Source organism: Muscardinus avellanarius (assembly GCF_963383645.1).
Source record: "Muscardinus avellanarius genome assembly, chromosome: 20".
Classification (NCBI taxonomy): domain Eukaryota; kingdom Metazoa; phylum Chordata; class Mammalia; order Rodentia; family Gliridae; genus Muscardinus; species Muscardinus avellanarius.
The window spans coordinates 34,610,160-34,751,786 of NC_137806.1; the positions used below are offsets into that span (position 1 = coordinate 34,610,160).

The 141,627-nt window shown below is 53.0% G+C and overlaps 1 protein-coding gene across 2 annotated transcripts; it reads left to right on the forward strand.

Annotated features, from left to right (window-relative positions):
- Positions 1–8,559: 8,559 nt before the first annotated feature.
- On the forward strand, positions 8,560–84,272 carry SIPA1L2 (signal induced proliferation associated 1 like 2; the record flags this gene model as incomplete). 2 transcript variants are annotated; one of them, XM_080717002.1, is made up of 21 exons in its annotated part: positions 8,560–10,036; positions 20,214–20,347; positions 22,108–22,296; positions 25,146–25,320; positions 28,924–29,027; positions 36,420–36,577; positions 36,729–37,305; positions 41,223–41,497; positions 51,634–51,891; positions 53,837–53,920; positions 55,262–55,362; positions 55,719–55,822; positions 57,379–57,770; positions 61,193–61,417; positions 63,950–64,103; positions 66,541–66,760; positions 71,186–71,317; positions 81,122–81,175; positions 81,685–81,808; positions 82,416–82,497; positions 84,126–84,272. In XM_080717002.1, 21 exons carry the CDS (start codon positions 8,560–8,562, stop codon positions 84,270–84,272), a joined length of 5,166 nt encoding a protein of 1,721 aa, XP_080573128.1. The 2 variants fall into 2 exon arrangements, with proteins under 2 accessions (XP_080573128.1, XP_080573129.1); XM_080717003.1 differs by lacking the exon at positions 81,122–81,175.
- Positions 84,273–141,627: the final 57,355 nt, after the last annotated feature.

Genomic DNA, 141,627 nt, shown 5'->3' on the forward strand with positions numbered 1-141,627 from the left:
TCATGCCTGGCTTATTACCAAATTTTTGATTGAAAGATCGTTTTCTATGGTTTTAAATGATAATGACAAGTACAGCCTGTTAATTGGCATTAAATAGAAAACACCTCCTTTTTCAGGGTTTTCCTCAGAGCTGAATGCCTCGGTTAAATTACTAATCGGAGCCACAGACTTCTGACGGCATTTCTGCTGTGTCACCAGTGGCCCCAGGCAGCGCTGAAGTCTGACTCGGTCCTCCTGGGTGAGGGCAGGGCTGGCTCTTAGAGCTTAAAATGATTTCGTGGGAAGCAGCTACTACCTACTGCTATCCTGTCTCCTTCAAACGTCTCCACGATCAAAACTGCCCCTTTAACGCAATGGCTTTGTTCTGCTTTGCGCAGGTGTGGATTTGACTGAAAATTCTAAAACTGAAATTAAGACAAGTTAGTATTGATGAATTAAGTTGAAACTGAGCAGATAAAATGAGGAAGAGACACAGCTATCCCAAAGAACTCAGAAAAGGAAACTTTTCCAAACCCGCACCCCTGGGTCCTGTTAGGGACTGCTAGGGACTGGGTTCTGTTCTTATAAACAGAAAATCAAAAACTCTACAGCAACCTTGTTTACACTCTAACAAAGTCTTAAATCTTACGTAGCAGCTGTAGCAGAGAATCACCCTCACTGGAGACAGTGCTGAACACCTCACCTTCTTTCTGAAAGCTTCGGTCTTCTGATCGGCCTGGACACGGCTGGTCCACCCACCCAGCCCTTGTGAAGGAGTCGACTGGCCGGCTCCTGTTTGGATTTTTTTTTTTTTCAGGTCTGGGGATGGAACCCAGGAGCATTTGACCTCTGAGCTATACCCCATGCCCTATTTTTTTTTCCTTTGGTGGCACTGGGGGTGGAACCCAGAGGCTTTCTACCTCCAGACTATCCTCCCAGACCTATTTTATATTTTATTTGGAAACAGGGTCTCACTAAGTTGCTGAGAGCCTCGCTAAGTAGCTGAGGCTGTCCGCGAGCCGCGATCCTCCGGCCTCAGCCTCCCGAGTGCTGGGATGACCAGCTTGCGCCCCGCGCCGGCTCTGAAGTGTATTGAGTTCTTCAGAATAGCTCTCTTCCTCAACTCAATTTATCAATAATACTAGCTCATCTTGTGTGTGTGTGTGTGGTAATGAGGTTCCTGGAAACCCTTTTACCTCCGAGCTACACTCCAGACCCATTTTTATATTTTTGATTTGGAAACAGGGTCTCTTAAGCCAGCGAGGCTGGTTTCGAACCTGCGCCATCCTCCCGTCTCCGCCTCCTAAGCGTGCGCCACCAAGCCTGGCACTAGCTCGTCTCAATTTCAGCTATTTTTAGAATTTTAGGTCTTGCCAAATCTGTATTCTTTGAAATAAATACAAGTGCCCAGCCTCTTGGCAGCATGCCTGAAATCCCAGTACTGTGGAGGCTGAGTCAGGCGGGTCACAGGTTCAAGGCCAGTGGGCAGTAGCCTGGTGAAACGCTGTTTCAAACTAGAACAGTCTGGTTTCAATCCTCTAACAGGAAAAGATAGGGGAGAAAGACTCATGGGAGTGCTCTGGGTTCAGTAGACTTGGGGTGATGAGCTCTTTCTCCTTTTCTGGCAGAGTACAGTATTGCTGGCTGTTGGCTGAGAGCCCCATGCAAAGGGTGCAGGGTTCTGTGAGGGCCAAGGTAAAACCCCACAGAGGCAACCCTGAGTTGAGGCAGCTTCTGGAAGACGTCTGAGCTGATTCCAACACCTGCTAACCAGGTAGTGGGAAGGGGTCTAGACTGACCCTGCCGCCCAGGTCCAGAAAACACGGGTCCTGAGTAACTGGGCAGGGTGGGGCAGGTGCAGCACCCCTGGGTAAGAACGTGGGGGCCGGCGTAGTCGAGCTTGCAGGGAGCAGTCCAGATGCTGGCCAAGGGGCTCGGCAGGTGCATATGGGGCCATTCTGCCCCAAGGCACCCAGTCTTTATTCTGAAGGACATGGGCACTCCCGGAGGTTTTGCAGTGGCCTGGGAACATGAGCTCGTGGCCTGTGGTGGAGGGGCATTGGGAAGGTGAACCCTGCCGGCCCCGGTGTGCTGTGGGCAGCAGGAGGCTGGTGCAGGGCTGGGACAGGAGCCTACACAGTCATGGTGACTTAGAAGAGCCAGCTGAGAAGGTTTTGGTCTGTGGAGAAGCAGTTGTGAGTCATCGGCGTATGGAGGGCGCCTGATACTCCAGGATTGCTCCAGGAAGCCTACGGGGGAGAGAAGCAACCCAGGACGGCTCTGCAAACTGGGCACTTAAAACCCCAGGAGGAGGCAGAGGAGGAGCTGGGGGTGTATCAAAGTGGTAGGATGTCCCTGAATTCAGAAAGGAGGAGCTGCCAGGAGACCTATCCTGACAGGGAATCCTTGTGTTAGCGCGTCTGTGATAATGTCTGCTCCCTCCTCTGGGGCTGTCTGGTCTCTTGGTCAAGAGATGCCTGGAGCCTAATCAAGGTGCCCGGCGGGTGCCAGGTATGACTCTCGGGGCTGGGGGTAAAGGCAGCGATCGCAGGAGACCAGGGTCTGAGCACATAGACGCTTCCCTGCAGTCTCCCTCTGCCCCCGCAGCCCCGTGATTGTGAAATATCATTCCCCTTTGAGAGACGTCTCGGACTTGCAGTGAGGGGTTCTGTGGGGACTGGACCTCAGAGCACTCGCAGTGAGGGGTTCTGTGGGGACTGGACCTCAGAGCACTCCCAGTTGCTGCTGTATTCTGTACTAAACTCCTTACCTAAGCCAGAAGGACCAGATTTTCAAGGGGAACTCAGATGAGTGATTCCCTCAGAGGACTGGGGGAATGATTAAGAAATTGATTGGGGCTGATACCAGTGTGAACTTCCACTAGTCAAAGACTGCAGTCCCTTTCAACATCAGAAACTTAACCCTGTTATAAAATCCCACAGAGAAGAATCTTTTTTTCTGCAAACTCATGTCCAAAAATATGCATCTTTGATACCACCCCAGTGTTTAATTCTAAAGACCGATGTCTAAGAACTAATTGCCGTGGCCGGGTCTACCACAGACTTGTCTAAAAATATGATTGGATTTCTATTTCCGTTTAGAACCATTACCACTTAATAGCAACCCGCTTAGCAAGTGGTCCCGTGCCCTTGATCTTCGCGGTCTAACATGAGCTAAACGTGAGTTAGTGGGTTATTTGCAGCCACGCAGTCAATTGTGCAGGCCGTCGCACCTGGTCTCTGATGGTTGGGGCAGCAGGACGGCCCAGTGGCGTCCTGCAGCTCTGTTGAGTGGCCACAGGGAGGGTGATGCCGGGCCACTGGTCCTCCTCCTCTCTTGACGTGCGGTGTTGGAGCTAATAGTATGCTGGTGTGGGAAACAGGCACTTCTACCACGGATGCGCTCATCTTGTCATTCTGCTGTATAATTCTAACCATTTCTTTTCCTTGAATGGGGCTCCTAATTTCTGCACTTTGTGGTTTTCAATCCCTTTGCTACAGCTGCAGGCCTGATAAGAGGCTCAATTACAATCATAATGGGGGTCTTTAAGTCTCACTGTCTCCTGGAAAACTTGGGAAAACATTCCATTTAAAGACAATCAGGCTTAAATACCACTTGTTCCGTTTCTGTCCTGCCCCTCACAGATTGCTACAGAGCGCGTTAGTGTGAGGCCTGCGCCCTCTCCAGCTCTCAAGTCCTTTAATTTCCCCCAAGCTGGGCTGTCCGCCTGCGCCCGCTGCCCCAGCTCTCCCTTGCCCAGGGTCACTGACTCTCACTGAGACCACACAGCCTTCCTTGATTGTCCAGGCAATACTGGATTTCTTACCAGGGAGCAAAAACCATAGAATTTCATGAAAGGCAAGAATAATTGGAAACTCTCCAGGGTGATGCCCTTGCTATTAAACATGAACTTACAGAAAGAAGCCTTCAGCGACCATCTAGAGATCTGTTAATGGGCCATCATTTTACAGCATAGACTTCCAAAATTGACATCTCGCGGTGCGGTAGCAGCCTTGGGTCCTAGTTGGAGAGGCATTGACTAAAGAGGGTAGTGGAAGCCCAGGGGAGAGCGCTGAGTAATCTTTTATTCTAAAAAGGAGACTGCGTTTGGGAGGATCTCGGGTAAGCCCTGTGTCTCCTCCCCGCTCCCAGGTGGCCAGTGAGGAAGTTGCCTAAGGAAGGCTGCTCGTGTTTCTGGGGAGCCCCGGACTCACTGCAGAACACCAGGGTCTTCTCTCTCATCCAGGGAAGGGACTGGGTGACTAGACTAATACCTTAACTCGGTTGTATTCTTTTAAACCACACCAAACACCGGAAGTAGAGTTCATTTAACCATCTGTGTAAGGAAAGAAGCCCAGGCCCTCTACTCAGTGGGATGGACCAGCGGGGCAGTGCCCTCTGGGTGCACCTTCATGTCTCAGACTTCAGGAGAAGTGCCGTGACTTCATTGCCTGGGAACTCTGCATTTGCCAGTGTTAAAAAATATATATATATACATTTTGCAACTCATAGATGAACAGGAGCAGAGGCCTGTCTGTTGAAGGCTGGGGAGCTTTTCGGTTCACAAAGCTTCATCTTGAACTTGGACATAGAGCACGGGGCCCATGAATCGGGTCTGCAGTTACACGGTGTCCACCTGGTGCCCTGCTTTGGAGCGGTGTCATAGACGATATCCAGAGCCCAGCACACCGCTGCCGTTCCCGGCTCGGAGGGGACAGACCAGCGACAGGATCCACCCTCATTGCCTCCTTGTTTGGTGAGGGGCCTGGCCTGGCGGGGAAGCCGCTGGGATGTCGGGGTGGGTGTGGCATGCTTGTCCTTCGGCTCAGGTGAAAGGCGCGCCCACAACCAGCCCCCTGGGTTGATGCGGTGGGGTGGGAAGCCCCCTCTTCAGAGAGGAAGGGCTGTTGAACGCTCTCAGCCAAAAACTGGGGAAATTGCCCTTGGACGGGCTACCCTCACCACGTAACGAACATATTGATGCAGAATCGTGACTCTTATGACTAGCGTATACTTGACTGCTCTATAACAGACACGGCACTGAAGTATTTGATATTATAAAGGAGAACTGCCCCAGGTGTTTGGTAACTTACTGAATATCTTCAAACATCTGCTTTCTGCAGAAACTGCCAATGAGAGGAGAGAGATGGCAAAGCCCTGGCCTCACGGGGCTGTGTGGAGGGAGACAGAGGTGTGGGCATGGGCAGTGGAGGGCACCCCAGGAAAGCGTCGCAGGGCCACCCTGTCAGACGGAGCCGTGAAGATGGTCAGCCCGGCCCGGGCACCTGACACCGTGTTAGAGGGAGCAGCTCAGCCCCTGTCCTGGAGCATGGGCTGCTGGAAGACGGGAAGGGCCTTTGGTGGGACGTGACCCAAAGCGTGGGGTAGAAAACGTGTGTGTGCTTGGGGGCGACGGTGGTGGGTGGAGGCAGACGATGAGGGCTGGCCCCACGGAGGGTGTCGAGGCAGGTGCTGAGGGATGGAGTTCAGGGGCAGTCCCTGTGGCCAGGTGCGGCTCCCTGACGGGTCAGATGCGGCCATGTGTGTGGGGTGGAGTTAGCCCCCCACAAAAATGATGCCCTGAGGGATTCAGGATGCCATGACTAGAATAAAGGAATCGGTACTAGACTGTCAACTCAGCAGCCGTCCCCTAGAGCTGGTGTTCTAGGCACACAAACTTGAGTCGCAGCTGAAGATTCTCAATCTCTTCAGGAAAGAGCTTCATGTGGGTTTGCTGTAGTTTGTCCTTTATAACAAGTCTAATAACCCAAACATTTCTTTTAAATTGCATTTATTGGCTTTAAAGTAATCCTTAGTTTTTGGCTATATATTCTTTTTCAGGAGATACATGAAATGTTAGATGTTTTTAATGCCTGTTAAGCATTGAAGTTAAAATGTGAGGATGTGAACGCTTAAGCTTTCAGTTGGTCTGAGCCAAGGAAGTTCTGATAGCTTCGTGGTCAGTTTTTACGGGACAAATGATTCAGATTGTCTTGTTCTTGCTGGTCCGTATTTATTGAGTGATACTGGGGGCTGAGCCCTGGGGCATGCCACCTCTGAGCTTCACCCCCGGCCTTTTTAAGTCTTTATTTCGAAACGGCGTATGTTGTGGAGGGCCTCCCGAGTCGGGTCTTAACCTTAATATTCAGTAGTTGTTGTGTTTTGGGCAGGCCTGTAGTAGGGCTCAGATTCTCAGTGGTCGGCGGGTTAGAGCATGAAGAGGGCAGTCGACTGACTGGGCTCTGAGGGCGGTGGGAGTGGGCAAAGGCGGCCGGTCCCCCGGTGCCTGTGGCCCACCCTGAGCATCCTCCTGCCTTGGCCCGTGCTGTCTGAATGCTGGCAGTTCATTATATACCGCGGGTGTAGGAGGAGGCAGGGTGTGTCCTGACCAGTCTATCTTACAAATAAGATGAAGGGGTTTCAAAGAGCGATTAAGGCCACTCTTAGCATCCCGTGTGTTGTTCCGCTTTTAGCGAGGCACTGGCTGTCCCTGCTCTCAAGGGTAGCCCGTCAGCTCAAGCTGTCATCTCGCCTCTGTTGTATTTCGTGATAAAAGTATTGATTGAGTCTTCAGATTGGTTGCCGTGTGGCTACTTGCCATGTATCTTCCATACTTTAAAGGTCCTGCCTAAGTGGAAATGCTCCCTTCTCACTTTGAAACCTGTGTAGCATCTTTCTTTGCAGCCTTGGGAAGGACTGCATGTCTCTTTACTCTCCTTGAAAACGAGCTTCTTGATCTGTCTGTTCTGTTAATTTCTTGGTTCATCGGTACATCTCGTTTTGTTTACCTTTCTGGAAACAACACTGTTGAGTAGGTTGGACTGAGGGCTGGGTCGAGCGGCGTTCTGTACCAGAATGTCTGTCTACAGATGTGATGTAACTGAAGATGCGTTTCGTACTAATGCCTCCTGGGCGTTCACGGAGCACTGCACTAATGGTGGGAAGGAACTGTTCGGCTTTAAAATCTTGTTTTCTTCCATAAGCAGCAATTGGCAATAGAATCGATTGGTCCCGTAGCGACTTCAGAACTCCAGGGGGAGAAACTTTCTTTTGTATCTGTCATTTCTTTGGTTCCCAAGAGACAGATTTGATGAAAGCCTAAATCTTGTAGGACAGAACTATAATTGACCCGTCCCTGATCCCTCAATCATGATTCCAAGAGAACAGGGAAGAGGCCGCCTTGTATCTGTTCCGAGAGCTGAGGGAGCCGTGTGTCTGTTCTCTGCCTCTGTGCATTTTTCTCTTGTTTGCCACATCTTAAAATACCCTATTTCCGCAGTTATGAAACAGCTCTGGGTAAACAGCATGCTGTCATGCCCACACGGATGGTTTTTTTCACGGTGAGGGGAAGCAACTGTTCTCACGGGATAACGTCTGCTGTTGGGAGCCCTCCACACGTCCTGGCACCAAAGCTCCTCTAAGAAGGTGCTTGTGCTGTTCAGCGGGGTAGGATTTTTAACATTTTCACCCAGATTGCTCCTAGCGCTCTTATGCTCTGGGGAAGGATGAGGGAGACTGGTTTTGTGACATCTTTCTTACCATTGACGTTCACAAGAGTAGAGTTCATCACCATGCTGTTGAACAAGATGGTTCATCATGACGTGGATGTGTGCGGTACCTGGGACTCTTACCTGATGGGGTAGACTGCATGAGCAGGAGACCCTCTGGGGTAAAGAGGATTCCAGCTTCCACCTGCGGACGGGTCTTGTGCTCTGGGTGCCTGTATCTCATCCTGCACATTGGACAAATTGCTCATGGCAGAGTGAGCTGAAAACTGACTCGGATGCCACGTCCTTGAGGACCCAGCTACCCCTTCCCACTCTGACTCTCCCTGAGGTCCAAACAGATCGCGGATGCTCTTGTTACTGCCTGGCGTTGACCCTTGTGCCGCGGGAAACTGCAGCTGCTTCAAAAGAAAGCGATAATGCTCAGAGTGCCTTACCTCTGTGACAGTTACTCTTGTAGCTGAGGTACTGATGGCGCATGCCACTCTTTTAGCCACGGTACAGAGTCAGCACTGACGTGAAGTCGGCTGGGCAGGGGACTTGCTCGATGGGATGTCAGCGTGGCTCCTGGGGGACCCTCTTTGCTCATTTGCTTGGGACAAGGGTGGCAGACGTCCTGGGATAGCTTCTTGGCGTGTGCTGCTTAATTCTGAGCATGAGAGCCAGGCAGCCTTACTCAGGAGGACCGGGGCTCGAGGAAGGGGGACGGGCGTAAACAGGACTCTGCAAATGCGCGACAATTCAGGACAGCGGAGGGAGCATGAGTGTAGGCCCTGTTGACCTGGACTCTCTCGACGGCTAACGGCTGTTCCCCGTCTTATTTCAGGTGAAGAGCACACTCGAGGTCGGATGTCTTGAATGCCCTGGGGGACAGCGGAGGCGACCCGGCTACTGCAATGACCAAGGGGCAAGTTGGCTTTGGAGAAACTGTGCTCTGAGCATGCTTGGTTTTGGTGACAGAGAAAAAATACCGCCGTAGACCACGCCTGGAGCGGCGTGTATTCTCGGGCTGTGCGGGACGATGGAGCCGAAGGCCCACCCGTCTCTCTGACGCTCAGTGTCTGGCCTCGGTGCGATGAGTGACCCGAGGCCGTCACAGGCGGGCAAGCACCAGTTTGGCAGAATCTCTCCCCAGGTCCTGGACCTCCCCAGAACCATGCAGTCTGATGATTATTTTGCTCGAAAATTTAAAGCCATGAACGGTAACCTGGGACCTGCCGCTGCTTTAAACACCTCTAGTCCCGGCGAGAGCGGCGGTGGCCCGGCCAGCGGTACTCCGGCTGTCCCCAAAATGGGTGTGCGAGCCAGAGTGTCCGAATGGCCTCCCAAGGACTGCTCCAAGGACCTGTCCTGCAAGACGCTGTGGGAAAGCCGATCCCAGACCAGCTACGAAAGCGTGACATCCATCCTGCAGAATGGACAGGAGAACCGGGGCGACGGCCAGCAGGAGGGGCAGCTGGACCTGGACTTCGTGGAGGCCAAGTACACCATCGGAGACATCTTCGTTCACTCCCCCCAAAGAGGACTGCACCCCATAAGGCAGAGAAGCAACAGCGACGTCACCATCAGCGACATCGACGCTGAGGACGTCCTGGACCAACGTGCCATCAATCCCAACACCGGGGCTGCCTTGCACAGGGAGTATGGGAGCACGTCCTCCATCGACAGGCAGGGCTTGTCGGGAGAGAACTTCTTTGCGATGCTCCGCGGGTACCGCATGGAGAATTACGACCCCAAAGCAATAGTCCCTCTAGGGTACCCCGAGTTTTTCCCCTGTGACCCCTCAATCTCACCCAGCCTGCAGGCAGCAGCCCAGATTTCGAGGGGAGAGTTTGTCCGCATCTCGGGGTTAGACTATGTGGACGGCGCCCTCCTCACGGTCAGGGACCGGGACAAGCCTTTCAAGCGCAGGTTGAAGTCGGAGTCGGTGGAGACGTCCCTCTTCCGGAAGCTGCGGACCGTCAAAAGTGAACACGAGACCTTCAAGTTCGTGTCTGAGCTGGAGGAGAGCCGTCCAGACAGGGGCGTCCGCCCGTGGAGCTGCCAACGCTGCTTCGCGCACTACGACGTGCAGAGCATCCTGTTCAACATCAACGAGGCCATGGCCACCCGGGCCAGCGTGGGCAGGAGGAAGAACATGACCACCGGGGCCTCGGCCGCCTCGCAGACCCCCGCGCCCGCGGGCCAGGCGGGCGGCTGCGAGTCGCCCCTGGGGAGCAAGGAGGACCTGAACTCCAAGGAGACCCTGGACGCCGACGAGGGCGACGGCAAGAGCAACGACCTGGTCCTCAGCTGCCCCTACTTCCGGAACGAGACCGGCGGGGAGGGCGACCGGCGCATCGCGCTCTCCCGGGCCAGCTCGACGTCCTTCGGCGCCGGCGAGAGCTGCTCCTTCGAGTCCTCCCTGAGCTCGCACTGCACCAACGCGGGCGTCTCGGTCCTGGAGGTGCCGCGCGAGAACCAGCCCGTCCACAGGGAGAAGGTCAAGCGCTACGTCATCGAGCACATTGACCTCGGGGCCTACTACTACCGCAAGTTCTTCTACGGCAAAGGTAGGCCTGGGGCCGGGGCTCTACGCGCCACAGCGGGCTCCTCGGGGCTCCAAGCTCCACCCCACATCCAGACAGTGTTATCCTTGGAAACCCAGCTGCTGCTGCCTCTGCTGGGCCTTAAGCCCCAGTGTGCAAAAATGCCTTCTATGGCTGTCTCTCTCTGGCTTGATCTCTCTCTCTCTCTCTCTGGCCATCATCCTTTGCGCCTGTGGCAACCCATGAGCCTTACCACTATCAGACTTACGACCTCATTCCTTAGTACTGGGGATCGAAGCCAGGGGCATTCATCTACCCCCGTGATACAGCCTCAGCCCTAATTATTTTTGAAACAGGGTCTTGCTAGGTTGAGTCTCACACTTGCTGAGGCTGGCCGCGAACCTGAGCTGCTCCTGTCTCAGCCTCCCAAGTACTAGGGCTGCGGGCGTGCCATCCACGCCCTGCTGGACGTCACCGCTTTTCATGAGCCTCTCCCGCGGGCTCCGTGCATGGACAGCTCTGGACTTTCCCCTCCGGTCCTCATTGTGTTTCTGTGCATTGCTTCGTTGACTGGTTGTGCCGAATCCTGGTTGAAGGAATGTGGATTCCCGTGATAAGGCAAATTTAGTTGCTCGGTGAGTTCTGCAAAGGGTCTTAAATTTGGAGATGCAAGTAACTCGGTTTCGGAAACTGTCAGGCCCATGTTATGTGAATTCTTCCAGCTTCTGTTTGCGTCTTCAGGCCTGAAGGACGCATTCTTCAGTGACCGCGCAGTTGGGTCCTGAGCCTTTGAGCACCCTAAGTTTTCCCGGGAACACAGGAGCCGCTGCCTTGGACCTGTTCAGAAACGGGTTCCACACCTGTGTCAGGGCTGCTTGCCTGCCACAGTGTCTCCTGCGGGGCCGGGGGTCTGGCCCTTCCTGGGGCGCCCTTGCTCTTCAGGGCTGTCTTCTCTTGCGTTCAGCTGCACCAGCCACCTCTCCCCAGCCCAAGTCCACGCGGCGGAGCACCTCGGGAGGCAGAGGCGGACCTAGGCGAACGTATCCCTCGAGATGGCTCTGCACATCCGTCTTAGCGTTGCTCTTGGGTGGGTCGGGAACTCAGACCTCAGGAGGACACTCAGATCTTTTCTTTACAGTCTCCCTCAAACCTGTTGAATACCTTGTCCTGTAAACAGGCATGAAAATTTGCCAGCCAAATCGCAGTTACTGAAGTCACATTTAAACCAGTCCCATAATCAGGAAATCACTTAAACAGTAGAAATGAGTACGACGTTGAAGCGTAAAGCTAGACAGGTGCTTGCATTGGGCCTGGTAACGCGTTTGGAATTGTCCTCTGTCCCCTGGAGGTGACACGGGCTGAGGCCAGTTGATCGCAGGTCAGGGTTCCCTGTGGTGTCCCCTTTACCCATTATTCACCCCGGGGGTCAAGTCCTCCCTGGTGCACATGACCCTTCCACAGTGAGCTGAGTACTTGGGGCGGTAAAGTTGTCTCTGACCTGTTCAGACCCTGCGGTAACAAACCCGTCAACCCTCGACTGCGCCATCCGGGGCCTCGAGTTAGCAGACCCTGCACGGGCTGGTCTCTGCATGGAAATTGTCGTCAAGACTGCGCTTTTAGTAAGCCAGGCGTGGTGGCACACACTTGCAATCCCAGGCTTTGGAAGGCTGAGACAGGATTACAGTTTGCAGACAGCCTCAGCTACTTAGTGAGGCCCTCTGCAGCTCAGACTGTGTTTCAGAATAAAAAACAGGGCTGGGGATGTAGCTTAGAGGTAGAATTCCCCTGGGGTTTTATCCCCAGTACCACAAAAATAGCTTGCTCTTAGTGACGAGCTGTGTCTGCCGTGAAGCCAAGTCACTAGTTACTACACCCCAAGATGCTCTGTTTATCAGCCCTTCTGAGTTGGATAGTTTGTGATTTTTCCCTTTAAAATACTGGCATATTATAAAAGTTGTGCGTACGTTAACAGTTGTGTGAATCCTTAGTGCCAGCACCTTGCCCAAGCACCCATGCTCCCACACACCCAGACGTGTGCGGGAAGGAGGAACGGGTGAGTTGTTCCCCAGGGTCATTGGTTCCATCAGCATCCTGGGCTGGTGATCTCTGCTCCCTAGATCAGTGGCTTGTTCCTGTGATAGCTTTTTCCCCCTCCTGAATTCCTACTCGTTACCTCTTGATCATTTTGAAGACTCCTCTACAACTGCCTTAGGTCTGCTGCCTTTTTCGATGTGCTGTTAGGATTTATGAGGACATGGGAAATGGCATCATTAGACTTTGGGGATTATTTCACGTTCAGATCTAGTCAAAGAATCTGCACTTAGACACCGCAGGGCCTCCTGCAGTAGGACTCCGATCCACGGTCCCGGAACGTTGGGCTGGGTTCTCGTTCTGAGCTTGGCCCGAGGATCTGTGAAGCCGCAGGACATGACAGTGGGCATCTTGCCCTGAGGTCGCCCTGTCTTCAGTACTCCAGGGATATGTGCTGGGGAAGTGCCCCTAATTGAGCTCGGACCCTGGAGGGAACAGTCACGGGAGGAAGCCACGGCCGGGCCCTGTGCTTTGTGAACTAACCACACCTGCTTCTGTTAGCTCTTCCCGATGGCCGGTGTGACCTGAAATTGGTGCCGTGCTGTGCCCTGTTCCTGCTGTGTGTGTGTGGCACCACCAGCTAGCAAACCAGCAGTGGCCTTGCTCCAGTTCCTGCTGCTGGGCACAGCTGGCGGGCCGCCGCTCGCTTTGCCAAGCAAGGGAAACATCAACGTGTTAGAACCGAAGCCCCACCCGGCTGGGGCGGGGCCACTTTGCGGCCAGCTTCCCCGATGAGTTCTCTTGGAAAACTGGCTTCCTGAGATCTTCTGGTACTATCCAGGTACCTTTCATTTTGTCCTGTGTTCTGCGTGAAACTTCCTTTTCAAAAGGATTGCGTGGCTCCCGGTCACCAGGAGGTGTGGAAGGGACAAGCTGCCCTTCCCGGGGCAGCGTAGGCAGAGGCTGCTCTGCCACGCCAAGGTGTGCCCCGACGACTACGCGCCTTCGCTGGAGGGCTGGCAGGAGGATTTGGGAGGGAGCGAGCGGCCTGCCACTGAACTTGTACAGCTTGGCCTGTCCAGGCATTTGCGGCTGCAGCCTTTGAGGCCGCTCAAAGGAGAGTGCGAGACCTGTGAGCACAGCCCGCTCTTGGTGACTTCCCTTGTTGGCAGCGCCTGAGAAAAATCGGGGCCCTTTTCCATATGACTGTTGGTCTGCTGGGACTCCTGGTGAAAGGGCAGTCTCCCGTTTCCCTGTGGGGAGCAGACTGCCACCAAAGGCTGTAGACGGGTACAGGGGTTCTCCTGTCCTTGGCCTCAGGTTGGTGCAGCAGGAGCCAGCCCTTGGGGCTTTCGGACTTTGGAGGATTCTTGTGGGTGGCTGCACCCCAGGCTTCAGATGGAGTGTAGCCAATGCAGATGGCACCCCGTGGCTCCTTCGAAGTCTCTTGGACGTACCTGAGGCCCAGGGGACAACGAGGCTTAGGATTTGCTTGGCCTTGCACCTGTACTGAAATGCAGAAGGTGTTCCCTCGAGATCCCCTGAAACCTGCACCGGGCAGCCTGGCTTAGAGTATCCTGGTTATTCCTCAGATTCCCAGTTCTCTGCTGTGAACCCTGAACACAATCGCCCTGTCAGACCCTCTCGGACTTTGCATAACACGTTGGAAACCCTTTGGGGAGGAGCCAGGTTGGCTTTACAGGGTGCTCACGGTGCATCTGAGAAGGCAGTGGCTTTGGCCGGTGCCCTGCGCCAGCCTGGCTCTTGGGAAGTCCCGGTGTGTGTGTGTGTGTGTGTGTGTGTGTGTGAGGGGGGTTCTGTTCAAGCTTCTGAGAATTTGTATTTCTTATCAGATGCACCAGAGAGGACTTCTTTGATTTCTTGCCATGTTAGTTTCTCTAAACTTCTGGAGAGCAGCTTGGAATTTTTTTTTTCTCAAAGTTTCCAGCAACTTCCAAGCGGAGCTGGGGCTCCCTTAGAAGCTAGAGACAGATTACATGGTACAAGAATGGCCATTCGGGCACCTTTTTCTCCCCCTAGCCCCCAAAATGCCAGCCCTGGGCTTCGAGGCCCTACCCCCTTTGCTATGCATGCCACCTGCTAGAGGATCTGTGGAATCCGTGATAAGCGGGTTCTTCCTAGCCACAGCTCCGTAGATCCCTCTTTAGTGCTAGCCTCGGTCCTTAGGCTCACCTCACTGAAGGTGACCTCCATAAATCCGCCAAATGAACCAACAAAAGGAAGAGCTTGTTGTGGAACTTGGGTAATAGCTCATCTCTTAAGCCACTGAATTTTTGTGGCAAAGGAGTTCTTTCTTCCCTTAGGCAGAAGTGCCCCTCCATCAGTCATAGTTGGGGGTCCAGTCTTGCCAAGTGGAGGCCCGCAGATGAGGGGCACCCGATTAAGAGTGTCGCTAGACACGGACTACATGCCTGGGTTCACATCGCAACCCTGGGAAGCCTTTGTGCCCCAGTTGATCTATAGAAGACGCCTCCTGTAAAGGGCTTCGCGTGGTGCCTGCCAAGCAGCCCATCTCCCAAGGGGCATAAGTGTGGGGGGCATCTCTGTCTAGAAAGACGCCCCTGCCCACCCCACTGGCGCAGTTTTTGAGCGGTAGTACTTAGTGATGAGAGGTAGGAGAGCCCTGTGGCCGGGCGGGGTGGGGGTCTCGGAATGGGCCCACCGCCCATTCCTGACAGCCCCTCTCGCGTCGGCGACGTGGCGGCCGCGGCCGGAGCGCAGCTTTACATATCAAGTGGGTCCTGCTCCCGAGTGCCGCTTCACTGCTTGCTCTGAATTTCATGCCTGGTGGCTTTCTTTCTGTTTTATATAGTCACTGGCAAAAATTAATCGGGAGTTGGACGCTATTAAATTCACATGGTTGAGCGGGCTGCCCCCTGACAATGGCGCTATTCTGAGGAACAAATTCCTCCCTCAGAGGACACATTCAACTCAGCGCTCGGCCTCTCTCCTGGACAATCGCTGACACAAACACAGGTCCCTTTGAGGCCTGGGGCTGCTCCCCGGAGCAGAGGCCCGGCTGCCCAGGGGCCTCGGCGCCGTGGGCCTCTGTCACCTCCCTGCCCCGTGATGGACATGGGGATGCCCCCGCTTTGTCTCACGGTGCATTGAGGCGGCCATGACGGGTCCTTGTCCTGCCTGTAGGGACCTACAGAGGACCTCGTGCTATTTCAGCCTTGTTGATCTTCAGTCCCCAAAATCCTTGCCGGCCGTGGAGGAAGAGGAGCTCGAGCCGCTGTCCCCCAGACGAGGGATGATGGCATTTCTATAAAGCTGGGTTCCTTAGGAACCGTAACATCTTTTTCCTCTGGAATAGTGAGCTGGAAGTAAAATTCTCCAGAATCCAAGGTCTCAGGGAACTGGCCTGTTAGTAAAAACGATCCCAGTGTGTTCAAGGTCACAGCTAATTTGCCCTGCGGCCTAAGGTCCGGGGAAGCTGGACCAGTGTCCCTGACCCTCAGCAGCCCTGCACCTCACTGTTGGGGTTCTCCTCATCGTCATCCTTTGAGCAAAGACAAGAAACCAACAAAAGGGAACCTGTGACGGCTCTTGTTCTCCAATCCTGCATTTCTTATTCCAAATTACCTTGAAACAGCACTTTTTTGTGGCCCAGGGATTGATCTTGGGGGCAGCCTACCTCTGAGCTGTACCCTTTATTTTGCAACAGGGTCTGTTTAGTTGAGGCTGGTCTCAAACTGAACCTGTAATCCTGTCTCAGCCTCCCAGGTCCTGGGATTCCAGGAGTGACTCACCACACCTGGCTAGAAATTGCCTCTTTGAAGACGCCACCCTCAGGCCAGTGTAATCTGCTGGCCTCGCTGAGTACTTGTGACTGATTTTCACAGCTCACGCCATTGACCTTCTCAAGCCGTAATTGCTCTCCCCAGAGACTTGGCGCCAGACCCCATCTGTATCCCAGTGTCACGCAGGCTGTGACCTTGCTCGAGTGTGCTGTGGGTCTCGGCCCAGACCCGTCAGGGGTGGGGTCTTAGCAGGTGATGCAGAAGCGAGTCAATTTGTGATCCCAGTACTTGGGAAACTTGAGGCAGGATTTTGGTGTCCAGGCAGCCTCCGGTCCTTAGGCCCTCTGCAACTTAGGCCGGTTTCGAAATAAAAATATAAAAGATAGGGATGGAGGTGTAGCTTGGGTTCCATCCCCACGACTGCAAAAGTAACCCGTAAGTATTTTATTACTCTGTAGTGCCTTAGGTTTCCCGAGCTTAGCTAACATATCCCTTGCATTCCAGTCAAAAGAGCAACAATTTTCTACGCAGCACAGACCTGTCTCTTCTCAGCGTGGCGAGTTCAGTGATACCCCCACCGGGGGAACTTTCTTTGGCCGGTGTGCAGGGTGCGAGGCCCCGGGGTGACGTGAAGGCGCTTCCTGCCGAGGCGGCTCTCCTTACCTCGCTCATTCCTGTGTTAGCCTGTCTCTGTCATTCAGAGTGATGGGAGCTCGGAAGGTGACATGAGTCGCAGACGCGGCAGCTATGGGAGAAGAGGTGAATAAATGGGTCCTAGGAGTTGCAGCCCACGGCAGCCATGGACTAATAACCAGGTGAGCAGGGAGCCGGCAGCGAGACGAGCGACCAGTGGTTGAACAAAAACCCCCAAGCTGCGATGGAGGGGAGCCCGGCAGGCAGCTGTGCCATGATGCCGGCGAAGCCCTTGCTGGCGGCCTCGGTGCTGTGGCAAATGGGGCCTCGGCTTCTGGCTGTGGGCACCAGGGTAGGGCCGCAGCCATCCTCACACCTGGGCCTTGCCTGTCCTGTTCACTGTCAGACCGACCTAGAATCCACACAAAGCCCGGGCACAGGGTCCTCGGCACCCCACCCCCGGCCCGTTCCACTTAGGGTGAGCTTTGTCCTCTTTGCTGGGCAGCTGCAACGCGCCCGAGACCCCCAGTCTCATTTCCTACTCTGCACTCCTGTTAGCGGACTGTTTTATCTTGTTCTTTCGTATCCGCACGGTACGCCGATTTCCATTCAGCCTCTCCAGTCTTTCATAGCCTCTATCTGCCCACGAAGGATCTCATTTGATTCACCCTGGAAGCAATTTTATGGAAATCATCGGCTCAAAAATAAGGGCAGGCTGTGGGGGTGGGCCCCGCGTCCACGCCGCTCCCGGGAGCCTGTGCGGTGGGACCTCTGCCTTGCCAGCGGATCACACAGGTCCTGTCCTGAAAGGGCTCGGGCCTTGGAAACAGTGAACTGTCCCCTCCTGGAGGGACAGTCTCCACTCCATGTTCTGGACAGAGGTCTGGATAATGGCTAGATGGCACGGTCCTGTACCCAGGGGGAGGATTTGATTTCTTTAGAAACACATCCTAGGCGTCCCGCTGCATCCTTTTCCCAGACAAAAAGCAAGGTGACGTCTCTTAGACACTAGGGCGTTGACACCGTGTGCGCGCAGGCGTGATGCTGGGGCAGCAGGAGCCGTGTATCTGCTCGCACTTGGAGTCGCTTGTTTTTGTGAGACATAAATGCAAAGTGCATGTGGATTGGAGCTCTAATTTTAAGTACAATTGTGTGTGTGTGTGTGTGTGTGTGTGTGTGTTTTATACTAGGGCAATCTTACCCATACCCTAGCCCTGTTTTTAAATTTGGTGAGAGTCTAAGTTGCTGAGCACTCCTGCAAGTTGAGGCATTCCTTGAACCTGCTCTCCTATCTCAGCCTCCCAAGTGCCGGGATTACAGGTGTATGCACCGGCCACACCTGGCTGAAGCATAATTTCTGGTAGCAGTTATTCAGAGGAAAGTACAAATAAGAGACGCGTCGTCGTGGGCCAGAGCGCTCCATGCATGAAAGCTCAGAATTGAGGGTGAAGGCCAACGTTGAGAGGCTGCCGTTTGGTTTTGAGCCAGGTTGGAAACGCGGACTTTGTAAAGACAGGTGTGTACACGCCCGTGCTAGAGGGGGTAAGCTTCCGTGACGTTGGCCACGACCACCCAAGGTCCTGTCCTTCTACGCTTGTGGGTCTGAACTGGATGAGTACTTGTATATCGGCCTACTCCGTCACGGGATCTAGAATGTATAATTCTTGTCTGCTTCTTGTACTACCCCCAATGCACTACAACTTCCTGTGGCCGGCGCCAACTTGATCAACATTCAATCCCCAGGATTCAGTGTCTGGCACACGGTCAAGATGGAGGCCCTGCTCACTCAAAATGAGTGAATTAAGATGGATCGAGGATGCATGGTGAGCGGGGCTGGATAATGGCCTCCGGAGGCAGCCTGGTCCCGATCGCTGGGTCCTGCACAGGGCCGAAGACACTAAAGGCAGAGAGACTTGATGGGGACCCGATCCTGGGTCATCGAGGTGGGACTTGGCCCTGCCACAGGCACACGTGTCTCCGTAAGGAAAGTTTTATATCGGCAGCATTCTTGGCCTGAGTGAGAATGATTCAGTTAGCAATTCGTCTTCTGGTCCTTAGATTCCTCCCTTGTTGATCCAGCCTGGCCAGCTTTGTAGGGATACGGTACCAGGTTGGCCCGTCTTGGTTTCCAGGTAGCGCGGCGGGTTGCCTCTGGAGACCCTGTTGTAGCCGTGAGTGGCTCTGGGTGGCGGTGGCTTGGAGTGAGTCCAGGGCTGATCTCCCAAGATGAGCTTGTCCCATTCCCCGTGTTATCAGTAATACTTATTCCTTCCCAAATTCTTGCGGTGTGCAATGTTAGCGTAACCAAAAGCCTTTGGAGAACCGGCGGCTTTTCTTCAAGCTAATGTTTGCTATAGAGGGTTTCTTTGTGACTAGGAGTTGGGCAAGCTTAGCCAAAACCAACAAGGTGACAGTCAAAAGGGGTGAATGTGGCCGGGCGTGGTGGCGCACGCTTGTAATCCCCGCGCTTGGGAGGCGGAGACAGGAGGATCGCGCAGGTTCGAAGCCAGTTTCATTGGCTTAGGAGACCCTGTTTCCAAAAAATAAAATAGGTCTGGGAGTGTAGCCCTGAGGTAGAAGGGCTTCCAGGAACCCCAGCACCACCAAAAAAAAAAAAAAAAAAAAAGGGGTGAATGTGGTGTTTTGCACAGGGGGTGGGAAAATGGGTTTCATGAGTCGACTCCTTGGAGAGCCGGCCCGGCACGCTTCATTAAGGAGCAGAGGAGTAGCACCTGAGGGTTCGCGCCTGCCACCTGCTCCACATGATTTAGCGGTGTGATGGGGCTAAAAATAGAAGCATATATCAAGCTGCAGTAATAAACACGCGGGTAATTGCTCCCTGTTCTGTGTGTCTGGGCTGCATCTTGGGTGTGGTGTTAGCACTGGGCCATTTTTTTTTCCTCCCCAGGAAACGCTGTTATAAAGTTCGGGACTCTTAGTGAATGACATGTCGCCGGCCACTCTTAACAGAAACGGCAGGATCCTCGTCCAGCCGTCGGGGGGGCCTGCCTACACAGGACGGAGCTCCCTGTCGCTGGGCGGGTTCTAACCAGGATCTCCACCTTTTACCACTTCAGGAGCTGTCCTCTGGAATCTTGTTCCCTGCTGCCTGATAGTGCCTGGCATGGAGTTGTATAACAAGCAGGAGACTAGCGATTGTCCCCTAGGAAGCGTGCCCTGGAGGACCCTGTGCCAGGACAGGACCCTCCACAACCCTCCCTGCCCAAGACCGACACTTCAAGGGCCCAGTTACAGGAGAGAAGTGGCAGCTGACGACTAGTCAGGCGCATCTCGATGCAGTTTGCCCTGAGCAGCCCGTGGCCTCTTATGTCTGTTGCTAGATTTGGCCAGATTTCAGGGGGCGAGAGCTGGTGTGTTGGTGCGTGCTTATAATCCTAGTACTTGGGAGGCAGAGGCTGGGGGATCACAGGTTTGTGGCAGTCAGCCTCAGAAACTTAGGCCCTATCTCCAAATTAAAAACTGAAAAATGTAGCTCAGAGGTAGAATGCCCCCGGGGTCACTCTACAGTACTGCAAAGAAAAGAGGGTTCTTCTCCTCACGATGCCATCCGTCCGTCCAAAGGGTAGCAGATAGCAAAGTCACAGCTTTGGGAAAAGGAACCATCTGCTCTGAGCCAGTGAAAGCAGAATGAGATGAGGAAGGGGGAGTGAGGTTTGGAGCAAGATGGAGAAACGCTACTGCGCCAACGCCTAGGGCCCGGGTGCCCTTGGTTGCGTGCGCGCCTCTGACACCTCCGCCATCTTGTTTTGTAGAGCACCAGAATTACTTCGGCATCGACGAAAACCTCGGCCCGGTGGCAGTCAGCATCCGGAGGGAGAAGGTGGAAGACGCTAAGGAGAGGGAAGGGTCCCAGTTCAACTACCGGGTGGCATTCCGCACCAGCGAGGTAACGGGCGGCTGTCCCGGCGGGGTCCAAACGGCTGTGCTGCCGTGGCTTCAGTTTACTTTGGGTAGAGTCCTAGAGCCGTTTTTATTAATGCAAATGATTAATAGTCATTAACTATTCACAACAGTTAGGGCCATGGGAAAAGGGAGGTTACAGGACTTTTCGCCAAACGAGCAATTTGGAGACCTGTCCCTGATGTTCCACCGCTCTAATTTTCCTCCCACTGTGCATGATAGGACGGATAACATAAAAACAGGGAGGTTGGTGCTGGGGCATGGTGGCATATGCCTGTAATCCTGGTACTTGGGAGGCTGAGACAGGAGGATCAGAGGTTCGAGACCAGCCTAAGCTACTTGGCAAGGTTCTCTGCATCTTAGACCGTTTCAAAAGAATAGGGCTGAGGGTGTGTAGTTCAGAGGTAAAACATTCCTGCATTTAATCACAAGTACCAAAAAAAAGTCTGGGGTCTAAGGCAGAGAGGCCCAATCCAAAAACCATCCAATATATATGTGAGGATTTGAAAACTACTTTAAAACCTAACGCAGAAAATCGGGTGGCCTCCGCTAGGTTTGGGGGTGCTCCACTGGTGTTCTGACCAGTGGGCACAGTGGTTCCCCTTTCAGACGCCATGAGAACCCTGCTTAGTCCCTGGGGTTTTCACTTTGAATGAAAAGTATGAATCCTCTCCAAAAATGTGATGTGTATGTACAAATATGACCTAAGCAAACCTCTTCTGTATAATATGCACGGAGAAACTGGTGATAAATGTTGCATGTGGGTAGCTGAATAGGTGGATCTCTGGTTTATAAACATAATCAGAACTAGTCTGCACTGCCGGTCCTATTCCCGTAGCCCTTTGCCATTCGAAGGATATATATATTTGGCAACTTCCAGAATGTGTGTAGATTGACTCCTTCTGGGTCGTTACGCGTGGTGTTCCAGAAGCTTGGGCTCTGCGCTGGGCGTGCGTGCAAGCCAAAGCCCTCTGAGTGGCGGTGGCATGGTTCCAGTTCTCGGCCCGTGCTGTCCACTGAAGTAGCCACTAGCCGCAGCTGGCCCCCTAAACTTAAAACAGTGGAATCAAAGCAACAAGCCATCGCGTGGCTGGATGGCGGGCGCGGATGGAGAGCAGTGCCCTCCCTGTAGCAGGGAGCTCCGTGTCTGTCGGGGGAACTCTGCCGATGTCGAGCGTCCCTGTGACCACAGAGTCGATGAAGGGTGAGGACCGGTCTCAGGCGCAGTGCAGAGCTCTGGCCCTCCCATCCGCCCCAAGCCCTGGCTCAGTGTCTACCCTGTGCTTCCAGGACAAAGTCCACACGCTGCACACTGTGAGGGGAAATGCACTGTCTCCCCAGCCCCGAATCGCCAGCTCCCGGGTGCCACCAGCCGCCCGCATGCGTCAGGATAGATGAAAGGAGCAGAGTGGGGCGGAGCGAGAGGGGCAGGCAAGAGCGATGGAGGTGGCCGGGGCCCTTGTAGCTCCCCAGCAGCCTCCCCACGTGGCCTCAGCGCTGCACTGTTGGCGGCCCGAGGGGTGAGTGGCTAGGCTTGTTCCATACCCCCTTACCTCGGCCCCGCCTAGCCCAGCCCCCTTTATCGTTGCTGTGTTAAAAATTAGGAACATTGATTTCCTACCGTCACAGGGAGCCCTGCATTTCCTTGTGCCCCACCCTTTATTCTTTCCCAAGGCCACCAAGTGATAATGTCCTACTTAGAAAACCAGGACTAAGCCTAACCGAAGTCTGGCACTCACCCCACAGCTCACCACCCTGAGGGGTGCCATCCTGGAGGACGCCGTGCCCTCCACGGCTCGGCACGGCACCGCCCGGGGCCTCCCCCTCAAGGAAGTGCTGGAGTACGTCATCCCCGAGCTGAGCACCCAGTGTCTGCGGCAGGCCTCCAGCTCGCCCAAGGTCCCGGAGCAGCTGCTCAAGCTGGACGAACAAGGGGTGGGTATGCGCGGTGTCACTCGACTCTGCCGTTCCCAGAGTCTGGTGTCTCCACTGTCTTCTAAGCTCACTTATTTGAAATGCCTGGAATTATTTTCTCACTTTCCCCAACTTTCCCTGTAGCGTAGTCTACTCGTGTGTGGTTTCGGGGTACATCCCACCTAGCAAGAGAGGTCAACAGTGTCTTTATTTGGGGTTTACATACTCCAGTTGGCTTTGTCCTTGTCTGCCGTGTGCAAGGGTCTTGCTGACAGATGAGGGTTGACTGGATCTGGGAGACTGAGGCTGTGGGACCAGTGCCTACGGAGGCCTTGTAGGCTGAGGATAGCAGGCAGCTTTCAAAGGTGGAAGCCCACGAGTGCTTGGGGAGAAGGGGTAGAATCCAGCTGGGCAGGTGGAGACAACGTGGCGTTTCAACTGAGCCTCCCGACTGGGATAGAGTTCACAGAAGAGATGTGAGTACCACTGCCCCAGGACCTATGGCCTTTCCAGTTTCTTCACAAAGGAAAGAAAGGTGGTGGGCGGGGGAACAGTAAGTTGAGGCCTTTGCCGAGTTGTGAGTCCATATACGGGCCCACCAGTCTCGGGGAGGAGATGGTCAGAGAGCCAGTCCTGGCTGGGACTCTGCTGGACATCTGCTGGGACCCTGGGCCCAGCACCTCCGCCCTGCTCCTTGTCTCAAGAGTTGTACGTGAGGACAAGGTTTCCCACCGGACTCACCAGGGTGGGCACTGAGGGCTGGGTGGCACTCAGATGAGGCGGCACATGGCACCAGCCGTGCTCTGAGCGGAGCGGCAGGGTGGACCCATGGGCAGCAGCTGCAGGACAGCGAGCTCCCAAGAGTGTGATGGCACGGCAGCTCTGGGTGCCAGGGGACAACTCCCCCGGGGAAACACGGCAGCCTCGGTGCCCTTGAGCATCTCACAGCTCAGCCAGGAGACAGTCACTAAGTCAAGGGCCAGATAGCTGCGGAGTTGAAGGGTCTTCCAAAGGTGAAGGTGGTCAAGTCCGCATGACAGTGTGAAGTGGCGTTTGGAGACCGTCATCGGTGTGTATAGACCTTAGCAGTCACTAACGCCACCAGCCTCTGTGCACACGTCAGTCAGAAGATATCCACAGTGCACAGTCAGATCCTGGGATGTCTCCGTTAGGAGCGACCGATATTTATCGTGAAATGATCCAAGCCATTTTTATCGTACTTAAGTTTTGTCTCAGAAACTTACCCAGAGAAACAGCGCAGTAAGATCCGCAATCCCAGGCAGTGAGTAGTTTCCGCATGGTCTCCTATCCCGCCTCTGCACCCGTGGCCGAGTCAGCACGCACGTACGTAGCTATAATCTCAAATAATGACCATGTAACTTAGAGGAAAGATTTTTCTTGGAGTTTTGGGTCCAGTCCCTTTGAGGCTGGAGACCTCTGATCTCAGGCAGGAAGCGGAGAGGGGAGAGCTCATGGAAGCACTCCTCACGTCATGGAGGCCGGAGCAAGAACGGAAGGAAAAGGCACCAAGCACAGCCCCCAGGCCGCACCCCAGGGACCCCCCCTCCGGCCACACGCTGCCAGCACAGGCACCGCCGGAGTAAGTCCATTCCGGTGGACTCGCCACTGGGACGCTGGGATCGCAACGTCAGGACTCGATCACATCAACTCCAGATACCGATTGGAGTGCTTCGAGGGGCTGTTCTATAGCCAGCCGTAACACGGGGGCGCCCAGGTTTTCTAACCGGGTTCTGCCTGGCACGGGTAACTGATGAGGCAGGTCCCGCAGCCCGAGGTCACCTAGACAAGTTGATGCGCTGCTCCTTGCACTGCTTGTAGTTAACTACGCGTGATGTGAGTGAGGCCGCCTCCGCCGCTGGGAAATGAGCATCGTGTGGCTTGATTTGACTGCTGTCGTCAGCCATGGACTTTGATGAAAGGCTCTGTTTTCCATGGTAATAAAAGCAAGCGGTGTTATGGATTGACGTCTTTAGGGAGCCCACGTCTGATAATGAGTCTCTGAAGCTCAGGTTGCTGGTGGTGGTGAGATTAAGAACCCCGTTCGCACAAGGGAGGAGTGCTGCTCGAGGGAAGGTCGCAAAGCCCAGGCTGGCACGTGTTCTTCCCTGGGGGGAGGATGGCCCGGCCTCAAGCCCGGGTATCACTGAGAGATGGGGTCACGGCAGGGGCTCTTCAGTTGTCATTAAAACTCTTGGTGCTGTATTGTATCTGTAACAGATGTTTTCTTTTCAAGACAGTGAAAAAATGTGAGAAATGACTGTAATTGTACAACCAAAGCTCCTTTTATGCAAACAAAACATTTTTCTATTTATACACGTACATCACAATTTCCATGGGGATTCTTTCCTTACCAGACCTTAATTTGATTTGTATTCTTTCCTGCTTTTTTTTAATTCAGTCTTGCATGTTTCCATGAATGTTCAAATAAATTAAGAAAAAACCATAAGAACCAGAAAGGAAAACTTGTGAAAGTTCACAGCCTTCTTCCCACCTTGGAAGATAATTCCGATGCCTGCGTGCAGCACGTAACATAAAGTTAGCAGTGCCGTTGCAGGATCTGACCCTGGGTGATGCTTGCCCTTCTGGGAAACCTGGCGAGTGCCCTGTGCTGTCCACATTGATCTTAGTGCTTGGGCTTGCTGGTGTTTCCAGCTGCACCTTGAGGGGCCTGGGCGTCTTATTTTGCTGCACCTTACACAGTAATAGTTACTGGTTTTTTTACTTGTGGGAATTCTTCCGGCAGGCGCTTGTGAGAACAGGAAGGTCGGCTTTTAAGAGTCTTAACTTTACTGGAAGTTAGTGTGTCCGATTCTCCTTTGCCAAGTAACGATATTTGCTTTCCATTGCAGCTGAGCTTTCAGCACAAGGTTGGAATCCTCTACTGCAAAGCAGGCCAAAGCACAGAGGAGGAAATGTACAATAACGAGACGGCAGGGCCTGCGTTTGAGGAGTTCCTCGACCTCCTGGGCCAGAGAGTGCGGCTGAAGGGATTCAGTAAATACCGTGCCCAGCTGGACAACAAAAGTAAGCCCCGTGTGCGCGCAGGCTCAAGTCGCCAGACAGGCGTACCGCGCGGTCCACGCAAGCGGCCTTGTGCCCTCCTGGTCTGGACCCCAAGAGCCCAGCAAGCTATTCTGGGGTTGGGTGTAGATGTCCTTAGATGAGCAGAGGAGACGCTTTCCCAAGAGCTGTGCCCTTCACGTGCGCCAAAGGTCACTTCCTTCTCTTTAATGCCAGCAGAGGCTCCCCAGGGTTTTCTGAAGAATTGTTCAATATTTTCTTCCTCCGTTGAGTTCCCTCTCTTCTGTTACACCCTTGTTTCAGTGTACCAAGGACAAGCGCTGCATTCATCACCGAGACAAAACGTTAACGCATTCATTCATGCTTGTTATTGGGCTTGTTCTGTTCATTTCTGGACCCATGATGTCAACAGTTGGAGCTGAAGGGGCTAAGAGGCTGACGCATCCTGTTTTTCGAGGATCTAAGTCGAGTCCCCTGGACTTGGACACGAAATCAGTTTGCCCAGTTGAAAACACAGGCTTTCTGCCATATGTGATGTGTGACTTTCTCCAGTGTCCTCCTCATTGTCCTCCTAGATTCTCCTATCTTTGTGCCCTTAATCAGTTTGCTTTCAGCACAGTTCTACATATTTGGGGAAATCAAGTAATTAACTCGTGGTCCTTTAATGAAAGATGAGGAGATTCTAAAGATGGAAAATCTAAGTGTAGGGCTCCCGTCAGTGGGAGTGCCCGGGCGGGGCAGCCAGGATGGCGCGGGGCTGGCCTGGTGCCCCTGTTCTTTCTCCAGACTCCCCGCCCATTGTGCTGAGTCTCGGCCCTGTCCCCACATCCATACAGCTTGGGGCCATCAACGGTACTGTCTGAACAGGGTGGTGCCTGCCGTCAGTTCTGTTGTCCGATGTGTCTTTGAAAGTCAAATTTAGTTGACATGCCCCTGCCATGATGGTGACCCCCGCAGCCTCCGTGTGCCTCCCCCCCGGGGCCAGGAAAAATCTATTACTTTGAATGTGTACACCGAAAGGAAAGTAACACAGGACACCCCGTATGCTCTTGTTGCCGTTTGTAGATTATCTGTCTTCTGGGGGTGACAGATTCTATCAACTTTTGATCTGGTCTAGAAGTTGTAACGGCAGGCTAGGTAACCCAAGTATTTTCCTTGGTGTAAACATGACTTCGGCTTTGAGTTTTTATGTCCTGGGAGATATTCTCAATGCTTTCTTCTCGAGAAGGTGAGTATATAAGCACTAGATTTTTCTAGGTTTTCTCTGATGGTCAACAAACCCTTTAAATTTAGGAGCAATGGACCAGGCGTGGGGGCTCATGCTTGTAAATCCCAGCATCTGGGAGGCAGAGACTGGAGGATAGCAGTTCAGACAGCCTCGGCTACTCAGGCCCTTCACAACTCAGTGAGACCCTGTTTCAAAACAATAAATTTAGGAGCAAGACATTGCATAATGTGCAAAGAAGTCTGCTGCTCCATTACTGGAGAGGAGAAATCTAAGAATTAGGTTTTGGGAAATGGTCAAGTAAAAATTCTGTCTTTTGTGGGATGGATAAGTAAAAATATTCTTGAACTTGAGGAGAATTGAGTTCCGGTTTTAAATATCTGCTCAAGTCTGGGCTCAAAATGGAGTAGGAATGGGATTATCACTAAGATACCGGTCCTGGCAGATGGCACCCACAGGCCGGAGAATTCCAAACCAATGGCCGAAGTCCAAGCAGAAATCCTCGCAGCCGGCCCCCGAGCAAGCCTTGATGCCTTCTCATCACTGCATTAGCGTTTGAGAGAGAAGCCTCCAGAACGTCAACTTGTACTATGTCTGGGAGATGGGGCTGGGCACATTCTGATCACATCTCAGCGTGATTTGCTCCTGCACTGCGATCTCCTGGTCTGGACGGTCCTGTTTGTCCCGAGTGACGGTCCTGGGGTGGAGCGTGGCCGTGGCCATTGAGCACGCTAAATGTTCTGCTCTTGAATTGTCCGACCTTCGATTGTGTGCACCGTGCGTCCTGAGCCTGCCTGCATCCTGAGCCACGGTTGCTGCTGGGGTTCTGAGCCAAGAGTTAAAATACAGGACGTTGCTTTCTAAGATGTCCTATGGAAAAATCTGCATTTACTGAGCAGTTGATGGGAAGACTCCTTTATTTTTATTACCAGTGGATACACAGCTTATTAGATGTGTTCTTTCTGACCATCGGCAAGGTAACTGTGTGTTCATGGAAGCCCTCGGGATACTCGCCCTACCCAAGAAATTGCCATCCTCAGGCGCCTTCCACAGTAGCTAAGAACAGAACGATATCTCTTCTAGAGAATGTGCAGGGCTGTCTCCAAATTAGAAATACAAGATGATTGCAGGACTCAAGGTAAAGTTAAGCATTTTCAAGTAAAAATTGAAAATTTAAGACTAAACGGATTTTTTTTTTTTTTTTTGTGGTGGTACTGGGGTTCCTGGAAGCCCTTCTACCTCCGGGCTACACTCCCAGACCTATTTTTACATTTTTATTTGGAAACAGGGTCTCCTAAGCCAGCGCGCGCGGCTGGCTCCGAACCTGCGTGATCCTGTCTCTGCCTCCCAAGTGCGGGGATCACAAGCGTGCGCCACCACGCCCGGCGACTAAAAGGATTTTATCCAAAATGTGCCACAAGCTTCCCCAAAAAACCACAATGGGATAAAACGGTGAATGGCATTTCTTGCTGTTTGGAGAGTGGGAAAAGGAGCCGGGCGTGGTGGCACGCTCTTGTAATCTGAATCTTGGGAGACTGAGACAGGATTGCGGCTTTGAAGCCAGCCTCAGCAACTTAGACCCTGTTTCCAAATAACACTGAGCTCACAGGTAGAACGCTCTGGGGTCCGATCCCCAGTGCCACACGCTCCCCAGAAAGCGGGGGGAGGAGCCGGCGCGCAGATGGGGAGTGGGAAGGAGCATCTCCAGGTTCCGTGGCGTCTCGCTTCCTGTACATGCACACCGCTGTCTTCGTTTACTCAAGCAAAGCAACGTAGAGCTTCAGCATCACCGAAGCAGCCACTTGGCTGACGTGAGCCTGAGACGCACACTCGGAGACGGTCTCAGCACAGACAGCCTTGGCCTAGCAAAGCATCCTCTGCAAAGACAAGTGGTCTGAGATCACCAGCAGGGCCCACACATTGCCGTTTCTAATGTCAGTACAGCGAGGGGCCGGGTCCTCTCCTCGCCCCTAACGTCCAGAATGTCATCTTTGTAGTAAAAGAAACGCCCTCCAGGGAGGGAAAACTTTAAAATACTTCATTCCCCTCTCCACATTCAATCCAGTTTGACCTTCTGCATTCTGGAAGATCAAGTGCCCCAGGTGATTGAGGGTTGCTGGCTCAGTCGCACCGAGGCAGGACCACCTGGCTTCGCGGGTCCTCCGAGGCCACACCGCGATGTCCAGACGAAGAGCGGGAGGAAGCCGCGCGCTCTTCAGCACACGTGGGGCAAACAGAGGCGGTTGGCCCCGGCCTTGGCCTGGCACAGGGAGCTGATGCAGCCAGACGCTCCCAGCTCGCCACAGGATGCATGTCGGCTACCTTGGTAGGAACGACTTGGTGTCACCGCCGTGATCTAACTTTTGTGTCTTTGCTTTCAGCCGACTCCACGGGGACCCACTCCCTGTACACCACGTACAAGGACTACGAGCTCATGTTCCACGTGTCCACGCTTCTTCCCTACATGCCGAGCAACCGGCAGCAGGTACGTCCCCGTCCCCACCCTACGGCCGGCAGCCATGGAAGGGCCACACAGCCGGCAAAGCCGCCGCGGGTTCTCACTGGGGGCACGCATGGTCTCTGGCTCTTTGATCCCTGAAGCAGTGGGGCTTTAAAAGGAGCGTTGCTGCCCTTTTATAAAACTTAGAAGCTCTTCCATTCTTCAACCGCTTGCTAGGCAAAATCTTCAGAGCAGCCCGTGCCAGCTGTATTAACTAAAGATCAGCTGCGTCAACCACCTCGGGGTTTCTGCGTGTGGGTAGATGACTGGCTTATAGAAAACACCCTTTGCACTTGTCACCAATATTGCTTTCCACTCACCCTCATTCGGTTTCCATTGTTGCAATTGGATTTAACAACCACAATTACTCTGAAAAGGGGGAAAAAATCATCGCCGGCTACGCTCTGAATGCGGTCACTCAGAATCAAGAACCTTTGCAAACCTGACAGTGCACAAAACATGGCGAAAGGACGGACCTGACTTTCTGGTTTCACTGTAAAGAGTTGGACACTGCCTTTTGCAAAAAACTGCTAGAAAGAAGGTGGTTTGTTCCTGCCCCTGGAGACGTTTGCAGTGTTGTGTGCTCCAAGTTGAAGGTTTTGGGGATGGCTCAGTATGTAAGTGATCTGTGTGTGGGATGGGGAGGCTCCTGCCCACCTTGTGGGCATCGCTGGGCTTTCTGGCATCAAAGCAGAAGACCAAAGAACTAGGGCTGCCGAAGATTCCCGTACAGGGAAGTTTGTTACCGTGGAGTCCGATCCCTGCACACTTTGGCTTCAGGAGTGCGCTTGTGTTGGGGTGAAAGCCAGGGTTAAGACTGGTGTGCGTGGGAAGCACAGACCCCTGTTGCCACCTGCCTGCCCTGCTCTATGTATTTAAAGCACTGAGGACCACGTAGGAGTTGCCTGATGGGCATTTGTCCAAGGAAGGAAGTCTAATTCAGACCATTTCCCCCTTCTTAAAAAAATCATGAAATTCACGAATTTGGTCAAGATCTTTTTCTTCTATAAAAAGAAACTGGTTCCCTTCCTTTTCCCATCCCCGCTTCAGGAAGCCCCACAGGTCCTCAGGCGGGTTTGAACTTGGCAATTCCCACCTCTTTCCTTGAGGTCACCAGCTCCTCTTCATCTCCTGTGGGAATCATTGACCGGGTTTCCTGTTTGTTTACTAACCAGGGGGATGTGGCAAAGGCACGATGGTTGACTGGGTGATTTCATCATCTCCCTTTTAGACCGCCTTTTTTTGTGTGTTTTCCTGTCCTACTGGGATGGAACTCAGACATTCTACCTTTGAGCTATACCCTGCTTTATTTTGAAATAGCATCTCATGAGGCCTTGCTAAGTTGCTGAGGCTGGCCTTGAACCTGCAATCTTCGTATCTTGGCCTCCCAAGTACTAGGATTACAGGTGTGCACCACCACACCCGCTCCTTGCAGTCCACCCGTGAGGCTTCCTGCTGGTTTGAAAAGCTCTAAGAGCAAGCGGTACATAGCCCCTCTCCAGGTGGAGTCTGGGCCCCTGGCATCCTGGCCTTGGCAGGTCCGGACAGGGCCTCCTGTATCTGAGCAGGGATATGCCTGTCCTGTTTGCCCAGTGTCCCCTTTTCACCTGCGACAGCCCAGCACATGGGGACAGCCCGTGGGCCCTTGTCAGTTGACTAACCAGTGAGTGGTGACCCCGCCTTGGGTGGGTGTTCATGAGAAGAGGGATTCATGAGTATGGAACACTTGAACCAGTGCCAGACTCTGAGAGTCTGTTACCTTAGAATTAACCATAGACCACCAGTGTTTTAGGTGACTTTATTTACATTTTATTTTTCTATTCCTGCTCCTGGGTCTTGTAAAGCTAAGGCTTAAAGTAAGGGACTACCCAGGTGTGGTGGTGCATGCCTGTAACCACAGTACTCGGGAGGCTGAAAAAGGAATGGCGGATTTGAGGCCAACCTCAGCAGCTTAGCAAAATAAGAGCTGGGGTATAGCTCAGAGGTGGAATGCCCGAGTCCCATCCTTAGTGCCACGAAATAAAGGGACTCCCCGCGTCCATTTCAGAAAGTGAATTTTTCCCTGGCAGTTGCTATAATATCTTGCTGATGATGAGTTGGCAACCGTGTGCCACCTGTAGATAGTCAGTGGAGCTTGGCACTAATGGACGGTCGTGTGGGACGTCCTTCTCTTAGCACCTCGTGCCCACAGGTTATATCAATACCAAGGGCAGAGCTGTTGGCGCTGATCAGCCGGGACCCCACACAGTGACTGGCTGACCAGGAGTCGCTCCCGGGCCTCGGCACCGGCTGGTTTCTGATGACTACGCTGGCCCGGGCTTGTCCCATCACATCTGTTCACCTGGGTGTGTGTTTGTTCTTGTAATAAGTCAAGCAGAGGGCTGACATGAGTGCTTGAAAGGTCTCTAGAGAGAATTCGCCATAGCTGCAGAAGTTTACTCTCGGAATGTCTGACTCCTGGGGACAGTGAGAGCCTGCCCCTGGAGGTTTCTGGTCTTCTCGGGAGAGGCCCAGACTTGTCCTGCAGGCCGTCCGCCTCTCCAGGGCCGTCTCCCGGTCATGTCTCTCCTGCCTGCCCTGGAGACAGCTCCCAGTTGAGCCATCACGGGTTGTCATCGGAGGACTTCACAAGGTAGCTGTAAACTTGGCGTGGCGGAGGCGCCTTTTTAGACTCGGCCTATAAAAGAGAGGCACCACCGTGCCTGGCCTGTAGTAACCTTTCCTTTTTTGAACACATGAGTCAAGTTCAAGAGGCTGCATCGGGCGGGGCACAGCCGATGGGGCATCTCAGCCTGGCCCCGGAGTCTCTGGGGTTAACCTCACAGCAATGACGGCGCACAGCTGGGCACCCTGGGGCCCGGCGGGACTGTGTCGTCCACGTCAGACGGGAGTCTCTGCCTTGGAGGGCTTGCGTACTAGCCTGGGGCCCCGGCAAAGGTTGCTCAGGAGCCTGGTGAATGCCGGAGCAGCCTGGCTTCCTCTGTGCGGTTCCAGCTGGTCCTGCTACACCTGGGCCACCTGTGAATAAGACCACGGGAGTCTGCAGGAATAGAATGCTTTCTCTGGCTAGCCTTATCTCAGTCCTTAGTGTGCACTTAAACTAATCCCTGCCAGGAGGGGGGCTGATGTCACGCAGCGCAGCGTAGGTAGAGAGACACCTTCGTAGCCTGTTCCCGTCTCTGCTTCATCAGGAAGCAGTTCAGAATCTGCATTCTTGGCTACTTTTTGTGTCTCCCTGTGTGCCATACTTGGTTTGTAGATTTACTCTTACTACTGATACTGATTAAATCTCACGGTTAGATCAGATCAGCAATGAATCCTCAGCATATGAAAGAGTTGGTCATCTTGCCGATCTGAGCACCACTAGCTCTCGCTGTTGTGCAGCGGACAAGACTTCCCTTTAGAAGCACAGGTCCAGCCAGGCAACGTGGCGCACACTTGTAATCCCAGCATTTGGGAGGCTGAGACAGGAGGATCGCAGTTTGTGGACAGCCTCAGCTACTTAGTGAGGCCTTTTGCAACTCAGACTGTTTTAAAATAAAAATAGGGCTGGAGGTATAGCTCAGAGGTAGGATGCCCCTGGGCTCCATCCCCAGTACCACAAAAAAAAGTCTCCCATACTCAGAAATGTGCGTAGGCTCCCCCCTTCCTGTCTGAAGTACTTTTCTAATCCATTTTTCCCATAGGAAGCTGGCTAACTCTAAAAGCCAAGGTAGAATTCTCACCCCGGGACAGACGTGGGAGCATGGAGTATACGAGGGGTCTGCGTGGTAGTGTTAGAAGGGTGTGCCTAGAGAGGCAGAAGCCGGATGAGCAGCCCAGGGCATCTGAGTGGACCAGGAGCTCGTTGAAGGGACAGGTGTCTGTCTAGAAGGCTGGGTACAGATGAGGTAGCGGCAATCAGAAGGGCTAGGTCAAGCAAGTCCTGGTTGGCCTGTTCATGTTGGTAAGGCTTAGATGTTAACCAGAGGGCCAGGAATGAGAACTTAGGCTGCTTTTGGGGACCGTAGACTTGGTTCTTCCTAAGCCCTGCATGGAGACCTTGCCTTTCCCCTTCTGATGTGCCGCCTCCCTCGCTCAAAACAGCTGCTCACTGTGGTCGCAGGCTGCCTGCCCTAGAATGAGGTGCGAGATGGTGTTTGTTTCTTGATAGAATAAAATTGTGTTTTGCTGGGGATTAAACCCAGAGGCACTCCATCTCACTAGTCCTTGTTTGTGAAAGACGGTGTTCCTAGGTTGCTGAGTCTTAAATTGTAAGGCTGGTCTCGAGCCTGCGTTCTCGTCTCGCCTCCTAAGCACTGGGGACTACAGGCGTGCGCCAACACTCCCGGCACACAGTTGTGAGAATTTAACAAATGAACTTGCTGATGCGGAGGCTGGTTTCCTTCCAAGGTTGGTGGTCCCACGAGTGTCTCATGTGTGTGCTGTTGTGGCCCCAAGTTCTCATGGGTCCCAGGACCCGCAAAGTTCAGGAAAGCAGCTCAACTGAGCCCCCAGGCCACCACATCTGTGTGGTGTGCGCTTCTGCCGCAGAACTCTGAAGACTCGGCTTCTTCCTCATCATTAGGAGAGCGGATTCCCACCGCACAGCTGCAGTGGGGCGCGGAGATGAGGGGGGCTGACTGTGCAAGCCTCCCAGACGCTGTGTTGACTGACTCACTTGCAGCTGAACACGCCGAGCTGCTGCTCTTGGCAGCCCGGGAGCCGCGCGCCGGCTCTGCTTGTCCAGGAGGAATGTCATTCATTCATTCCCCAAAACAAATGGTGCCTCCTGTCTCGCCAGGCGGCGTCCGCGTAGGTTGGCAGTCCCTGCTGCTTCTGTGATGGACTCTCGTTCTACAGAATCTCATTGACCAGGGGGATAAAACTCTTCCACTAAGCGCTAGCAAGAGCACGTGCCTCTAGGAAGCTCAGGACGTTCTTCAGAGCACTAGCTTGTACTCCTGATGGATCCCCACACGGCTCTGAAATCCATGTTGGGCAGGATCTGAAGGCCGCAAGTAATACTTAACCCCCAAGGTGTTTTATTAAGTCTCTAAACTTGCTCCTCTTTGATTCTCTTTCAAAGAGATCTGGGTTTTACTTCGTGTGTTTCTGAGAATGGAACCCAGGGCCTTCTACCTCCAGGCTGTATACCCAGACCTACTTTTTTTTTATTTGGAAACAGGGTTCCATTAAGTTACTGACAGCCTCACTGAGTAGCTGGGACTGGCTTCGAATCTGCACAGCCCTGTCTCAGCCTCCCAAGTACTGAGATTACAAGCGTGCGCCACCACGCCCAGCTGTACGTGTCTTCCCACGTGTGTGTAGTGCCTTTTGCTTATAGTGCCGGCTAACGCTAGTAAAACCACAGGCTCGAGCCCGGCGGATCACTGAGTCTAAGTGTATTGAGTTGTGTCGGACGTCTCTCGGATGGCAAGGCGGCTTCTGTGTTCACAACTTGAACTGTGGTGATTTGAATGGAATTTTCCAGTGTATGAATCGGCAATTTCACTGGCCCTGGGAGAACTCTGAAGACAAGGGGGTTTTCTCCCCTCTCCAGGCTTTTATGTTAAGTTGCGAGTTCTGGGGCCTGACCATGAAGTCCTTTTTCATCTGGTTTAAAAGGTGAACTTAACTCTCTTTAGACTGAAATATGCGTAGTAGTCACCACATAAACTCAGGGGGAAGGTCTTCCTCGTACTGCCTGTAAGGACCTCTGCCTGAGGGCCCATCCTGGTGAGGTCACCAGCCCTTGCAAGGATGACCGTTGACCCTGAAGCTCGCAGGCTCCCAGAGCTGGAACCCCAGTCCTCCCAGGGTCCTGGTGTGCCCATCCTGGTCTACGTTGCTGTTCTCAGTAGATGTGGGTCGGCAAAGTTGTACTGGGCACCTGCTCTGTGCCAGACATGCTGCTGGAAAGTAGGAAGCCAACAATAAGACGTATTTGTCCTGACACAGGAGACTATTAGAAATTTTTGTGGCATCAGAAAAAGAGGTACACATCTGAAAGCGGCTCAGCAAGGCGAATCTCCCTTTTTGCAAAAAGGGATCCTGCCACCAGTAAGTCGGGCATACATGAACAGTGTGGCGAAAACTGCTGGGTATTTTATTTCCAGCCCTGGGGCTTCTGTGCTGCATTCTTAATGGATGGAACAGAGCACCAAGGTCTTCACGCCATTGGCTGAAGGGGAGGCAGGGGGCGGGGCTGGAACTCACAACCTCGGGAAATGCTATCTTTAACAAGTAAGAGTGCATACAAGGTTATACAATCTGTTATACAAAATGGAGCTGAAGTCAAGCTATTCCTTTGCCAGAAGAGAGCTAATACTCTGAGAACGCGTTAGAGGAGCCTGTGGTGACCAGAGCAGGAGGCCCGGGTGGGGGAGCAGAGGCGGGGTCTTAGGAAGCTCAGGTGCCCAGAGCCACTGACACTATCCAGGGTACATTTGGACTGAGAGCACATTCTTGGCAGAAGGTATGTCAAAAGTAAAGGGTTTGTATTGATTGCTGCCCCCTTGGCAAGAGCTAAAATACGGGCCCAGCCTAGGTGTCCAGGGATACGCAAATGGTGGAGAAAGCGTTGGGTGTACAATGGTGTGCTCTCCAGCCATAAAGATGAGCAAAGTCCTGTAAAGTTGGAGCAGAGCAGATGGAACTGCAGTGTTAAGTGAAATAAACCAGACACAGACAAATGTGGCATGTTCTTTTGCAAACATGCAATTGAAAAGGGCTTGGCGGGAAGTAGCGCTTCCTGGAGTCCTGAGGAAGGAAAAGGAGGTTGGGTTCGGTCCTTGTTACCGAATGCACACGTGGAGATGGCACACTGAGCCCCACTGGTGTGCACTGTGAACACGATCTCATAGGAAAGGTGCCCTGGAACGCCGTCTCCTCCGCTAGATGACTAACTGCGGGTTTTCTGGCTGTTGATAGTGAAATTTTGTTTGGGGATTACATTTAAAGGCCCATGTTTAGTCAATTTGATTGATCATATCCTTTGGTTTGTTGCAGAAGTGGGGTGAGGGCAGAACGTGGTGCACCTGAGGTGCTGGGTACAGGGGCGCAGAGCTGAACCCTGCCCTGGCCTCCTCTCCTATAAGCCAAAAGCTTAAAATATATCTAATGTGCTAATTTAGGGATTTCTAAAACAAGCTTTCTTTTTCCCTTCTGGGGTAAAAGAAAATACAGGTTGAATTTTTAAGTGGAAGAAGTGGTTGAATGTCTGGGCATCTCTTCCCCAAGGTCTGAGACTCAGCCTGCTTAGCCTTTTCTGCCTCAAGGGGCCTGGCTCCCAGAGGGCCTCTGCGTCCCTCTCCCCTTCCCACAGTGTCGCGGTTGCGTATGTCACATGTTTGGTTGTAAAGGCCTCATGTGTCACCCTGTGCTTCCCGGCCACAGCTCCTGAGAAAGAGACACATTGGGAACGACATCGTCACCATCGTCTTCCAGGAGCCGGGCGCGCTGCCCTTCACCCCCCAGAGCATCCGCTCCCACTTCCAGCACGTCTTCGTCATCGTGAAAGCGCACAACCCGTGCACAGAGAGCGTGTGTTACAGGTGAGCCCGCGCGGGCCGCCCTCCCGGGACGTCCGAGCGGTCCCATCCTCTCCCCAACCTGCGGCTTTCCAACCAGACTCCCCGTGGCTATTTCCCGGGAGAAACAGTGCCGCCCGTCCCCGTTGCAGCTCGTTTGTTTTTTATTTCTTAGTGTTGGCGTCTCCAGGTCCAAGGACGTGCCGCCATTTGGCCCCCCGATCCCCAGAGGTGTGACTTTCCCCAAGTCTGCAGTGTTTCGGGACTTCCTTCTAGCCAAGGTCATCAACGCAGAAAACGCAGCCCATAAGTCGGAAAAGTTCCGAGCCATGGCCACGCGGACGCGGCAGGAGTACTTGAAAGACCTGGCCGAGAACTTCGTCACCACCGCCACGGTGGACACCTCGGCCAAGTTCAGCTTCATCACGCTGGGCGCCAAGAAGAAGGAGCGGGTGAAGCCCCGGAAGGACGCCCACCTGTTCAGCGTCGGGGCTATCACGTGGCACGTGGTGGCCCGTGACTTCGGCCAGTCCGCCGACATCGAGTGTCTCCTGGGCATTTCCAACGAGTTCATCATGCTGATCGAGAAGGACTCCAAGAACGTCGTGTTCAACTGCTCCTGCAGGGACGTGATCGGGTGGACGTCGGGCCTGGTGAGCATCAAGGTGTTCTACGAGCGAGGAGAGTGCATCCTCTTGTCCTCGGTGGACAACTGCGCCGCCGACATACGCGAGATAGTGCAGCGACTGGTGGTAAGTACGCGTCTCGACGCCCTTCCTGTTGCTATCCCGGATTCCTGGCGGGATCCATTAGGGAATTCGCCGGGATTCCAGCACTTGGAGAATGAATCGCCACTCCTTACGGACACAGAGGTTACTTAGGTTCATCTACTTAACTTTTGGGGGATTGGAGACGGAACCTAGGGGCATTCTACCCCTGAACTACAGCCCCAGCCCTTTCTTAAATTCTTGTTTTCGGACAGGATCTCACTAAGTTGCAGACTATTTGCTGCGTTACTGAGGCTGGCCTCTGACCTAAGATCTTCCTGTCTGAGCCTCCCAAGTACTGCGATGACTGGCGTGCACCACCACACCCGGCTACAGTCTGGTTTTTGCTGCTGGCTTCTTTTGTATAAAGCGGCTCTCAACAGTGGGTGCCACTGTCATAAAGCCATGAGAAAAATGGAGTCACCTTTCAAACGAAAACAGTGGGGCTGTTTTTATAGTGTTTAGAGGAAACAGGATCGTCAGAAGGCTATTGTCTGTGGTGGTTAACAGGACATACCTTCATGCTGGGTAAACTATAAGCACAGGATTGCTGTGTTCACCATCTGAATGTCTGAATCCTGTTTGTAGATTCAACTTGGTGTGTTTTCAGAGTAGGCCTTTGTTTCAACACCTTAAGCAGATTAAATGTTATTTCTCTTCCAGCCACAGTTTCTTAGGTTTTGCACAATTAGCCAGTAAGTTACAACAAACTAGAAAGCGAGTCAGTTTTGAGATGTTTTTCAGATGCAATACAAAACCCCCAGTGCCTGCAGTGTGTAACAGTCAGGTTTCTGCTGCCAGTTTCAACAGATTCAGATTTTTTTTCATTCGAGTGTATGTCATTGAGTAATAGGACTGAACCAAGCTATTTCTAGTTTTTATTGGTTGGGTAATAGAAGAAAACATTCTGTGACCATAGACTGTCTTGTATATAAATTTTCCCCCAAAGAGGATTTTATTATTATTTTGGTCCTGGGGATGGAATCCAGGGGCATTCAACCTCTGAGCTACACCCCCTGCCCTATTTTTTATTTTGAAACAGGGTCTCACTGAGTTGCAAAGGGCCTCACTAAGTAGCTGAGGCTGTCCTCAAATTGTGATCCTCCTGTCTCAGCCTCCCAGATGCTGGGATGATGAGCTTGCGCCACCACACCCAGCTCAGGATATACTACTTTTTAATTGGAGAGGATTTAGTGAACTCTGACTCATGGGAAATAAAGTATATCCGTTTCGTGTTCTCCCACCAATTACGAACCTGTATCTGGCCTTGGAGAAGTGCTCTCGCCCTTTGGAGGTCCTTGACAGTAAAGGGCCCGAGGCGCTTCTTGGGGCTGTGCGTGTGGTCCTGGAGTGTAGCCATGTTAACCTGATCTAGACCCCACTCTTGGGTTAGACTTGCTGCATGTCTCTGGCTACCAGGCCTCTCGTACTTGGAAGTAATTCTCTTTAGCACAGCCCCCGAGTCATTGAACTCTGTGCTTCTGAAGATGGGTGTCAGAACACCACATCGCCAGCTGCTAGATTGCACCTCCCTGGGTGCTCACGCCTCCGTCGACACTTAGGCCCCCTTCCTGCCGTTTGTCCTAGAAGAACGGATGTGTTCCTAAGGGGCCTAAGGGGCCTATGTCGGTGTAATTGAGACGCGCTTGCCATCTAACGACTTGTAACATGAGATATTGGAGACAAATCACTGCAAACTAGCGGTGAGGGGAGCCTAAGGGCCGTAACAGGGCGATGATGGAGGGGAGATGCCATCCCTGGTTGCGGTGTGGGGATGACTTCCTATTTGCGGATGGAAAACGCGTGTCCTTTGCAAGGTGGTAGGAAGTGGGGCTACAGGTGTCTCGTGCCAGGAACAGCGCTGGAAGACAGTTGTGTGCTTTTGCCCAGAGACCAGTGAGCTGGCCTGTGGGGCTGCCACCCGCATGTCCCACATAGAGACCCGCTCAGGAGACCCCACAGTTGGTGCCGAAGGCCCTGTGGTCACCATCTTAAAGTTAAACTCTTTGAGGGGCCCTGCGTTCTTTTGTACCAGGCTTTGCGAATTCTGCAGCCAGCCCTGGGTACATGGATAGGCAGCCACTATATCCATCGGGTCTTTGAGCTCACATAAGCCTCTGAGAAACTACAGAGGCACAGAGAACGTGGTCCTTCTGGCGCGGAGGTCTTAAGAGACAAGCAACAGAAGGTAAAGGGCAGATAGCCAAAGTCAGGAAGGTAGCAGGGGATGACGGACATAAGTGGGGGAAACGAGCCCTGAGACTGAAAGGTTGGCTGACCTTCAGTTTAACATTACTAGACATTAAATTTCAGCTGGTAACCACATTAATATCTGAATGAAGGCAGGGGTGTGTGTGTGTGTGTGACAAGTTAAAATCAAGGGGTCTTCTACCTCGGAGCTACCCGCAGCCCTGTTGTATTTTATTTCAAAATGGAATCTCACTAAGTTTCTGAGAATCACCTTAAGTTGCTGAGGCTGGCCTTGAACCCATGATCCTCTTATCTCAGCCTCCTGAGTGCTGGGATTCCAGGCCTGCGTCGCTGCACTAGCCACAGGACACATGTCATCTTCTGGTAGGGTTGCTTAGAACTTAAAGAAGTGAACACTTAAGAAGGGTGTGCGTAGGACTGAAGTGCTTTTTCAGTTTTCAGTTCATAATTTTGAAAACATCAGTCACTCAAGGCCCCACCCCAGCTCCCCGACTCTCACAAGCAATCCCTTTCCCGTTGTGCTGAGTCTCCCATGTCATGCATGCCGAGTGTGCGTGCTTTTGGTAACCATAGAAACAGACACGGGGCTCGTGCTGGAACCCGCCCCACTCCCGCAGCTGCCCTGGGAGTCCTGGGTCTCATTAAATAAGTGTCTGTGTATTCAGAGCGTGTTTCATGGAAATGGAGCACTTATTAAACTGAAGCTTCCTGCATTGCCTCTGGGCTTGTAGGGAGAGGGTATGCTACCTCCCAACTCGAAATTTCTCACCAAAAATGATGTCATCGTCCTCAAATGTCTAAGGAGCCTGTTTTTCTTGCATTGAGTGGCAAGCTTGGGAGGGTTGCACTGGCTGGTTAATTACCACCTCTTAGCGTGCCCAGGGGGCTGAAATCATCTCTTCCGCCATGCGCCTCTTTGTAGGACTGAGTGGACACCACCCTTGAAACGAGGCACGGGCTGGAGCTGTTGAGGGTCGCTGTTCACCCCAGGGCACGGCTAGAGGGGAGAGGTGACCTGCAGCACAACGGTCCCGCCGCTGTCCGAGGGTATTCTCCCGCAGGTCCTTGTAAATGACAGACAACTAGGGAGTCTGGCTGGCACGCCGCACGCAGGTGTGCAGGCCCTCGGCTCCCCTGCCTGGGGAGATCGGGCGGTCATTCCAAGATGGCCCGAGGATACGCAATAGGATACCACAGCACGTCCACGCTGCCACATAGGAAGCCATGAGCAGCTCCCTCCCACTGGGACCCCTGCCGCAGGCCCTCCCAAACCCGGGGCAGCCACGAAGCTCAGAAGTCCTTTGGGCTACATTTTCTAGTCAAATGAAGTTGTCTGATTGGCTTCAGTGCGTGATAGGTGAGGCTGCTCGAGGTTTGGAAGGCGGTACGTGTTTCCCTTGCTGGAATTGATGAGCGATGGGCATCCTGTGTGCAGGCCAGTCCTCACGGGGAGCAGAGGGAGGGCTCTGGTGCGGGGTGTCTGAGGAGCAGCAGCTGGATGCTGGTGTCAGGAACCTGCGTGCCTTCAAAGGAAGGAGCCATATCTGGGCTTCCATTCTGGACCTGTTGCCAGAGTTGACCGTGTTGGGTGCGAACTGTCACGAGGGCAGGGTGAGGGGGCAGCATGGATGCCCGCTGTGACCGGGGCTGTGGGCTCGGCCACACGGCTCTAACAGTCTCCTTTCCCATAGATAGTGACGCGGGGCTGCGAGACGGTGGAGATGACTCTGAGGAGAAACGGGCTGGGCCAGCTGGGCTTCCACGTGAACTTCGAGGGCATCGTGGCGGACGTGGAGCCCTTCGGCTTCGCCTGGAAGGCCGGCCTTCGCCAGGGGAGCCGCCTGGTGGAGATCTGCAAGGTGGCCGTGGCCACGCTGACCCACGAGCAGATGATCGACCTGCTACGCACCTCCGTGACCGTGAAGGTGGTCATCATCCAGCCCCACGACGACGGCTCGCCCCGCAGGTAAGGGCGGCAGGTCCGCCCGCAGCCCCCTCCCCAGGATCCTGAGAAAGCACAGACGGGTGTCCCTGTGGGCTGAGTCACTGGGATATCTGTCAAGCTCCAGAAAGATGATGAGTCATGACTTCATAAGTTTGATGGGCCTCAAGTCTTGTGCAGCAGAGGGGAGCCTGCCGACTTCTGGCCCGCAAGGTTGGGGTCTGCGGGGACAGACAGCCCAGCACAGCCTGCAGCAGGTCATTGTTTCTCTGCAGCGGGGCTTCCTCCTGTAACACATCATCGATGGTTGACAGGACACCTAGAGGTGCTCTGTGTGTAGGACGTGCGACCACAGGCATACTCGGTGCTGACTGCTCCATTCTACAAACCGAAGCCCCGGAGCTGGGCCGGGGATGGGTGTAAGCTGTCCTGAGAAGCCCAGGAGGGGAGAGGTGTGGACCGGGCAGCCCAGGGGCACAGGTGGCAGAACTGGAAAGCACTTTGTGGTGCACGGAGCTGGCTCAATGCCAAGAAAACGAGGCCCACACGGGGAACGGGGGCTAGCTGAGTGCTCCTGTGGGCAATGGCCACCGCGCGGGGTCCAGGGGCCGGGTGGTGGACGGAAGGGTTCCCAACACCGTTCTGTCCCCATCTGTTCAGGGTCCGGGCCCTCCTTTTGCCGCAATCTGATAACACAGGTGTTCTAAGTCACCTGCCTTAAGTTGAGGATTAAGTAACACTTGGCTCCTACGCTGGTTACAAGGGTCGGGTAAGATGTCTTAAAGCACTTAGAAACTGGCATAATCCAGGCCATTTGCATTTTAGTTCAGAAGAAAACACTTGAGAATATTCATTATGACTTCCTTTATATTAAAAAGGAAGCTCCTTTTTCTTTTATTTTTTTTGGGGGGGGTGTCTAGGGATAGAACCCAGGGGCATTCAACCTCCAAGCTACACCCCCTGCCCTATTTTTTATTGTTTTTATTTTTTTGTTTTGGTGGTACTGGGGTTCCTGGAAGCCCTTCTACCTCCGGGCTACACTCCCAGACCTATTTTTTTATTTTTGGAAACAGGGTCTCTTAAGCCAGCGCGATCCTCTTGTCTCGCCTCCCAAGCGCGGGGATTACAAGCGTGCGCACCATGCCCGGATTTTATTCCTTATTTTGAAATAGGATCTCACTGAGTTGCAAAGGGCCTCACTAAGTAGTGGCTGAGGCTGGCCAAGAACCACAATCCTCTGGTCTCAGCCTCCCAAATGCTGGGATTACCAAGCGTGCGCCGCTACCACGCCCGAGTAAAAAGGAAACGTACCCAAAGACCACCGAGCCCACCTTCGGGACCCCTGGCTAGAGACCATCCCTTCTCCTGTGACCCTCCTCATTCCTGAAAGCAGCACCGCCCAGCAGCGTGCTCCGTGACACGTGGACGGTGTGTGTGTGCACAGCCAGGTGCGGTTCGCATGTCAGTGTGGCTCAGCTTGTATCTGCGTTGAATGAGCTCCATGTGGCTGCCCTTGTGGACTAGACCCAGTGAACCCAAACCAGGGCCTTTAAGGGAACATGCCAGTCTTGGCTGAGTACCGTGGCACATGCCCTATAACCTTAGGGAATCAGGAGGCTGAGGCAGGAGGATCACAAATTTAAGGCCAGCCTGGGAAAGGTGGCCAAACTTCATCTCAAAGGGCTGGAATGTTGCGCAGTGGTGGAGTGCCCCTGGGTTTGATCCCCAGTATTGGAAAAAAATCAAGACCATCTTGTACCATCTTACTCTGTGGTTACTGTGCAAAATTTTGCCAAAGTCTGCTCGGGTCATCTCATGCCCTGGCTCATTTTTCCTGCACTTGCCCCAGATATATACTTATAAAATAAGTTTAATGAGCTGAAATTCTCCTAGAGTGAGTCTGTTGTGGGGTGAAGTGTGCAGGCTGTGTCTCGCTGCCTCATTCTGTCCTCGATTACATCTGCTCCCTTCCGATGCCGTGAGCCACACGCGGTGGTCCGAGTATGAGAAAACGCTGGCGCTGGGCGCGGTGGTGCCCGCCATGATCCCAGTGCTTGGGAGGCTGACGGGATCGCAGGTTTAAGCCAGGCTTGGCAATCGAGCGGGACTCCATTATCAAATAAAAGAATAGGGCTAGGGATATAGCTTGGAGGGAGAATGCCCCTTGGGTTTGTTATCCAGCAACACACACACACACACAAGTTGAAGAGCTACTTAACAAAACTGAGAGTCGGAAATAGCAAAAGACAAATCTTTTAGGCCTTAGAAGCTAAGATGCTGTGTAAGCAAAGATCTTTGACAGTAAATTTTAATCCAGTTACTGGAGAGTTTTTGACTTGGTAAAAATTTATCTTCCTTGGTGAAATGGATGCCTCCCTTGGTGGGAATCTTACCTGCCCCGAGGTGAGTCACTGTAGACGTGAGCACCGCTGTGGCCGTCATCTTCCTTTGGGTAAAAAAAAAAAGTTCTGCCTACTTCTCAGGTTTGGTCTGTTATCACTCGCTTTCACGAGCTCGAGTTAATAAAAAAATGGTAAAGTTATTTTGTTTGGTATTTAGAATATATAATTTAGGAAAAAAGAATTTCCTAAGAACTGTTTTTCAACTAACACAAAAACTACAATTAAAAGTTCTGGCTATTTTTTTTTTAACCCATAAACATGTTTTTTTTTTCCTCTAAAGAAGACCGCTTCTTTGTCTTGGTCTACACAGAATATTTTGTTGTGCTACAGATTTTCTTATTGAAAGTGGCCTTCGGGCATGGTGGCACATGATTGTAATCCCAGTACTTGGGAAGCAGACACAGGATCAGATTTGCAGCCAGCCTCAACAACTTAGGCCATTTCAAAATAAATAGGGTTGGACGTATATCTCAAAGGAACAATGCCCCTGGGTTCAATTCCTAGTGCCATAAGAAAAAAAGGGGCAAGATATTTGTACTTAGAGATTTTGCCTTTGTTTCATTGAATTCTCAATTTGCTCATGTAACTCCTAAAATCCATATGTTCATTTTACTCCTGACTAATCTGAAATAACTGTTCCACATTTTCGCTTTAGCCAGAAGTCTCAGAATTGGCTAATTCTCCCAGCAGTGATAACACAGAAATGGCGTACTGGCCTCTCAAATTTCTGCAGATTATGAAGGTTTGTTTTTGAGCTTTGATTTTGGTACTGGTTACTGAACCCAAGGCTGCTCCAAATGAGTTCCACTCACAGTCCTTTTTACCTTAGAAATAGGGTCTCACTAAGTTACCTCTCCTGGCCTCTCCACCCTGCGACCCTCGGGTCTCAGCCTCCTAAGTACTAGGATTGCAGGCATGTGCCACACCTGGTGTCACGAAGGCTTTAAGCCTAGTGTATATCATTAAAAACTCAGTTTTCCAACTTTCTATGAATCTGAATTTGTAAGTTTTCAAGTCCATATTTTTTTAGTTTTGTTTTCTGCCCAAGATTGTCCAAGTGCTCTGATGCCGGCAATCCCCGCTGTCGGCTGCCTCTGCTACCTGCCTTTGCCCCAGACTGTAGCATCCCTGCAATGTGCCGCCTTCAGGTGCACAACTTGCTAGACTTTGTAAGAAACTGTAGGTGAAGGGCGAACCAGGGGTAGGGGTAGCACTGGACTCACTTTAAAATAAAGTCAAGACATACCTTTTACAGAAAGCATTCCTTATTCCATTCCCCAATAGTAAGATGTGCACCAATTTGTGTCAGGCGCTGACTACACGTTTGATTTATGGCCTAGAAAATACCTCCACCTTCTTGCACAAATTGGCTCTTCGTGTTTGGCAGGGAGGAAAGATTGATTTACATGAACAGGTATGTCTGTGCCTGTCTAATATTTTTTTTCATTATGTTGTCACTAAATGTCACTACTATGAGAACTTTGAGAATGGCCCAGGTCATTAACGACCAGGCTTGCTAATCTACGTGCCCGTGTGGGAAGATGCTTGTGCTCGTGTCTGCAATTTGGCCACGAGAAAGCGGTGGCCCCGCAGCCCATCTGCCCGGCCAGCTGCGGAGAGGCCTGCCGTTGAGTCTCTGGCTTCTGGTTGGCCCTAGGTCAGAGGTGCCTGCTCATGACAGTAAATGCAGTTCTTCTGTAGAGAAGCATCCACGTTGAATCTAAAGCCCCTTTCTCTAGCCCAAGGTGAGGACAGTCCAGCTGACCCTGGCTTAAAAGGATGAGCAGAACCATTTTTAGCTTTTTTTTTTTTTGTGGAGTTCCAGAAGCCTGGGGAGAGGAGGAGACTCTTGGGAATGCTTATTAAGAGATCTCCAGCTGAGGATTGGAGAGGGTCAGGAATGAAGGGCGAGAGGGACTCGGATAGCCCTCTCCAGATGGAAACGAGGCTCTGAGGAAGAAGCCTCCGGCAGTCGCCAGTACCCAGGACATTTAATTAAGCTCCATCTTGTGCAAGAAGACGGTCTACAGCTGCCGGCGTGGCCCGGCCCGCGGGGCTGCCTGGATTCCACCTGTGTCCTTCAGGGACGGCACGCCGTCACTAGGCTGACGTAGAAGGAAAGTAACCGCTCATCGAAATTACACACTCGTCGTGACACAGCACCCGCAAGTCGGTGTGTCCCGTAAAGATGGAAACGGAGTTCCTTTCCCTAAGACTCCCGTTTCACGTGATTTTTCACCCTTTAACATATGCTAGTCGAGATGTATTTGTATATAATGTGAGATGGTCGGGATTTTCTCAGGACGTCGTGAGTCTACGTTAATGCTCTCATTCTTGTAAACTCAGCCTTGATGTTGTCTCCTGCCGGGCTGCCTGTCCAGCTCCTGGGAGTGCGCAGGCCGGGGGAGAGAAGAGGAGGGGGTGCATATGAAATAATGGTGACTCAGAATCTGAACTCAAGCAAGGTTTTGGATTAGCTTGAATTTGTGCGGCTGATAATAAAAACTGCATTGCGTTTCTGCTGCAGTCTTCCGGGCCATCCGGGGATGAATTTTTGTTACTTTTGGGGCACTGGGAATGGAACCCGGGGTCATTCTACCTCTGAGCTACACCCCACAACCTTATTTTATATTTTGAAACAAGGTCTCACTAAGTTGCAGAAGGCCTCGCTAAGTAGCAGAGGCTGGCCATGAATCGCGATCCTCCCGCCTCAGCCTCCCGAGTGCTGGAATGACGAGCGTGCGCCCCACGCCCGGCTCGGTGATGAATTGAATATACCCTAATGTGGAACTTGAAGCCACGAAAGTAACTGACCTCCACTCGCCATCTGAACCTTCCACTCAGCTCTTCCGATAGGATGCTCTTGACACAAGAGAAGAGCTCTCTCCAGACGAGTACCGTGGACTGGCTCAGGACTGGCAGGGTCCTTGACTTAGGAGAAGAGCCTCCCCGACTCTTAAAGGGCACTTGGCCACAGGTAGGCCTGGAAAGGTCCATAGAAGGACAGGTGTCTGGTGATAAGATGCTCTATGTTCTGGCCATTCTTCTAGACCTTGATGTGGTCTGCATCATCTAGTAAATAGATAACGCTGGAAAGGAAAGTCCCCTGTTAAAGGCTTCTCATTAGCTGGGTGTGGTGGCGCACACTTGTCATCCCAGCATCTGAGAGGCTGAGACAGGAGGATCACAGTTTGTGGGCAGCCTCAGCTACTTGGTGAGGCCCTTGAAACTCGGTGAGACCCTGTTTCAAAATAAAGAGTAATCAGGCTGCGGGTGTAGCTCAGGTAGAGTGCTCCTGGGTTCAGTTCCCAGTACTGCAAAAAAAAGTTCCTCCTGATATCATTCACTGGGGTGGCTAATTAATGGTGCACAAAATAACCACCATAGGTGAGTGGGTTTCGGGTTAACTTTGTCTTGCTGATTTCCCAGGAAATCCAGGGTCATAGGTCTGGGAGAGGGAGACCGCTTGGAGTGACTGGCCTGAAAAAGTATGCGGAACTTCTGAACTAAACTTCCTCCTAGCCAGGCACAGTGGTGCACGCCTGTAAGCCCAGTCCTCGGGAGGCTGAGACAGAACCCTAGGTTCATGGCCAGCCTTAGCAACTCAGCAAGGCCATCTGTAACTTGAGGCCTTGTTTCAAAATATAGGGCTGGGGGTGTAGCTTGGAGGTAGAATGCCCCAGGGTTCAATACCCAGTACAACAACAACAAAAAAAATCGGCCTAGTCAGAGCTAGCTGAAATCTCTGTACGACTTGGATACGTCGTCATTCACCAGCCAGCAGAAGGCTGTCAGTTACCAGTCACCTTGTTGGGTGACTTGGGAAGAGCCTTTTAGCTATTAGCAGGCGATTAGCATAACAGACATTAAAATGATTAATATATCAGTGAGCACTTGAATCCCCCAGGGCTCTGAAAGGATTTTTTTTACAAAGTGCATCCTGTGAAAGAAGGTCTTTTGTTTGCAGGGTATCTGCTTTGTTTCCAAAGATTCTCTTCTGCACCTAGTGGGAAACGCAACGCCACGCGGGTTGCATTAACTCCTCTTTGATGGGTGTCGAAGACAAACGGCCGTGTGTGTTGGAAAGAGCGGCAGGGCCCTTGTTCCGAGGGTGTCTCCCTGATGAGCTGTGTCCGCTGCTCAGCCTGAGACCTTGTGGAAGTGATTTCCTTCGTGAGACCCACATCTCACGCATGGACGAGTGTAAAGTGCCGCGCACAGTGAGGGGCGGGTTAGAGGTGCAGAGCCCGGTGAGCGTAAGGCCCTGTGGGGGCCCAGGACCCTACCATGCAGCCCAGCCGGGCGGAGCAGCGACTGGGCCAGTGATGGGTGCAGCCCCGCTGCCGGCTTCAGCCCACGGTCCCCTGGTCCCCCAGTCCCCTGACTCATTCTTTCCTGGGAAGGATGTGTGTGCTTCCTCTGAAGTTGTTCGTCTCCAGGTTTCTAGTTTTACTGTTCTCTCTCCCCCGGGGCTTTCCCTCTTGTTTTTAAGCAGATGATCCAACGCTGCCTGTCCTACTTCTGTGGAAGATGAAAAAAATAAGGTGGTGGAAAATTGCTATAGAGGGGGAAATGGATGAATGGAATCTTGGAGAGGAAATGTTTAATTTTTAAGTTAATTTTTTAAATTCCAGAACATTGCCGGGTGTGGTGGTGCATGCTTGTAATCCCCGCGCTTGGGAGGCGGAGGCGGGAGGATCGTGCAGGTTCGAAGCCAGCCACGCTGGCTTAAGAGACTGTTTCCAAATAAAATAGGTCTGGGAGTGTAGCCCAGAGGTAGGAGGGTTCTAGCCCCAGAGCTACAAAAAAAAAAAAAAAACAAAAAAAAAAACAAAAAACAGAACATTCTGAACACTCGTTGTCTAGAACTTTCGTGAAAGTGTGTGACTTTGTGGTTTGATACTGGTGTCTTTTCTGTGCAAGCAGGCGTGATGCTGTCTGCGGCTTGAAGAGTTGTCGGTTTTGCCATTGCATCTTGACTTAACGTGCTCCTTCGTGTGGGGAACCAGGGTCTAAAGCAGTTGTCATGTTTCCAAGTTACATTGGTTTTCCAGCCGACCTTGAACACTTCAGTGGAAAACAGTTTAACAGGTGTCGAGTGTTGATGGGAGAAAAGTGGGAGAGAATAGGACCTCGCCAGGCACCTGCAGCCGGAATCCTGGTGGACAGGCTGGGGAGGTCGACCAGGCTCCGGGACAGTCCCCAGCCGACACTCTGAGTGTCAGAATCACTGATGGCAAGGGGAGGTGCTTTCAGTGCTCGGACAGGATAACACCATCCAACGAAGTCCGCAGCAACTAGCTCCAAAGGGCAGGTAATATTTTTCAGAACAGAACAGTGGAAGAAATCTCCCAGGATTCCAGCTAACAGAGGCCCTGAGTTCTATGGTGTTACTCTGTCTTTAGTGAGCTATTATCAGTGACCTTGATCAACAAAATGTTAGTTTCCCAGGGTGTATTAGTGAGGGGGAGTTGACCAGGGAAAAGGGACCAGCTAGACAAGAAATAGGAAAAGTATTTTTACTTTTAAGCCTGAAGCTGAATTTCTACTGTTTTCAACCTAGCATGTTAATTAGGTATGAAAATCAATGATGTATACATCTGTGGAGAAAAGAAGAAATCAGTATGCTTGCGTGCAACGATCCTACAGCCTTGGCTGACGTTTCTGGGACTCTCCCTTGGCACAGACTAAAAAAACGCACCAGGCACTTGGGCTGGAGTTCCCGTCCCTGGATGTGGCTTGGCATGTCAAAAGGAAGCCCAGCACGCCTATCAGCAAGATCTGAATTGTTATACTATTGTAAGAAAACAAAGGACCTGAGTCTTTTTCCTGAAAAGTTTTCACTACTCATGAGATCAGCAACTTGTTTTTTCAGAAATGCCTTTTAGCTGCTCTGTGTGGTCTCGGCCGCCAGTCTTGCCAGTCCGAGATACTAGCCCTGTGCTGCTTTGCAGTAGCCCCAGACTGAGCTCAGGAGGAGCCGGCTGGCCTGCCTGGAGCCCTGGCCAGGTGCCGATCTTTTTCTGTAGATGCCCCGGCAGCAAGACTTCCTCTGCAGGACCACGTGGAATCCTTCCCTTCTGTGCCACTTCTATGTATCCTCCAAGGAATTGCTCGTGTGTGTGAAGCAGAGCTAATTTTGCCTAGATCTGGGCTTACTATTATAGAGGCAGTTGGTGCTTGACATGGTAGGTGTGGAAGCAAAACAAAACCTATTTTTTGAGCACTGCTATCATAGTTTCACGTAATAACAGAATTGATGCAAGATGAAACCATTCTCTTGAAATGCTCATTTTTATTAGAGCTACAAAAATGGCAATTTTTGGTGTTTAAAATGTCTTTTATGGCGTGGTGGTGCAAGCTTGTAATCCCGGTATTCTGGGAGGCTATGGGAAGATTGCAGATTGGTGTAGCCAGCCTCAGCAACTTAGGCCCTGTTTCAAAATAAAAGATATAATAGGGCTAGGGGGTATAGCGCAGAGATACAATGCCCCAGAGTTCAACCCCCAGTACCACACACACACAAAAAAATTATTTGGAAGCAATGAGTCTTAAAAGAAACTACAGTCTTGTCAATGTCTTATAAAAACAATGTATAAATCAAGACCTAATGAATTTGACCAATAATTAACTGTCATGCTCAGTAAATCCAGAGAAAGAAAGGTAAACTAGATGAGACGTGAATTTTGCTTTGTGGAAAGGAAAATCAAGTCTAAGCACTGGCCGTGTTGAGGTTTGAAAAACTATCATTGAAAAAGTAGATTCCCTGGTTATTCCGGGCAAGCTTGAGGAGAAATGGTTGTAAGTGAAAATCCCGGCCCCTCTCTGCCCCCCCCCCATTCTGTGGGGTCGGCACGGGGCTGCAGCCGTGTGAGCTGGGGTCCTGAGCATGGCAACCTCGGGCGCCCTGGGCAACCCAGTGCTCGGTGACTGTGGCTCCAGGGTCCTGGGGAGGCGCTGAAGGTGGCAGGCAGGTGGATCCCAGGTGGGGTTGGAGGAAGTAGTCAGGGAAAGAGGCAGAGACGCCAGGTAGGATCCGACAACCCACATGCCAGACACTCGGGTTCTAGTCACTTTACGGCTTCTGCCCAGCCCGGCCCCTCGGGCCGATCCTGCCACGACGCACCTGGCCAGAGGCTTTCTTGACTCCCAGCCCCAGGCATTAAGCAGGGGAGCGGACCTCTCCTGCAGGTGTGATTATCATAAACCACATGCACGTGGCATGGTGTTTGAGGTGGTCATGTGTGTAACTGTCTCCAAAAACTGGACATCCTCATCCCCAAGAGAACTAGGCGCTGGTGGGAGGCCTGCGGGCCAGGACCATGAAGCTGGGACCCAGCCGCGGCCCTGCTGCGTCAGAGGCTCCTCGTTCTGGGCTGTGATTTCCCATTAGAGCAGACAGCACCTGCTTTCCCCGGAGTATAACTTCACAGCAGCCTGCAGCATCCAAGAGGTGTCTACCGTGCTCCACGTGAATCCTTTCGGGGAGCAGCAGCGCTGGGTGCTGAGTCTCCACACCTGCACAACCCCTGCCACCCTGGGGTGGCTCGGCACCCAGAGGACAGCCACGGCAGCCTGTAAACGCCAAGCCCTTTAGCTGCTGATAGAAGAGGCGCTCCGTGGTCTGCAGGTGTCTCCTACATGAGATGCTTCATAGGGCGGACGGTCTTAGGGGTCGATGGGGATCAGGAAGCCCTGGCGCTGGGTGTGCGTGGACAGGTGTGCACCGAGGGTCTCACCGTCTTCTCGGCCCCACAGGGGATGCTCGGAGCTCTGTCGGATCCCCGTGGTGGAGTACAAGCTGGACAGCGAGGGCACGCCTTGCGAGTACAAAACCCCCTTCCGGAGGAACACCGCCTGGCACCGGGTGCCCACGCCTGCCCTGCAGCCCCTCCCCAGGGCCTCCCCGGTGCCCAGCACGCCCGACCGCCTGCCCTGCCAGCAGCTGCTCCAGCAGGCCCAGGCCGCCATCCCCCGCAGCACCTCCTTCGACCGGAAGCTGCCCGACGGCACAAGGTAACGGGCCGCTCCTCGGCTCGCGCCCGGGCGACGCCAGCTGGAAAGCGCGGGAGGGTCTCTACTTGGTGCGACGCTCCTGCCTGCTCATCCTGAGCTGTGGGCCGACAGGGCGGCCTCGGGTGGGGGCCTGGGGCCAGCCTGTCCTGGGCCCGTGATGCTGCTAAGAGGCTATTTCTCCCCGTTCACCCAACACCTGCCCTCAACTGCCCTCCAGACCAGCCGGGGACGAGGCCCAAGCAGTCTTGCACGCACTTCTAGAAAAGCAAATAAAGCAAAACCGAGACGTGTGAGTTGAAATCCCACTGTCACCATGCTGCTGGCGCACTTAGAGGCGCAAGGATACGGGCTTTCTCAGGCCCAGCAAAGCGAGGCGTCTTGGTGGTGGTTTTCTTGTTTTCATTTTTTCTTGGTGAAAAGGGTATACTTCTTAAAAATTAAGTGTGAAAGCCGGGCACGATGGCGCATTCCTGTAATCCCAGTACTTGGAAGGCCGATACCAGAGGATCACAAGTTCAAAAACAGCCCTGGCAACATAGGTTCTCAGCAGCCAAGCAAGACCCCGTTTCAAAAACAAAAAAATAAACTAGAACCAGACGTGGTGGTGCATACTTGTAATCGCAGCACTTGGGAGGCTGAGACAGGAGGATCGTGGTTTGTGGACAGCCTCAGCTACTTAGTGAGGCCCTCTGCAACTTAGACCCTGTTGGGGTGTATCTACAGAGGTCAAATGCCCCTGGGTTCCATCCCCAGACCCGCAAAAACATCTGGGGGTATAGCGTGGAGGTCGAATGCTCCTGGGTTTAATCTCCAGTAGCACAAAAAATGTTTGACACTGGGCTGGTAGGGATCTGGGTGCATAATTTGCATAGGTCAGGTTAAGGAACCGAAAGATTTTGCACGGTTATGGTCATTACGTTGTTGCTCTTGTTTCATGGAGAGACATGCGTTTCCCCAGCACGCATGTGACACTCCGGTGGGGGAGTCCCGGTTGGCAAGGCTGAGGAGCCAGGTGGGGACCAGCTCTGTCTACCCTTCCGTGGGTCCCCGTCACTCGCCTGAAGCCTCCAGCTTCCCATCTGGGTAATAAACAGTGTAATACAGATCTCATCGGGACCTTGAGGCCTGAATGGGTGGATACAGGCAAAATGCTCAGCCCCAGGCCTGGCAGTAAGACTAAGCCTATGGCTGCCTTAACTAGGACAACTAGGTTAAACTCGAGGGTGTCCCCTGCCTCCCTCCTGGAACTCGACACCAAATCGCCTTGGTTCTGGGTCTCCTTTGCTGAGGTCTGCTGAGGCCGTAAGCTCCCTGCGATCAGAGATGCGCATAGTAGGTGCTGGGAAAGGGGGCAACCACAGCAAGGCGATCTGAAGGGGGAGCACGGCCTGCGGACCCCCCCTTAAAGTCGTGGGGGAAGGCCGGGATTCCCATAGCAGAAAGGAAACTTGGCGAACCCATCTGCGGCCACGGCGTTCACCAGCATCACTCATTGAGTGAAAGAAACGGCAGTAGGATTGCCACTCGACAGACACGTGAAAACGAGCCGTTCTACCAGGTTTCGGCTTTGCTCTTGGCACGGGCCTTGGGTAGAGAACCACGCCTTGCGTTGCGTCCTGGGGAACGTGAGTGAGCGACACGATGGTGCCCTCCGTCCGGAGTTGTCTCTGGTCCGCCATATTTCACTGGGCAGGATCATTACCTGTTCCTAAATCTGCAGGCAGTGAGGGCCCGTCTCACTAAATCTCTTCCCCGTGACAAGCCGCCAGCCAGAATCCTCCCGAAGTCTTGGAGAAGCACTGCTTCTCGGCTTCCGTGTCCACTTTATTGGTTGGGTGCGTGTCTCTTCCTTCTGGGTCGCCGTGCAAGTGGAGTCGTTTGAAGAGTGCGGGGCGGGGTGGGAGAGCCTGGCGGCGGCCCCCTTAATGACCCCGGTCCCTTTCAGGAGTTCTCCCAGCAACCAGTCGTCTTCCAGTGACCCGGGACCCGGCGGCAGCGGACCCTGGAGACCGGCAGTGGGCTACGACGGGTACTGTAGCTCTCCTCTCTGCTTTCCCTGGGCGGAACCTGTGTCTCGATCAAGCGCATTAACTGTGTGGGTGCTGTATGCGGGGCCATAGGGAACCTGACGATGCAGACATGCTCTGGACAAGCAGTCGCTAGCCCAGAAAGAAAACGCGTCCTGTCAGTGCCCCTCGGCAGTGTGCTCTAAGCCTGCCTGAGTGTTCTTTCTGCCTGAGAAAGGCTTTCTGAGCATGAAGATTAAGGATTGGGGTCTAAAACAGAAGCCCCTAAGTTTCCTTTCCATCATATCAATTGCCAACGAGCAGCCACCACTCAGAATCGGAGCCCGGTTAGCGTTAAAGGCATTCTTGCTGTTGTAAGGGGGTCCCCTCGGCTTTCTTAGCTGATGGCCGCCTCTTAGTGTACGCTGGCCTCAGGGCCGGCAGTTCCTGCCTGCCCTGGACTCTGTGAACCAGACGCTGAGTTCGCTGGTCCCGAAACCTCCAGAAGGAGAAAGGCACATGGGATCTCTCTGTCCCGGTACAGCGACTGCCCTGCTGGCGATGGGGCGCGGCTCTGTAGGTTAGGGCACCGGGCACTGATATGGACAGGGACCGCTATCAGCTAAAGACTTCTGCCTGGGGTCACTGCCCCTGCAGGTATCGAGAGCTCACCTGAGCCAGCACTTGTGGCTCGGCCTCAGAGGCAGGTGTCTCAGATGCAGCCCTGTTGCCACATCTCAGGACATAGAACTCCCAAAGTGGCACGTCAAGTAACTTTTAAATGCAGCTACATGTTAAACATAGAGGGGAGGGTTTTGCATTTTTACTTTTTCTCACATAAAAGTTAGCCTTCTCCATAAGCCAGGATCTGTAATCTAGATTCTGCAAATAAGGACCATGTTGTAATGTCAGTTTTCTTCATTAATTCTCGCCCAGGATTCTATTTTCTACTTTGGGTTTTCCTAAAATAAAGCGCACTTATGTATCATCTAACGTTGACTCTTTCCCTTCCCTAAAACCATTTAATGTCCAGATTTATCAGTGTCTTGCACAAGAAGAGCCGCGATCCTCCCCGTTGACAGGGACGGGACCGGGCTCTGCCCTCTAGCCTCCTGGCGCCCACAGCACTTCCTTGTGAAAGGCCATCACCCAACGCCTCTGGCCTGCAGCAGACCCGGGCCGCCCAGTGCTGACACTCAGCCTCTGTAATGGGGCCGGGCCAGTGATAGCACGTTTTTGGTCAGAAAGGGCTTCCCGTGAGGGCGCGCTTGCAGGGGTCAATGGCGGCCGGCACCGCTGTCCCCAGCAGGTGGCCGGGCAGGCAGTGTGGTGAGAAGGTGGGCTCAGGTCTGCGTCCTCTGCAGGTGCCAGTCCCCTCTGCTGCTTGAGCACCAGGGCCCGGGCCCTTTGGAATGTGACGGAGCCAGGGAGCGGGAGGACGCCGTGGAGGGAAGCCGGCACCCAGGTACCAGGGCTCCCTAGAGCGAAGTGGTCCCCTCCCTTCCTCACTTTCATTCCCCATGCACTGAGACTGGTCTCCTGACACAGGAGGGGGCAGCCGGGGGTGGTTGTGGTTGGTTTGGTGCCGGTAGGCACAGCTGGGTGGTGGTTGTGGTTCTGGTAGGATGTGGCTGTGGTTGTAGGTCTTGGAGAAATGGAAGATCTCCTCAGGCCACTGTTCCTCCTATAGTAGTTCAGGAACTGGAAGTCCTAGAACCGCAATCCTGTTTACTTTTAACCAAACCTTTTGTTTAACTGCCTGCTTTTTCTTTGCTAACGCTAAAAAATGGGGAATTTGCCTCTCCTCTCTTTATGCAACAGAAACCAAATGGCATGGCCCACCTCCCAAAGTCCTGGGCTCCTACAAAGAGCGAGCCCTGCAGAAGGACGGAAGCTGCAAAGATTCCCCCAACAAGCTTTCTCACGTAAGTCCTCTGACATAGCCAGTTGCTGTGGCCAGGGCCGACCCAGCGCGCAGTAGGGCAGCACACTTCTCGGCTGTGCCCGAGAGCAGGCCACTTACCACACAGGGTTCTTAGAATGTGAAAAGGGTAATTAAGAGATCTTTGCTGGTTCCCCTGATTTATAAAGGCCCCCAAAGAATGGTCCTACAGCGGATCGTCCGCAAAGCTGAGATGAGACTGCTGCCTCTTGAGCTCCGACACCCACGACGGAGGTTGTGAAAGCCTGTCCCCACGTTGAAACTGTTAACCACACTCTGCTTGACGACATAATGCAGGAGCAGAGACGGGAGCAGTGTTAGAGGCCACAGAAGCTGCCACGGGCGGCCATTCCCAGCACGGTCACTGGGCTACACGGTGATCGTGGCAGCCATGATCACGCAGGCAGGGTCAGAGCGCCGCACACACATCCCATCACGTGCACGGCTGCCTTGTCCACCTTCAGAGACTGAGGAGCTACGTGGAGCCTGCCCGTTAGACAGAGCTTACAGTTAGGTGTGGAGAGAGAAGTGCTTCGTTCAATGAGGCCAGCAATCTTTTAAACAGCTTGTTTCTGGCGATGTAGAGGTGAATTTATAAGCTCCCGAAGTAAGTTCTCCCCTCTCTTGACTCAGCACCAGCATCCTTCGCAGGTGTTTGTTAGCAAGCCCATGTGGCATTTCTCCCTGTAGCTGTGATCCTGACTGTCTTTAGCCCTATTATACCCAGCTGTACAGTCCTCTCGGCAGAAGGAGGCAGGGCATGGAGCAGGCTTGGGAATATCCGCATGCAGCCGTAGGTCAAGGATTTGCGTAATTATTCGGTGGGATAGAATGAGGAGGGACAAGGCTGAGCCACTTTGAATTGGCCAGGGCAGGTTCCAGAGCCCCTGGCTGGTGCTTCAGGCCCAGTGATTTTTCCCAGCTGCAGTGAAAGCCACATCTGAAAACATCCTACACACAGGGGCTAAAGACTGGCTTACATGCTTTTTATCATCCAGGGACCTGAGGCATTGAGTCCTTGGCACCTGTTGAGGATGCCATCTCCCCCTCCCGTGGGCTTGGCCTGGGCACCAGGAGGTGGGCGCTCACATTTACAGTGTTGTGCGGCTGCCGAGAGCTGCTTTTGTTGCCTCTCCTTTGCCCAGGAGCCACGTGAGCTCAGTGCTACAAGCACAGAGACCTAAGCGGGTCCCCGAGGCCAGCATCGTGATGCGCGCTGTCTCCTGCCATAACTCGGCACGGGGACATTTTCTTGATAAGTGGCTGCCCTCCTCCTCAGTTTTCTTTATACCCTCTAGTTTATATATCCTCATGAGTGACCAAGGGTTTTGGCTTTGTTCTCCATGCACGTATCGGAACAAAGACTTAAAAGTACCCATTTATAACGTAGGGGAGGAATTAAGTCGGGGACCCCTGCAGAAAAGCCTGCTTTATGAGAAGGCTGTTGCCATCCGCGCCGAGGAGTAGAGGGCTCGGGCAGGCCCGGCAGCTCTGACCGCAGGACTCACCAGGAGGCCCCTGTTCCTTGCTCCTCCCCAGATCGGAGACAAGAGCTGCTCCAGCCACTCCAGCAGCAACACGCTGTCCAGCAATACCTCCAGCAGCAGCGACGACAAGCACTTTGGGTCTGGGGACCTGATGGACCCCGAGCTGCTGGGGCTGACCTACGTCAAAGGGGCCTCCACCGACAGCGGCATCGACACCACCCCGTGCATGCCCGCCACCATCCTGGGGCCCGTGCACCTGGCGGGCAGCAGGTCTCTGATCCACAGCCGGGCCGAGCAGTGGGCAGACGTGGCTGACGTCTCGGGGCCCGAGGATGAGCCCGCCAAGCTGTACGCCGCCGTGCACGGTTACGCCGCGGCCATCTCTGCCGGCGGCGCCGCAGAGGGCAGCATGGGCGACCTCAGCGAGATCTCTTCTCACTCCAGGTGAGCTTCTGCAGAGTCTTCCTGCCTGCCACTGCCCGGGCTGACGGCCGCAGCTTGCAGGGCTGGCTGACCTCAGAGGACGTGCCACCTCTCAAACCTCATGGTCAAGGTGCGCAGGCCAAGGCGGGCGCTGTTTTCTTTCTTTACCAGTCGCTCCAACCTGACATCCGCCATGTCTCTGTTACCCCACATCTTGAAGTTGGAAGTAGTGAGGGGCACGAGAGCGGGTGGCCCCACTGTGCACAGATACATGTGGCCCTACTGTTTCCCAGCTGTGTGTGCACCCCTACTGTGTGCATTCCTACTATGCAAGTGTGGTCCTGAAGGCACAGCAGACCTGGCCTTCCATGTGCAGCTTGGAGTCGGGGGAGGGGGTTGTTTTGTTTTTGTTTTTGTTTTTGTTCTTTTGGTGGTACTGGGGATGGAACCCTCCTTGGGCTACACTCCCAGACCTATTTTATATTTTTATTTGGAAACAGGGTCTCTTGAGCCAGCAAAGCTGGCATCGAACCTGCACGATTCTTGTCTCCACCTCCCAAGCGTGGGATTACAAGCATGCGCCACCACACCCGGCTAGTCGGGTGTTTTGTTTTTTTTTTTTTTTTTTTTTTTGGTGGTCCTGGGATTCCTGGAAACCCTTCTCCAGGCTATACTCCCAGACCTATTTTTTTTTATATTTTTTTAAATTTGGAAACAGGGTCTCCTAAGCCAGCGTGATCCTCTTGTCTCCGCCTCCCAAGCGTGGGGATTACAAGCGTGCGTCACCACGCCCGGCTAGAGTCGGGTTTTTAAATGGAGCTCAGCCATAAGGGCCTGTACTCCGAGTGGAGCTGATTATACAGCTGTGAGTGGTTTTGAACTCACATCTGACACGTGCTTATACATCGATTTTTTGTGGGGACTCGTGACTTAGGATGTCTGCTCCCACTTTCAAAGACGAGGTGAAGGGACAGGTCCGCTCGTTGGGGAGCAGCCTGAACTCCTCGGGCAGCTCCCTCACCCTTTTTCTTCCTGTCCCCGCAGCCTCCCCAATTTGGCCCGAGTCACTCTGCCTTCCCAGGACTCTTGAGCCTGTGGCGCAGAGCCTGGAGAAAGTCATCCGGGGCAGACCCAGGGCCACGACGGCATCTCCCAGGGTGGGCACTCATGGCAGTGGAGTTGACTGTTTTGCCTCTGCTCCCCGGGCGTCACCTGCAGAGCCCTCACCGCACCTCAGTGTTACTCAAGGAAATCCCATTCACTGGTTCGTAACACCAACTTGGACCTTCGGTTCATGGAACCAAAAACCTCGAGTTCCTAAGATTCTGTTTGGCCTAGCAGCTCGAGTGATGGAGTCTAAACTGGGTCCCCATTCCTTGGGCTCCAGGCGACAGCCCCCCAGGACTTCCGCTTCCCCTCATTGCTAAAAGGGCCCCTGCCACCTGCGGCTTCTGGGCCCATGTGCTGTCCCCAGGCAAAAAGAAGCTCTCTTCTAGTTTCTGAGAAGGTTCCCTGCCTCAAGCTGCCAAGCCCCGCATCTCCTCACAAGCCCTTGGCTTTAATCTCCGGGGTTGGGGGGGATTATCTGGAGCCGGGACCCTGTAGTGGGCTGGGTCTGTCCCAGCAAGCCATGCAGCTGAGCCAGCAGCCACCACCCACTGGGAAACCCAGAGTCATTTGAACAGAAGGGCAGCGGCCCCAGACACCAGAGCAGAGCCCTCAGTGTTCCCGGAAGCTGTTCCCCATCCTCCAGGGCAGAGGGGGTGTGGGGTGTGGAGACACGATCTCCACGTGCACGTTCCTGATATTTCTTACCAGTCCCGCTTAATAGTTTGACTAGAGTAAGCTCAGAACATAACCTGTGAGGCTCGTCGGTGAACTTGGCTCCCCGAGTTACTGCTGTCTTAGCTTTAGGGATGGCTTCAAGTTCTGGCAAAGCCATCTTGTGATCTCTTCTTCTGACGTCTCGTTCAAAGTTCAGAAGTTCTGTGAAACAGCTGATTTCTCGGCCCTTCTGGGGCAGATGTAATTGCCGCCGCAGATCATTCTGGGTTACCCTTAAGTAAGATTTCCGTGGAAACCGCCTTGGGAGCACATTCACTTATAAACGGGGGAAGGGAAGGGATATTTATAGGCCGTCAAAGGGGTTTTGTTGAAGGTCTTAACCGTTTGCCAGCTTAACGGGCTGGGTGAGTAGAGGGTCTCTAAGGCGCTGGCGGAGCTGCGGGCGACCTCGTGTCCGCCACTTAGCTGGGTGTGGAGAGGAGAGAGACCGTGCTCTGGCCTCTGGCTTTCCGTTTGCCATGATCGTGTCACCGCAGCTCTAAGTACAAGTGACTGGAGTTTGGCAGGGTGACGCCAACATGGGAACATGCAAAGGAGACAGGATTTGTGAAAAGCTCATCGCCAGCCCTCGGGGCTCACCGGCTGTTAAGGGAGCTTCTATGTGGAGGGCACCGTTAAGAGACTCTTACTGATCAGATGCCTATTACTGATCAGATGGTTGTAGTACATTCGTTCTAGGGTTAACGTAAAAGTATTTTGCTCTTGGGGTAAGACATTTTTAATCAAGTCTGAATTGGAAAAATCTCTGGTAAAACAAACAGAAAATGTATAAAGCTCACAATTTGTTATACACGTGTTTTCAAAGACCTATAATTTGAGCTGGGCGTGGTGGTGGTGGTGGTGGTACACGCCTGTAATCCCAATACTTGGGAATCTGAGACGGGAAGATCGCAGGTTCACGGCCAGCCTCAGCAACTTAGACTGTGTTTCTAAATAGGCAGGGGGTGTAGCTCAGAATGTCCCTGGGTTCAATCCTTAGTAGTGCGCGCGCGCACACACACACACACACACACACACACACACACACACACTCTGATTTGGTCATTTCAGGGAAATGTGACTAGCCTCTGCAGACACCTCATTAAGCCTGCCTGGTCGCCGGCACATGTCTCTCTGTAACCAGGGGTTAAGATCCGTGCTCCGGGCACTGTTGGTGTTGCACAAGGCAGGGCCGATCAAGGATAAGCACGGGGGAGGAGGACATGCTGGACCCCGTGCCCTGCAGGAGCACGCCTTCAAGCGAAGGCGGTCCACTCTACGTGCGTAGGAGGAGACCCCTGCCTCAGGTTCTGGAGACCCAGCTCCGTGGGTCTGGGCCTCCGTAGCAGTGTCCTGCTCCAACCTTGGGGACGGCTGAGGTTGTACCCCGTGCCTCTCCACGGTGTGAGCGTCCTCTTTGCGGTACCAGTTGCCCTTTTTGCCATGAGGTTCCCTGGATGTCTGACGTCCCTCCCGTCACAGGCACCTGGCTCTCTGAGCACCGAGCCTGTACAGGGGGAGGCTTTGTAACAGTCCGCCCGACCTTGCTCACAGAGCACCCGGGGCGGACCTGGCCCCGCTGAGTCTGACGGCCCTGCTGCCTCTTTCTCTCCCCGCAGCGGGTCTCACCATTCAGGAAGCCCCTCGGCTCACTGCTCTAAGAGTAGTGGGTCTCTGGATACCTCCAAAGTCTACATCGTGTCCCACGGTGGCGGCCAGCAGGTTCCCGGGTCCATGTCGAAGTCCTACCACAGACAAGGGGCCATGAACAAATACGTCATCGGCTGGAAGAAATCAGAAGATAGCCCTCCGCCCGAGGAGCCCGAGGTGACGGAATGTCCCCGGTAAGTGGCTGGCCAACCTGCTCGCTAGGCCTCACATTGGGGCGATGGACTAAATGGTTGGATTGGTCCCTAGCTGGGCTTAGTGGCACACACCTGTAATTCAGTACTTGGGAGTTTGAGGCGGGAGGGTTGCAGGTTCAAAGCCAGCCTCAGCACCTAGAGAGGCTCTCAGGAACAATACAAGACTGTTCCCAAATACAACAAACGAAAGAATCTGGAAATGGCTTAAACATTTTATTAGTTATTTGCGGTATTGGGGATGGAACACAGGGGCATTCTACCTTCTTTATAGTGAAACTCACACAGTTGCAAAGGGCCTCACTAAGTAGCTGAGGCTGTCCACGAACCATAATCCTCTTGTCTCAGCCTCCCAAGTACTGGGATTACAAGTATGGGCCACCATGCCTGGATTTTCTTAAACTTTTTAAATATTAGCGTTTGTATTTCTCTCCAAAAGCCTTCATTTTTATTTTTGCAGAAAACAACCCACATTCTTATGTTCACAAAGCTGCCTGTGGTGGAGGTCATGTATTTGACCTTGGGGCTGTGGTTCCGGTCATTATCAAGGTCAAGGGGCTCGTGACCCCTCCACCCCCGTGTCCTTCTGTGTGAGCGGCACCATAAAAGAAAAGCAGTGATTGTGGTTCAGCTTTCGCTCGCCCTAACACCGTTCGGGTGTTAGGTTTCGAGGGCCAGGCAGAGAGAGATGCTTTGTATGTATCTGTGAAAAGAAGAAAGTGCCCACAAAACTTATGAAACTGCGGCTGCCTCTGAAGGAGAGAAGAATCTCTTTTCGAGGAATCAGGGCAAAGCCCTGCAGCCAGCGCTTTGCTCATTAGAGGCTCCTGAGAAGCCCCATGCGCTCTGTGATCAGGTCAGCGTACCTGGATAGCATCAGACGTGCTGGGTGTGCAGGACCGCAGGCGCTCCTCAGATCCCCAAGTGTCTGTGGGTCTGTGACCTCCGGATGCCTTTGCGTTTAATGGCTCCAGAGAGGTGGGTAGCACGTGCCTGCAGCCCCAGCTACTCGGGAGGCCGAGGCAGGAGGATCACTTGAATATGAGATCAGCCTGGGCAGCATAGCAAGACCCATCACAACCCAAACACAATCTTGAACACAACTAGCATGATGTTGACTTCTGAATGGAGAAAAAAAAAAATCAGGGCTAAAGGAAAAGATGGAATCTTTTTTCAAAAAGTCAATAACTGGAAATGTGCTATGTAGGAAGGAATGCTCGACGGCACGTCTTGAGGTAAATGCAGAAGTAGCCAGGCCTCTGAGCTCCTGACAGGCATTCACTCCAGGGCCGCCTTAGTTCTGTGAAGCACTTGTGGAATTCTGAGACATCACAGTAGGTGCTGTGGTTGGGAGAGGGCCCTACTTGGACAGTTCACACGGGAGCCCAGGGTCTGTGTGTCCTCGCCATGGCCCTGACGTCCAAGGAGGCGGGGCAGGAATGCTATGGGAGGAGCCCGCGGCCTGGGCGGCAGTTGGTGCACACTGGTGACTGGGTGCTCCCGGCGGCATCTCAGGGCTCTGGCTGGCCCCGGGGTGCAGGGCAGTGGCCGGCCCCGGGTGTGATCTTGGGCTTGTGCTGAAGGGAAGGGAAGGAACTGCGAAGGTCCTCCCGTCCCTCCTCCGTCTTCCAGGGAGGCTGGGGCTCAGAGCAATCATTTGCCTCTCCTGAGCCGGGGCAGTGCTGGGACTCGAGGCCGGGGTCCCGGCCCACGTGAGCTCACCTGCCAGGTGCTGCCGATATGGTGTGTACGTCCGACGGGGCAGTGTTTCTAAACCACTGCTGCTTGGAGCCTTGGCGAGGCGCTGCTTCCAGACCCCCGGAGATGTGCTGAGACCAGACCGCGCGTGTGCTGCCCCTGCCTTCCTAGTGTCCGCTTGCTCTGATCGCGTTCTTTAGAGTCTGCCTTTTTAACATGACTCCCCAAAAGGGGCTGAAAAGGGTAATCTAGCCCGACAGTCTTCTGTCCATAAATACATTTTTATAGCCTGATAATTAAGGGAGACAGATGCTTTATTTATCCAAACAGCTTTGTGAAATGCCTGCTAATAATAAAACATGCTTGGCACATTCCCGTGCCGGTTACTCTCAAACGCCTTGCTCCCAGTGACCTCAGAGGCCCCAGCTGTGTGCGGGGCCTGGCGTCAGCGGTCGGCCCCTGGAGAGGGGTGCTGGGCCTGAGAGCAGCCTTGCTCAGAAGATACGACTGTCCCCCATGAATTATGCAGTCTGAGCTTCCTGACAGTCCAGGTGAGGTGACCACGGCCCTGTTCTCCAGGATGGCAGACTGCTTCACGCTGTGCTTTGGGGATCCAGTGTGTTTCTGCGTTACTCAGAAGTCTGACTTGGCAGCCCAGCTCAGCCACAAGATGCAAAAGGGCTGGGGACACACCCAGGAAGCCAGAGCTGGCTGAATCGAGTGCGCCTGGAGGCTAAACAGGCTGCTGCGCCCTTGTCCTCAGGGATGCGGATCCCTGGGCCGCGCCCCTGAGTCCCCTCTGCTTTGTCACAGCAGGATGTACAGCGAGATGGACGTCCTGTCCACCGCGACGCAGCATCAGACGGTGGCGGGAGAGGCCGTTTCAGAAACCCAGCACGTCCTGTCCAAGGAAGACTTTCTGAAATTGATGCTTCCTGACAGCCCCTTGGTGGAGGAGGGGAGAAGAAAGGTTAGCAACTCGCTGGGCTCTGGAGTCCCCAAACACACCAGAGACACGTCAGGGCAGCTTTGGGGGTTGGCGGAGGTTGGTCATTCCAGCACTGGTCCTGTGACTGGCTGCGGGACTTTTCAATTTGGGTTTTTTTTTTTGTACTGGGGGTGGAACCCAGGTGCATTCTACCTCCGAGCTACATCCCCAGCTCTATTTTTTGTGTGTGGTACTGGGTGTGACACCCCGGGGCTTTTCTACCTCTGGGCTACACTCTCAGACCTATTTTTATACCTTTATTTGGAAACAGGGTCTCACTAAGTAGCTGAGGCTGGCTTTGAACATGTGCAATCCTCCTGTCTCAGCCTCCCAAGCACGGGGATTACAAGCGTGCGCCACCACACCCAGTTTATTTTGAAACAGAGTCTCACTAAGTTGCAGAGGGCCTCACTAAGTAGCTGCGGCTGTCCTCAAACTACTGTCTTCCTGTCTCAGCCTCCCAAATGCTGGGATTACAAGCATGCGCCACCACGCGGGCAGCTGCGGGATTTTCTGCCAGTGACGTGACCTCAGGGTCCCACGGGGTGAAAGGCAATCACCATGAAAGGTGACCCAGAGCTCAAGTAACAGGCGAGGGACCCAGCAGCGCTAGAAGTGCTGGCGATAGCAGACAGCGGGTGAAATGCACACACTTGCCGCGGGCCCGGGCCCAGCCTGCACCCCAGTCTTCTGCAGGTGCACGTGGTTCTAGAGGACACCGAGTTCATCCTGGCGCTGCTGCCTGGGCTGTGCGTTTTGCATACGAAGATGCTCAGGGGTCCGGGGGCCGGCGTGCATGACTCCTGTAAACCTCATGCGCGTGGTCCTCCTCATTTCTGTGAGTTTCACGTTCAGGATGACTAGTGCCATAAGCCACTTCTTTAACATGGAGAGCCAGGCGTGGTGGCGCACACTTGGAATCCCAGTACTTGGGAGGCTGAGACAGGAAGATCTCGGGTTTTCAGCCAGCCTCAGCAACTTGTGAGGCCCGCTGGAACTTCGGCACTGTTTTCAAGGTAAAGAATTTAAAAATTAGGGCGTGGGGGGTGGAATTCAGAGGTAGAATGCCCCTGGGTTCAATCCCCAGTACCATAAAAAAATAAGAGTATGGAAAGGAACTCTAACCCAGTTGCCCTTTCCACCACATCTCTGAGGCCCCAGAGAGAGGGTGTATCATGAAGGACACAGACATTTGGTGCCAACAAGTCCTGCCCATCTCAGGGCACCCCCTGCCCAAGTGGAGAGGGCGGGAGAAGAGCCATGCCCCCGGCCTGGGCTGGGCTGCTCCGCAGGTCTCTGCTTCTGTCCCTGTAGTAAAACCACACGGTGGTTCGCAACGTTGTGTTTCTCGGACACAGTCTCTGGGCGCTGCCCCAAAGCGCTTTAATCTCAGTCTCTGAAGGGTGTGCTGAGGGGAGGGGATCCCGTAGGAGCTGTCATAACGAGCCTGTTTTGGTTTTTTACCTGCATCAAATCACCGGGTACTGTACAGGCCTGGACGCCAGGGCAGAGGATCTCAAAGTGCGGTCAGCTCTTGTGGTCAGGGCGAACTTCTCCTTGACGTGTGGTTTTCTCCTAAGACAAATCGCCACCTCCTCACAGCACAAATTTAACTTGGTAGTACGCGCCCTCGCGGCTGCCGCTCGGTGTTGGAAACGCCTGGCGGGATGGAAGGAGCACGCAGCAGTATTTTTAGCCTCTGGCTGCATTCACAAACGTAAACAACCGTTTCTATATTTGTTTGATGTGAACATTCTGGCTTTTACTCTTGATGGGAAAGGAGGCTGGTTTGGTACACGAGAGAGTACTGGAAACTCAGGCTCAGTATTCTTGCTGCTTTAGTCAGGATTTTCCTTGCCTTATCTGAGGTCATTTTAACGGCTCCTTTAAATCTGGGTATAATCCGTTACTATAACCCAATTTCCGATGCTTATAATACAGACTTTTGCAAGTAATGCTTTCTAATGGACAAGAGGATTTTACTGGCCTAAGATTACTTTTCTGGAGCCTGCCTCCGTGGCTTAGAAAGCATAGGTATTCAAAATTAGTTTTGTTATTTAGATTAGACGGAACCTCACGTGTAGCCGATTGATACAGAAATTGCCTAATATTAAAATGGAGTCGTTTCCAATTAAAATCAACGCGCGCTGTGCGTAGCTTGGGATGCTCTGCCTTGAAAGGGCAGCCTGATTTCCAGGCGTGCTCCCTGTTATGAGGTTGTGGGGCTTCCGTTTAACATTTCAGAATTAATAAAGCTGTGCATGTCTAATTCGTGGTAATATTTCACAGAATGTCAAAGGAGGAGGACGTTAAAAATCCAATAACTGTTGGATCCGGGACTCGGCTTTCCTGAGTAACGGAGCTGGGAGGGCTCGTGGTGGCTGACCTTCTGTCCTTGTCTGCCTCGTTTAACCCCTAGTTTTCCTTCTACGGGAACCTGTCTCCGAGGAGGTCGCTGTACCGCACCCTCTCGGATGAGAGTGTATGCAGCAATCGCAGGGGCTCCTCCTTCAGCGGCTCCCGGAGCTCCATCCTTGACCAAGCACTACCCAACGACATCCTGTTCAGCACCACCCCGCCCTACCACAGCACGCTGCCTCCGCGGACCCACCCGGCGCCCAGCATGGGCAGCCTGAGAAGTAAGCCCAGGATGGGACGGGCGGGGGAGAGGGGCGGTCCGTCCTGCGTCCCCAATGCAGGTTTAGCTTCCAATATATGTCATCTGGGAGTGCGCTTGTTTTTGGTTAAGTAACTTTCAAATATAAAAGCCCCAGCTGGGCGTGGTGGCGCACGCTTGTAATCCCCACGCTTGGGAGGCGGAGACAGGAGGATCGCGCAGGTTCGAAGCCAGCCGCGCTGGCGTAAGAGACCCTGTTTCAAAAATATAAAATAGGTCTGGAAGTGTAGCCCGGAGGTAGAAGGGCTTCCAGGAACCCCAGTACCACCAAAATAAATAAATAAATAAAAATAAAAGCCCCAGAATGGACAACGTGAAAAGGTAGGCAATGTCAGTGTTTGGAAGAAGGGAAGACCTGGCCTTGGGCATTTGCCAAGAGGTTTCCTGTGTCCGCTAAGGGGGAAAGGGCCTGAAGCCCCATCTTTAAAAAGGGAAACTTGAGTCATGGGGTTTTCTGGCGGGCAGGGGGCGAGGAAGTAGCGTTGGGTTTTTCAGCCCTTCGTCTCTTTCTGAGCTCTCACAGCGATGGGGAAGAGGCCAGGAGACCGAGCGTGGCCCTGGCTCTCCCAAGGGTGGCTTTGTGGGCCATACCTCCCCCTGGGCTCACAGATTAATCTCACATCTGTCCTCAAATCTGATGTGTGCATATTGTCCTTTATTAACATGCTGGGTTTTAAGGACAATTTTTTCCTTTTTTATTTCTATGGTGCAGAAAGTATGGGCCACCCTGGTTCACTCACTGCAGCCCCAAGCACTGGTAGGTCCACAAGTTGAAGGAGAACTGACTGTTATGGGATGGAGATCAAAACCCCCAAGTGAAACCTTCCTAACTAACGTTCTTAAATTTCCAAGTAAGAGCATTGGTATATTTTCCCAAATGCTATATAGCTCTAACCTAGGTACCCAAAGCATGCCCCACGAAGAATAAATATGTATTTTGGCATGGTGGTGCATGCCTGTAATCCAGTACTTGGGAGGCAGACAGGATTGCAGGTTCAAGGCCAGGGTACAGCAACTTAGTGAGACCCTGATTCGAAATAAAATATACAAAGGGCTGCGGGTATAGCTCAGAGTTTGAATGTTCTTGGGTTCAATCCCTATCATCTCCCCCAAAACTTAGGATAACTTAGAATAAAAATTAAGAAACTGGCACTTTCAAGCTAGGCGTGGTGGTGCATGCTTGTAATCCCAGTACTTGGGGAGCTGAGACAGACAGGATCTCGGGCTCCCAGCCAGCCTCCGCTACTTAATAAGGTGCTCAGCAACTTAGTGAGACCCTGTTTCAAAATGAAGACTTAAAAGACTGGGGGTGTAGCTCAGAGGTAGAATGCCCCTGGGTTCCATCCCCAGTACTGCAAAAAAAGAAAAAAAATTAGGAATAACTTTGTACTCGCCTAAGTTGCCGACCCTGCTGTGTCCTGGATGGTGGAGGGTCCCGCCAACAGGAGACCCCTGAGTGGGGCTGGTGTGGCAGAGGTGTCGGGGCCCTCCAGGCAGTCACCCTGTCCCCTTGTCCCGTGATCTGTCTCACCTGTAACATCACCTGCAGAATCTCTTGGTTTCTGATGAGTGACCTCTAGACCTCGGATGTCTGGCCGCGGGGCGATACTGCCCAGAGGGCCTGGTGTTTATAACTGCGGCAGTGAAGTGGGTCTCAGTGAAGATGGTCGCTGCGACCAGAGGTTTGGGGTGAACAGACGCCACCAGCTCAATGTCGCCGGCTGCAGAGCAGGCTGCCCAGGCAGCGGGGCCCTGATGCTGGCCACCCTCCGGGACCAGTCCTGATCGCCCAAGAAAGGGTCTGGCCCCTGTGGGCTGCGAGCCCAGAAGCAGGGCTGTCCACTCAGAAATGCCCCCAGCCCGAGTCCTCTGCCCCACCTGTGCACGGCTCCCTCAGGACCCCCAGAAGCTGTTGCAGACGTGAAATGGTGTAGGAGAGATGGTACTGGCAGCGCAGAGAGGATTCCAGTGGGGAAAGGTTCGCAAGGCACCCGCTGTCACCCCAAGCTCCACATGCCCCCCGCAGAGCCCAAGAGTGTGCCCTTAAGGCTGGAGGCAAAAAAAGTTGAATTTTCTTTTCCTAATGACATCACTTGGCGCCCAGTGGAAGAGAACATGTGTGGAAACATAGCTACTCCCCAGTCTGGTTTTGAGGGGCTCTGGGGTCCTGGGTCCTTCCAGGAGGCTGCACCTGGATTTTCGTCTTCAGAAAAGGCACTGGGTTGAGCCCGGAGTCCATACGCCTCCAAAGCGCCATGCCGACGCTGCTGCGTGGGGCGGCTCCCAGTGTCGCCGCCTCGGACAGGCCTGCACGCCGCCCGCCACCCCGGCTGGCCTGACGCACAAGTCTTGGCATTGCTGGGCTTTCCTCGTTTGTCATCTCCTCGTGGGGACGCTGGACTCCGGACACACAGGCCTTGTCTTTCTGATGGCTATGGATCCCCATGGCGGGGGAGGTTTCTTAAGGACGTCCTGGGCACGCCAAACACCAGAGGGAAGCAGGCGGCGCCCCCTGAGCTCCGGTGGACCTGCAGTGCTGGGTCAGCAGAGGGGTCGCCATGGAGAAGCGACGCAGGCAGCTCTCCCTCCTCTTAGTTATGGTTCTCTGTTAAAGGTTTGAGGGTGAGAGGGGTCCCCAGCTTCCTCCAGCTGTCGTGACCAGGATCTCCCAATCCCAGTCACCGGTGCCACTTGGTGGCCGCGTGTGATGTGTCCTGCATGGGGCTGGCTGAGGCGCCCACCGTGGGCATTGATCCAATTCTAACCTGTGTCTTGGCAGAACAGCCACGTGTCCTGGGACCTCAGAGGTGCTTAGGAACATACACAGCGCTGACATTTGACCCAAGATGAGCGGAGTGACTGTTCCCTGAAGGAGGCCAGGGGACGGCTCTGCACACACAGCTGTGGCCCACGGGGCCTTCCACTGCCTTCAGGGCAGCACCGCCCCTGTTATCGCTGGCCTTGCCTTCCCGTTCCCTCCTTCCTTTCTGCCTGGCTGTGGTGAGCGCCAGTAAGGACAGGATGGCTCTGTGGTTAAGGAGAGAGGGGACATGGGATGTGCTGCTGTGTGAGGGTTTCTGACGGATGAGCGGTTCTGGATTCCTCTCCTGTCTTGAAAGTGGACCTCAAACTTGCAGCTAAAGACTTGAGAGCCAGTCTTGCTGGCCCAGAGGCCTCAGGAGCAGGGCCCTCCGGGCTATGGGGTCTCCTTCAGGCTCCTGTGCCTGTCTTGCTTCTGGCTTGGTCTAGGCGAAGCCCACACGTCCCACCCAGACCCTGCATGGACCGCTGTTGTCCCCAGGGTGGAGAGGGAGTTACACAGGGCCTTAGCTGGGCTCCTCCAGAGAGGTACTGGGAAACTGGGTGTAGCACATCTAAATGTCAGTGCTTAGGAATCGCTTGGTGTGAGTGGCTCCGTCAGCTGGGACTGCGCGTGTCAAAGTGTGAGAAGACTTGGTGTGTCCTTCAAGGCCAGGTTTGCATGGGCTCTTGGTCCTTGTGCAGAGGCCAGCATTCCACAGCTTCCCAAAAGGCTGTGGGTGCAAGCAGCACAGGTGCACTTGCTTAGTTATGCCCCTCACTTAATTGCAGGCTCGGCCAGCCAGGTGGTCATTACTGAGTGGTCTCATTAGTCAGATGCGCCTGCCAGCAGCTGCAGGCAGGGCTCCGGGCAGGCCCAGGAAAGGTCTTGAAGTCGCCTGGTGGAGCCTTTTCAAAACCCCTCCCCAGGTGCACAGCAAGCTCCTAGCAACAAGCGTTATAAATGGCGCACACTCAAGGTGCGGCGATGAGCGTGTAAAGAGATCTGCGTGCAGCCAGAAGAGTTCATCAGTGCTGTGGGATGGGCGTGCCTCCCCTGATCAGAGGGGCCTCCGACTGCCATTGCCTGTGTGCGGCAAATAAAATGCCCTGGTCTGTCAGTGAAGCTGGACCCTGGAGTTGTGTAATAGTGGTTGGGTTTGTGGTGCTCGCTTAAGCGGCTTGTTCTCCAGTAAACTTAGCCAGAGGAAGGAGGGATTACGTGCATCTCCCAGCGGCCTGAAGCGTGTAGAGCGTTAAGGCGAGGGTCACCCTGAAGGAGCAGGCGTCTATCCCTCGGTGGTCAGACTCGGGTCTGCACCAGGGGGACCGTGTGGAAGCGGCATCTGAAGCTCCTGGTGTGCGTAGCTCCTGTGCTCCCAGCGATCACACGGGCTGCCCCCTGCGCACCCCCGTCTCCAGCTCCCTGTCTCTTGCATAACTGCATTTTGTGTTAACAGCGTCACCGGAGCAGATGTTTTATAAAGTTAATGAGGCCACTTGGGATGGTGGCGTCTGCGCAGTGACTGGCCCTGGGTGGGGGCCGTGGCGCCCGCACTGTCTCAACACTGACTTTGTTTCTGTTTAGATGAGTTCTGGTTCTCTGACGGGTCCTTATCGGATAAGGCCAAGTGTGCAGACCCGGGCCTCATGCCGCTCCCCGACACGGCCACAGGGTTGGATTGGCCCCACCTCGTGGACGCCGCGCGGGCCTTTGAAGGTAAGGGCTTGCGGCCACACCTACCCCAGGTGCGGTCCTGCCTGCCGGGCAGCGCACACTTTACCCACCTGAGGACACAACCCAGGGGAGGCCGGCGCCTGGAGAGGAGGGCGCTGGGCAGGGATCCAGAGCCAGCTGCGGCCAGGGTGGTTTCCCGTCCGAGAGGTAGGGGTGATTCATGGGGCGCACGGTGTCTTTCCTTGAAGCGTGATGGGGTGAGATGGGAGGTGACCCTCGGGAGGTCGAAGCTGCCGGGTTTGGCGCCCGGCAGCGGCTGACGTGGTGCAGACAGACTCTGACAGGTCACTTGCCCCACGTGGGTCTGTGACCTGAGGCCCTGCCCACTGCCACACCCTTAGTGCCGCTTCTCGGGGACACCTTTCCCCAGCTCTCAGATCACCATGGCAGCCGAGGCAGACACAAGGAAGGCCCTTGCCCGGCTGCCCCCTGCGCGCTGCCTCTTGGGGATGTGTGTGTGGTGTGCCCTAAAGCAGGGGCCGAGGCTTGTAGGGCTTCCTGCCGTTTGCTGCTTGGTTTTCTTGGGCGTTTCACGATGGCAGGTTCTGCACCTGCGTTCCTGGCAGCCTCCCTGCAGACAGGGCGGCTTTCGCAGGGGTTGCTTTGGTCTCTGCCCTGCTAGACTCCCTGGTAGCCTGAGCCCTTGGTGTCCTGTGCGTCGTCCTCCGGGTCCAAGAGTCTCCTCTGTGGCTGGTGGCTCAGCGACCCCACTTGTGAGCTCAGCAAATGATCTCAGTTCTCGACCCACGAGGGCGTCGGGCTGCACGAGGTCGCCGCTGCGAGCTCACCTCACCGCCTGTGGGCTTGACCTGCGTCTCGGCACCGGGTGAAGCCTCTCAAGGCCAAGGGGGGACCGGGAAGGGGGAAGATGGCCATGGCCTGGGCGCATGCCCGCTGCTCCCTGCAGGACGGAGCCGGCCTTGGGATCCCCACCCGGCCCAAGCACTTGCTCTCTGGAAACAGTCTGAAGGAAATACCCAGGAGCTGGTTTCCTTCACTGTTATAAACAAAGGCGGTTTAAACCGTCTCCGCTCAGCCCTGGGGGCCGTGTTTTGACATTTGTCATCAGCACATCTGAAAACAGCCTTCTAGCAATGGAACGTATAGGCCCGTTGGAGTGAGACTCGAGACCCTTGTGGAATCCAGGGCGCGACTCCTCCTGGCTCCTGACTGCCCCGGCAGACTGGCCCCTGCCCACTGAGCCCCCGCATCCACGGGACACGTTTCAGCCTGGGATATAGTCAACGTTAAGAGCTAAAGTTGGAATTGGACACGTGCGTTTAAAGACCGTTTGCCATACTTTGAGGAATAGGGCAGGGATGCTGAATTCATCTGCCTCGGCATGGCCACCCATTAAGTTGGAACCGTTGGTGCGCAGGAGCCGTAGACCACACAGCCCTAGGGGGAGTCGCAGGCGCCCTGCCCTGTGAGCTCCCCCAGGCCAGGCCAACCTCGAGGCAGAGACGGCGGAGTAAGATGAACAGAAGCGCAGCAGAGCCTTCTGGGAAGTCTTCAGTGATACTCTAATAAAATTGTGCTGGAAGAATAAAGGAATGTAACACAAGGGAAGAGGTGGTGACGAAAGATAATGCTTATTAATCTTCAGACTACAGCCAGAGTCAGTCTTCATGTCTCAGGAACGTTTTAGTGGAAAAGAATGTGGAAAATTAACTACTTCAGGAAGATTTTACACAAAACCCTCTAGGGAGTTAAAATAAACTGGCAGGTAAAGTTTCAGAACATCTATTTTTGTGGTACTGGGAGATGGAACCTAGGGGCGTTCTGCTGAGCTACTCCCAGCCCTATTTGATTTTTTTTTTTTTAATTCAGAAACAGGATCTCACTGAGTTGCTGAGGGCCTTGTTGGGCTTGAACCTGCCGTCCTCCTGACTCAGCCTCCCAAGTATGGGATTTCAGGCCTGCTCCACCACGCCCAGCTCAGAACATGTTTTGTGTGTGTGTGTGTGTGTGTGTGTGTGTGTGGGGGGGGGGGGGGTACTTGGGATGAAACCCAGGGGAATTCTACCTCTGAGCTACACACCCAGCCCTATTTTTATTTTGAAACAGTCTCACTGAGTGCAAAGGGCTTCACTAAGTAGCTGAGACTGTCCCGCGAACTGTGATCCTCCTGATTCAGCCTCCCAAATGCTGAGATTACAAGTGTGTGCCACCACATCCGGCTCCCAGCTCAGAACATTTGATAAATTAGTTTTTCTTTGAATATTGTTAAACTTTATCAGATTTGGTCCAGGAAGTACAAATGAACACAATAGGACTACATCTGAGAAGTCCGTGCCGTCGCGCTGAGGAGGGTCCTCGATCCCAGGCCAGTGGCGGTGCCTGGCTTTCACCTCCCAGCGGGGCCTCAGTCTGGCAGGGTTGTGGGGACCCCTTGATCTCTGAGCCCTGCAGTCCCCTCCAGAGTGCATCCTTGTCCTGCCCAAGCCCTAAACCCCCATCAGGACGAGACCCTGCCCCTACTCAGGAGCGTGGTCTCCTATCCGGTGGCAAAGTGCAGTACAAGGAAGGCTGCAGAGGCTGAAGACCACCAGCACGAGATGGTGGAGACCCGGGCTCGGAGCACCCCGGTTCCCCGCGGCTTACCCGCCCCAACAGTCACTGCCTTCACCCTAATGGCGCCAGATGAGGCCCGCCACCCCGCGACCTACTCGGCTCCCACGGGGCACTGGCCCACCCTTTTGTACTACATAGTAGTATTTCACTTCCCCTCACCCTGGCCCCATCAGAGCTCTGTCTGGTTTCTCATTTCATGTTCTCTGCGTCACACTACCGAGCTTTAAAGGAATTAAGGAATTTCAAACAGCTTCATAGGAATAAATCTGAATGAGGTCATTGGCTATTTCTTGCAAGGGGCACATATACACAGGTGAAGGTCAAACCGAAAAGGTCATCTGAGAATATGCCAGATCCCAAATATCACCCGAAACTAGGAAGTTTTCCGTTTTCAGAGTCTCTGAGAATAATGAGGCCCTTGTGTAATTTTTTTTTTTGAAATTTAGAAGTAACTTTCTTAAATAGGATTCTTTCCTGATGAAATACGCATTCAAAAAGCCTTTCGACGGCCTCAGTCTTCATTATTGATGTGAGAGAGCTTAAGTGAAATTCATTTGCAGATTGGAAAGATTACTCATTGTCACCGGTAAGAGTTTAGCTGTTTTTTTGTTTTTGTTTTTATTTTGTGGTACTGGGGTTCCTGGAAGCCCTTCTACCTCCAGGCTACACTCCCAGACCTATTTTTACATTTTTCTATTTGGAAACAGGGTCTCCTAAGCCAGTGCATGCGCCTGGCTTCGAACCTGCACCATCCTCCTGTCTCTGCCTCCCAAGCGCGGGGATTACAAGCGTGCGCCACCACGCCCGGCCTAGCTGGTTTAATAAAAAACTTTATAATAAGTTACAGTGGGTGAAGTAATTAAGTGATCATACCAATTTTCAAAAAAAAAAAATCTAACAATTGGGACCTGTTTCTAATAAAAGTTAAGATTTTGAAGCTACGTCTAAAGCCCCCCCAAAAAAGCGCCCTCTATGTCCAAGTAAACCTAGGGTACATTATTGGAAATGTTTACGAGTCCTAAGTCCAGAACAAGGCCGCCCTTTGAGATTATGTCCTTTAATGTTGTACCAGAATCCTTGACATTTAAGAAACGGAGAAAGGAATAAAGACTGGGTGTTAAACTAGATATTCTCTTCTAAGCTAGAAAACATGAAAATTGGAAAAAAAAATGACTAGATTTCAAAACAAAGCAACTGAGATTCACCTCACTTCAGAGTATGGCTGCTACTTCTCAGTTCCCTATTTCTTACAGCAAAGCACCCCATCGTGCATGGTGAACCCCAGCCGCGCTCTCTTGTTCCTCGGGCTGGCTAAGGCTCAGCACGCCAGTGTCGTCTCGGCGGCTGGCACCGTCCCGGGACGGCCTGCCCGCCCCGGATTGTCGGTCTGGGACCCTGGGCTCAGGCTGACCCTGTCGCCAGGCAGTGATAGTTGCGCCCCTATCGCGGGTGATAGTGAGAATCGGGAGAACAAAAGTAGATGCTCTGGGGCTGCTGAGGGCCTGATGATGGAGGTCCCAGGATGCTGCATTCGGGGTGTTGTAGGGTCAAAGTGAGTTTCCGGGCCAGCAGGATTCCCAGGGTGGGCAGGAAGGACGTGGGCAGCAGACTTTGCCGTCTTCTGCCTGGCTGCCGTGAGGGACCTCTAGATGAGTCAGCAAGGGCAAATTATGTGTTCTTGGGGAATTAAGCCATCTTTAGAATTATGAGAGAAACCCAAGAAACGTTTCAGTAAGTGCTGTCTTGATACCAGCCAGGACAGGAATGTGGATAGAAAGCTTCCTAGTAAAAGTAACAGTGCTTTTTGAAATACTTTGCCGATGAGTTCGATTTTAATTCAGCTCTCTAGATATGTTGGAGAACTTAATTGCATCCATTTGGAAAATACAGGGACAATGTTCAAGTGTTAAAAATCAGTAATTAAAACTGCATAATAACTTAAAAATAGAATAAGGGCTTTTGAAGACAAAGAGCACCCACAGAAATCTGAATATATTTAAGAGTTAAGTGGGAAAGGGAATTATAAATGTATGCCATTTGGATTTGGGAACTAGGAAAGCCAATTTTAGGAAAGGTTAAAGATTGTCATTTGGAAGCAAGGTATTGTTTTAATTGTGGCTTAATGAGAGAATCTATGAAATGTGACATGGCCAGATAAAAGTATTTAAATATTTATACCTTTTATGAACGTGAAAGGTTTTAAAAGGGAAATGTTGGACTACAGAGAAAGGTTTGTAAGGTGATAAAACGAAGGCGTGACGCGCGTAAAGGACCCTCGCTGGGCGCGGCGGCGAACTCCGTAATCCCAGGACTTGGGAGGCTGAGACGGGAAGATCTTAGGTTTGCGGCCAGCCTCAGCATCGTAGCAAGACTCTTAGCGGTCTAGGGAGACCCAGTTTCCAAGCAGAAGGAGCCTGGGGGTGTAACTTGGGTAGAATGCCCATGGGTTTAATCCCCAGTGCCACAAAAAGTGGGCAGCAGGAGACTCCAACTCCACAGTAAAAGGCCCCTAAATGCAGTCCACAAAAAGCAAAGTCATTGTGCTGGTAGTACTCAGACGTACGTGGACGCCTAAAGGATGGCAAGCAGCAGGTCACGGCCCTTCCAAGGGAGAAATAGTACGATAGCCCTGAAGCGCGGCTGGCACTGCCGCAAAGAGCACGTGATGGCCCCCGTCTTGTTCAAGACGGGTATACGGGGTCTCGGCCCTCATAAGCAGAGGAGCCGTCTAACCGCTTCCACCCACGCCCCGGGCACCTGGCTGTGGGCCCAACAAGGATGGAGGGAATGTGGGTAAGTCCTGGGATTTAAGTGAGCTGCCAGCAAAACAGGTGAGGTGGTGGGTGTATTGTGAAGCTTTTGTGGCATAAATGGTTAAGAGCAAAAGACTTAGAGGGTCAGCTGACAAACGTGTTGGAGGAGGCCTGTGTCCCCTAGGTCTCCCTGTCTTCCCACAGGGGGCTCCTGTAACCAAAGCCACTGGGTGCAGGGTGAGCGTGGGCTCGTGCACAGATGTCCTCACGGCACTTGCAGCCTTTGACAGGAATAAAATGACCACCCAAAGGAGTGCGTCTTACAAAGTTCTTTTGTTTGGTTTTTTTGTTGTTGTTTTTTTTTTTGTTTTGTTTTTTTTGTTTTTTTTTTGGCGGTTCTGGGGATGGAACCCAGGGGCATTCTACCTCTGAACTACACCCTCAGCCCTATTCGTTTTGGAACAGGGTCTCACTAAGTTGCAGAGAGCCTCACTAGTACCTGAGTCTGGCCACAAACCTACCATCTTCCTGTCTCAGCCTCCCAAGTACTGGGATTATAAGCGTGTGCCATCACACCCGGCTAAGTCTGCGCCCTTGTTCTGAGTGCCCTTGGCTTCCCAGGCAGAACTTAGTATAAATTTCTGCAGTGAGGACTTAGTTCCAAAGGTTCAGGTTCTTGATGTTTGTATGTATACACAGGCATAAAGAAAATGTGGCATCCTGGGTAACTCCACACAGTAACGTAATTAGTGGGAAAGCAAGGGAAAATGATGTCAATTTTACCATCGCAAATCAACTTGAATTATCTCAAAAGTAAATTAAGATTGGTTCCGGCCCCCGTAATTGTGTCTTGAGTGGAGAATGATTTCAGGCCCCTGTAATTCATTCCTCAGAGGCAGATTCGACGCCATTATCTTCTCTGCATTTGCCTGTGGGCTGCCCGCGCCCCTCACAATGAAAGCGCAGTGCAGCCTCTTTGGCCGTTCCCAGTGCTCAGCTGGGTCCGCTGCCTGTACCCAGCAAGCCCGAGAGTTGGAGCGGAGCCTCTCGTTTCTGAAGAGTGGCCACGCGGCCCCAGTTTGTCTTTTGTGTGTGGTTTCAACAATGCCTTGATAGACATTCTCATACTAGAATCTAAACAACTGAGCCTAGGGGAGATTTATTTGCTCATATTTTGGAGATTCGAGGGTTCAGTCCACGTGAGGCCGGGTCTGTGGAGCTTGGAGTGGCAAGTAGGGAGAACAGAGCTCTGCTCTCCCAGGAAGGCCAGAAGAAGCCAGCAAGCGGGGATTCAAGACAAGCGCGGGCCCCTCCCAGGCACACCACCTGGCCTTGGGGGTTGTTTATAACCCACTCACTCTCAGCCTTAATATAGCGTAGCCTGGTTGTCCTCTTTCCTATTAGGTGTGTTAAACTTTTTTTTCTCTTGTACTGGAGGTGGGCCTTCTACCTCCGAGATATGCTCCCAGACCTGTTTTATATTTTATTGGGAAATGGTTTCACTAAGTAGCTGAAGCTGGCTTCAAACCTGTGTGATCCTCCTGCCTCAGCCTCTCAAACGCTGGGATAACAAGCGTGCGCCACCACAGTCGGCTGTTACTTTTTAAAAATGATGTTGAACAGAGCTCTACCTCTCCTCGGCCCTTTTCATTTATTTTGAAACCATCTTGCTGTGTTGCTGAGGCTGGCCTCGAACCTGCTATCCTCCTGTCTCTGCCTCCCAATTGCTGGGGTTGCAGGCGCACACCACCACACTTGGCTCAAAAGGTTTAAGATCACTTAAAGGGCTGGATTGATTTTCAAGTAAGCCAGGCATAGTACCCCCCTTAGCAGGAGCTGCTCAGACTTGCACAGGACAAGAGCCCCTGGGCTAGAGAGGTGGTGTGCAGGGTCTGGGTCTGCCTATGCACGGTCCAAAGCCCATGTTCCCAGCCTCTCAAAGTTTGTGCTGTGTGGTCTCTGATCCGTAGCTGCTTGATAACTGAATATTTATCATCACGGAAATAGTTCTAGAGGCAAAAGCTTCCCCCCAGGAGCTTCCAGGGAGACGGTCTGTGTTGCGGCGTGGCTCATGCCAGACTCCACGTGGGGTCTCTGTTCTCCATCCCCCCAGGCCTGTGGGCTCCCTGGCACAGTCCTTGCTGTAGGAGAGCTCAGGCCCGCCTCCTGCCTCCTGCCTCCAGACCAGAAGGACCTCCTTTCTCCACGAGCGACATCTCGATGGCTGCCAGTAACAAGTCTTGCTCTGTGTCTATTTTGTCAAGGAAGGTAGAAATAGATGAAGGTGGAACGTTTTTATCTAGATACTTAGACTGGGTCATCAGAGCAAGTACCTTAAAGACAGAGGCTGAGCATGATGGCCCATGCCTGTGATTCCAGTCCTTTGGAGGCTGAGCTAGGAAGATCACAGGTCCGAAGCGCCCGCGTCAGCAACTTAGACCTATCTCCAGATTAAAAAAAAAAACAAGCAGGGCTGGGGATGTAGCTCGGAGGTAGAATCCCCTGGGTTCAATTCCCAGCACCCTCCCCCAAAAAAGACCAAATTATCAGATTGTGCATGATTATTTGATGGAACTTTGTGTGTGTGTGTGTGTGTGTGTGTGTGTGTGTGTGTGTGGGTGGTACTGGGGGTGGAACCCAGAGGCTTTCTACCTCCAGGCTATACTCCCAGACCCATTTTATATTTTATTTGGAAACGGTCTCACTGAGTTGCCGAGAGCCTCACTAAGTAGCTGAGGCTGGCTTCGAACCTACGCAATCCTCCTGTCTCAGCCTCCCAGGCGTGGGGATTACAAGCGTGCGTCACCACGCCCAGCTTGATGAAACTTTTTTAAAAGTGAGAAAAATTCTGTCCTTTTTTTATTTTTTACATTCCCAGTTTATCTGTTTCTCAATATTTTAAGTGTGGTGCCACCTTTTATTTGAGAGCCCTCACAGAGCAGGGCTGAGTGGAAAGGACAGTCCCCCAGACCTCCCAGCCAGGGCCCCTCACTCTGCCGAGGACATGTATGCTCCCCGTGCCAAGTTACAGGTGGCTTCACGTGAAAAACTGGTACTCTCCCTGTGATGGCAACACGGTTGATTCTTGGGACCCTTGCAGAATGCTTATTATGTAGAAGTTTGGACTTGCAGGACTTTGCAGAAAGGTCAGTTGAAGGGTGTGTGTGTGCCGGTGGCGGGTGGCTGAGAGAGCTGCCGTGCTCCGGCCTGGCCTAGGCTGGCTACCTTCAGCACCTCGCGGCAGCCCCAGCCTCTCCACAACGTCACCATCCTTTTAATTAACTGGAAGTGCGTGACCCTCCGTAAGCCAGGCGAGCAGGTGGCCTCATTAGGAGCCTCAGCTGCAGCCAGAGGAGGCAGCGGGATAAATTAGGAGCGCCCGACGCGGGCCCAGTGCACGTTCTCCACCATTAATCAACTGCGTGATAAGGGCCGCGGTGCTGACACACATCTGTGCCCTCAGACACCAGCGGCAGGTGCAGATGTGCACTCAGAAGCCGGGGCGCGGGGGGGATCCCCAGCTAGTTTCAGTGTGAAGGGCTTGTTCTTCGCTTTAGCATCCTTGGTCAGAGTCGAGCTCAGAGCAGGGCCTGAGTTCTGCCTGCACACTCATGCTCCTGCCCAGTGTCCAAAGCTCCGTGCCTGGTGCCCAGGTAGAAGCAGCCTTTTGCTGAGCAGAGGCGCCAGGCTCACACCTGTCGTGGGCACCGCCGCTGCCAACGATCCACCCTCAGATCTTCCTGGGAGGGTTTCTGGTGAGATGACTTAGCCATCTCTCCCCCCAGCACCCTTAAATTCATGGCGGGAGTCATCAAAGTGAACCCAAAATGGGGGTGTATGGTATGGCTGGATCTGAGTGTGCGTATCTGTAGGTATGTGTGTGTTGATATATGTGTGTTTATGTACGTGTGTGTGTATGATGTGGGCGGGTATCCGTGTTTTGTGTATGTGTTATGTACATGTTCGTGTGTATATATGTATTTGTGTCATGGCATGTACCTTGGTCATCCACTACCGCCCTGCTTCCAGGCAGCACAGTTATAACCTGAAGCAGGCTGGACGTGGCGGCACACGCTTGTAATCCAGCATTTGGGAGGCTGAGACGGGAGGATCGTGGTTCGCGGTCAGGCTCAGCTACCTAGTGGCGCCGTTTGCAACTCAGTGAGACCCTGTTTCAAAATAGACTAAAAAATAGGGCTGGGGTGGAGCTCAGGTAGAGTGCCCCTGGGCACTGCCCCCAGTGCTGAAAATCAAACATGAAGCGGGACCTCCCATTCTTTCTGGCACCACCTAACGTTGGCACTTGCAGCTTCTCCTGGTTTCTTTCTCATGCGTGTGCACATGTGAGCATGCCCATGCGTGCTGCACACCCCAGGTCTCTTGCTGGAGCCTGTGAGAGCCCCAGATGTCAGGTGAGAGAGGCCTTCCTGCTCACAGGAGAATCCCGGTCTTGTTTCAGGTCTTGACTCGGACGAGGAGCTCGGGCTGCACTGCCGCCACGCGCCCTACCTAGGTGACTGTCGGGCCGGCTGTTGCCTCTTGAGTCCGAGGCCTGTGTGTTTATGTGGTGTGTCTGCACGCCTGCATGGTTACTGGCACCCGAGGGCTGGGGCACGCTGAGGCACGGGGCCCTGCCTGTCCTGCCCCGCGAGCACTCTCTGGGTTTGGGGGAGCTTGCAGATGGGTCCATCTCCCCACTTCTGTTGAGCAGCCGAGTCATCACCAGCTCGTCCTTCCACATGCAGCCGGCAGCCCTGGCATTGCGGGGGTGCGGAGAGGAAGCAAATTGGCCCTAGCAAATCCGGGAGCTGCCAGTGGTCCCCGCAGCCGTGCAGCCCTGCAGGACAGCCGGCCCCTCGCTTCTTGTCAGCAGCTTGCCCGTGTGTCATTTTCTTTGTGTTGTTTTGAAACAGGGAAATCATTCGCAGGGAATGGGAAGTGGATTTCATTGCATCCTGAGCCCGTCCCTCAGGAAGATGGCGCTTGGCGGCTATTGCTAACCCTTCCTTCTGTGTCCTCCAGACCAGAGGGCTGCGCCCTTCTGCACCCTGACGGATCTGCAGCAGGACCAGGACCTGGAAGGCGCCCAGGAGCTGGCCCTGTGCGTGGATCCAAGCGGCGGCAAAGAGTTCATGGACCCCACAGGGTAGGTGCCCCCACCCGTGCACACCATCCCCAGGTCCCCAGCTGGCAGTTAAAAGGGCCCCTGAAGAGCCCAGGGAAAGGATGGGGCGGGTTGACGAGCTTCCTGCCCGGCTGGGAGGAGGCTGCTAGGCGCATAACGCTTCCGCCAGGGAGCAGGTCCCTCCTGCCAGGGTAGCAGCCTGCGCCCACCGTGGGTGAGGTCATGCCCCGTGGACTGTGGATTCTGAGTCCTTTCTAAAACAGCAGAAAGGACGCCCTCCAACATGACAAGATGCTCCTTGCTTCTCTGCCGGGTCCAAGCCCACAAAATATCTATCTTGGAGTAAAAACTTTACCAACAGAAGATACCGGCCTCAGTGTCCTAGCCTCAGGTTTGTTTGCGGTACTAGGGACTGAACCCAGCAGTGTTCTATCTCCGGGCCACACCCCAGCCCTTCTTGTGTTTTTCTTTTGAAGCGTCTCGTAGGTTGAGAGTCTCACTATGTTGCTGAGGCTGGCCTCCACCCTGCAATCCTTCTGTCTCAGCCTCCCAAGGGCTAGGATGACAGGTGTGCCACCGCACCCAGCGCTTGTCTCCCGAGAGTTTCTAATTATACCCTGTTTGCTAGGGAGCGCTCTCCGTCCACACTGACCGGGAAAGTCAACCAGCTGGAACTGATCCTCCGACAACTGCAGACGGACCTTCGGAAGGTAAAGCGTGGGCCGCGGGAAGGTAGTGTGCGATCGGAGTTCCACTGTGCACAGTCGGCCAGCACCTCCCCTCCGCTAGCACTTGCCGGCCCGACCACACATGCTGTGCCGTGCTAGGTGCCGGGGTGCTGCTGTCCACGGAAGAGGGACGGAGGGGGTCCCTGCGGGTGTCGGTAGGAATTTTCATCTCGGCAGCTTGCTTTGGGAAGAAGAGCGGTTCTAGCTGCGTTGCGGTGGAGCGCGGACAGGCGAAGTCTTGTTCTAGTGCAGAGAGGGAGCTGGCCTCGCACAGTCGGGGCCACCTGTGTGGTTACCAGAGCAGAGCAGGGTGTGCACACGTGTGTGTTTGCACACACAGGTACGTGTGCAAAGAAGGGCATTCCCCAGGGCCCGAGGTGGGCTGGCAGAGTCCTCGGCCGTTTTTCTGCTCTGCTCCCAAGCTGAGCAGGCGTGGTTGCAGGGCTTCTGGAAGCTTGGAGGAGGAGGTCTATGGCAGAGGGCACCCTGGTGTGCGATATTTGGTAGAACTGCCGAGCATAGGCCAAAGGTGCACAAGTTAGTGACCCTGTGAGCAGAGCCGTGCTGTGTCTTTTCCAGCTCTGTGACCCCCTGTCCCCGCTCACCTAGAATGAATATTGGGAACTATTCTGAGAATTTATACTCCAACAGACTGGAAGAAATCGATAGATGTCTAAGCACATATAACCTACCTAAACTGAACCAAGAGGACATAGCACGCCTAAACCAACCAAGAGCAAACAAAGAATGTAGAAACAGACTGTGGGGTTTCAGTGCTAGAAACAGCTGTAGTGTTCAACCAGTGTTGGATTTGGCAGGGACAGAGAGACAAGGACCCCGGGTGTGTGCGAGGGTGTGGTGCCGAGGGCCCAGAGTCTAAGATGGCGGTGGGGAGGGCGTCACAGCATCTCACAGTAGGACACAGGGATATCAGAGGGGATCTGGGGCGCACAGGCCTTGCTAGCTAGTGGGCGCCGAGGTGGCGGCTGAGCGGCCACGGCACATTCCCAGCCAAGGTGGACAGGCCGGGGAAAGCGGCGTCTCAAAGGACTGTGGTTGCCCACCAGGGAAGCTACTCCACGGCCTTGCAGGAGCCTGGGAGGCAGGGGGATGGCGGGAGGCCAAGGGCCCCTGGAGCTCTATGGCTCGTCCATCTCTGCAGGTGGGGTGGGCAGCCCTGTTATGTCCCCTCAGAAACCCCGATTGACTAGCCCTCTGCTGGGGCCTGATCCCCTCACCCCAGGGAGCTGAAACTCGTCATCCGCATTTCTCATTGCTGTACGCTGGGAGCCCCTTGCCGCAGTTCAAGGGCTCCCAATTATTCTTACGTAGTTTGGGTGGCAAGCCTTAAGGTCAGCGGGAAAATTCAGCACCGCCGAAGGCCTGGGAGCTGGGGAGCGCCAGGGGTCCTCTTCCGGGTAGAGGGCAGGGTGGACTCTGGCTAAGAACCTTCACAGCAGCCATCCCGGCCCTGTGGGGGAACACGGCTGCCAGCAGAGGGGCCGCTCGCCTGTCCGTGTCTGTCTAGAGTCGGGAGCCAGCAGAGACCTGCAGGCCCACTTGGCAGCGCAGGGCCGGGTGGCCCCCTGACCCTTGGTCTCCCTCCGCAGGAGAAGCAGGACAAGGCGGTGCTGCAGGCCGAGGTGGAGCACCTGCGGGAAGACAACCTGCGGCTGCAGGAGGAGTCGCAGACCGCGGCCGCGCAGCTGAGGAAGTTCACGGAATGGTTCTTCAGCACCATCGACAAGAAGTCCTAAGCCGGCCCGCACCGCCCGTCCCTCCGAGCCGTGAGCGCGGCGTCCAAGTGTGCTTCCCGCCAACCGCAGATGTGTCCGCTCTTCCATTCTCTGTAGCATTCACCCCAGCTGTGGGAGCGGCCGGTGTGCAGATGCGAATGTAGCCCAAGTGTGCAGAGAGTACAACGTGAGCGCGGGCCGAGACCGTGGGCTTCCCTGGGCGAGGGAGGAGCTTGGCTCCTGCGCCCGGTGACCCGTAGCCATGCTGAAGCCATGCGTGCCCTCCCTGGGATTTAGCTTGTGACCGTGGAGACGTGATCAGACGCCCACTTTAATGGTAAAGGTGCTCTATTTTTAGGATGTACAGTAGCTTTCTCTCGCAGCCACACATCATAGCAATAAGGAGCGAGGCGTAATGTCGGTAGCTGGAGGAGCTTCGTGGGGGGAGGGGAGGGGAAGACCCTGCCGTCTTTAACGCTAGTTCGAATGCAGTTACTCTAGAGACTTATTTATTTGCAGGGACAAACGGTGCCTGAATATTAAGTGTTCTGATTTTTTTTTTAAGATACCCAGGCCTTGTACATAGTTCCCCGTGGTCTCTGTCGCCCGCCCCTCTGTTCGCTCTTGTACAGTCTCCTTGCTGCAGAGCTCGCCCCAGACCCGACCTCTGAGCCGCGGGCCCAGCGCCAGACGTGTGTATCTTTGTACAGAAGCTTCGGCCAAGTGTCTTGTATTTAACACCCTTATTTAAGCTTATTTAACCTTAAGTTGTTAATTTTATAAGAGTTGGTCTTACCTGCACTTCTGGCGAGCTCAGGCAGGACGAGCTGGCCCAGGGCGGCCCGCGGGGCGGGGGAGAGTCTAACGGCTGGACGCTGCTAGGAACGGGCCCTTTGTACCGCTTTACCATTCTAACTGTTATATTTGAGATGAACATACATTTTGCTTTTTTAATAAATGTTTAAAAGAAGTCCGCGCATGTAACAGCGTGGTCAAACGGATGGAGACTTCTGCTGGTCAGTCTTTGGGTTTATTTTGCATCGTTCAGGATCTCGGTCTGCGTTAAACACCATTTAGCTGCTCTCTGGGGACTCATTTAAAGGGTGAGTCGGGAGTGGTGGTCCATGCCCGTGCTCCCAATTCTTGGGAGGTGGAGACAGGTGGGTCGCAGGTTCGAGGCCAGCCTCAGAAACTTAGACCCTCAGCAACTTACCAAGACAGTTTCAAAATAAAGATGGGGCTAGGAGGGTAGCTTAAAGGTAGAATGGGTTCAATTCCTGGTACCACAAAGAAATAATAAAAAATAGGGCTGGGAGTATAGTTTGAAGGTAGGGCACCTGGGTTCAATCCACCGCACCAAAAAATTAAGTAACTAGTGTTTGTGCCTGTTATGAGTTTCTCATCTTGTTTAATCCTAACGGTATCCTTGGTTACTAGAGAATGTGATCCACATTGTGTGTGTGTGGGACTAGGGGTTGAACCCAAGGGCATTCTACCTCTGAGCGACGCCCTTGTTAATAATATATATATATATGTATTTTTTTAAATAAGGTGTTGCTAGGTTGAGAGCCTACTTGCTGAGGCTGTCCTTGAACCTGCAATCCTCCTGTCTCAGCCTCCCAAGTACTGGGATGACAGGAATGCAGCTCCACACCCGGCCAAAGGATCCCCATTTTATAACTGGGTAGCCTGTGGCCTGGGTTAAGAGGATTTACCCAGGCTTGCCATTCTTTTTCAGTGGCATCTTATTGAAACAATTTGTTTTCTTACAATAGGAATTCAAAATAATCAGGAAGAGACAGAGCATAGATTTGGATCAAACATAGTGGACATGGGGTGCAGAACCTGGTGGACGAGGGGACAGTGAGATACGTACGTAGCTCCCAGTCTTCTGAAACAAACCGTACCGAGAATGGGGCACACACAGTGATTCTTAGCATCGGCCCAAGAGGAGTTTCTCCTGGGGCTTCCCGTGGGCAACGGGTGGGAGAAGCAGTGCCCTCCACACGCTTGTGGTTGGCGTAGCCTCCAGCACACCAGCCCGTTTCCCTTCATGAAGAACGCAGGGCGTCCAGACTGCACTGGGGCCTCCTCCTCCCGCGCTCTCTCTCCCTCTCCTCTGACACTGTGCTGGGCATTGCTTCCGGAGCTGCAGAGCCAACAGGAGCAGGGTCCCCATCTTCAAAGAGCCTGGGATCTAACAAGATGGACAAGCTGTCATTCCAGAATTGGAAAGGGGGAAATTAAAAGGCGCATTGGATGGGCTGCCTCCCACAGCTGCTCCAGGCAGACATGGTTGGCTTCTGAGCACCGGGCCCCGGCTCCTCCCTTGCGTGGCCTGTGGGGCAGCCAAAGAGGATTCAGGGTTCTAAGACCCTGAGGCTTAGTGTGTTCAAGGATCCTGCCAGAAGCCAGGCTGCCTACAGAGCAGTAAAGGACACAGTGGTGGGGACAGGTTTAAAGAGGTCAAAACCACATCACGAGAGAAGTACAGATCCTGGTGGACTTTAGCTTTGGCCCTCAGTCAAAAGGGAGTTAAAAGCCAGGCGTGGCAGTACACACTTGTAATTCCAGTACTGGGGAGGCTGACACAGGAGGATTGCGGGTTCAAGACCAGCCTTAGGCAGTAAGGCAGCAACCTAGCCAAACCCTGTTTCGAAACAAAAAGTAAGAAGGGCTGGGGTTGTAACTCGAAGGTAGAATGCCCTGGGCTCAATCTCCAGTGCCACGTACACGAAAATATGAAGCCCCCAAAACAGAGCAGCCTGGGGTGGTGATGTGTGTGGCGAGTGGGCTGTTCTGACATGGGTGGGGGTGGCTGACCCAAGGCGTCAGAGCTTTTCCTTTTCAGAGTATAGAGTGAACGAACATTCCATTCCTTTGGAGTCCTGGACTGTGGTTACATGTTTAAAACGTCGACTGACTGCCCTTTGGCAATGACAGAGCCATGCTTGGCTTTCAGGAGCCTCCCGGCGCAGTTTGCCAACCCCAGGTTCAAGGCAAAGAGAAGCGGGGCGGAGGCGGAGGCGGAGCCTGTGCAGCGCGATGGGCTTGAGGTTGGCAAAGGGTGGATCCAGGGAGGAGCCCTGAGACCCGCGGAGCTGGTGGGCTCTGTGCTCCGTGAGCGTATCTCCCTGTTAGCGAAAGTGAGCAGCAGACGGGCACTCCTGGCGAGGGCCTGGACGGGTTCCTCAGCATCACCGCAAGGACAGGTGCGTTGCCGTCAAGACCAGCCAACCAGATGGGCGGCGACCCGCTTTAGGGAAGATGAAGGCATGTGGCCCAGCTTCTTAGAAAATATCTGTAGGTGAGGCCAGGGGTATATTCTGGGGAAGACAAAAAGTTCTCAGTGTCTGAGCAAAAGAGATGTGGTGAGATACTGTGGGTCTGGTAAGCCCCCTGCGAAGGGACATTTCCAGCTCACGCTACAGCTGCAGAAACATCTCTTCCACTCCCTCGAACATGAGGCTTTGAGCAACTTGGCATCGTGGTGAACACCACTGATCACAAAATGCCCCTGAATGGCTAAACAGGCTGGCCTGCTATAAGGACTCGTACAAACTGATATTTGAATACATCTGCTAAAAATACTTTAGTCAGCCAGGTGTGGTGGTGCACGCATGTAATCCCAGAACTTGGAGAAGTTGAGACGGGAAGATCACAGGTTTGAGGCCAGCCTTCACAACGTAGCAAGACCCTGTTGCAAAATAAAAATGGCTGGAGGTACAGCTTAGAGGTAGAATGCCCTGGGTTCAATTCCTAGTAACACAAAAATACTTTAATTCTAGAATAATTGAGCTGGCATTTCATTCTCACTGTGTGGAGAGCACTGTGAGGTATCAGGGCTGCTCTGGTTTTGTGACAGTTGAAGTTAATTAGCATGCCGGAGGCTGTGCTGCTCTTCTCTAGCAGGGAGAAGGCTTAACATTCAAAATACACGCTGCGGTTGCCAAGGGCAGAACCGTCCTGCCCTGGCTGCTGCGTTCCTCTGAAATGCCAGGAGTCCCTGGCCCCTAACCCTCTGAAGTTTAGACTCCGCTGTAGACCATTAACTAGAGCATTCATCAGACTTGTATAGCCTTAAGACAGCCAACGGAATACCTCTGAACAGTACAAGTAAAGGCACCTCCGTCTACAGGGCAGTGCTTGAGTGGGGTGGTCCCTTATTCCTGGTGTGAAGCATTGGCTTAAGACCACCAAGAAAACAGATGCCATTTTGATGGAGAAAGGAGCGGTTCTTCAGCCTGGAGAAGCCACTACATGCCTTTTTGGCAATGGACTCTGAGCCAGATCACTGTCCCCAAGCCTCACCATGAAAGCACTGGGGACCGAGGCCAGCCTGGTCTGCTCTGGCCCGTGGAGACCAGGAAGGAGTCCCAGGCTGGCCTCAAATTTCCCAAGTGAGGGTGGCGCAGCAGGATCCTATTAAGATCTTAGACTCTGGGCTCCTTGGAACCACTGGCTTCAGGAAGCAAGCTCAATTCCTTCGAGTATCTGAATTTTCTGCTTAGACATTTGAATCCACTACCCCCAATCTAACAGGCCAAGCACACGACTGGCTCCCAGAAAATAAAGCGGACAGAGCTGAATGGGTTTGATTCAAAACCCAGTTGGAGGCAGGTCGGGGCTATGCTGCTGTCTTTGACCCACAGGAGGGAGACTGGGAGGAGATTTGCCAAAGCCCAAGGTGTCTGGGCTTCTGCTCTGTTACCTCCAGATCGCCCCAGAATCTGGGCTTCTGACCCACCCACAGGAACTGGGCAGAAAACTAAGCACAAAGTCTCTGATAAGATAAGACATTTATCTTCTAAAAGGCTTCTCTGGACATCACCCCCAAATGTCACTCTCGCACCTTGACCCACAAGATTTGGTGAGTGTGTATGTGGTGGTGGGGATTCAACCCAGAGGCGTTCGAGCTCCTAGCTACACCCCATCCCTATTTTTTTTTAATTTGAAAACAGTCTAAGTTGATGCAAGCCTCGCTGGGTTGCTATGATTCATTTCAAACCTGCGATCCTCTCATCTCAGCCTCCCAAGTACTAGGATTATAGGCGTGCACCACCACACCTAGCATTTTCGCTTTTTTTTTTTTTTTTTGCATTCTACCTCTGAGCCACACTCCTCCCCAGCACTATTTTTTTTTAAAAACAGGGTCTCACTACTTGCTGAGGCTGTTCTTGAACCTCCTGTCTCAGCTTCCCAAGTACTAGGATTACCAGCATGTATTGCCGTGCCTAGCTTAAGTTGCATTTATTTATTTATTTATTTATTTATTTATTTATTTATTTATTGGGGTACTGGGGATGGAACCCAGGGGCATTCAACCTCCAAACGACACCCCCAGCCCTATTTTTTATTTATTTTGAAGCAGGGTCTCACTGAGTTGCCAAGGGCCTCACTAAACAGCTGAGGCTGTCCGTGAACCACGATCCTTCTCTCTCAGCCTCCCGAATGCTGGGATGACAAGCGTGATCACCACGGCTGGCTCAAGTTGCTTTTTTAAAAATCCGAATCCTGCAAGGCCCTTCAGTCCACGTAATACCAAAGGGTGTAGCTGGCCTCTTCAATTCTTGCCAGTCTTTATTCACCTGTATCTGCAGACAGAGACAGACAGCCACAAGTTTTCCACGAGCCCCTTGACATGCAGACACCCTCCGGCTTCTGGTCTGCCTCGGCGTTACTAAAGACGGAGAGTCAGGGTCCGACTTCTCGGTGTCCTGGCCATCGATACCATGCATCTGCTGCATGGTGCTGGCTGCAGCAGTTTGGCGTCAGCTCCCCTCCCCTTCCTCCGGTGAGCCTGGGAAACCCTTGGAAGCTACAGGTAAGAGGGGTTCAGAGTGCTGGCATTTATTTCAGAAAAGTCTAAAGAAGCGCTAGCTGTTTACTAGCTCCACACACCTGTAGTGGAGATTTCAGACCCAGCAGAATCTCCCCTACCACTGTGTGTGGAGTAAATGGGGCCTGGGCATCTGGGCCTTGCCCCTCTTCCCAAGACCATAATTATCAATGGCACCAACCGGATCTAGCTGAATGCCCCACTAAATGGGAGTAATTAAACACAGCCGGGCATGCTCATCTGGGGTCTGGCAGAGCACCTTGCAGAGCCCTGTCTGGGCTGGGAGCTGGCCAGACAAGCCCCTTTCCTGTGAACAGAGGATACTGATGGACACTGTATCCTTCTACACCCAAGGATGGGCACTCCAAGTCCTACTGTACCCAAAGATAGGCACTCTGTGTTTTTAAACCGAGTACCTCGGAACTCAAGAAGCACTCTCAGGGAGGAGCCAGGCGTTCCTGCAATAGGGCACGGAAGGCTGGGGCTGAACCGTTTCCTACTCAATTCTGTCATTACTCAGGATTCCCTGTGGCCCTGTTCGGCCTCCATGATCTGAACACTACCATGTGGTTTCTTTTTTTTTTTTTTTTGTGGGTCTGGTGATAGACCCCAGAGGCATTTGGCCTTCGAGCTACACCCCTGCCCTATTTATTTATTTTGAAACAGGGTCTCACTGAGTTGTGGAGGGCCTCACTAAGTAGCTGAGGCTGTCGACGAATCGTGATCCTCCAGTCTCAGCCTCCCAAATGCTGGGATTGCAAGCGTGCGCCACCATGCCCAACTACCATTTGGTTTCTGATGGTGAAATGCAGCAGCTTTAGAATTGGTCCTGATGGAGACCAGATAATGAGGCTGGCTGCCGGGCTGCTTGTCCTCATCCCAACGTCGAAGTGGACCCTGCAAGCAGGCTGTCCTCCCTCAGGTAGCATGTCCTCATAAAGCAAAAGCCTACTCAGCGCTTCATCCTACGATGTAAAACCCAACTGTAGTGAGGCTTGGCAACCCAGAGGACTGTTCCAAAACCAAAAAATTAAAAGGGCTGGAGGTGTAGCTGGGAGGTAGAATGCCTCTGGATTTGCTCCCCAGTAACACACACACACACACACACACACACACACACACACACAATCTACCTAGCCATAGCATACTGAGTATTCATTGTCTCGTGGTCAAAGGATTATTCCTGCCAGGGACGCCAATTTCCAGAGGCATAAGTTGTATTGTTTAAGTATTATCCAATAAGAGCCTGGTGTGGTGGCACATGCCTGTAATCCAGTACTTGAGAGGCTGAGACAGTTGCAGACAGCCTCAGCGACTTGGTGAAGCTTCCAGTCTTGGAAGGACCAGGACCTCTCTCCAGACCTAATAGGAGAGACACAGGAATACTGTGTTCTGGGGTCAAACGAACAAAGCACGGGGATTAACTTTGCAAAGACGTCTTTGTTTCCTGCCCCAGTGCACCAAGACATGGCCGACACTTCTCTTGTGAAACCCACAAGGCCTGTGTTTACACAGTGCTGGTGGGACCATAAGGCCAGGCAGATGGTCATAAATCAGCCATGCGCATCTGCTGGAGCCGGTGGAGTGGAATCAGCAGAAACCGGCCGCGCCTGGACGGGCAGGCCAGATGCTGGGTCAAGCTGGGAAGCCCAAGCGTCACAAAGCTCTCCTGGGCAGGAGATAAGCGTGAGCCACTGCCTGGACACCACGGCCCATCCTGCCTGCGTGTCTGAGGGTCAGGCAGGGCGAGGACAGGCTGGGCCTGGGAGGGGCACTAGTCCTCCCTTTGCTCCTAGGAAACCCTGGGCTGGCTGGGTGGGGCCCAGGCCGAGCTCTGGAGGTTGCACGAGGACTCTGCCGCTGCGGCTCCTGTGTTCTTAGCTACTTGTTCAGATCATCTTCTGCTGGCAAGTGCTGGCAGGGCCTCTGTTTGCAGAAAAGTTGTGTGATTTGACCTGTCTTCCTCAGTGTCCCAGTGCAGGATCATCAGTGCCGTTGAGTCTGTTCTCAATTATAATTAACAGATACGCTAAGCCAGGTGTGGCAGCACACACCTGTAATCCCAGTACGTGGGAGGCTGAAACAGGAGGATCACAGGTTGGAGAGCAGCTTCAGTAATGTAGCGAGGCTGTTAGCAACCTAGTGAGACCCTGTCTCAAGAACAAAGGGCTGGGGGGGGGGCGGGTAACTTGAAGGTAGAAAGCCCCTGGTTTTATTCCTTAGAGAGAAAAGGAGGAGGAAGAAAGAAAGATGCAGTTTAACCTGACATCCGGATTGGGGTTGGGATGGGGGTGGCCCACAGACCCACCAGCAATTCCGAGCTGGAGCCCCCTCTGTTCACTTGCAAACCCAGAGCCCTAGCTCTGGGTTGCTGTTCCTCCGGTAGTTGGCCAGAACTGGGAAGGTGGAAAATAGTGGTTGGTGGCCAGGTGGATGCAGGAGGAACCCGGAGTGTGTGAGGCGGGGGCCTAGGCACCCCAGCAGCACTCTCGGATCCCTCAGCATCTAGGAAAAGCTGGCTGTGGGCTGCATGTCTGGAGAGTCCTCTTCCACCCTGTGACACTGGCGGCACCTGCAGAGTTGGGGCTCCGGGGGCCTGCCAGGGTGTCCCCCACCCCTCTGCACCTCACTACCCTACTTCTCTTATAGCACCTACCCACAAACCATGCCGCCAATGTGTTAATGGGCTTTGCTTGGTCCAGAGTATTTTACAAGAAGCTGTTTCACCGGCCTGCTGGTCGGAGATGAGCTTGACTTAGCTGCACCCAGTAGCTCTGTCCTCTTTCAGAGTGGTTCCCCTTTCAAGGTGCTTGTCTCCATCAACATCTTCACTGCTATGATCCAAGAAAACCGACCACACAACTTAGAAACTTAGAAGGAAGAGTTATTTGTTCACAGCTTTTTTTCTTTTTTTTTTTTTTTTTGTGGTACTGGGGTTCCTGGAAGCCCTTCTACCTCCAGGCTACACTCCCAGACCTATTTTATACTTTTTTATTTTTGGAAACAGGGTCTCTTAAGCCAGCACAACCCTCCTGTCTCCGCCTCCCAAGCACGGGGATTACAAGCGTGCGCCACCACGCCCGGCTTTTTATTTATTTATTTTTTGAAATCTCAAGATTTCAGTCCATGTTGGGCCAGGTTACATCTGCAGAGTTCAGGGTATAGTGGCGGGAAGGAGAAGGAGGAGAGAATGCAGTTCTGCTCTTGCATCATGGAGGCCTGAAGCAGAGAGAGAGGGGGGGAGAGAGCAAGGCTCTGCCCTCACATCATAGAGAGCTGAAGCAAGAGGCCCGGCCAGCAAAAGCGTTCAAAGGCACAAGCATAGCCCCTAAGGCCTCGCTCCAGGGACCCAGCTTCTCTGGCCATACCCCCTGCCTAAGTGACCACTAGTAAATTCATCACAAACGCTTTGTCACTGATTAGATTACAAGCCTCATGCTTAACTACAGCAACCCAGAGCATTAATATGTGAGCTCTCTAGGGGACATTCTCTATCACAGTCTGTTCACCTGCCTAAAAACAACCTGGGACACATGAACACGGCCACATCTGAGAAATGACCTTCCAAAAGGAAGGCTCCCTGGTATGACCAGGGCAAAGCGTCTGAGGTCCCAGCTACCTCCCCGCCCCAGAGCTCAGCTGTCTCAGAAGCCTCCCAGGTTGCAGACTCAGCCTGGCCAGTCTGGAACTGGAACGGCTGTTCCCTGGGCACAAACTGGGTCAGCACGTCCCTCCTGAGCACACATCGTGGGCCTCCAGCCCCCCTCCCGAGCGATCACTCCCAGGCTGGCAGGCTGACCTGATCATTGTCAAGCTCTCTGCGAGCTCTGAGGGGTCGTGGGAATGGCCCTGGAGGATGGGAGGAGATGTCCGGGAGAGGGCGAAGTGCCATGTCCAGCCACCTAGCAACTGACGCCTCGGACTCATCTGATGGCCTGACAGTTCCTTTGAGTGGATTTGTCGAGTCGAGATCTTGGCTCAGGCTTATTTTTCCCTTGCTAGGCTGATGCACGAAGAAGACCTGTTGCTATTTGTTCTAGAACTCAGCTCCCTGGACACCACTGGGAATAATTGGCCGTGCCTGGGGGCACAATTCATTCTCTCGCTCGAAAATACTCCAGCCATGCCCAGGTGGTATTAGGTTAAAGGCACAGAAGAACCAGGCTCGACCTGAATGGCGGGAGAAGCCAAGTTTTCTCCCAACATCTGCAAGCAGGCAGGCTGATACCAAGAGAGGCATCAACACTGAAAGACAGGACGAAAGTATTATAAGGGAAGGGTTTGCAAGCCGCACAAAAGATCAGCAAGTGTGTGTTTTTTAGCACAGCCTGAAATGGGAAGGCGCTCACATCATAGAAGGGCATCGTCTTCACCGTGTGCAGAGCAGGAGGGAGCCGGCGTCTCACAGCCCACACAGGACCGACCTGGACTTCTCATGGTGGAAACGGGAGGGAATAATCTTTAGCTCAACGCATTAAATGAGAGGGAGTAATCTTTAGCACACTTCAGCATCTGTAACTGAATGGGAAAATCTCCAAGGACAACTGCCAGGGAGAGTAAGAGCACACTTGTGTCCTAAGAAGTGGGCTGCCCACGGGAACCCAGCAGGGCCCCAAGGATGGGGCTCACTGGAGAGCCTGAGTTGGCTGGGGAGTGGTTGGGATTTATAATCTCTCCCTAGCGCTCATGGAAACAAGAGAACAATGTTGGAAGGGGGTTGGGTTGTCTCAACAGTGGATGAATCCATTGTGAATTTATCGGGGTGGAAGCCTGAGCCAATAGGCTGTGTGGAGAAGGTGGATCTCTGGGGGCGTGGTGGTGGAGGGGATAGATGGTTCCCCTCCCCCTCGCTGCCTCTCCCCTGGCTTTGTGAGGAGCAGATCCCGTGCGCTCCCCCTCTCCCCTTCTAACCACTGTGCCTTATCCAGATGTCATCCCCACATGGACTGAATCCAGAATTTCCAAAGAAACCATGAGCAAACATGGTTTCTTCTTCCTTCTGCTCAGTCATCTGGTCAGGGTTTTTAGAGTATAGCAGAGATAATGCCGATTGAGATAGCTGGTTACTCCTCTGAGTGGCAAGCGGGTTCCTCCTGACCCTGCAGCCCTGGCTCTCAGAGGCTTCACAGCCACGTGTACTCCTTGGATTCGCAGGAGCCACCGGCCCTTGGCAAACCAGAAGTTTGCCCAATTTTCTGGGTTTTGGAGAGATGAAGGAGGTGCCCAGTACTGAAAAGCTGGTGACCTGAAATTCAGACCTGAACCTCCGTGCTTAGGACTCTGGCTCTTTCTGCAAAGCTCCCACAGCCTGCACCTCTGCAGCCCACCTATGCAAGCTGGGCGGCCCCTCACCCAGCCTGCTGGTCCACTGCTGCCCTGAGTAAATGCTTGGTGTCAGGATGGATCATCAGAGCAGTGCCTGTGTGCATCCTAATTCCTAGATGGTCCTGATTATAAACCTGTCTTGCTGAAACTGCTGCAGAATCACCACCTACTCCCCCAGTGGGCTCCAAACTACACAGGAAGCCCTCTACCTAGAGCTGAGACGGGAGGAAAGTGGACCACCAGGTGAACCAACCACAGAGGCCTGAACATGCCCTAGACACACTTATTCACGATGCTGTATGCCTTCCCCAAACAGTCACGTCTCTACTAAAAATTTCCATGGTTATGACCAAGTGGAGTATCATCGAGGGTCCTCACAGAAGAGGTCGGCTGAGGCATCGATGGTGGCTCACGGGATTCTAGCTGCAGTTGCCCACTCTGGGCCTTGAAGGTGTCTCTGGACATATCCGTGAATCCCCCGCACAATCCCGCCGAACTCACTTCCCATCCATGTTCTTGTGCTGAATCTCAGAACCTGAGACACCTTTGACCTTTCCATCGAAACCATCCAAGTCCTCTCTTCCTGCCTCAGGTGGGCTTCAAGCGCCGGCTTCTTCCCGGGTGGGCTGCCATCCCCTCCAGCACGGTTCTGCCCTCTGTCCTGAGCGGCTGGAGCCTCCTGCCTTCCCTCCCTCCATTCACTCTGCCTACCCACCGTGGGAAGCATGTTGCCGACCCCTCCCAGACCACCTCCTCCTCCCTGGCTAACCACACCCCTCCTGCCTTGCCAGACTCCTCGCCCTTCCTGCCTGGTCTTGAGTGAGCTTCTCTCCCCCACGTGGATGTGTCCCCTACACTCTGGCCTTCCCCTCCACGCCCATTCCTGGGACAAGCCATTGGCCTTCGCGCCCAGAGGCCCCCTGTGCTGCGGCCTCAGCTTCCGGATGCTCTAGACAACACACGTCACAGCAGCGGTCATGGGAACCACGGTGTGAGCCATTCCACCATTGGACTGCGGCTGGAGAGGGGGCCCCACGCCCCCCTGAGAGGCTTTTATGTTTCCCATCTTTGAGGCCAGGCCGCCCCACAGATCCCACGCTGCTGCAGACTTGTGCTTTGGCAGGCAGCTCCAGACCAGGTCCATCCCAAGTGGCCCAACCCTTTTGCCCTTCAGGGGTCCCCAGTTTTCCACCTCGAGTGAGCAGTGCACGGTTACCTAGGTTGAGTTGCTATGGAAGCAACTTTTTGCTCCGATTGGACTGGCGTCTGTCATCCTGCTGCCCATCACCCAGTTCTTCTATTTTTATAGGGTCATTCTGTTAACTGGCTTCCTAAATAAGGTTCTCTGATCCTGTCTATTAAGAAAGTATATTTCTAGATTGCCCTCAGTATCTGTAGCCAATTACAGATACGGCCGGTGTCTCCATGGCCTGTGAAGATATTCCTGACCCCAGGGCCCTTCTAGGTTTTTGGGAAAAAAAATCTCTGCCTCTTGTTGGGTGATTTTGCATGGTCGTCTGCTGGATATTTGTTTTGCGGATTGTATTCCCGGGGTGGCCTTGGCCTCCAGTTGTTCTGGGTGTATTGTATGTTCTGTGTGTTGTGATGTGCAATTGTGTCGTATGTGGTAGTAACTTTGCCTATCTGTTGTGGTGTGGTTTGTAACTTAAGTGTATCTGGCTTACTGAATAGTCTGGTGTCGAATGTGAAAAATATTGGGTGGGGGGGCTTTGAAAGCTTTTGTTTTAGTGGTTCTGGAGACTGAAGCAACTAAAAATAAGATCACAGTGATTCTGCCTGGCACATATAGAGCCTCGTACCTTGTTCTTAGAGATTGCACACGGCTGCACTGGCTACAGTTACTGCCTCTGTTTCCCTCTTCTCTGTGACTTGGCCTCAGGATGTGGAATGTAAACCCCATGTTTCACTTCAAAGCACCCATAACCGATGGGCAGCCGATAAGCCTGAGACAACAGAGGCAGAAAAAGATAGATCGCTAACCCCTGCACTTAGTAAGCATACTTTCCAGAAAGAAGGTACCATTTGCCTAAGAAACAACTTACTATCCCATTGCTGGTACCTTGAGTGGTGCAGTGCACACATTTGTCTGGTTACATATCACTGCCAAGACTGCTCATTTTCTGGTGTTCTTAATTGCTTGTGTTATATCTATCCATTTTTAATTATCTCCAGGGTTTGTGGGGTTACAGCAGGGGTTCGCTGTCCTCCAGTTGTTCCTTGTGAATCTTAGTAGATGGTGGTTCAAATTTTGGTTTTCTGCTAAGGAGGAGACTCTTCATTTCAGAGCCCCTTAAGGCTCTAGCATTTTCTCTTCTGTCCTACCGATGAACCAGCCAGTAGACATCTGTGGTGCATTCCTGCATATAGCCTGTCCTGAATGTTTGCTGTTCTGTTCTGGTGCATTCTCTGAAAAGTTGGCCATGCTGCATAGATCTAGTCCCAGGGGTCGCATCGGTCTCCTGGGTTCTCGTAGTTCCAAGGGGTTGTCCATTGTGCCACCTGTCACTGTCTCTGCAGACCTACATCTCCTAAACACCTTAATGCCACTAATTTGCCCTTGTACCTGTCCTGATCCATGGTGACAACTCTAACAATATCGCAGGTACCTCTTTTCTTGATATCCTATGTATTAATGGATTTACCTTCTTAGAATCTTTTAAGCCTAAGTTTATATCCTCTGGGACAGTCATTGGTAATTTTCTTCTAAATTCCTGCTCCTCTGGGACAGTCATTGATAATTTTCTTCTAAACTCCTGCTCTCTGGGTACTAAAATAAAATATAAAATAGGGCTGGGGGTGTAACTCAGAGGCAGAATGTCCCTGAGTTCAATCCTTAGTAAGACACACACACACAGTGACAACAAAACCGTGCTCCACCTTAACAGAGGAATAGATGTACGACCCGAGGCTCACTTCTTTTCTTGCTGCTGCTTTGAAGTTTCTTTTGCCAATCAGTTACTGGAAATGAGACTCTTCATGGTGTGGGCAGTCTGCCTTCCCAGCTCTCCAGCCTTTGACCCTTGACCTTCTTTGCTCAGAGGTGTGAACCCTCTTCCAGTGAAGAGGGTTTGTACCATAGTATGAGCCAGTCCTTAGATTGGCAGAGGGAGGTTTTAGTCTCTACTCACAAGTCTTTGGTATGGATAATGAGTCTTATCTATAATTTTATCTATATGGCCAAATGGCTTAATATGTTTGGAAAACAGATAGTATATTTTCTTTTTGCCTGTGCTCATTGGATTCTTTTTTTGACAAACAAAATCCTGCCAACATGTCTGCTGTCGTGAGCAAGCCATGCCAGCAACATAAACCAAATATATTTGCGTCTCTTCATAATGGCGGAATTTATTGAATAATAATAAATTCACAACTGTATCATGTTCATTGGCTGCTCTTCACCAGGTATTTGTGAGTCACTTGAAAGGCATAGACTAGGCAATCGCAATGTCCTTCATTTCAGCCTTAATTTCTAACAGAACCCAACTTACATCACACGCACGCACGCACACTATACAGCCCGGCTTCAGGAGGCTGGGCTGAGAGCGAGGACGACAACATGAATGCAAAGCCAGCCAAGCGTCTCAACACACCTGCCCCACAGAGTGGTCAAGACCAGGGTCCAGACAGAGGCAGTCAGAGTGTCTGCTCAAAGAGGAGTGACTCCCGGGCGAGCTCCTGCCGCCCAAGGCGGGTTGATTGTTAGCAGAGCTTCCTTCTGCTTCACACTGTGCCGATGTGTGACTTCTGCCTTGAATAGGCTAAGCTGTGGTTACATTCAGAGCTGATAAAACTGAAATAACACCCTGGCTGCTGGCTCTGGGCATGTCCTGCAGCCGGAGCTGATATCACTGAGCGTGACACTGACAACCTTCATGACCAGAGACAGCAGCGGAGAGCTGTGCAGCTGCCACCTCCAGCTGCTTCAAGAGGCCCAGGGGGCCTCGGGTAGATCTGGCTGTGACTGCAGGGTTCCGGAGACCTGCCAGTTCCTCCTGGTTCTGCTGCAGAGAGTCAGAGAGTCGGCAGGAGAGCTGCTGTCTCTAAGAGCTGTGCTTTGCCTCTTTGCGATTTCTGTCTCAAGTAGGCTGAGCTTTGGCTTCTGTGAGAGCTGGTAATGCTGAGGCCGCTGGCCGTGTAACTGTCCTGCAGCCAGAACTAATCCCACACTGGCGAGAGTGTGCCCGCGGGTGAGCCAGAGGCAGCATGGGAGTGTGGTTCGGAGCCGCCTGCTCTGGTTACTGGAAGAGTGCCAAAGAGCTCCTGGTAGTTGCTGGCTTTGGCTGCCAGTAGAGTTCCAGACAGTGCAGAGCCACCAGTGGCTGCAGACTTTTGCAGCCAATAGTTATCCAGAGCCCCAGAGATCTGCGGGTACGTGTGTGCTTGGCCTGCCAGGAGAGCAGCCATCACTGCTAACACGGAGAGCGGAGAGTCACTCAGAGGGCCTGCGCTAGTCCACTCGTGAATTCTATCTTGAGTAGGCTGAGCTGTGGTACCCCTGAGGCTGCTGGAACTGAAAATATCCAGCAACCAGAGCTGATAACACTGGTGTTACGGCCAACACTGATGAGCTGGAAATAGCAGAGGGGCATTTCTGGAAGCTGCTAGCTCTGGCTGCGAGGAGGGTTCCGGAGAGTTGCTGGCAGCAGGTTGATTTGGCTGCCAGCAGAGCTCCAGACAACTCCGGTACCTGCTGGCTTTGTGGCCAGGAGAGCTGCAGGGACCTGCCAGGACTGTCAGCTTTGGCTCTCAGGAGAGCAGGAAGGAAGGCTGGCAGAGCTCCGGGCACACACTCAGGGAGCGCCCCTTTGCCTACCTGTGACTTTTCTTGAGTCGACTGGGCTGTGGTTCCAGTAAGCACTAATAACACCGAGGCTGCTTGCACTGGAACCATCAGCAGCAGTGGCTGGTCACAGTGGTTAGACTGAAAATACCAACAATCCACGGAGAGCGATGCAGAGTTCCTGGGAGCTCTGGCTCTGCTTCTAGAAGAGTTCCCGAGAGCTTCCGGAAGCATGTGGCTCCCGCTGCCAGGAGATATCCAGGAAGGCTGCCAGCACCAAGCGGCTCAAGGTCATAGCTGGCAGCCTTCAGGAAGCCAAGCTCTGTGTCTGTTTGATTTCCTTTTCAGTGGAGCCTTTGCCTCTCATTTGAATGGTAACAGTGCACACCCCTTGAGTCAGAGCCGGCACCTCTTGGTTGGACCGTCTGCCGGTTCCTGGGGTGGTAGTAATGATAAAATAGATTCTTCCTAAATAGTGTGAGTTAAGAAATTTCTGCTTAGTAAAAGGACAACCTGGACGGAAGAGGCATTTTTCCTTTTTCTGGTTTTCTTGGCTGACTTGTGGAAATAAGAGCTCTAGAAGATTCCCCCACTGAGTTTCCCAGAGTTTGCAGTATGTGTGGTTCAGGAGGGAGGCTAGAATCGGGGCGGGGGGGGGGGGGCATCTCTGGCTGGTCCTGTTCAGAACAGGGATGAGCGGCACCGGGCTCCTCCTCTTGGGACCCGAGGCAGAGGTGGATCTGTGAGGCCTGGTGTGGAGGGGCTTCCACATGACTGCACCGGGCTGTTGGGCTACGAGCTAGTGCCCTTCCCTAGTGCTGGCCGCCGAGTCTCCTCCTTTCCAGAATCTTCCCAGCGCAACCTGAGGCCGCCCTGCCCTGTTTACCTGTCTTCTTGCTTGGGGGAGCTGGATTCCACCTGGCTCGACTCGGGACGGGCACTGGGGTTGATTGGGTCATGGTGCCTGCCTGGAATGAAATGCCTTCTTGCTTTTGAATGCTGGGGAAGTCAGCAGAGCTGTGGGAGGAGAAGAGGAAGGCTTGTTATCCCCAGCTTCCATGTTGCGTTTTGTTCTCCCTGTGACCCAGCGGTAACCACAGCTTTTACTGGAAGGTGTGTGAAGTGATAGCGGGAAACATTTCTGTTCTCTGCATCAGCATTAACTAGCCAAGACAGTCCTTGTGGATCCAGTGTTTCTGGGTCGCACATTTCTGGCAATGAAATAACAAACAGGATTATGTACCTATCCCTCTCTGCTTAGCCTTCGGCTTACCTAACGAACAGCGCTGAATGCTGCTGTCCAAGACCCTCTCCTGAAGATGGAGCAAATGTCCTGGTGGCCACTCTGCGCCGCTGACCCAGCTGTCCCCTGGGCAGCAGAGGGCCGAGGGTCAGCGGGGGAGTGGGGAGCACCCCGCATCCCCTGTCCTCCGCTCCTCCTCTGGAGGGTCCCTCTGCATGTTCAGCCATGTTCAGCTTTGCACTGCGAATCTCTCTAGAAACACAAACAGGACATTCCTCAGCCTTGAGCTTTAGTTGTCCGCCATCTTACGGCTCCTGCCATCAAACACATCTGTGTTGTGATACCAAGGCTGGCTTACTGTCTTATCACAACCCCAACAGTGAAACAGGCCTGCTCTGGAAGTGACTGGCTAAAGCCTGTGTGTCTTTTCAAGTTCAAAGGTCAGACACCTGCAGGGTACCGTGGTTGACTCCTCAGAAACGGAGCCAATCCCAGCAGCCTGTGTGGTACCTAGAGTCACAGGTGTGGACAGCTGGAAGGATGCGTGGGCCTTGTCAAGCGTCTTTTGTGACTGTGAGCATTAGTTAAAATGTACCAAATGACAAATACCCAGCTCACTAGCAAGTAGAGGGTAAGGGGCAGCTTCCTGGTCTACCACAGGGCCCATCTGCATAGGCTTCTAGGTTAATGGGGTCTTTCCATGGGTATGACTCTGGAAGCCAGGGAGAAATTGAGACACCAGAGGGACTCTACATAAAGGAGGAGAAACACCATTGGAGCAAGAGGGGTCTAGAGGAAGGAGTAGGGGAGGGGTCTTGACGAAATACTTCAAATGATGCTACGTGCAGATACGAAATTGCCAATGCCGACCTCAACACCAGGGCGGGGAAGGGGAAGGGGCGGAGTGGAATCCGGAGGTAAGCTCCCTGGCGCTGCGCGCACGAGTCCCCATCACTCCGAACTTCGTGACGTTGTATGATTACGATGCATCGGTAAAAGCATATTTAAACAGTAGAAACCTCCCCGCGTTTCCGTCGTTGACTGTCCTTCAACTACAGGCTTTTGTCTCTCTTCTCTTCCTACACAGTGTGTAGCTATCTGAGAATAGTTACTACAACATTACCTCCTCTTCATCTTTCTCTAGTTCTCTTAAAGAAGAATTTTATACCCTGGGCAAAAAACTGTACCAAGTTCTTGGTGCCACGCGGTCACTCCCGTGGATCTCTTCCCAGGACTGTGATGAAGGTTATTTCTTTAATGGCTGGAGAAGATCCCCCAGGCGAGTAGATACTGAGACATCTCGTGAACACAGTGATGAATTTCTCCTGCCTCAAATTGCTGAGTTTGGCAAATCTCTCCAGCACAGAAAAAGTTGCTAAGCATTTGCCTGGCTGTGGCCATCTTTTTTTCTCCTGAAACGGTAGAGTGGACATTATTCATCTCTTAGATAAAGGCTATTAAAACATCCCACAAGACAGTAAATTACATGAAGCAGGTGTCTGCAAAAGAACACTAAATATTCCACAGCCAAATATGATGATCTGGTACTACTAACCCCTGCTTCCCAAAAGCCTCATTTATTTTTCTTTCTCAATTAAAATGAGGCTTTAGGCAAATGTGTTGCTGTCGTGGCTGGGCCTGATGTTCTAATGCAAAGATGTTTTGCATTAAATGTCCTAATGCGAAAGTGTTGCTCTATCTGCAGAGTTTGATTGGGACAATTTTAATAATTAAGCTTCAAATTCTTCACACCACCTTGGCTATGGAATAAGTGATGGTTCTTTTTTAATTTTATGTGTGTGTGTGTGTGTGTGTGTGTGTGTTCTACTGGAAAGGATTGAGCCCAAATCATTCCCTCCAGGCCTGTTTTTTTTTTTTTTTTAAATTTTGAAACAGGGTTTCACTAAGTTACAGAGGGCCTCACTAAGTTTCTGAGGCTAGCTGCCATCCTCCTGTCTCAGCCTCCCAAGTACTGGGATTATAGGCATGCACCACCTCACCCAGCTTTGGGATAATTTTTCAGTACATTATCTCCAAGACTGAGAAACAGAGAGAGACAAAGAGGGGTAGGATAATTCTAATGTCACGTAAGAAAATGGTTGCTGAAGACAATACTAGAATCAGGCATCTCTGCCTGGCTGAACCTGAAATGTCCACCTGGATCATTTTATCGTATTCATCTTCCAGGCAGAATGTAACTCCTTTGGAAGCCCTGTGGTTCTGGTAATACTGCTAACCAATCACAGGTTTCTCTATCTCTTTAAGACCATCCTTCTCTACATTAGGCCCCCTATGGCCACTATGAATTGGTCAAAGTTGTCGTATTTCATAAAGGAATCTGTACATGGGGAGAGAGGGACATACATTTGATCAATGAAAGGGTTTTGAGCCTAAAAAGAAATTCAGAACCACTGATTTAAAATTCTCTCACTTTAGAGGTAAAAATGTAGGCTCCAACCAGTCTAAGAACATATCACAAGTTCATGGTAGAATAAAAAATAGAATCGTTGCCTCTTATCACCCAGAAAAATATTTTACCTTTGCCTTTTTTCTTGGCCTCGGCCCCATTACATCTTACCACCATCTACAAGCTGTTATCTTTTCCAAATGACCTGCCCTAGGCATCATAGGTTTTCATTTGTGTAAGTGGTCTGGCTGCTAGACAGAGAGCAAGCATTGGAACCTCATGATCTTGCTTCTCTTGGTAATCTAACCAGCTAACCGGCTCAGGAGGCACCGGTGTTAGCACAGACCTGTTTCCAGCTGAAGAGAGGAGAAAAAGGAACCAGCTTCACTGAACATGGTATGTCAAGTTCTTCACAGATACTTCCATGTCCAGTTCAGACAATAACCCACAAGGGAGACCAATGCCCATCACAACAGAGGAGGAAAGAGAGGCCTCCCACATCCCCTGATTAGGAAGAGCCTTGTCTAGATTTGAACTCAAAATGGTCTCACACCAAATCCTTTGCAAAGTTAAGGAATGTACATATTTATGTTGAGAAACATAATCTTCCATAATTCTTAAATATATACCCGCAAGCCTCCCATTTCTATAGAGCCCACTATGAGAAACATTGGAATCAAAGTATTACTAGTTGGAAGAAAAAATAGCAAAATAGTTAAGGGTCCCCAAACTCTGAACCCAGACTTCTCAGCCAGGTCCTAACCCCAGTACTTCCCGTAGTATACAATAGGAGTTAACAGCCCTGTGCCTGCATCCTCATCTGTAAATGTAGTTGACAGAGAAATCTACATTTGAAAATCCATACTGTACCTGATGTAGAGTTAAGAAAACATCCATCTTGGACTCATAGACAAACGATGAACCTAATGCAAACATGGAAACCAGGTTCTAGTTATTAAGTAATGGTCTCAGAATACACATGTATTGATTTTTAAGACCAGTATTATCAGTATAATATACAATATATTTAAAAACAACAATAACATATCCTTATACATTCTGATCCTGGGGAATGCGTCCTCTCAGACTAATTTGAGGAATCCTGCACTGTGACTTTCTGCAGAGAACTGCTAGCCGATAAAACCCTGAGCAAACCTTGACTCCTGCGGTGAATAGTGAGGTCTAAACGATGCACACCCTCTTGTTTATGACTCTGAACGAATTCTAAAGAGACTTAGGTCAGCTGGGGAAAGGAATCTAGTAGACAATAGACAGATGCGTGTAGCTCTAATTAGCAAACTGATTATGACTTATTGCCCATTTGCGGACATGAGCTCAAGCTCCACGCTGACATAAATCCATAGCCCGAGGGAAAGGTCTGGATCCCTGGCCTCACCCCAGTGGTGGACTTGGATCTGGAGCCCAAGCTTCTTGTCTTTCTCTGCAGTCCCAGATCCTGGGTTCTGTCCTTCGCAAGCTTTCAAGCACTTAATCACCAAAGTACTTGAAATAGGGGAACGTCTAAGTTGAAATAGCTGTGCTACTCAGATCAGAAGCAGAGAGCATTTAGCACCGCTCCTCTTGGAACAATGGATGCTTGTAGATCAAAGGAAGAGAGGCAAGGAGCAGACACCACAGTCCAGCAAGCAACCCGCCGCCCCTGCTCCCCGGTGATAGCTCTCCTGGCTCAGACTTCACTAACCAAGCGCACCTGCATCTGGAGAGCGAGGGCGAGCTCGGGAAGAGACGGCTTGTTCATAAAAGAGGGCCAAGGCAGAGAACACTCTGGGCAGGCAATAGGGAGGTGGGAGGAAACGCTTCCGGTGATTTCCTTCCGATCTATCGAGTCCAGAGCGAGAGGTCATGGAGGAGAACGGCCCCCGAAACCCAACAGCACAGTTTCCATATGGTAAGCTGCCATTCCCAAAGGGCATATCTTCCCCAAAGGCTGAGGCAGATGGCTGTTTAACATCAGAGAGGAAGCCGGTCGCCCCTCTGAGGCCGTGTTTATCCGCCTCCTCTCACTCCCCTACAAGGGCTCTTGTGAAAATCCAGGAAAGATGCCAGCTACCAAGGTAGATAGATCTGGAGTATATGACAAAGTAATATAGCACTATTATTAACAGCAGGCATATTGCTTCCCAGCTATTTTATGGCTCATTTTCAGTGCATCATCTCTATCTAAAAAAGGGAAATGTATTTCTTACGTGTCTAGGGCAGTTCCCACAGTCTACAATGAATGGGGTCCCTCTGACGAAGCAATCAACTTCTTCATGGTTGGCAGGTGAGTGAATTGGGCTTTACTAGGAGCCATTAAATATAGGTTTTGGCGGATTTGCTACCTGCTGGACTGCATGGAAGTGGAGTACATAAATCCAGCAGGCAACAGCATCCATCTTTTGTTCTTAAATCATCGCTGTTTCCAGCATGCAGACGGGAAGCCACAGTGCAGTCCCGGGAGACAGGGAGCAGGGCGCTGGCTCTGCTCTTGGACCTGGGAAAGAGCGTCTGTGGTGTCGGGCAGTGCACCTTGCTCCTGCCCGGCCTCCTCCAGGGGCAAGGCTCCCCTGATGGGACCCTGGCACGTCCTGGCTACTCCTGGACCTAGGCCAGCTCTGAGAAGCCAGCGTATAACCACGCTATTGGAGGGCCTTCCTCCTATCAGGTCCTAAACCAGATGCACTAGGGATTGCCGCTTGGAGGCCCTGGCCACGTCTTAAAAGGCTGCCTTTTTTGCAGTTTCTGCCTTCCCCTGCACTGTGAACTTGATGAAAGCGGGGGCATCCCCAATGCGGTGTCCCAGCTCCTCCCTCCCAGGCCACCAAGGCACATGTTTCAACCAATATGCTCACCGCTGTGGAGCAAAACACCTGACCACCATAACTTAGAGGAAGGAAGTCGTATTTGCTTACAGTTCTGAAGATCTTATACCATGTACATAGAGTCCATTTTACATCAGCTGCTAAATGGGAGCCGGAGCTACTGGTCTTTAGGGCCTGCTGACAAGGAGCAGAGAGAACAGGGAGAGGGGCAAGAGGCGTATATAGTTCCCAAGGCCACACTCCCAGGGGCCCGCCTCCAGCTGTGCCCTGCCTTCAGAAACCACATCCCTGGGACCTACCTCCCAAACACTCCCTCCAGAACACGGGTACCAGGGACATTGTACTTTCCAGCTGTAACAATGCCATTGGTGTCTGCAGAGGTGACTTCTCCCTGCCTTGCTGACAAGAGCCTTCCCGGGACACCACAAAGGTCACCATGGCTGGCCAGGGCAACCGTGCAGAGGTTTTCCCAGGCAATATCTCGTGTTATGGTTTTGTAACTGTTACGGTTTGGGGGAAATTGTTCCTGGGGAACCTCTGTTAGGCTCCCCAAAACTATTCCCGTAACCGCGGGTTCTTGTCCAGAACTAGGATCAATGTAACACTAGTCCGGACTCTTGCTGAAACATTAAATGAGTTTATTATCACAAAGGTTGAAATACAGGAGACAGTTACAGCCCCGTGCTATCCAGAGAGAGTATGGCGGCGTCCCGAAACGAAGTTACTGACAATTCCTGTATACAGAGTATTTCATAACCAGTCTTCTGACCCAACTAGATCTGTCCTTTCTCCAGGGGCCGGTCTTCGTCTCCGGCCCAGATCCCAGGCCTTTTGTTACACTCCAAAATGTGTTAAGTTGCTTGTCGGGGGACTGGGGCTCCCCCACATCTTTGAGGAAGTCTGCTTCTCCTAGAAATGTAAAAGGACCCTAGGCTTTGGGGCTCCGTCTGGCCTCTCGCTAATCACCCTTGCCACCTGGAAATCTGCGGCCCTTTCCTCGAAGCTCCTGGTTTTTTTTTTTTTTTTAACTACCAAAAATATATTTTGAAAATTGAAAATCTTCCCCAATACTGGTACATTAATACATTTTGATGCCTCTTCCCAATACTGGTACATCTCGGACACCAGAGCAGCAGCCCACCTCCCCATTCCTGGCCACGGTGAGAAGATCTTTGGCAGCTGGTCATCTGCCTGGGCCCCTGGTGCCAGTGTTTATCTTCCACCAGCACCAGGAACTGGTCCTCTTTCTTGTACTGCCATCTGGGAACAGAGAGCTGTGCCTGCAGAGCCATCAATCAGCCCGCTAACCTGTGCTGTGGCTTGGACATACTGTGAGTGTCCCCCAGGATTCATGTGTGGAAATTGCTGCTTACTGTGGGGTACTAAAAGGATGAAAACTTGGTCCAAACATGGTGTTTTTCATGGGAGAGCTTTGGAAAGTGATTGGGATGAAATAGGGTCATCAGGGTGGAGCCCTGGGATTGAATTAATGGTAGAGAGAGAGAGAGAGAGAAAGAAAAGAAAGGAGGAGGAGGAGGAGGAGGAGGAGAAAAGAAAAGGGAAAGACCAAAGAGCACTCAGCGTGGCCTATCCGCCATATGATGTCACATACTGCTTCAGAACCCTGCCAGCAAGAAAGCAAAAGCCAGCCAGGCACACGCCTGGAATCCCAGGACTTGAGAGGCTGAGACAGGAGGGCCACCAATTCAAGACCAGCCTCAGCAACTTAGCAAGACTGTCAATGACTTAGAAAGACCCTGTTTCAAAACAAAACTGAAAGGGCTGGGGGTGTAACTCAGAGGTAGAATGTCCCTGGGTTCAACACACACACATGCACACGCGCACACACACACACACACACACGCACGCACGCACGCATGCATGCACTCACACACAGTCTGTTCCAGGGTTTGAGATTCAAACCCAGGCAGAGCCTGGTTCCCAAAGCCGCCCCCTGCTTCCCAAACACCTTGTAAGGTGTTGTACTGAAGGTTTCACTAGGAAAGGATGACCGCCTCCCCAGCTGCCCCGACGGGTTCCTGAAGTCGGCCCAGCACCTCCTGGCCACTGGACCGAGGCCCTGCTACTTACTCTGGGCAGTCTGTCCTGGCCACCGGGCGTCTCTCGTAGTGTGGGATGCCCGAGAGTCTTGGAGACGCTCATGAAAGGGCTCAGCAGCAGCTCACAAGAGGGACACCAAGGCAGGAATGTTACTTCTCATCAAACAAACTGTGGAAAAGAGAGAGAAAGGCTAGTGTGGGAGTGCAGGAGATTATTCTAAAGAGGTGAGATGGAGTCGGGAAACTTTTGGAAGAAGAAAAGCATGAAGAAACCCCATAAATCACACCGGATTATTTTTACCTACGTTGTCCTTTATTTTACGTCCCCAGCACTGAACAATTCATCATTCCCATTCCGTGCTAAGTGCTACAAAAATAGCACCGGGGCCCAAAATGTGAATGGACAAGAGCAGTTTAGAAATAATAGCAAAATGTCAAAGGGTCTGAAATCCTGCACTTTCTGAACCCCCTACGTACACACACACACACACACACACACACACACACACACACACACACTCCCCACTCTCCGCTGAGCACAGACACAAAAAGACCAAGAGCAGTGGATGGAGGCAGGCAGGAGCGCTACGGGCTGGTCAGTAGCGAGGCTGAGCTCGGAGCGGCTTCTGGTCCATTCCTCTGAGTCTGCAGGTCGGAGCCCCGGATGAGCATGCCTGTCTGCCATTGTGAGCAGGGCAGGTGGGGGTGTCTGGTGCTGCTGGAGGCCCAGGCTGAGCTGTGATGGACCCCAACCCAGCAACAGGGCAAGAGGGATTGACGGAGGCTTATGGGCAGAAATACTTGGAGGAGTGCGCTCTTCTAGACACCGAGCACCAGGCAGCGCATCCCGGCCACGTGCCTGTAGAACTCACCGAGCGGTGAGTTTTAGCTGTGTGTTTGGAGATAACTCTCCAAAGAAGATACTATACCAGGAGTGGTGGCACCCACCTAGAATCCCAGTTCTCAGGAGGCTGAGACAGGAGGATGATAGGTTCAAAACCAGCCTCAGCAACTTGGTGAGGCTCTCAGCCACTCAGCGAGTCCCTGTTTCCAAATAAAAAACAATAAAACAGGGTTGGGAGAGGGGCCCTGAGGTAGACTGCCCCTGGTTTCCATCCCTAGTACCTCCAAAACAGAAGTTGATATTGTACTTAAATTCCACCTCCCCACCCTTGGGATCTTCTCTATATTGTTAGTTAATCCGAAATTGAAGAAAGGCTTGATTTTTCTTTAAAAAGTAAAACTTTTCTGACCAGAAGTGACTAAGTCCAGTCAGTCTTCAGTGAGTCTCACCGACCCTCACACTCATGGTTAGTTTCCCAGTATTTTTTTTTGTCCCAGGAATGGTGCAAGATTATGCACAGAATGTTGCTGAAAGTGCCCACTTCCGTGCAACCCAAGGTCTCCAATGCCAGCCAAGAGCTCTGCCGCGGGCACCCAGCCCCTCCCACTTCCTGTTTTTATGGTACTGGACATTGGACCCAGGGGCATTCTACCTCTGAGCTACACCCCCAGGCCTATTATAATTTTTATTTTGAAACAGGGTCTCACTAAGTCACAGAAGATCTTGCTAAGTTACCGAGGCTGGTCACCAACCTGCAACCCTCCTGCCTCAGCCTCCCAAGTACTGGGATCACAAGCATGTGCCTGGTTGTAATTCCTAACTTTTATGCCCCAAGTTTCACAATCCCTATTTGATTTGGAAAACAAAACCAACTTGTGTCCCACTTAAAATAGATAGTGTGGCCTAGGTGCCCCTGGTTTTGAGATGGACTCAACAATTCATTTTTTTTTAGAACAATATATATTCTTTTCAGATATCCACTGGGAGAAAAATGTAGGGAAGCCTCAGTGGATGTTCCCTGGGATGCCTGCTACCTGTAGAACTCAAACCCTCAGTCCCAGACCCAGAGCAGCCATCAAAAGGAAGTCCGGAGAGCCGAGCAGAGTCGCGGAGCAGAAGGGTGACTGTTTGGGAAAGGAGTGGGTAGTGAGAGAATCAGGGCGAGAGCCCTCGCGGATGGCCGAGCGAGCGAGAAGGACCCAGCCCCAGGCCGTAGCACCGCCGGGGCTCTCCTCCCTTTCCCGTACCCCGGTTGTCTTGCTTTAGCTAAGCCGCTGGCTGCTCCTCTCTCTCCTCCTTTATTCACAGATCCACGTCTCACTCCTTTTTTTCAATGGTCACCGACAGTCACAGAAAGCCCAGATGGTCCCCTGCGGGCAGCTTTTGGCCCGGGTGGATGAGACGGGGTGCGGACAGGTGCCTGAAATTCTCAATCCCCGCTCCAGTCCACACGAGTGGACAGGTGTCCGAGTCACAGCCTCTCGCCCCTCTTGGCACTAACCCCGCTTCCCATTGCCTCTGAGGCTGGAGAGGCCAGGATTTGACGGAGCCACACACAGAGGCCCTGAGCGGCGTTTCCTGCAGCCTCCTCTGTCGAATTCCTTCAGAAGCCGAATGGTCAGAACCGAGGCGCTGAAAGCCAGCCTGCCAGGGTCTTCAGAGTGCATTGCGTGGGTGCACAGAGTCTTTCTAGACACGAATGAGTCCTGAATCAACACAACTGTGGATTTTAATTCGGCTGCTTTGGGTCTTTGGTAGCAAGTGTTTGTTTTCAGTACGTAGATTGTTAGATGCAGATGGTGAACGGATGAGCATTCTCAGAACGGCGCCTTCACCCTTGCCCAGTTCTTCTACTGTGAAGGATTTATTGCTGGGGGATCCAGGCACAAACCTGGGAAAATAAGGTAAAAATGTACATGGCTAGCTGGTTAGTGCTCGGCTCAGGGACTCAAACCCAGAAGCCAATTTTCAGCCTGGAACTCAATCCCCGCCAGCTGGAGAAGAGAGTGTCCAACCAGACTCTAACTGACCTCAGAGCACACTTCTCTGCCTGGTTTTCATTAAATGTGTGCCAGCGGAAGCTCAGAAGCATGAAACTGCTTCAAGGCGGGGTCCAAAAGTGTGAGGTTTGGAGAGCTTTCTCAGGACCACGAAGTGGGCGTCTCTGCAGGGCACACCAACCATCGTCAAGCCCTTTACACTCAAAGCCTTTACACTCAAAGCACCACACAGCCCAGGGAAGACACCTACAGCCTGCCCACCACGCCCTCTGGACCCTCGGCTCCACTCCTAGGAGCTCTCCCTCCACCAGGTCTACCTGTGCTTTGATCACAGCAATGAAAACAAAGCAAAAACTCACAGCATTCAAGCCCCTGGGTCCAGGCGCTCTGAAAACGATTCAATTATATTTTAGGCTGTTCCCTCCCGGGGCCAACGTGTCTACACTTTCCCCAATTATCCTGTGTAAATGAGCTCCGTCATCGATCCTATGCAAACCCCCGCCTCATTTTGCCTAAAAGTGAGCCTTATTTTTTTTGAAACCAAAATAGCTTTGATGATTTCACACACACACACACATGATTTCTCTTGATTTCCCCAATGGTCCTGTTGGGCAGGCAGGCCTTATGACCTCAATTTCGGAAATAATAACAATGAAGTCCAGGGAGAGGGCTGGCAGTCTTTTCTGAGGTCACATGGCTCTCACAAGGTAAAATGAGGACCATTCCCCAGAGCTGAATTTCAGGCGCAGAGTGGAAGAGATTTCCGTGCTCCCGGCGGTGTCCCGGGAGCAGACCCCCGGCTACCGCGCACGGGCTCTGCCCTGACTCCGAGGCTTGGGCCTCGGGGACGTGCGATTATTCCAGGGAAGGCCTGTTCCCTGAGCGTCGGCTCCTGTCCACCTCATTTGCAGACTGCTCCCTCCCGCTCCCGCCTCTGCCTCTTAGACTCTTGGCTCATGGGCCCAGCCGCACACGGTGCCCTCGGCGCCCTCCACCTGGACTTCGCTGGTGATTAACTCTCACGTTCTCCCCCGGGAGCAGGCGCCGACCGACACCGACTTTGGATAAATGACAAACTATTCGTCCAGTCCCACCTCCCAGGGAACATCCTCGCGCGGACCCCAAAGAGTGGGAGTCTTTCCCCGTCTCCAGATACCCGGGCTTTGTGCCCAAGCTCAGCCAGAAGCCCTCCGCACTCGATATGATTCCAAAGATGCCACAGGAGTTGGCAAAGGCGGGCGGAGCCCCGGCCGGGGGCACTAGCCGCTCCCTGTCCCCACCCTCCAGAGAGCCGCAGTGGCAGCTGCAGCCCCTGCGGAGCGCAGCTCTGCTCCTGCCCGCCCCGGCCCTGAGGTGGCTCTCGGAGCCCTGGGGACAGGGGGCAGAGCCACCCTGCGGGCACGAGGCCCACCTAAGGAGGAGCTCAGCGCGTCCTGGGCTTCTCCAGCTTTCCCTCTTTCTGGCTCGAGGCCCAGGCAGGGGCCGGCCGGCCTGCTCTGCGGGGCCCTTGGTAGCCGGCAATGAGCACAGGTGAGGCTGAGCCCAGGAACAAGGAAATCAGGATTTTTATATCCATCCTTTTCCTCCTTCACTGAGCTCCGTGTGCAGAATCAAGGATTAGCCACAAATGCTGAAGCAAGATGATTTTTCGTGAGGGAAGGAAGCAAGGAGGAAGGAAGGAGGAAGGAGGAAGGGGAAAAGGAAAAGGAAGGAAGGAGGAAAGCAGGAAAGAGAAAGAAAGAAAGAAAGAGAGAGAGAGAGAAAGAGGGAGGGAGGGAGGAAGGAAGGAAGGAGGAAAGGGGCAAAGAAAGAATGAAAAAGAAAGAAGAAAGAGGGAAGGAAGGAACGGAGGAGGGAGGGCTGGCTGCTCCTCACGCAGCCAGGCCTCCGCAGTCCTGCCACGCTGCTCAACCTGGGATTCCCAAAGCCTCGTCTCAGTGGGGACGACCGTTCATGCTGGGCTTGGACACCACTTCTTATTATAATCCCAGCGAAGGTGCCCTGCAGACGGGATAGCAGCAGCTGGGCACCAGGAAACACCAATCACTTTAGGGCTGGTGGAGAATTTAGTTTGTCACCCGGGAATATCATAAATAAATATGTATGTTCATTTCAGGGGGAATTTGCAGGAATTCACAGACATTATGTCACAGGATGATTCACAACCTGCATAAAATATATATATATATATATATATGAACCAAGCTGGTATTCGGAGTTGAATTTTAGAGTTAGAGATGCTGGGGCTTGCAGAAGTTAAGAGGAAGCCAGGCATAGGTGTGCCTGCCTGTAATCCTACTACTTGGGAGGCTGATACAGGAAGATTGTAGATTTGAGATCAGCCTCAGCAACTTATCAATATCCTCCATGACTTAACGAGACCCTGTTTCAAAATAAAAAATGAAGTAGGGCTGGAGAGGGTAGCAGTGTTCCTGAGGCAGGATGTTCCTGAGTTCAGTCCCCAGTAATACACCTACACACACACACACACACACACACACACACACACACACGGGACACTTTTTTACTTTCTATTCCTCCATATAGTGCAAATACTCAGGCTAGCCCAAGACTCACCTGGACGCTCCCTGAGTCGTAAAGAGCCATGAGCTCCCCTTGCCTTGAGAGTCCTCGGGTCCTGTGGGCGGGCCCTGGGCGGCGTGGGGCACCAGCCTTGCCAGTAGCTGGAGAGGAAAACAGAGACGCTGTAAGCTCTGCCTGGTCTGTGCCGCGTGATGGCCCTCTGGAGAGGAGGTGGGCAGCCCCCACGAGGAGCGCCCATTGCAGACTCACCCCGCTCGGGCTGCGCTCACCCCCGCCGACCGACCACAGGCCCCTCAGTCAGGAAGCCTCCTTGCATTCCTCTCCCCACCCCGGTGGGAAGGGACAGAGGCGAGGGACGACACAGGTTCCCCGGCGTCCCCCTGGCTGATGGCGACTGAGCTGTGTTGATTGTTAATAAGAGCTGTACTAATTGCTAATAAGAATAAGCTTTCATACTCAGGCAAAACAATAAAATCCTTTTCTCTGCCTCTAAGCTGTCAGCCAAGAGCTGCAGCCAATATTGACCTTGCTCAGCTAAAAGCTGTTAGCCCGGCTAAATACAGAATGTTAAAACAAAAAAAACACTAAATTCTCACAGTAGTTTAAAGTTAAAACAACCCTATATTAATTACCAAGAACACAAAGGAGTTATAGCCCAGAGCCTCCATACTTTAAAGACAAGTTTTCAACATAATAAATAACTTCTAGCAGATGGAGATAGAAAAAGATTGAAAACTCCCCCAAGGACACGGGTGGACGGCACAGGCCCCCTCCAACGGGCTCACACCATGTGACCCCTGACCTTGGTAACCAAGTAACACATCTTGGTCATAAATCTAACAAGAAAGGCTAACACCATGGAGAGAACGGTGGGCCTGCACCTGCATTGGGTCAGGAGAGGTAACAAGCTAAGTTAAGCAGGATGGGAGGAAGGAGATAAAGAATTCTTATTAGAAATAAATTCTGTGTTCAAAAACTTCAGTGTCTTACTGCAAGGCCCTCCACCGCATCCCTCTGACGCAGGGCTTTGATTGTTCTGTCTCTTCTTTCTACTTTTGTAATAATAAAATTTGCTTAAGTCCGCAGCGGTAGAGTTCTGGCTATTTTTTCTAAACTAGCTAAGTACAAGAACCCACGTCGACATCTTACACCATTACACAGGGACATGAAGTGGCCCGCCCTGCCTGAGCCCTGCATGTGGCCACCGCGGTGTGCAACGGGGTCTTGGCGAGGCGGCCGCCCCCACGGCTCTGCAGCTAACTCATCACGCCCCGGTCCTGGCCAGGCACCCAGACTGCACATTTGGTGGGTGGCAAGGTCTCCCAAGGACACCCCGACTGCTGAGCTCAGAGTCGGTGGGAAGAGAAGAGAGATGAGATGGGTTCCTGCCTCTTAGCGCCCCTTCCTCCGACATCCTAGGCGAGCATGTCCGGTGCCAAACTCTGCCACGTCAACAACCAGCGATATGATGACCACGTCATCTCCTCAATATCGTCGGGTCAGTCGAAGGCTTGGTGTGCTGAGAGGGGCCCATCCTGCGGCTCTCAGCCCTCTGGGGTCCTGTTGGCCTCTGTCTCTGTCCCTCCCCACCGGGGCTCCTCGCCACAGGCCACGTCGTCTCCGGAGCCCCAACAGCTGCTTGCTATATTATGCGGCTTTTCCCCCTGGAAATCCTCTGGAATCCTGTCTCCCTACACTTTGGAAGCCCCAAGGGACAGGAGTGTGTTACATGTCCCGCACAAGGGCACCCGGTCTCTGCTGAGCTGACCCTGTGTGTGTAGGGGGGTGCTTGATGCACACCCCTGCCACACAGAGAACACCCTTCATGGAAGCCCTGTGCACAAAAATACCTCCAGGCAATGGCTGACCTTGTCAGGAGCTTCTAACACAACGGAGCACTTCTGATTAGTCCTAGAGTGGTCAAGTGTTCCCCCACCCACATGTCTAGTTAAATATCATTGCCAAATAACATGGCACATGGTACCGTGTGCCCATCCGGGCCTCAGAAGGCGGGCTCAGCTCTGCGAGGGCGGGGGAACCTGAGAAACTGCTCTGGGGAAACGTGGGGCCCGATGGAGTGAGGCACGGCTTTCCTCTGGTCTCAGAGACAACCGCCTTCCTCTCTGCGGGGCCGTCCAGTCCTGCAGCCTCGAGGGTGGACAGGTTGACCGCCAGCCCCCAGTCCTGCCGAGGAGCGGGCCCTCCTGCAGTGCCCACAGAGCAGCTGGCCAGGCAGCCAGGCCTCAGGACCCTCCCTCTGTCGCTGTTCTGTGGTGAGACTCTGCCCTGTGGCACGAGGAGGGGAGAGGCAGAGACCATCACTAAGCACCAGGACCGAGAGGGACCAGCAAAGACGAGCGGCCTCCATCGTGGGAGCGGAGGCTAAGGATTCCGACGGGGGCAGAGGGCAGGAAAAGCCTGTCGGGAGAGGGCAGCTTGATGGTGGCACCAGCCCGTGCGGCCAGGCAGGAGCCAGACAAGAGCAGACCTGCCTCCGCCCGTGCAGGCACCGGGCTTGGGCGGCGGGGGCTGAGCCGTGGGTGGGAGCTGCCCTTTCGCTGGGTGAGTCAGGGCCTCTGGCTCACACTGGGCTCCACCTCAAAGGGAGATGCCCATCCTCCAAGGCCCCGGGAGGCTTTCTTCCCAGGGTGGGTGGATTTCAACAGAGCCACCAGCGCCCGGAGCTCAGGGCAAATGTGTGTGTGCGCGCGTGTGCGTGCGTGTGTCCATGGCCAGGACTGGGTGGCCAGGGTGGGGCTGCAGGTCAGAGAGCCCCCAGCCATGTATGAGCAGGACACGGAGATGGGAGGTGGGGAGGAAGGGTGGTGAGCAGGGAGGCGGGGACTGGGAGCAGACCTGGAGCTGCCCGCCTTTCCACAAAGGCGATCCTCTGTCACTTCAAAACCTCTCAGAAGGAAAAAAAGAGCCCGTCAGAAAGTCATGGCCGCCCTCTGGGTTCCAGAAGCTAGGGGCAGAAACGAGGCCTGCCCTGTCCCCTTCCCGCAGCCGGAGGCCAGGGTCCTCCTCCAGCCATCTGAAAGCCTCCCAAGTTTCTGCCTCCCGGCCAACCGCGCATGAGCAGAAGCGCGGCCAGCACCCCAGCTTCTTGGCAGAGGGGCAGGGTTCTCTCCTGAGCTGCAGGGAAATGCGGCCAGCTTCCTCATTTGCATCTGAATGTTCCAAACCTACAATCAGGAAGCTGGGGGGGGGGGGGGAGAAGGATATAGAGAAATTTGAGCTAATTCTAAATCTTGATGAATTACACCTAACTAGAGAAGCTTCACGATAAGTCTTTAAAAGCAAAAAAAAAAAAAAAAAAAAAAACTAAAATCAATGTATGTTGGGGAAAAAAGGTGCAGATGGGAATTGAACCAAACGCTGACATTTTCCTCAGCCATAGTTTAGAGGTGACGGAAAAAAAAGGCCCCTGCCTGCACGCAGGCTGCAGGTGGGTCTCTGTGCTTGTGCTGTGGGCACCCGCTCCCAGGGCACCCACGGTGTGCGAGGCAGGCTCGGCCCTTCCGCAGTATTCGGCGTGTGGGCCCCAGGTCCAGCCCTGCTGGGCCGCCACTGCTGCCCCTTCCAAGCCATCTGGAATGCTGGCACCAGGTGCTGCCGGCACTGCCCCAGGACCTATGGCTCCGAAGCAGCTGGAGGTGTGCTGGGGTCCCCTGCCAGCCATCTGGTCAGGTCCCTACTAACCACCAAGGATCCTCAGCCCCCGAGGGCACCGGCTGGTGGCAGGTCATGGCGGTGCCAGGGGAGGCCTCCCTGCGATTGTACTATGAGAACAATCCCAAGGTTGCCTCTTGTGCCTGCCGGAGGGCTTGGGGCGGGTGTGGGGCCGCTAGACTTTCTAGCAGGTTCTGTGCTGTGTGCCTTGGTGTCCCAGCTCTCAGACGCCCCTGCCTGGGTGAAGTCAGATAGGGTTGGTCTCGGCAGCGCGGCCTCTCCTCCCCTCCCAGAACTGAAGGCTGCTGGTTGAGCCAAGCTCCCTGCTGACTTATTCTCCTTCCCTTAAACTGAGCTCATTTTCCTGGAGGTCCAGGGTCCCCTGCAGTTAGACAAATGACCGCCTGGTCCTACTGTTGGGGTGAGTTCTCGGCTCAGGAACTCGGGGTCTGCAGGGTCCTTGGCTAACGTGGCGGAAAAGAATTTGAGCACGCGCCAGTTAGAGACATGGACAGAGGGTTATTGGGGCAAGGGGGAGGAAATACACATTCACGAGAGAATGCGGCCCCTCAAGATGAGGAAGGCATTTGGGGGAGTTCAGGGTTCTCTCCTTAAAGGGGACTTTCGTGAGGGGTGGGCTAGAGAAGGTATGTGAGGATGAGCTCGGTCCGGTAGTCCCGAGGCGGTTTATGGTTGGCAGGTGTCTGGCAGCCTTAGGGTGGGTGAGCTCAGTCCAGTAGTCCCGAGGCGCTTCCTGATGGTCTGGTGGTCTGGTCGGCCTTAGGGTGAATGATCTTGGGTTGATTGGGGTCCTCATTAGTTGATTGACAGATAAGCTGGGATATCCTAAATTATAGGTTTTCTCAGAGATATTGTTAACTCTAGGATCTACAGGTTTCCCAAGAATTTATGGTCGTCAGGCCTGGGAAAGAGAACGGGTTTGTGGACTAGAGGCTGAAGCGCTTCAGCTCCAGGTTCTTATATCAAAGTTATATTTTTACTTTTCCTTCCTGTCTGTCTCCTTTCTACCTACTTATTCCTTCTATCCTACATCACTGCTGCTCCCAGGCTGAGATGTAGTTCCAAATTCTACCCCATCTGCGGCCACCACTGGGGACACCAGAACCCAGAGTCACACGCGGCCCGACAGTGCACTGGGGACCTGCTGGGACCACCCTGCCCTCAGAACAATAGCTCCCTTAAACCCTGTGATTGACAGCTGATTTCTGTTGGTTTGCTTTGAAAACAGGTCCTGGACACATATATACGTCCAGGGCCACCTGGCTGTATTCTTTGTTCAGACAAATAAATAGCATCACAGCCCTGCTGAACAACGCGGCCAGGCTCCAGGACGGCCGCCAGGTGGGTGTGCAAAGCGGGACCAGGCGGCCAGGCAGGGGCCACACCCGCGGCCCTGCTGGGAGTGACAGTTCCACGCCCCACCAGTTCAGAACCCCAGGATCGGCGGGGTCCTTGGCTGACATGACAGAAAAGAATTTTAGCCTGTGCCAGAGACACAGGCAGAGGTTTATTTAGGAAAGTTGAAAAAACATTTTCAAGTGAGAGTGCAGGCCATCTCAAGAGGGAGAGAGCTGTCTTGGGTGTGCAGGGCTCTTTTCCTATAGGGGGCTTCCATGAGGTGTGGGCTAGAGGAGGTGGGCGAGGATGACCTCCGTCCTGTACAGTCCTCCAGGCAGTTTCTGGTGGTCTGCTCAGCCTCAGGCTGATCGAGGTCTTCATTGTCTGAGTAGCCAATGAGCTGGAGAGTCTCCTAAACTGTACCTGTCTTGTTGACAATGCACAGGGCAATTAGAGTTTCTTTCTGTTAACTCTAAGATCTATGGGTTTCCCAGAAATTTGGGAAGGACAGGCCTGGGAACAAGAATTGGTTTAAGAAGTAAAGGGTGAGTCGCTTAGCACCAGGTTCTTATAGTAAGGTTATATTTTACTTTTCCTTCCTTCTGCCAGTTTATTTTTTCTGTCCTACAGCAATCCCAGGAATGAGGAGACCGAGACAGGAGGATCGCAGGTTTGAGGCCAGCCTCGGCAATTTAGCCAGACCCCATTTCACAATAAAAAGGGCTGGGGGTAAAGCTTGGAGGTAGAATGTCTCCAGTTCAATCCCCATTTTCCCTCATGCCTAAAAAAAGAAAAAGAAAAAGAAAAAGAAGGTAACGAGGCTCCTAGTCACCCGCTACTACTGTCTCTCTTTCAGACTAAATGAAAGAGTACCAGACACTGTGAAATTTGCGCTTCAGGTGAGGAGAAGGTGAATTTCATACGAGGATGCCCCAGATGTTACTACTGATGTTACCTTGACTCCGACACCTGCAGCCACTTGCAGTTTGTCTGAAGTTCAGGTTCAGCGCAGCATCCGGTGTGTTTCCTGGCAGCTCCGCCGCCCGGGCTGCTCGGCTGTCCTGGAAAATCCCGCCATCGTCGTTGGACTTTTCTCGAAACCAGTGTGATCCAGGGAAATAAGACTGGCCTTTAAAATCGGAGAGAGGTTATCACAGAGTGTTTATACAGACAGGTGACTTCCCCTTTGACGTGTTTTACCCCTAAATGTTGGGCTCTCCCCCGCCCGTCCTTCACCCACTGGTCTAGCAGACTCCTGGTCTGCTAAATTTTTCTCCGTGGATCTCCGTATTCAGAGACGAGACACTGACTCTAAAATGACTACTAGCCACTGTCAGAAGCAGCAAGGTCGATACACTCAGCTCTGCGCAAGCCGACTGGTTTGACAGAGCGTGTCAGAGCAGCCTTTAGCCTGGGAAGCTTAGCTTGGAAACGGGCGGAGTGTTCTTCCGGCCTGGCCTCCTTAGGGCCATATTTATCCCGTGAGAGTCGGCTGTGGATGGCAGCACCGTCTCCAGGGCTACAGATGCTGCTGGGGTGGCTGAACCAGGACCCACCACGCCTGGCCTAAGAGCACATGCCCTGCGGTGTAGCCGCGGCACACGAAGCCGTGCCAGGTGCAGGCCTGTCCCGAGCCTGCCTCTCAGCTGCCTCACACCTGGGGCCGGACGTTTTCCTGGAAACAGGAGCGGCCCAAACGTCCTTGGCGTCCTGGCTTCTGCTCCCCATGTGGACCCTTAGCATGAGCCTTCTGCGCATGGAAGACTGGCGGTCTCTGGCCACCAGTCCCCTGGCCTGCCCTTCTCGCCCGCGGCTCCAGGGTGAGAACCAGAGAGGTCCAGTGATTTAGCTTCTCACTAGCCAGAAAGAGAGAGAGAGAGAGAGAGAGAGAGAGAGAGAGAGAGAGAGAGAGAGAGAGCGAGCGCCCTTTCAAAATGCCATCCTGGGAGTCATAGGCCCGCGGATGCTGCAGGCCTCAGAGCTGTGGCCTTGCTCAGTGTGTCTGTTCTGGGCCAGACACAGGCCTGGACCCAATCAGGTGAACAGCCTTGTGTCTATTTGTGACTACAGGGGACAAAGGAAGGTCATGTTCCAGGGGACCAGGGAGGAGAGTGGTACCCAGGCCTGGGGCGCAGAGCCCGCGGGCCGCCGGCTGACCCAGACCCCAGCCTCATCCCTAGCCCACGGTCCGGAGGACTTTCTGCATTAGATTGACTCGTTTACAAGTAAAACAAACCTTTGTATCTTAGCCCATTGGTTGCCTTATTAATTATTATTATTATTATTATTATTATTATTATTATTTTGCTGTACTGGGAATTGTATTCTTCCTTCCTTCCTTTCTTTCTTCCTTCCTTTCTTTCTTTCTTTATTTATTTTTGCAGTACTGGGGATAGACCCCAGGGGGGATATTTTACTTTTGAGCTATACCCCCAGCCCTATTTTTCATTCTTTTTTTTGGGGGGGGGGTACTGGGGTTCCTGGAAGCCCTTCTACCTCTGGGCTACACACCCAGACCTATTTTTTTTTTTGGAAACAGGGGCTCTTAAGCCAGCATGGCTGGCTTCAAACCTGCACAATCCTCCTGTCTCCGCCTCCCAAGTGTGGGGAATACAAGTGTCCGCCGCCACGCCCGGCTTTTATTCTTTATTTTAAAACAGGGTTTCACTATAAGTGCCAAAGGACCTCACTAAGTAGCTGAGGCTGTCTGCCAATCGCAATCCTCCTGTCTCAGCCTTTCAAATGCTGGGATTACAAGCGTGCGCCACCACGCCCGGCTTGCTACTGGGAATTGAACCCAGGGGCATTCTACCTTCGAACAATACCCCCAGCCCTATTATTTTATTCTTTATTTTAAAACAGGGTCTCACTAAGTTGCAGAGGGCCTTATTAAGAAGCTGAGGCTGTCTGCGAACCTGCCATCCTCTTGTCTCAGCCTCTCAAGTACTAGGATTACAAGTGTGCACCACCATGCTCAGCTGCCTTACAATTTAAAAATTCAAACTCACCTGTGAAATCTGACTATATTTCTACAGAAGGGGGTATGAAGAGAAAAAAGGAGAGAAAGGACCTTGTAGGTTTGCCCCCACCTACTAAAGTTGGGTCCAGGCAACTCCTGATTCCTGCAGGAGGCACCCATGGGCTTCTTCCTGGCAGGGTATGGGGAGGGTTGGGAATGAATAACTAGGGCATCTTCTTCTCACTCTATATAAAAAAATGCAGAGAAAAATTCTCTGAAGAGTGTGGACATTAATTTGAAATGAATGGAGCACCGCAATGGGGACGCCTATGCCGTGGTAAACTAGGCTGCCAGGCGTGGTGGCACACACTCTTAATCCCAGCATTCGGGAGGCTGAGACAGAAGGATCGCGGTTCGCGGACAGCCTCCGCTACTTAGTGAGGCCCTCTGCAACTCAGCGAGACCCTGTTTCAAAATAAAGAATAAAAATGGGGTTGGGGGGTAGCTCAGAGGTAGAATGCCCCTGGGTTCCATCCCCAGTACCTCAATAAAATAAAATACAGAGGTCAAGGTGAGGGGAGAGTTTAAGGGCAAGACGCTGAGGCCCGCACAGGACATTTGGGCTCGGCGATGTCTGGCCACAGGATTGGTGACAGGGATGGCTTCATCCCGGCTGACAGGCAGTTGCTGCGCCGGTGTCCTGGCAGAAGAGTGTCTGTGTAAGGTCGTGGTGGCCCTTCATAAGGCTGTATCTTGTTAAAGTGACTGTCAGGTGGCAAGAGCCCTTCCTTCGGAACCTCCCGGCTTCGCTTGTGTGTGTAGTTAGGGTGGACAGGACTCCTACCAGTTCAACCCTGACACTTTCCACATCCCTCCCTCTACCCCTTTATTTTTGGTACTAGGGGATCTACATCCGAGCTACACCTCCAGCCTATTGTACTTTTTATTTTTGAAAGAGGGTCTGGCTAAGTTGCTGAGGCTAGCCTTGAACCTCCAATCATCCTGTCTCAGCCTCCCAAGTGTTGGGATTATAGATGTGTTATAGGTGTGTACCAGCACGCCAGGCAACATTCACCCAGTGTGGGGTGTGTGTGTGTGTGTGTGTGTGTGTGTGTGTGTGTGTAGGGGTACTGGGGATCAAACCCAGGGGTGTTCTACTTCTAAGCTACATTTTAATTTTAATTTTGAAACGAGGTCTTGCTAAGTTACCACCCACTGCTGGCCTTGAACCTGTGATCCCCCGTCTCAGCCTCCCAAGTACTGGGATTACAGGCATGCGTCATCCTGCCTGGCAACATTCTCCTCTTTGATGAAGGTTTTTCTGAGGGCCCTGCTGATTCACCATAGTTTCTTATTGCTGGCCTGCTGTTGGTTTGCCTGGCTCCATGTTGGAAGGGAAGGGACTGATGACCAGGACCCGGCATCACCACTGCAGCTCCGTGGGCTCTGGATCTGAAGCCCACGAGAAGCCCCTGAGCTGGGCTGTCCCTGGAAGGCCCAGGGCCACCGCCCTCCCAGTGCAGTCCCAATCCAGATGGTGGTGAGGACCGCCCATCACGGAGTTTGTTTTCAGCATCTGTACCTGCTGTCCCAGAAGCTTCCACCCAGATGCCGCAAGCCTGGGAACCTCTGGGTCGGCCATGGCCAGCCTCAGAGCCAAGCCCTGGGCACAGTGGGGCAGGAGGAGGTGGGTGGAGAAAGCAAGTAATATTTGCGTTTTTATTCTTTCTTGACAGTATGTTTGCATTTTCATCTTGTCAAAAGATTAAAATACAACGATGTTTCCCTCCATTTCTAGAGTCCGCCTTGCTGGCAGCTGCGCATGTTCTCCCTTGAAAACTGGAGTTGGCAAAGTGCCCGGACAAGGCTTGCTGGAAGTCTGACTCAAGCACGGGGTATAACCGGGGAGGGAGAGCATTTCCTCCAGAAGCAAAGCCCTGCCGGTGATGCCTGCAGTGGGGCAGACTGCATTGCCCAGGGAGAGGGAGGACTGGGCCTAGGTCTTTCTTGAATGGAGCCCGTGATTCCGCCACTCGTGAACGCACCCCTGTGTGCAGGCTGTGTGAGCATCCTTCCTGCATGTGGGGATCTGTTGTACGGTGCAGCCCCTTCTGAGAAGCGCACCTCTGCATTCACAGCCAAGGGCTCTGTCTGAATCGCCCTTGGACGGCAACTTCACAATAACACTAGGAGAGCCGGGCGTGGTGGCGCACGTTCGTCATCCCCGCGCTTGGGAGGCTGAGACAGGAGGATCGCGCGGGTTCGAAGCCAGCCTCAGCTACTGAGTGAGGCTCTCAGCAACTTAGTGACACCCTGTTTCCAAATAAAATATAAAAAATAGGTCTGGGAGTATAGCCCGGAGGTAGAAAGCCTCTGGGTTCCACCCCCAGTACCACCAAAAAAAAAAAAAAAAAAAAAAAAAACCAATAACACTAGGAGGGTGAGGGTTGCTGCTGGTGATCCTGCAGCCTCACCCCAGATGTGTGGGTTTGCTAGGTGGCTCCACGATGCTCCGTCTGCACTCTGCGTGTGTATCCATGCATGAACGCTCTCACACACACATGCTGAGGAAGTGCTCAAGGCATCACCTCACTTGTGAATGTATGTGTTAGGTTAAAAACAAAAGGAGTGATAGCACCAGCCCAGACCCATCGAGGCCCAAACTCATGGAGCACCAGCCCAGACCCATCGAGGCCCAAACTCATCAAGCACCAGCCCAGACCCATCGAGGCCCAAACTCATCAAGCACCAGCCCAGACCCATCGAGGCCCAAACTCATGGAGCACCAGCCCAGACCCATCGAGGCCCAAACTCATGGAGCACCAGCCCAGACCCATCGAGGCCCAAACTCATCAAGCACCAGCCCAGACCCATCAAGGCCCAAACTCATCAAGCACCAGCCCAGACTCATCGAGGCCCAAACTCATCAAGCACCAGCCCAGACCCATCGAGGCCCAAACTCATCAAGCACCAGCCCAAACCCATCAAGGCCCAAACTCATGGAGCACCAGCCCAAACTCATCGAGGCCCAAACTCATCAAGCACCAGCCCAGACTCATCGAGGCCCAAACTCATCAAGCACCAGCCCAGACTCATCGAGGCCCAAATTCATGGAGCACCAGCCCAGACCCATCGAGGCCCAAATTCATCAAGCACCAGCCCAGACTCATCGAGGCCCAAACTCATGGAGCACCAGCCCAAACTCATCGAGATCCAAACCTATCAGGCAACAGCCCAAACTCATCGAGGCCCAAACTCATCAAACACCAGCCCAGACTCATCGAGGACCAATTTATGGTAATTTTTAGAATGACTTCTGCTATGAGTTGAATTATCCCCCCTAATAAAAAGATGATAGAGTTCCCCACCCCTGGCCCTCAGAAAGCAACCCGATATGAAGGAAGGGTACCTGCAGATGTAATTAGTTGAGATGAGGCCACTTGGGAGCAGAGCAGGCCCTGATCTAAAATGACTGGACAGACACATGCAGCAACAGTGCCATGCAAACTCAAAGATGGTCACCTAAGAGCCAAGAAGAGCCCGAGATGGACTCCTCTCCTGAGGCCCCAGGAGGAGCCAGCCAGTCTTGGGCTTCTAGCCTCCAGAGCTAGAGGAAGCGGCTGATCTGTGGTGTGTTCTCACAACAGACCTGACCACTGCATGACTGTCAAAGCCTAAGCAAACCCACCGAACGCGGTTCTTCCACGGAAACTGGGCTATGCTGAAATCTAGCCAACAGTTCCAGAAGGAAAACTGCTAACACCGTAAATAAAAAAAAGAAAAGAAAGCACACATGCTTGGAAATGAGAAGATTTGGAGAGCACAGCTCTTCTGTAGCAGAAAGAGGACTGTGGGGCAGTCGGCACAGGTTTGAATCTCAGTTCTACCCCATCTTCTGAGGTGACTCTGAGAAGCCACATGGGATTTTTGTTATTTCCTTCTTTTCTTTTTTTCTTTCTTTCTTATTTCTCTCTTTCTTCCTTCCTTCCTTTCTTTCTTTCTTTCTTTCTTTCTTTCTTTCTTTCTTCTTTCTCTTTCTTTCTTTCTTTTTTTTGGTGGTACTGGGGTTCCTGGAAGCCCTTGTACCTCGGGCTACACTCCCAGACCTATTTTATACTTTTTTTATTTTTCGAACCTGCGTGATCCTCGTGTCTCCGCCTCCCAAGCACGGGGATTACAAGCGTGTGCCACCACGCCCGGACTCCTTCTTTTATTTTTATCTTATAAATAACAGACATTCGACTCAGTCTGTAGGCGAGGAAGCCCTGGGTCAAGGTGCCGGCAGATCCGATACCTGTCAGGAGCTACCTTCTTGTAGATGGTGACTTCTCTGTACCTCTCATGGTAGGAGGATTATTTTTAAAAATTTTGTAAGCCGGGCATGGTGGCACAGACCTGTAATCTTAGTACTTGGGAGGCTGAGACAGGAGGCTCACAGGTTCCAGGACAGCCTCAGCTAGTAGTGTGACTCTCATCAACCTAGTGAGACCACTTCAAAATAAAACATAAGACTGGGGGTGTAGCTTGGAAGTAGAATGCCCCAGGTTCATCTCCAGATTGAGCATATGGATTTGTGTGTGAACTACACACACAAATCTATGTGTAAAACAAGGCAAACATATTCTGACTTGCAAAAGTTCATGTCTGATAAGTTGTCAAGAATCAGGTAAGGATGGGTTCATTGTCGTCGTGGGACCAACAAAGGAGGGTGAGAGTTTGGCTTCCTGTCCAGCACACTTGAGCTCATCCTGCAGATTATCAGAGTGGACATGGGAACAAGCTTCCTGTGCCCACGGTTCTGGGGGGCTTCGCACTGGCAGGACCGCAGGGTGCTGTGTATTCGCTCCTCCATCCTGAATTCTAGCTCGGGTCCAACATGGCTTGGGTTGTCTTCAAGGGAGAGGGAACCGCTTTGACTCAGGCTCAGCGGAGCTCAGCTCCCCAGAGGGTCTCCTTCCTCAGGGGCATTGTCTTCCAAGAGCGTCATCATTTCGAGGTTACACTTTGCAATCTTGAGAACAGAGAGCAAAAATAACACATGTGCGATGGGAAGGAGTCTTTCCCTTGCGATGGTGCTTGGGCAAGCCTCGTGGGATGCTGACAGGTGCTTGCTTCATCTTCATCCCACGGTAAGGATGGGAGGTCCTCACCCCCAAGGGCAGCCCTCCATGGGTACCGAGGAAGACGGGTGACGAACCCAAACTCTGACAGTGAGAGCTCAGAGCTTCTTGCCTGCTCTAACCCAATGCTCACTCCACCAACCCATGGGCATTCCCTCAAATCTAAGCGCTGTCTCTGAGTTGACTTTGTCAAAGAGATGCTTTTTCTAGATGGGATGAGGTCTGGGGTGGAAAGGATGCACAAAGGTCAGCCTCTCAAGTCTTCTTGCCATCGCCTTGAGAGGGAGGGTCTGGCAGCCCCCAGAAGCCAAGGCCTGGACCACCTGGAGCCAGGACCCTCGGCAAGGAGTTCACCTGCACCCTGACGCAAAGGAGGCTGCCTCCCCGGGAAGGCAACTCTGCATTGCTGCCCAGAAGCAGGGAAGGGAGAAAAGCTCCCAGGATGCCCAAGGACAGTCAAGTTCTCTAACTGACTTCCCTCCAGTGTCACCATGGCGCATGCTCACCACCATCGGTAAGCCTGAAAGGACCCGCTGAGACTTCTGAAGTGTCTCTTCCTCCGTCCCTCTGCACAGAGCCCTGGGACGTGTTGAGTATTGGTGACAGACTCACTGGGGAGCCATTTCACCCTGAAAGTCAAATCTTTAAGTAGATGATTTCTTATCTCCCTTCCGGGGGGCTCTGCGTGCACCTACGCAGGTTCCGAGGTGGGGAAGTTTTCTGGCTTGTTTTGTTTGGGTCCTGGAGATGAAACCCAGGGGCATTCTACCTCCAAGCTACACCACCGGCCTATTTTGTCAATCTTCTTTTCTTTTGAAACAAGGTCTTGCTAAGTTGTTAAGGCTGGCCTTGAACTTTCGGTCCTCTGGTCTCCGCCCCCAAATACTGGGATTATAGGCATGTGCCACCATGCCCAGCTAAGGTTGGGGTTTTGAGGGGCAAACTCGAGCACCTGGAAAGCTTCCCTCTCTGGCTCCTGTTTCAGTGGGAGGGTGGGGGGCTCTTCACCTCCCTCTCTCCTCTCTCTTCTCTCTCTCTCCTCTCTCTCTCCCTCCCTCTCTCTCTCCCTCCTCTTTCTCCCTCTCTCCTCTCTCCTCTCTCTCTCCCTCCCTCTCTCTCTCCCTCTCTCTCCTCTCTTTCTCCCTCTCTCTCTCCTCTCTCCTCTCTCCTTCTCTCCCTCCCTCTCCCTCCCTCTCTCTCTCCTCTCTCCTCTCTCCTTCTCTCCCTCTCTCTCTCCCTCCCTCTCTCCCTCCCTCTCTCCCTCCCTCTCCCTCTCTCTCTCCTCTCTCCTCTCTCCTCTCTCCTTCTCTCCCTCTCTCTCTCCCTCCCTCTCTCCCTCCCTCTCTCCCTCTCTCTCCCTCTCCCTCCCTCTCCCTCTCTCTCCCTCTCTCCCTCCCTCCCCAGCAGTCCTGAGCTACGCATATCGCTGGATGGGATGATGAAGATCCCTCAGTGGTGCTTCTGCGTGTCCTGGCGTGTGCCGGTCTGCACACTGTGTGGCCTGTGTGCGCGTGTGTCCGTGGTGCGTGTGCACGTGTATGATATGGTGCTTGCTGCGGGGTGTCATTTCATCTCGTGGTCTATGATGACAAGGGTTACAAATGGCCCACAGCTGTGCCAAGGGGCTTTCACCCGGCTGTGAGCAGACGGAGGCTGTAGGATAAGATGGGCCGGCTTGACGTGTCTGGGGACCGAGTCGGGTCCTGATACCTCTAGTTTTCTGAGCCGGTTTGCCCGGGGTCTGAGGGGCAGCCTGTCTCCCCCCAGAGCAGGCTGGGAGGAGGGGTGAGCGGCTTCCCTCTATGGAAGCCCCCGTCCACCCTCACCAGGGGTTAACCCCAACCCTTCACTCTGGAGGGAAGGCAGGAAGAAAGAAGGGCGTTTATCGCCGGATGCAAGCTTTTGCTTAAGGAGCCCCCAGCCTGTCCCAGGCCCCAAAGGCCAGGCCTCCACGGCTGCTAAGCCTCCATGGAACCGCTGGCAGCTTTCCGGGTGGCCGCTGGCCTGGCCTGGACTTGTGTCCCTCACCCTCATGCTCTAGAAGCTCAGCCGCCCACCCAGCCCCCCTGCCAGAGGTCGGCAGTCCTTGGGGCAGGCCTGGGTGCTTCAGAGGGTGAGATGGCGCCAGCTGAGGCTGTGCCAGTGGAGCTGAGAGCCACGTGCTCTGCGCCCTCCGAGGCCTGGTTTTAGAAGAATGGCCCGAGCTGGGTAATAGCAAAGGCTCCTGGAGCCAGCAAGGGCCGCCTGGGGTGTGGCAGGCCTGGGGAGGCGGGAGGCCTGCGGCTCTTTCTTCCTTTATGGGAAAGCCCTGAGTTCATCTCCCAAACCCCTGCTTTCTTGAACCTAGCAAAGGCTTAATGGGCAGAAACCACAAAGGAGCCAGGCTCAGCACCCCAGTCTCCCACACATCCACTCCAGCCTCTGCCCGGAGTTCTAGTACAGTGCCACCGTGCATAACTTGTCAGATGCAAAAGAGTACTCTGCATCACCCGATTTATTTAAAATTTATAACACATGAAGAGTTCTCCAAAGAGAGCATGTTCCTTCCCCCAGACCCCCTGCCTGGGGCGATGCGTGTGCCTCCGGCCACGTGCGTGCCTGGGGTCCTGGTGGGTCTGATAGTCGTTCCCAAGCAAGATCCCTGTACCCACATGGACCGCGTCCTCTTCCCAAACAGGTGGAATTAGAGCGAAGTGGGCCTGGAGGGGGAATCTGTCAGAACCTGTGTTGTTTCACCATCCTGGCTTACAAGCTCTAAAGCACCCCTGTCCATTTTGCAAAGGGCTCCTGGAGTTAGAAGGAATGGAGATATGGTGGCCAAGGCTGGAGCCAGGCAGACGGATGTGCTAATAACAGAGGCACAGCTCCCGAGCATGTTAACATAAATAGAAACTCATCAGGAGAAATAATTACATCCCCATTGTGGCCCACCCTCTAATTCTCTCGGGCATTGAAAACTAATGCGAAGGTTAACACGTTTCTCACATTTCTAAGCATGTTATTATTTCTTGCGTACACAAAAATTACATAAAAGCAATCATTTGGAATCCGAGAGTCGATGACATCCACAAGGCTCGGATAAAAGCCCAACCAAAATAGAAAAGCAATCAGGCCCCGCTGACAATACTGTCGAGAAAATACTACATCTCACGAAGGGGATTTCTCAGAATTCAATAACGACGTGCTTAGCAGCTAAACGGAACCATTTGCATATTCTGGGGAAGTACAGATACAATAATCTAATTCCCCTGCCTACCGCCACGTCCTGGGGCCGGGTTGCTGAGAAGCGCTGCGGTCTCATCTCCGAGTCTGATCTCCGAGTTCCGCATATCCTCCGTTCTCTCCACCCATCTTTTTTCTCCCTTCCTGTTTTCCTTTCGTTCTCATTATCCCTCTCTCCTCCACACTCCCTTCCTCTATTTATGTTCATCATTTCCTATTTACTAAAAGCGATTCCAGTTGATTGCTATTAACCTACTCCCGAGGATCAGCAGGGAAAATGGACCAACATTTCTCGTCCTTTCTTTTTTTTTTTTTTTTTTTTTGCAGTACTGGGGATGGAACCCAGGGACATTCTACCTCCAAGCTACACCCTCAGCCCTGTATTTTATTCTTTATTTTGAAACAGGGTTTCCCTGAGTTGCAAAGGGCTCACTAAGTAGCTGAGGCTGTCCGTGAACCCGGATCCTCCTGTCTCAGCCTCCCGAATGCTGGGGTTGCAAGCGTGCGCCACCACGCCCGGCTCCGTCCTTTTTCTTATTGGACCTTCTTTACCATGTCCAGCATTGCTATTGCTCTGAGTGGTGTTGTTTTCTGTACTCCCTCTTTCCTTGTCAGGTCAAGAGAATTGGTGGACTGGGTCAACCACCGGAGGCCCAAATAAAATCCCAGCAAGTCCTCGTAAAATGGGAGAGTACAGAAAGGACTGTAATTTTCCCTTTATTCATATTTAAAAGAACAGCTTCAGCAATCTAGTGAGATCCGCAGCAACCTAATAAGACCCTATTTCAAAATAGAAATTAAAAAGGATGGAGGTACACTGGGCGTGGTGGCACACGCTTGTAAACCCCGCGCTTGGGAGGCGGAGACAGGAGGATCACGCAGGTTTGAAGCCGGCCTCTCTGGCTTAAGAGGTCCTATTTCCAAATAAAAATATAAAATAGGACTGGGAGTGTAGCCCAGAGGTAGAAGGGTTCCATCCCCAGTACCACCAAAAGTAAATAAATAAATTAATTAATTAATTAAAAAGGATGGAGGTATAGCTCAGAGATAGAATGCTCCTGTGTTTAATCCCCAAATACAAAAAAAGAAGGAAGGAACGAAGGAAGAAAGGAAGGAAGGAAGGAAGGAAGGAAGGAGAAGGAAAGGAAAAGAAACACATATACATATAACACATAAGTACTTAAAACCAAAATCATAACACTACAGCCAGGGTTGATAATATGCATAGACTATTACAGGAGACTCTGATGACCTAACAAGGCCAGAAAAATACCAGAGCAAAATCATAGCCAGAGGGAAGTAGAGACTATTTAAACGCTCCTTCTTAGTAAGTGGAGAAAATCTATACCAAAGTCCTTAAAGCCAGCCTGAACTGAGCCTCACAAGTGGCCACCTCTCCCAAGCTGACACTTCTGAATGAACAGGGTGCCCAGCTCTAGAACGTATTAGATGGACATGCTGCCTTCAGCCAGATAGATTATGTCCCGGGCAGTAAAATAAGCCTCAATTTCAAAATATCGATATGTTACTGGATATGTAACTAATTACAAGAGAAAAAACTGGAAACCAGGAGTAAATAGATATCTTTTTAAAAGCCCAAGTAGTATAGTGCACTTCTAAATTTAAAATGGGTTCAGGGAGAAACTAGGAAATGTTTTGAACTGAATCGTGATAAAAATACATGACAGCTGAATTTATAGGGAAATCTCTAGTTCTAGATGCTTATACCAACAGTAAGGGGTATTAAAACCAACGGTCTAAGTTCCTATTTTAAAAAAATACTTACAGTCAAGGCTGGTGGCGCACACTTATAGTCCCAGTGCTTGGGAGGCTGAGACAGGAGGACCGCGCAGGTTTGAAGCCAGCCTCAGCTCCTTAGTGAGGCTCTCAGCAACTTAGTGAGACCCTGTTTCCAAATGAAAAATAAAATAGGGGTGGGGGTACAGCTTGGAGGTAGAATGCCCCTGGGCTCAATCCCCAGCAGCACAAAAAAAGAAAGAAAAAGGAAGAAAGGAAGAAATGTAACATTGAAATTGAGCTGGGGAGCCGCGAACGCCAGCCGAGTTATCAGAAAGAGCTGCTTTAGTCAAACCCGGCCCCTCACAGATGATATCTCTGGACCGTGGGGGAAGGAACCGATGAGCCACACACGGTCCGCAGAGACACTGCGGAGCAGAAGTACCGATGTTTAAAGCGAGGTGGGGGGTTTGGGGTGGGGCTAGCAGTGTGGGAACGCCAGTTCTCTTGTGACAGCTGGAGTCATCTCACGATGTCCGGAGTCTCGGGACACCTGGAGTCTCGCAGCATCTCTGCTCTGGCTTCCGGGGTTCCGCCTCCTGTCCCCACTGTGGGGTACCGTGGGGGAAGGGAGGGACCTGACCTATCGAGAAAGAAGGAAAGAGAGATAAGCAAGACTGATATGTATCTAGACCAGTCAGAAAAAGCCAGCAAACACACGTATTGGTAAGTGTGCCCCACTCAGGACACCTGGGGCTGCACAGGTGTTCTCCATTCCAGGAGCCGAGGAGCGGGGCAGGGGCGGCTTCTGGTCTGAGGAGTCCCCTGAGCAGCCCACGTCCCGGGCCAGGCTTCCCACATGCAAACCAAGAAGGTCACGCCTAGGACCGCAGCTTCGTGGTTGAGAAGCTGAGTGTGGTGCAAGAGGGTCCTCAGCTCGGCGTCCTTGGGGCTGAAACCGGGAGCAGCTGCACTGTTCTCATCTGGACACAGTCCTCCCGCTAAGTCGCCTGCCAGCAGTCAAGCTCATTGGGGTGTAGGACTGTGTCCCTGGCTTTCTTGCCGATTGTCGGCCAGGTCTACCATGCTAACCCACCCTTCCTCCCTTCCTTCCTCCCTTCCTCCCTTCTTCTTTCCCTTTTTCCTTCCTTCCTTTTTTCGGTACTGAGGATTGAACTAAGGGGCGTTCTATCTCTGAGCTAAACCCCCAATCCTTTTTTACTTTGAAACAGGATCTCCCTATTTGGTGAGGGCCTTGCTAAATCATTAAGGTCAGCCTCAAACCTGCAATTCTGTCTCAGCCTCCCAAGTACTGGGATTACAGCTGTGCACCATCTTACCTGGCTACGCTGCTCTCTTTAAACACCACAGAGGTCTGTGTCAATAGGCAGGAGATTCTCCCTGGTTCTCTGGAAAAGGAGCCAGCATTGATAAGTTGGGTCCTGCACTCATGTGACTTTGTGTCACATGACCTCTGCAGGGCAAGGGAGGGGCTGAAACCCCCGTGAGAATTGGGCGTTCCCGCGAGTAAACCCTCCTCTCCCGAGATGCATACCTTGAAAAGGAGAGCCCGCGTCCTCAAGCTTCTGACAGGCGTGCGGGCCCCATGGTGCCTCGCCCTGATCCCCGGGAGAGCCGTGCCATTAAAACTTTACATGCCACGTGTACCGGACCTCTCTCGTGTTTTTCACACTCCGCCGTACTCACATTATTTTTTTATTACTCGCATTAATTTTTTATTTTACTTATCAAGCATGACATGAAGTCTTCCCGGGTCCCGTCCAAGGGGAGACATGAGCCTGGGACCGTCTTGGGACTCTGGCTGCCGGGGTCGACTTGGTAAACACTGGGCTGGACTGGGGACTCCAGGCCCTGCTTTTGGCCACTGGGGTCCCCACGGACTTCAAGGAGACACCACAGGTGACATCTTGGGGCCTGAGTCCTGCTCACCAAGCCCTTTGGAGGGAATCGTGCACAGGTGACCTTTCACTAGGTTGAGCCCTCTTCCCTCTCAAAACTGGGAGACCCAGATGTGCGCAGCTGGCTGTGCTGGGCTAAGGCAATGCTCTCATTACAACAATCTACTTCTAACAGTTGGCTACTTAGCCCAAGATGCAACCTGTAGTTTGTAAAGAAACCACCGTAGCCAAACTCAACTGGATTTAAATGCTTGTTTTTCACCCTTTGTGGGTGGAGACTGTCCCTAAACAAGGCGAGACTGCACCTGAGGTTGGAGAACTTGAGCAGGGCCACATCGCTGCTTCATTGAGGGTGAAACTGCAACCCGGGCCTCCTGCAGCGGCCGTAAGCCCCGGCTCCGTATTTCCTCCAAGAAGGCTTCGCTGCCCAGCTCTTCCTGCAGTTCTGTTTGATCGGGAAGCTGCCGGGCCGCAGCGCCTCCGGCATGTATAGATAAGACGGCCCCGGGCTGGCCCACCGTCCACTCTTCCTGTTTGCTGTTTAGCCCTGTCTTCTACTCCATTGGTCATTGACTGGGCACTTGTTCTCATAACCTTGTGCATCTCACGACCCAAATACACGGCTCTGGCTCCCACACAGGAGGAAGGGGGGGGGGGGCTGCCACTGATTCCTCTGCTGGTTGCGCAGCCCCGGTACCCATGGTGTCTCTGGGACTTGATCTGGGAAGAGACTAGGGGCAGCGTGAGGGCAGCAGAGATCGGAGGGACAGCAGGAAGGGGACACCGGAGCTGGAGGGGCTGCCCACGGCCGGGCTGCGGTGGGAGGGCTCCTGCCGGCCAAGCCAGCTCCCGTCAAAGCCACAGCTCTCCCTGGCTGCCCAGGGATTAGCTCACATCTCCTGGGAACCCTGTTCTGCCAGCTCTTTTTGTTTAGCAGAAGGAGAAAGGCCTGGCAGCCTGCCCTCCCTGGACACAGGGGAAACTGGAAATAAGTTCTCTTTTCCTCTAAGTGGGTTGAGAACAAGTTACAGAGTCCTTGACTGTAAGCCCAGGGGCCATGTCCCACCAGGCACCTCAGGACGTCCGTGCACCCCCTCCCCTGCACTGCCATCCTCTAAACACAAGGAAAGACCACAGAGGCGCCTGGGTGCTCCCCCGGTGCCCTGCGGAGCTGTCCTGTCCGAGATGGGCAGGTAGGCTGGGGGGCGCTCCTCCTTGGGAACCCGGGGGCCGTCCCTGGTCTCTGCAGGAGGCAGGGCTCTGGACCTCTCTGTCCCCCTTCCTGCTGCTACTGGGAAGGCTCAGAGTGCGTAGAAACCACTCTTCCTTGTGGTCCTGGGCAATTCTCCCCAGTTCTCCCCGGTACTTAGAGACTTCCTTTCTCAGGCGATGGCCAAGCAGTCCCCAGACCCCCTGGCTGCTGAGTGGGAGCTAACACAAGATGTTCTCTTTGTTCTCAGAGGACCAGGGCTGCCGCCCACAGCCAGGAGCCTGGGGGCAGGGGAGGGAGGGAGGAAGGGGAGCTCTGCTCTAGCCTTCCCTGAGGACCATGATCCTGGTGGGAGGGAGGAACTGGTCGGTCCCCTGGACTCCTGCTTGGTCCTATGAGGAGAGAGGGCAGCCCTGGAGGTGGATCAAACCTCAGTCAAGCTCCAGCAGGCTCTCAGCTCTCCAGGAGGAGCCAGGCTCAGCTGCCACAGGCCAGTCCCACCCTGCAGGAAAGTCCCCCCCAGGGGATCAAACTGCAAACCATAAATAAAGCTCTCCTTGGCAGCTGGCCCCCCTCCCCAAACAAAATCCCCTGGGAGCGACTCTTTAAGACAAACGCTGGAACCGAATTTCAAAACAGAGGTCAAAAGAAGCTTCTAAAGTAACAGGGCCAAGGGGACCAGTTCCCCCGCCGCCTCCGTCCAGCGGAGGTTTACTCAGCGTGTCTGGACTTAGCTCTGCCCTGCTGACTTTTCCTGGAAACAGGAAACAGGTTGGGAGGTGCTGGCTGGGATTCAGAGGTCCTGGCTGCCCCCCCACACGGAGGACCGTGAGAAAGCCAGCTCCGGTTTGAGGGGACAGGCCTCCCTGGGCTGTGTGGGGGCACAGCAAGGGCAGCAAGGAGGAAGAGTCCCACCTGGGGGGCTCGCAGACAGGGCAGCCATCCATCCAACATGTTTAGACAGCAAAGCTTATCACGGACAGCCCAGGGACAGCAGGCCAAGCAACCTGGGGGCCCCTCCCAGGCAGACTCCCGCAAGCCTAGCGGTGAGAAGGAGCCGCCCGGATACCAGGGGAGAGAGCGTCCCGGAAGAGAAAAGGGCAAGTTCCCGGACACCAGAGCCTCAGCAGACTTGAGCTCCACTCCCTCGCCAGCACGGGGACCACAGAGGAGCAAAAGAGGAGAGGATGTACCAGGGCTGGCAGGCCCCACATCACCGGCACCGCCATATTGCTATCTTAATCTCAGAGACCCCACAGGAGCCTGCTCCAGCTTCCAGGAACAGTGTGCTATGCTACCGATTGGGAGAGTATGGTTGTGGGGAAACTGTTCCCGGGGACCCCTGTTAGGGTCCCAGACACAATTTCCCTCAAACCACAACAAAACCCAAAACAACCAAAAGCAGAAAAAAAAAACGCGGGTTCTTGTCCTAAGCTAAGAATAAATATGCATAGCTTGGGTAGTTGCTGAAGATTTAAAGAAGTTTATTAAAAAGATAGAAATACAGAAAATATAAATACAGAAAACAGTTACAGCCCCATGCCAGAATAGCATGGGGGGAGGGTGATCTGGGCCAATTCACCACCCCCAAGATACAGCACAGGGACTGGACTTATACCCATGACCTCCATCTTGTGTACGTAATTCTGATGTAGGGAACGTCCCTGTAAGGTACCTCCCCCAGCCAGGTGTGGCAAGGTGTCTCCTTTCATGAAGGTCGACCCCTCCTACATCCTAGCTAGCTTATCTAATCATGTAGATCTGTCTTTAAACAGAGAAAGGCCTAGTTCTCCTCTCCTATTGACTTGCTAATTACCTTTAGCTAAGTCAATCTAAGTTTCAATGGCTGTTTTCCTCCTGACCTAAGCCAAGCCTTTCTCTAGGTCTGCCGCCATTTTGACACAATTATTTTTGAAATATATTAATAATCAGAGCTTTCTCAAATCTTCCCTAGGCCATTCCCAGTACTAGTACATGCTACCCTGTGGCTCCCTTGAGCGTGTGTGTGTGTCTGTGTGGCACGCAGGTTTACCCGTGTCCCACGCATCCATCAACAAGCAGTGTCTGTGATTCTGGCCCCACTTCCCAGCCAGCTACTGCCTGAGAGACCCCAGCCAAGCGTCCTCCGCACACCTTGCCATTCCGATGTCCGAGGTCTCCAAGGGTGGCTTCCCTGAGCCCCGGGTTGCTGCATTGGGGCCCCTCTTCTAAACATATGCTACATCCCTTCTCTGGAGATGGAGAGGTGGTCAGCCTCCTCCTGAGATCTTAGGCACAGAGCAGGCTCAACGCTTGTCCAGACTAAGCAATTCTACCTGCCTCCATCGTCCCCCCGGGGGCACTTCTGAGCAGCACAGCCACTGGGGACCAGAGAAGGACCCCTCAGTGAGCAGGCAGGCAGGTGAAAGGCCAGCCCCACCCAGAGGCTGCTGCCCAGCCAAGCAACCCCATGCCCAGCCATGGCCTCCAAAGCCACGCCCAGCCAGCAGACTGCTTGAAAGTGAAGAAGGTGGTCCTTAATGGTCCTCTGATACCCTCAGGCACTGCTCCTGCAAATACCGTCTTTGCCCCATCTTTCCCTCCTCCTCTTCCGGAACTCTGCTGTGCAGTAGGTTAGCCCCAAGGACTTCTGAGAACTGGTTGACAACACCATCCTTGGATTCTACCTCCTCTTCATTCTAGATGGCAGGATATGTCGTTCAAAAACAAGGACAAAGTAAGCCAGATAAGGTGTGACCGTTCTCTTCCCATAGAGCCCAAGGAAAGAGAATTCTACAAGCTGTATACCAGGTGGGGACCTGAACTCTAAGAAAGAGTGACAGGCCAGGAGAGTGGTGGATGAGGGGAATCACGAGGGGACACAGGGGAGCCTCGGGAGGGCCGGAGTCACGGGGATGTCGAGATAATGATCTTTAGAAAAGCGGGTGCCAGGGTCCCCTCGTGGCTCACGGCGCAGGTGATGAGTTGACCAGGCCTCAGGGATGACAGTGAGTAGCTGGAAAGAAAGTTGCCCTCCCCGCCGAGACGTTTTCTAGCTCGGTCCCTGCATTTTCCCCCAAACAATCCTGTCACTTCTCAGACTTTGGTTGGCCACTTTGCTTCCAGAAAAGTGGGCAAAGCAAATGGGCAGGAGTCATAGGAGGAGTACCAAGAAAAGAGAAAAGAAGAAAAAAGAAGAGCCCAGGCTTTGAGGTGTAGCAGAGCTGATGTGGATTCCAGCTGCAATCCTCAGTAGCTACTGCATGGCCCAGAACATATTGGCATCACTGTCTCTGCGTCCCGTTCCGCAAATGGGTGTTTTACGGCATTGCGTGCGCGTGCGCACCCAGGTGATGCAGGAGGACAGAAGGACGAAGGCGGTTGTAGTAGTTGTCTGATGCAAATGTTAATTGGTGATTGTCCAGGACGCACAAACACGCGTGCTGGATTTGACGCCACCTGCAGGCGGCCTTGAAGCCCCATGGACCTGCCATGTCCAGCCCCAGCGTGGGTAGGAAGCCTTCTTGGCCTCTCACGGCTCCGCAGAGCGCCCTGGTGCCCGTGCCAGCTCTCCCAAGGAGGAAAGGGCCTGTCTGCACCGCTGGCCGGTCGCCATGCCGAGCTCCGCTCTGTGTGCCTTTCCCAGCCTGAGGGCTGGCCTCACGCCACAGCCCAGCCCTGAAGGACAGGGTCACAGTCCGGGGACCATGGCGTCAGCGACATTCTCTCGCTCAGCCAACCTTATGCCATGGAGACGCCCAATGAAGGATTACATGGGTGTTTTCCAAGTTAAACTTGGATTCGCAGCTTCCTGGGACTCTGTGCCAACTGCAGGCCGTCTCCTCGTCATCCCCCGCACCCCCACACCTGGGTCCTTGTCATGCTCAGCGATTTAAGTCAACACCGAAATGCCTGCCGAGGCAAGCCACTCGGTGACTAACTAGTTCGGGTGAATTCCTCCTTTCCTTTTTTCTTTTCCTTGTTCAGTGCCTAGCTTGCGTCCTCTGGCCTGGTTTGGTCTCCCCCTCTCCGTCAGCTCGCAGCTCATACTCTATTTGAGACCTCGTTCCCACTGCAGAGCTGGGAGGGGCAGCGGGTCTGAGCTCCAGGGACCTCGGAGGCCAGCTGTGCAAATCGTCGACACTCCCCAAAGAGGCTTGGACAAGTGGACTCCTCCCTCTGATCCACTGGGCTTGTGGAACATGTGGGTGTGGGTTCCACCATGAAGGCTGCTGGAGGAGTGTGTTGGCAGGTGCCTGGCATGCTCCGGGCCCCCCAGGTGGATGCTTCAGCATTCTTCTTGGGTCCTCTGCAGTGCCCACGGCCATGCTCACAGCAAGTGCGGTCAGTTGAAGGAGACATGGCGGGGACTGCATGGTGCCGTCATGCGCATGGTGGACACAGTCGGGCACCAAGGAGCAGAGCAGAGTTAGCTCCTGACCATGAGTTTCCAGACCGCCTATGTGACTTGGCACAGCTGTGGCCAGTCTGGGCACTGGTTCCCACTCACCAGCCAAGGGAGCTGAACTTTTCCCTAACAGCTGCAAGACACGAGGTGGGTGGCTGAGCGGAGACAAAGTAATGAGACCCGCCAACAGAGGGCCATTCTCCAGGACCTCCTGATAGGCCTGGGCTCTTTTGGTACAGGACAAAGGGAGGGGTGGGCTCTGGGAAAACATGCAGGCAAAGATCCTGGAGGAGGCCAAGGCAGGATGCGGTGAGCCCCAAGGACCACCGGCCGGACAGTTCCCAGCAGGGCCGCACGCCGGCCGCCAGGCAGCGTCTCTTCTGAGCAGTGGGCTCAGATCCCAGCGCAGGTGCAGGGCACGCGCACAGCCTCCCTGTTGGTCTCCTCCTGCTCAGGACCCCAGGAGCCCCCGCCTGCTGCTAGACTGTGATGGGGAAGCAGCCAGCCATGTGCGGGTCGATGGTCCAGGATTAAAACTTCAAAGCAAAATAATAATAATAAAAAAAACATAGAAAGGGGCTGAGGCGGACTTGCATAGAGATAACTGAAGCTATAGACTCGAGTTCAGAGTGGAGGTTCTATAAAACGGAGAGGGAGAGATGAAAGTCCAGACCCATCGTGGCCAGATGTGCATCTCACCAGGAACATCTGAATGCCAGCAAGTTCCAGCGCGTCCCCGACAGTGGGCCCCGCGTGGCTCTGAGCATTCAGAGGAGAGAGAGGACGGCGCAGGCGGGAAGCTGAGCAGGTGGCCAGGACACAGCAGCCTCCAAAGATGGGGGCACGTGGCCCAGCACCTCCCAGGGCCCAAGGACACTGGGCTCCCCGGGAGATGCAGCTGGCGCGGTGCTCGTCCACCCGCCTCCGGGACAGCCAGAAAGACTTGCGGCCAGATGGAGAGCTGGGCGCAAACATGAGGGTGCCTCACCAGCCCGAGGGCCAGGGAGACCTTCCGGCTGCTCCAGGCTCCAGCGGATAATCCACCTACCTGCTCCAGCCTGCCCGAGGGGCAGGGCGCACCTCCAGCTAATTAAATCCAAGCCAATCTAATGGAGAAGCAAAACAGCCTGACACTCAAGAGGATAATAAAACAGCTCATATACATTACATGAATCTCACCCCGCATTTATGTGAGACTCTCTTCCAGGTGCAGCTGCACAGCCCCAGAGCCTGCCTGCAGGACCATCACAGAGCAGAGGAGTGCCTGGGGCACGGGGCCTTTGGGGGCAGGGCTGGGGCTCCGGAAGTGAACACCCCCCTTGCAGGCTCCTTTGTCAGTACGGGTGGGAACCAGAAGTCCACACACCCCTTCCTGCCTCTTAGGGACCATAGGCATCTTTCCTGCCATTCAAGGGAAAGGGTTGCTCTTCCTGGTGGTCCTTGAAGTCAGGGCCCTGGGCGTCACAGCCCGGGCTCCCGCTCAGCCCGCACAGCTCCCCTCAAACCAACACCACGGCACCAGGCAGAGCAAGTCACGGAGCATGCACACCCGTGAGCTTGTGGCACTGAAGAGCTCACGTCTCCTCCCAGCCTGACCGTAGGGCATCACGACAACACGAGTTTATTTGGGGGCAACGTGGCATTGGTCTAAGTGTGCAGCCAGCAGTGCCTGGAACATCCTTCAGGGACCACAGTCTAAGTTCTAACAACACGCTCTCCTCCACGTTTCCCGGTCCTCACGACCAAGGAACCGGCATGCAGGTGCCGCACCGGCGAGGCCCGGACCCTCCCAGCCCTGCACAAGTCTGTGCTGTGTGCACACACACCCCACCTGCCAGGGAGCAGGCTCACAGAGGCGTGCAGAGAGGGCGTCGGGTTTGAGAAGACAGGCTAATCTCAAGCAGGT